The sequence below is a fragment of the Lithobates pipiens genome, unplaced genomic scaffold (assembly GCF_037356315.1).
Source record: "Lithobates pipiens isolate NorthernLeopardFrog02 unplaced genomic scaffold, aLitPip1_a1.2 Scaffold_8, whole genome shotgun sequence".
NCBI lineage: Eukaryota > Metazoa > Chordata > Amphibia > Anura > Ranidae > Lithobates > Lithobates pipiens.
Genome location: NW_027507903.1, coordinates 591,164,108 through 591,308,286, shown reverse-complemented (window position 1 = coordinate 591,308,286; position 144,179 = coordinate 591,164,108). Strand labels below are relative to the sequence as shown.

The window sequence follows — 144,179 nt, the reverse complement described above, 5'->3', positions numbered from 1 at the left end:
ACAAAACCCCCACAAATGACCCCATTTTAGAAAGTAGACACCCCAAGCTATTTGCTGAGAGGCATGTTGAGTCCATGGAATATTTTATATTTTGCCACAAGTTGCGGGAAAATTACAAACTTTTTTTTTTTTTCACAAAGTTGTCACTAAATGATATATTGCTCATGCATGCCATGGGCATATGTGAAATGACACCCCAAAATAAATTCTGCTGCTTCTCCTGAGTACGGGGATACCACATATGTGGGACTTTTTGGGAGCCTAGCCGCGTACGGGGCCCCAAAAACCAAGCACCGCCTTCAGGCTTTCTAAGGGCGTTACAGTTTTGAAGGCCATAAAATGCCAAGATGGCACAAACCCCCCCCCCCCCAAATGACCCCATTTTAGAAAGTAGACACCCCTAAATTTAGGGGTACACTAGTGAGACTAGGTAATAAATGGCGGGTGCCCTGAAACTATAAAAAAATAACTAACCAACCAGCGTCACCTGTAACAGTTATATGGTGATCACTGGTGAAAGGGTTAACTAGGGGGCAATCAGGGGGCTTTATGCGGTAGTATATGGGGGTCCCTGGCGCTATAAAAAGCTGCGGCGAACCTAAATACCTACCTGCCTAACTAGCGTCACCTGTGACACTAATACAGCGATCAGAAAAACGATCGCTTATTAGGCTGGGTTCACACTGGAGCGATGCGGGAACGCCACGAATGCGCGGCGGGTTCCCGCATCGCATGCCTCCCGGCGGCAGTTCACACTGCCCTATGCGAACTGCTGGGAGTGTCAGTGAAATGTTAATGACACCCCCAGATCAGTTCGCATATCGCAGTGCGATCTGCAAACTTGGATCGCATGGTGTGAACACCCATGCGATCCGATTCTGCTGCGGACCAAAAAAAGGGTCCCGTGCGAGTTTGCGGCGGGTGCGACACGAATTCAGCCATACTATCTGTATAGCTGAACTCGAATCGCACAGAGATCGGATGTGATTTGCACTGCAGTGCGGTGCGAATCACATCCGTTCTCATAAACCGCTGCAATGTGAACCCAGCCTTAGTGACACTGGCGACGGGGGGTGATCACGGGGTTAAACCTTTATTGGGGGGGTTAGGGGGGTACCTTAGAACTAAAGGGGGCTAACCCTAACTGCCCTAACAGTTATTAGTCACAAATGACACCTGCCGGGTGATCAGGGGGTTAAACCTTTATTAGGTAATAAATGGCGGGTGCCCTGAAACTATAAAAAAATAACTAACCAACCAGCGTCACCTGTAACAGTTATATGGTGATCACTGGTGAAAGGGTTAACTAGGGGGCAATCAGGGGGCTTTATGCGGTAGTATATGGGGGTCCCTAGCGCTATAAAAAGCTGCGGCGAACCTAAATACCTACCTGCCTAACTAGCGTCACCTGTGACACTAATACGGCGATCAGAAAAATGATCGCTTATTAGGCTGGGTTCACACTGGAGCGATGCGGAAACGCCGCGAATCCGCGGCGGGTTCCCGCATCGCATGCCTCCCGGCGGAAGTTCACACTGCCCTATGCGAACTGCTGGGAGTGTCAGTGAAATGTTACTGACACCCCCAGATCAGTTCGCATATCGCAGTGCGATCTGCAAACTCGGATCGCATGGTGTGAACACCCATGCGATCCGATTCTGCTGCGGGCCAAAAAAAGGGTCCCGTGCGAATTTGCGGCGGGTGTGGCGGGTGCGGCGGGTGCGGCGAATGGCTGAACTCGAATCGCACAGAGATCGGATGTGATTTGCACTGCAGTGCGGTGCGAATCACATTCGTTCTCATAAACCGCTGCAATGTGAACCCAGCCTTAGTGACACTGGCGACGGGGGGTGATCACGGGGTTAAACCTTTATTGGGGGGGTTAGGGGGGTACATTAGAACTAAAGGGGGCTAACCCTAACTGCCCTAACAGTTATTACAGTCACAAATGACACCAATGCAAAAAAAAAAAAAAAAAAAAAAAAAATGACATTGGTGTCACTGTGACTGGGGGGCAGGGGTAATTGGGGGGGTGATCGGGGGGTAAAGGGGGGGTGTGAGTGTGCCTGGCATGTTCTACTGTGTGTGGGATGTGTTGGTGCAACTCACTGATCCGCTCTCCTCCGTGTCGGAACGAAAAATACCGACACGGAGGAGAGAATACATCACTTCCTCTCCTGTGTTTACATTACAGGAGAGGAAGTGATGTCACCGGGGATTTCCATTCGTCGGGAGCGATCGCGAGGGGGTGGCCATGAATGAATGGCCGTCCCCTCGTCCGGGATCGCTCCCGAACGAAAACCGACCGCCGCAGGCACCGGGCGGGGGCCCGATCGGGCCCCCGACCCGCGGGAGGCAAAGGACGTACATGTATGTGCTTATGCCTGCCCGTGCCATTCTGATGACGTACATCGGCGTGCGGCGGTCGGCAAGTGGTTAAAAACACCTCCTCTTCCTCCATGGCTTCAGTTATTGTGTTTCCTCCTTGGAGGAAGCATGTGCCTGAACCAGGGGAGAGCTACACTCTCTGCAGGGGAGTAAGGCTTACCTTTCGTTACAGGTTGTTTCTTCTTTTGACCCCCAGCAGCATCTCCAGTGGGGGAGGACTCCTGGAGCTCCTTGTCCCGCCGTCTCGCGGGAGTAAGGACCCTCAGAGTGCCGGCGTCGGGTGCCCGGTGTCCGCTGATTTAGCACAGGGAGGGCTCTGTCGCTGGCGGAGGTCGCTGCAGGTCAGCGGCGTGGCTCCGTTTTCGGCGCCGGGTCCCGGGCGGCGACAGCGTCGTTTACGGTGACGCGCAGGCGCTCTGAGGGGGCGTGGCGCCGTGGTTCAAGCGCCTGGAACGCAGGGATCATGGGGCGGGTCAGGTGACCGTGTGCTTCCGCTTCCGGCTGGCCCTGATGACGCGGCGGCCGGGAAAATTAAAAAAATTACGGAGCTGTTTGTGATAGCTGCCTTACTCAAGCGCTGGAGGAGTGTAAGCCAGCTATGGCGGAGACAGGCGCCCCAAACACCGGTCCAGCCCAGGTACGTAAGGTGCACTGGCACCCTCTGCTTCACTGTTGAGCTATGTCTTTGTCTGTTCCCCCCTCTTGGGGGCCTGTCGCTGCAGGTCAGAGGTGACTTCGTTCTGACCTTTTGCAGCCTGGTTCTGGGGTCTCACTAGTGGTCTGTTCGGTGGTGGGTCTCTGCACTGGCTTGGTGTTAAGCAACTGGTTGTTGAGAGCTTTTAGTGAGTTAAACCTGCATGTCGTTTCAGGAAAAATCACTAGGAAAAGCTAGACCAGGTCAGAGAAAATGTCCTTCTTGCAAGACCCCCCTCAGAGATTCATGGCAGAAGGCAATGTGCAGAAATTGTATCAGAGAATTGGTGGAAGAGGAAACATCCCAACAATATAAGGATTTGTTTTCTTCGGTTAAAGAGCTGACAAACTCCTTGAGTTCAGTCAGGTCCATCCTGATACAAAATCCTCCCGCACAGACCGAGCCTCAGAACTTACCGCCCAGCCCCAGGGCGTCGTCGTCCAGACAGGTGGATACCGAGGATTCTGGAGACGAAGGGGGTAGTACTCTCATCTCCTTCAGGGATTCTGAGGAGGAGGAAGAGGAAGAAGATAGCAGGGGCTCTAAATTCAAGCTATCACTAGAGGAAGTAGATGACATTCTTAAAGCAATCTACACTACTCTAGAAATTCAAGAAGAAAAAGTACAACTGTCAATTCATGACAAAATGTACCAGGGGTTGGACGAAACAAAACGGAGAGTTTTTCCAGTCCACAGGGTCCTCTCAGATTCGGTGAGAAAAGAGTGGAAGGACCCAGAAAAAGCCCCTTTCTTCTCTAAAGCTCTCAAAAGAAGGTTTCCCTTCGAAGATAAAGACTCAGAGGTTTGGAACAAAAAACCCAGAGTCGATGCAGCTTTCTCGCAGGTATCCAGACGAACGGATCTAGCCTTTGAGGATATGGGGATCCTTAAAGACCCAATGGACAAAAAAGCTGACTCCATCCTCAAAAAGGCTTGGGATGCTGCGTCAGTCAGTCTAAAACCAGCAATGGCAGCTACGGTAGTGGCCAGGAATCTGGAATGTTGGGTAGAGAAGCTGAAGAGCCATATTGAAGCGGGGACACCCCACAAGGATCTCTTAGAGTCCTTTCCACTGATCCTGAATGCAGTCAAATATATGGCGGATGCATCAGCAGAATCGGTTAAACTGTCCGCTAGGTCTTCGGCTCTTGTAAATTCAGCCAGGAGAGCAGTTTGGCTGAAAACATGGTCTGGGGACACTGCTTCTAAGGTCAAACTGTGTGGTCTCCCCTTCTCGGGTGACTTGCTCTTTGGACCCGATTTTAGAGTCTGTGCTGGATAGGACAGCCGATAAAAAGAAGGCTTTTCCAGCTAAGAAAAAGCAGGTTGCCAAAAAGAATTTTCGTGCTTTTCAGCAGTCCCATAAAAAAGACCAGGATCGCAAGAGCAGATGGGGTTCACAGAAGGGCAAAGGCAAGGGTGGAGTCCTCTTCAGATCTCCCCCAGAGCAGTCCCCTAAGAACAAGTGACAATATCTCCCCAGTGGGGGGGAGACTGTCAGCTTTTCGCGAACAATGGGACAGGCTGTCTCCAAATCTGTTCGTGAAGAGCGTTGTCGATCAGGGGTACAGGTTGGAGTTTTCAGAACTACCCCCGAGCAGGTTTTATGTGACAACATTGCCAAGGGATCAGGAGAAGGCCTCTGCAATGAAGCTTTTGTTACAGGAGCTGATACAGCAAGAGGTTCTGATTCAAGTCCCAGTAAACCAGCAGGGCGGGGGTTTTTATTCACATATTTTTCTGGTGAAAAAACCCTCAGGGAAGTACCGTTTAATCCTGAATCTGAAATTTCTGAACAGGTTCATTCGGTACAAACATTTCAGGATGGATACAATTTTCTCCATCACAAAGTTGTTGACCCCAGAATGCTTCATGGCATCCCTGGATCTAAGGGATGCCTACCTTCATATACCCATTCATCAGGCATCGCAGCGGTTCCTGCGCCTGGCATTGAAGGTGGGGAGTTCGGTATGGCACCTCCAATTCAGGGCTCTGCCATTCGGACTCTCGTCCTCTCCCAGGGTCTTATCGAAGATTATGGCAGAGGTTTTGGAGCCCCTGAAATTGAAGGGGATTCCAGTCGTCCCTTATCTGGATGACCTTTTGTTTTTTGCAGACTCCAGGGAGCAGGTCCTAGTCAATCTCCAGAGGGCCCAGTCTCACCTCGAGGGCCTGGGATGGCTTCTAAATCTAGAGAAGTCAATCCTGACCCCCTCACAGGAAATGAAATTTCTGGGGTATACGATAAACTCGATTCTCCAGAAAGTTTTCCTGCCGCTGGAAAAACAGGAAAAGTTGCAGCTAGCTGTACAGCGGATACAGAGCAACCAGACAGTCTCAGTCAGGACGGCTATGGCAGTTCTGGGCCTGCTTACGGCAGCAATCCCGGCTGTTCAGTGGGCCAGGTTCCATTCCAGACCCCTTCAGAGGGAGGTTCTGTCAAGCTGGTCCCATCAGGATCCTTTGGAAAAAACAGCTAAAAATTTTGTCAGGGACGAAAAGGGCTCTTTGGTGGTGGAGAGACCAGGCAAACCTCTCAAGGGGCCTGGTGTGGACCTTTTCCTGTGGACAAGAATGGAGTCTGAATCAGGAAGTGTTCCTGATGATCTCCGAGGCCTGGGGGGTTCCTCAGGTAGACCTTTTTGCCAGCCAGCAGAACTCAAAGGTGGACAGATTATTTTCTCTTCACCGAGGAGATGCAACAATAGGGTTGGATGCATTTGCTCACCCCTGGCATTACCAGCTGTGCTACGCCTTTCCCCCCTTTCCTCTAATTCCACTAGTACTGAGGAAATTCAGGGAAGAAGGGACAGACTTAATACTAGTCACTCCTTTTTGGCCAAAAAGGCCTTGGTTCGCGGGTCTTCGAAACCTAGCCTCGAAGCCCCCATGGAGGTTACCACTCAGAAAAGATTTGTTATCCCAGGGGACAGTAAATCATCCAGAGGTGGAACTTCTACAGCTAACCGCCTGGTTTCTGAGGAGGACCTATTAAAACCCAAATGTCTCTTAGATAAAGTAGTAAAGACCCTGTTGTCTAGCAGGAAGGCAGTTACACAGGCAATTTACATGAAAGTCTGGAAAAAGTTCAACTCCTGGTGCAGTTCTAGAGAACTCAAGGTCAAGAGCACGGTGTCCGTCTTGGAGTTTCTCCATGAAGGAATGGAGAAGGGCCTCGCAGCCAGTACCCTGAAGACTCAGGTGGCTGCCTTATCAGTTTTCTTTGAAAATACTTTATCTAAAGAAACTTTAATTTCTAGATTTTTTAGGGCTCTTGCTCGAAGTAGACCAGTAGCCCTTAAAGACTTTCCCAGTTGGGATTTGTCTACAGTTTTACAGGGTCTCTCGGGAGCACCGTTTGAACCCTTACAAGAAGCTTCTTTACAGAAGGTGGTTTTAAAAACAATCTTTTTGGTGGCCATCACCTCGGCCAGGAGAGTCAGCGAGCTCCAAGCTCTAACTATTACAGAACCCTTCCTTAGAGTTTATCAGGACAGGGTGGTACTGAGGACGGATCCAGCATTCCTACCGAAAGTATCCTCAGCTTTCCATTGATCGCAGGAAATAGTGTTACCTACATTCTCTGCAACCCCAGCGAATGCAGTAGAGGAAGTTTTTCACACATTGGATGTGAGAAGGTGTCTATTACAGTTTCTGAAAATGACTAAAGATTTTAGAAAATCAAACGCCCTTTTTGTGATTTTTTTTCTGGATCACGCAAGGGGGAGAAAGCTTCTAAAAGTACGCTGGGTAGGTGGCTTAAGTTGGCTATAACAGAAGCCTATAAAGCAAAAGGAGAAATACCTCCCTCAGGTATTGCTGCCCACTCTACTAGATCCACGGCAGTTTCCTGGGCTGAAAGGGCCGGTGCAACGCCTGAACAAATCTGCAAGGCTGCCACTTGGTCCAGTTATTCGACATTTCTCCGGCACTACCGGTTAGATCTACTGTCTGCGGCAGATCAGGCCTTCGGCAGGAAGGTACTGCAGGCAGTAGTCCCGCCCTAGGGTAAGTTTCTTGGTTATCCTCTCCGGGGTTGTCCTGAAAGGCGATTTGAGAAAGACTAAGTTAGACTTACCGGTGACGGTATTTCTAAGAGCCTTTCAGGACAACCGTTACTTCCCTCCCTAGGTTATGCTTAGTAAATGTATTAAGTTCTACCATGGTGTTGTGCTTTCTGTGCTTTGTTTTCCAGTGTCGGAAGGCCACAATAACTGAAGCCATGGAGGAAGAGGAGGTGTTTTTAAAGTGGGCATGTGTTTCCTAATGACAAGGTGAAGCTACACTCTCTCCGGGGTTGTCCTGAAAGGCTCTTAGAAATACCGTCACCGGTAAGTCTAACTTAGTCTTTTCTTCGTGCAGAACAGGTCATTGTTCCTCTGTGTGCAGTTATGTGGTAGTTGATGTTGGACCGTTCCTCCATATAGAACAGGTCCCTGTTCTTAGGTGTGCAATTAAAGTGGAACTAAAATCTGCAATACTAACCCCTGCTTCAGTGGTCCAACATCCGTGAATTCCTTTCCCGGCATCATCTTACCGGATTTTTTTGGGTGCTGGGTCTTCGGCTGTCTTAATTGGCTTTGAATGATGTATGGGTGCACTTGTCCAAGAGTTCAGTCATCCTGGCACACCGGCATCACGCTGTAATGTAAATTGAGCTGCTCATGCACAGATTAGTGTACATTTTAAAGAGGACTTTAAGCAAACAGAGAAATTAATTCCATTGCAGAAGAGACATTTAATATCTAAAGAGTCTACCTACTGGCATTGTTTTTCAAAACTTTATTTCTGTTTTAAATGATGATTAATGTATCTTTTCCTCCATGTAAAATAGGTCATCGTTCTTAGTTGTGCAATTATAGGATACCTGATGTTTGATATTTTTGCCTTGTAGAGCGGGTCACTGTTCCTCCTTTGAGAAGTTGAATGATGGTTGAGGTTTGATCTTTCCTCTTTAGAGCCCCATACACACTATTAGATGTTCTGCAGATTTTTGTCTTCAGATTTACCAAAATCATATAATATGGGTTCAAACCTTAAGAGTTTCAAATTGTATGCAATTAGGCAGGCCCTTGCACTGTGACTACATGTTTTGGTAAATCTGAAGACAAAAATCTGCAGAAAATCTAATAGTGTGTATGGGGTCTATGTAGAGCAGGTCATTGTTCCTCTGGGAGAAGTTGTATGGTGGTTGAGGTTGGATCTTTCCTCTATGCAGAGCAGGTCATTGTTCCTCTGTGAGATGGTGGTTGAGGTTGGATCTTTCCTCCTATGTAGAGCAGGTCATTGTTCCTCTGGGAGAAGTTGTATGGTGGTTGAGGTTGGATCTTTCCTCCTATGTAGAGCAGGTCATTGTTCCTCTGTGAGAAGTTGTATGGTGTTTGAGGTTGGATCATTCCTCTATGCAGAGCAGGTCATTGTTCCTCTGTAAGATGGTGGTTGAGGTTGGATCTTTCCTCCTATGTAGAGCAGGTCATTGTTCCTCTGTAAGATGGTGGTTGAAGTTGGATCTTTCCTCCTATGTAGAGCAGGTCATTGTTCCTCTGGGAGAAGTTGTATGGTGGTTGAGGTTGGATCTTTCCTCTATGCAGAGCAGGTCATTGTTCCTCTGTAAGATGGTGGTTGAGGTTGGATCTTTCCTCTATGAAGAGCAGGTCATTGTTCCTCTGTAAGATGGTGGTTGAAGTTGGATCTTTCCTCCTATGTAGAGCAGGTCATTGTTCCTCTGTGAGAAGTTGTATGGTGGTTGAAGTTGGATCTTTCCTCCTATGTAGAGCAGGTCATTGTTCCTCTGTGAGAAGTTGTATGGTGGTTGAAGTTGGATCTTTCCTCCTATGTAGAGCAGGTCATTGTTCCTCTGTGAGAAGTTGTATGGTGGTTGAGGTTGGATCTTTCCTCCTATGTAGAGCAGGTCATTGTTCCTCTGCGAGAAGCTGTATGGTGGCTAAAGTTGGATTTTTCACCTATGTAGTAACAGGTCATTGTTTCTCCTTGTGCTGTTGTATGGCACTTTATGTTGTGTTTTTCCTCAGATGCTGGATATAGGCGAGTCACTGGCAGTTCCAGATGAGTTCTCAAAGAAGGAGATCCGCTCTGGTATGTGGTGGAAGCAGCTCCTGGCGGGAGGTGTGGCAGGAGCCGTGTCAAGGACAGGAACCGCCCCCCTGGACAGGCTGAAAGTCTTAATGCAGGTGAGCATGATATTCTTCAGCAGTCAACAGACAGTTCTAGGAAACTCAATCTGCTGGATCTTTGTTCTTTAACCACTTAGGCTCTGGAAGATTTTACTCCCTTCATGACCAAAGCATTTTTTTCTATTTGGCACTGTGCTACTTCAACTAGTATTTTTACGATAATAGAACATTGTTCCCAAATTAAATTTGTATCATTTTTTTTTCACACAAATTGAGCTGTTTTTATTTATTTTTATTATATAAATGGAAAAAAATACCCAAAATTTTGAAAAAATAAATGTTTTACTGCTGCAAAACATATCTAATAATAAAATCGTATTTCTTCAAAAAATGTTGGCCACTGAACACACAGCAGGTCACCCAATCAGTATCGGCACCATTCAGAGAACGCTGTGCATTTTCATTTACTCCAGGGGGAAGAAGAAGGGGCCAGGGCTTTTACTCCAGGGGGAAGAAGAAGGGGCCGGGGCTTTTACTCCAGGGGGAAGAAGAAGGGGCCGGGGCTTTTACTCCAGGGGGAAGAAGAAGGGGCCGGGGCTTTTACTCCAGGGGGAAGAAGAAGGGGCCGGGGCTTTTACTCCAGGAGTAGGAAGAAGAAGGGGCCGGGGCTTTTACTCCAGGAGTAGGAAGAAGAAGGGGCCGGGGCTTTTACTCCAGGAGTAGGAAGAAGAAGGGGCCGGGGCTTTTACTCCAGGAGTAGGAAGAAGAAGGGGCCGGGGCTTTTACTCCAGGAGTAGGAAGAAGAAGGGGCCGGGGCTTTTACTCCAGGAGTAGGAAGAAGGGGCCGGGGCTTTTACTCCAGGAGTAGGAAGAAGAAGGGGCCGGGGCTTTTACTCCAGGAGTAGGAAGAAGAAGGGGCCGGGGCTTTTACTCCAGGAGTAGGAAGAAGGGGCCGGGGCTTTTTCTCCAGGGGGAAGAAGAAGGTGACGGGGCTTTTTCTACAGGGGGAAGAAGGGGCCGGGGCTTTTACTCCAGGGGGAAGAAGAAGGGGCCGGGGCTTTTACTCCAGGGGGAAGAAGAAGGGGCCGGGGCTTTTACTCCAGGGGGAAGAAGAAGGGGCCGGGGCTTTTACTCCAGGGGGAAGAAGAAGGGGCCGGGGCTTTTACTCCAGGGGGAAGAAGAAGGGGCCGGGGCTTTTACTCCAGGAGTAGGAAGAAGAAGGGGCCGGGGCTTTTACTCCAGGAGTAGGATAAAAGAAGGGGCCGGGGCTTTTACTCCAGGAGTAGGAAGAAGAAGGGGCCGGGGCTTTTACTCCAGGAGTAGGAAGAAGAAGGGGCCGGGGCTTTTACTCCAGGAGTAGGAAGAAGAAGGGGCCGGGGCTTTTACTCCAGGAGTAGGAAGAAGAAGGGGCCGGGGCTTTTACTCCAGGAGTAGGAAGAAGAAGGGGCCGGGGCTTTTACTCCAGGAGTAGGAAGAAGAAGGGGCCGGGGCTTTTACTCCAGGAGTAGGAAGAAGAAGGGGCCGGGGCTTTTACTCCAGGAGTAGGAAGAAGAAGGGGCCGGGGCTTTTACTCCAGGAGTAGGAAGAAGAAGGGGCCGGGGCTTTTACTCCAGGAGTAGGAAGAAGAAGGGGCCGGGGCTTTTACTCCAGGAGTAGGAAGAAGAAGGGGCCGGGGCTTTTACTCCAGGAGTAGGAAGAAGAAGGGGCCGGGGCTTTTACTCCAGGAGTAGGAAGAAGAAGGGGCCGGGGCTTTTACTCCAGGAGTAGGAAGAAGAAGGGGCCGGGGCTTTTACTCCAGGAGTAGGAAGAAGAAGGGGCCGGGGCTTTTACTCCAGGAGTAGGAAGAAGAAGGGGCCGGGGCTTTTACTCCAGGAGTAGGAAGAAGAAGGGGCCGGGGCTTTTACTCCAGGGGGAAGAAGAAGGGGCCGGGGCTTTTACTCCAGGGGGAAGAAGAAGGGGCCGGGGCTTTTACTCCAGGAGTAGGAAGAAGAAGGGGCCGGGGCTTTTACTCCAGGAGTAGGAAGAAGAAGGGGCCGGGGCTTTTACTCCAGGAGTAGGAAGAAGAAGGGGCCGGGGCTTTTACTCCAGGAGTAGGAAGAAGAAGGGGCCGGGGCTTTTACTCCAGGAGTAGGAAGAAGAAGGGGCCGGGGCTTTTACTCCAGGGGGAAGAAGAAGGGGCCGGGGCTTTTACTCCAGGGGGAAGAAGGGGCCGGGGATTTTACTCCAGGGGGAAGAAGAAGGGGCCGGGGCTTTTACTCCAGGGGGAAGAAGGGGCCGGGGCTTCTCCTCCCGGCCGACTGTTCCTTTAGAGCGCATGCGCCAGCGATGTCACTGGCCGCATGTACAGTAAATAGCTCCTAAACTGTACAGGTTTAGGAGATATTTACACTATCTATAGGTAACCCTTATTATAGGTTTGCCTATAGGTACAATTTATTGATGGAAGTTTACCTCTTTAAAGTAGCATAGTGCTGAATAGCAAAAAATGGGTAAAATCTTCCTGAGCTGAAGTGGTTAATATAGAAAACCAACAAGACTCAATAATATTGTTTCTCATTTATAAAAAATGGTATTTGTTATTATTACAGTATAGAATCCCATTTATTAAAAAATGTTCTACATCATGAAATGTGCCTTTGAACATAGTGATATCACATCTTACAACAGAGCTTGTATATCAGTCTTATAACAATAAAGGGTCTTTATTTTATTTAATTTTTTGAATTGATCCTAGCATTATTACAAATGAAATGCAAAAACGATTATACAATGATCATGATCGATTTTGCAAAAATATACATTTCTTACTCGAATATTTTCTGCCTCCGTTTGTGGCCGTTTCCATCATGATTGTGGGCATGTCAAGCCCAATCAAGATTTCTTCCTGGATTATTTTTGGAGTTGCATGCTGGGTAGCCAGCATGTACCTCTCGATCTCACGCATGCGCGTTTCGTAGCGCCAATTGTTTCTAAAGTTGCCATAGCAATGGGCGACGGCGGAGGAAGGTCCTGCCCCGTTATTATGGCAACATCACAGTACCACTTGGGTACAACCAGCATGTCAGATTTTTACATGCTATTTTTGCCAGTGGCTGTGTTCTCCCGGCAGGGACGGCTCCCCCCGCTGGGAGAACACAATTGCTCAGTCAGTGTTAATGGGGGAATCCTGAACCTGTGGTTGCAGGAAAGAAAATCACATCCTCTATGGCCTGCCGTAATTTTTCCCCTTGAAGTCCCAATTCATTATTTCTTAGGTTGGCGTTCACTGTACATAATTTGTGCTCCTGCCCTATGTTCATTTTTTTTTCGATCTTTGCAGGTACATGGATCAAGATCTCAGGGGATCTCCATGTTGAGGGGAGTGAAAGCAATGATAGAAGAAGGTGGGTTTCGCTCCCTGTGGCGGGGGAACGGTATAAACGTACTGAAAATAGCTCCTGAGTCCGCTATCAAATTCATGGCGTATGAGCAGGTAAGATGTCTGACTAGAAAGCATTACCCCTGTTTACCTCTATGATACTACCTGCATGTTTGCCTGTTCTCCCTGCGCCTGCGTGGGTTTCCTCCCACACTCCAAAAACATGCTGGGAGGTTATTTGGCTCCTGTCTAAATTGGCCCTAGTATGTGTATGTACAAATATGAGTTGGGGACCTTAGATTGTAAGCTCCTTGAGGGCAGGAACTGATGTGACTGTACAATCTATATGTAAAGTGCTGTGTAAATTGATGGCACTATATAAGTACCTGTAATAAATGAATAAAATGGCCTCTTCTCACTCACAGGACTTCTCTAGTGCTGCTCTCCCACTTTCTTCCATAGACACTCTCCAAGATATCAGACACGCTGTAATTAATACAGTTCTATAGAAGTCAATGAAGTCTCACTCATTCTATCCTATGGAGACTTCCTGTCATGGCGGAATCTAATGCCCCGTACACACGAGCGGATTTTCCGTCGGAAAAATCTTGGATGGTTTTTCCGACGGAATTCCGCTCAAGCTTGTCTTGCATACACACAGTCACACAAAAGTTCTCTGAACGTTTGACCGTCAAGAACGCGGTGACGTACAACACTACGACGAGCCTAGAAAATGCAGTTCAATGCTCCCGAGCATGCGTCAAATTGTTTCCAAGCATGTGTAGGAATTTTGCGTGTCGGAATTTGCACAGGCGATCGCGTTTTCAGATAGGAACTTTTCCCGACCGAAAAATGGAGAACATGCTCACAATCTTTTGCTGGCTGGAAGTCCTCCAGCAAAAGTCCGATGAAGCATACACACGGTCGCGTTTTCCGACAAAAAGCTCTCATCTGAGTTTTGCTGGCGGAATCGTGTGTATGCGCCATTAGACTGTTCTGACAGGTACAGCTTCGACGCTCATTAATAATGCAGAAACTTGCCCACCCTTTTTGTCTCTTGTGCATTCCTATTGGCCAATGAGGCTGCCAGTTGTAATGATGGGCCTATGGCAATCTGTGGGGGAGGGGGGGCGTTAACCGCAAGCTTTCATACTACATGGCGGTGTTAAGTTTCATCTCTCAGAATGGCCTGGCATTTAACCGTGACAGTAAAGCCTGGTACACACTAGCAGTTTTTCTTTGATTAACCCAGCAGGGCTGAACGTAAAAAAACTGACAGCTCCGGGGGGTTCCACTGTACTAACTATCTGATGTTAGTACAGTTTCCCCTGCTGAGCTATGGTGTTCTAACAGAATGCTAGAACACTCCGGCCACTAGCTGAGATCGCTGATAGGAAGCCGGTCGGCAGTCCTTTTTCGGTCATGCCCTTTGGACACAAGCCGGCTGGACACCAGAACACGGTCCGAATGTTGGCCGGTTTCTTTTGAACACTTGGTCCATGTGTACTAGGCTTAGTGATACTAAAGTCAGTCTTTTTTTTTCTTCTTTTAACTGTAACAAACATGTTATACTTGCCTGCTCTTTTCGGGTCCCTCGCTGGCGCTCCTGGCCCCGCCCTCCTGCCGAGTGCCCTCACAGCAAGCAGCTTGTTATAGGATCACCTGAGCAAAGCCGCTGCTATGTGTGTCCATTCAGACACGGAGCCGTGTTTCGGCCCCTCCCCTCTCTCTCCTCATTGGCCTATTGACTTTGACAGCAGCGTGAACCAATGCACCGCTCTGACATCTTAGCCAATGAGGAGGGAGGGTCCCGGGCAGCGAAGACACTCCTGTAACATTGCTGGATCGAGATGGGGCTCAGGTAAGTAATAGGGGGGCTGAGGGAGGCTGCTGCACACAGAAGTTTTTTTATCTTAATGTATAGAATCCATTAGGATAAAAAGCCTTCTGACTTTACTACCACTCTAAGGCCTCATGCACAGCGGCTGTTTTTGGCAGTAGACGGTTTTTTCTACAGTCATTAAACCCAAAACTGGTGGGTTCTAAGGGATGGTTTTTCAGCTGTAAAAATGCTCTAACACTGATAAACGCTCAAAAACGTCGCTCACCATCGGTTTTGGCTCAGATGAGGGCACTGCTGGATTCCTGGAGAGGTAAGTCCCTAATATTAAAAGTCAGCAGCTACAGTATTTATAGCTCCTGACCTTTTTAATTTTTTATTTTTTTGGGGGGGGGGGGTAGCTTGGAGCTCCTCTTTGAGATTTGGGGACACGATGCTGCAGGTATGTGCAACCCCTTGTGACTTTTTCCTTTTTAAACTTCCCTATTTTTTGCCCTGTCTCTGTGCTGCCCGGGTTCCTGTTCCCACACCGCCATTTTTAATGCATGTGATACTGCACATGTGCAAGACAAAGCACCAAATGGGGTTATTTACGAAGGCAAATCCACTTTGCACTGCAAGTGCACTTGGAAGCGCAGTCGCTCTAAATCTAAGGTACAGATCGGAAATGAGGGGAAGCTCTGCTGATTTTATCATCCAATCACGTGCAAGCTAAAATGCAGTTTTTTATTTTCCTTGCATGTCCCCCTCGGATCTACAGTGACTGCACTTCCAAGTGGATTTTCCTTGAGTAAATAACCCTTAATGTTGTGCAAATATTAAGAAATTCCCTTTAAATATAACTAATAGGATACTACTTTGTTCTGGCAAGATGTAAGGGTTCCCCCCACAACAGATGCCTGTAGATGTATGTATGTATGTATGTGTATATATATATATATATATATATGTATGTATGTATGTATGTATGTAGATGTAGATGTATGCTGCATGCTTGAGATGAAGCTCATGACATCATCATGTGTTTTCATGATGCGCAGTGTGACAATACTGTGAGAACGGCACAGTTTTTGTATGGGATTTCCCTGAAGGCAATAGTGACGTTGCCTTCCGGGGGGCATCTGTACAGCCAGGGAACTGCCTTCATTCCAACCAGGAAGTAGAAGGAACAAAAATTAAGTAAAGCAAAACATTTTTTTAAAAAGTGTTAGTGTTAGGCATGCTGACATGAAATTTAGGGAAAGTGGTGGAAGGTGCACTTTAAAGATTAAAATGGAACTTACCTCACTAACATAACGTTGTCACCTCCCTGTTAAAGTGTCGCCTATGGGGATTTTTAAGTACCGTAGTTTGTCGCCATTCCATGAGTGTGCGCAATTTCCCAATTTTAACCACTTGCCGACCAGCGCACGACGATATACGTCGGCACAATGGCACGGCTGCGCAAATGGGCGTACACATACGTCCCCTTTAAGACGAGGCATTGTGGGCGCGCGTACTCCGTGACCGTGCCAGCGGACTCGATGTCCGCCGGTGTCTCGGCGATCATGTCACCGTGCAGCAGAACGGGGAGGTGCCTATGTAAACGAGGCATTTCTCTGTTCTGCCGAGTGACATGACAGAGATCTACTGCTCCCTGTCATCGGGAGAAGTGATCACTGTCATGTCAGTGGTAGCCCCCCCCCCCCCCCCCACAGTTAGAATCACTCCCTAGGACACACATAACCCCCTGATTGCTTCCTAGTGTTTAATCCCTTCCCTGCCAGTGTCATTTATACAGTAATCAGTGTATTTTTATAGCATTGATCACTGTATAAAAGACAATGGTCCTAAATAGTGTCAAAAGTGTCCGATGTGTCCACCATAATGTCAAAATCACGATAAAAATATCGCAGATCACCACCATTACTAATAAAAAAACTAAATTGTAATAAAAATGCCATAAATCTATCTCCTATATTGTAGATGCTATAACTTTTGCGCAAGCCAATCAAACTACGCTTATTGCAATTTTATTTTTTTTACCAAAAATATGTAGGAGAATACGTATCGCCCTAAACTGAGGAAAATATTTTTTAATATATTTTTGGGGGCTATTTATTATAGCAAAGTAAAAATATTGCTTTTTTTTGCAAAATTGTTACTCTTTTATAGCGCAGAAAATAACTGCAGAGGTGATCAAATACCACCAAAAGTAAAGCTCTATTTGTGGGGAAAAAAGGACGTCCATTTTGTTTGGGTGCAACGTCGCAGGACCGCGCAATTGTTAAAGCGACGCAGTGCCGAATCGCTAAAAGTGCTCTGGTCAGGAAGGGGGTAAAATCTTCTGGGGCTTAAGTGGTTAAAGCGTGACATGTTAGGTATCTATTTACTCGACGTAACATCATCTTTCACATTTTACAAAAACAAATTGGGGTATATATTGTGTTTTGTTTTTAATAATTAAAGTATATGTTTTGGCAAAAAAAATTTCATTTGCAAAACCTCTGCGCAAATAAAATAAAAAAAAATCCAATGATTTGTCAATTTATTCCCTAGGGCCTCTGCTAAAAGAACAATGTATAATGTTTGGGGTTTATAAGTCATTTTCTAGCAAATACTGATTTAAACTTGTAAACAAAAAGTGACAGAAAAAGCCTGGCGTTCAAGTGGTTAAAGGTTTTAGATCAGGGTCATTTAGGGAAATGCTTTTTTTATTTTTTATTTTTTTAAGTCTGGTTTCCGGCACAAAGCGTCTAAAAAAAAAATGTTAAAAATTTTCTAATGAGGATGATTACTGTAACAGAATGTAAACCACATGAGAAGAACTAACCAGCTTGATTTCCCTGCTCAGATAAAGAAGGTCATCCGTGGTCAGCAGGAAACGCTGAGGGTCCGAGAGAGGTTCATTGCTGGGTCATTGGCCGGAGCCATCGCACAGACTGTCATATATCCTATGGAGGTGAGCACCCAGAGAGAGGACATGGTGTCATTGGGGGACTTCTTATAGAGATTTGTGGTTGGCAGACATACAGTTAGCACGTTTTTGCAAGCAACTGTTTAGGATTGTTTTTAGCTTTAAAGCGGAGTTCCGCTTAAAAAAACAAAAACAATTAAAAGTCAGCAGCTACAAATACTGCAGCTGCTGACTTTTAATGATCGGACACTTACCTGTCCCAGGGTCCAGAGATGCGGGGAAACGAAGCCCCGCTCATCTCCCCCTCCTTTCTAGGGCGCCAGCCTTGTAACTACTCAGCCAGGCACCCACTGCGCATGCGCGAGCCGTCGCACGCTGTGATCGGCCTGGGCAATATGTGGGACATGTGACTTGTCCTAGATGATTGCTGAGAGGAAGGGGGGAGAGGTGATTCCGGTGCTGTGGTGTGCCGGGAGGAAGTGGGAGCTGGAACCCTCTAAAAAGAGGGTATCCGCCCCCCCCCCCCCCCCCAAAAAAAAAGACATGCCAAATGTGGCATGTCAGGGAGTCACTTTCCCTTAAAGTGCAAGTTCCATTTTTTGGTGGAACAGAACATGGTCATTGGTCCATTTAACACACAGGCAGGCCTCGTTGCAGTGGTGGGTTCTCTCCTATCCAAGAGTGCGGGGCAGGAGGATTATGTCATCTCTGAAATTGTTTTACAAGGACCAGTCCTGCTATTGATGGATTTTACTGGCACTCACATGAGACGGAATCAAATATATATAATAATATCAGGAAATACGCACACCTCCATTTCTTTGCACTTCTAGCAAGAATATATTGTAATGCCGCGTACACACGATCGGAATTTTGGTCGGAAAAAGCTCTGATGGTTTTTCCGACTGGATTCCGCTCAAGCTTGGCTTGCATACACACGGTCACACAAAAGTTCTCTGAACTTTTGACCGCCAAGAACACAGTGACATACAACACTACGACGAGCCGAGAAAATGAAGTTCAATGCTTCCGAGCATGCGTCGAATTGTTTCTGAGCATGCGTAGGAATTTCTGCGCGTCGGAAATTGTACAGAATTGTACGGAACTTTTTCCAACCGAAAAATTGAGAGCCTGCTCTCAATCTTTGGCTTGCCGAAATTCTGCCAGTAAAAGTCCAATGGAGCATACACACGGTCGCATTTTCCGACAAAAAGCTCTCATCGGACTTTTGCTGGCGGAATTTTTCCCGATCGTGTGTACGGGGCATTAGTGTATGTATGGTTGTCCCTAGATGGGACAAATGTGTCACCGTTTGGCTTTCACACTACAGACAATGGTGCAGCTTCTTTAGGGCGGATTGCAGGCGCTATTTCTAACGCTATAGCGCCTGCAAAACGCCCTGGTGTGAAAGGGGTCTTAAGTATAACACTAAAAGTGATTGTAAAGGCCCATATTTTTATATTATTTTTTTAAATAACAAACATGTCATACTTACCTCCACTGTTGGTTTTGCACAGAGTGGCCCCGATCCTCCTCTTCTGGGGTCCCCCGGCAGCGCTGGTAGCTCCTCCCCACATCATATAACCCCCTAGGAGAAGCACTCTCCCTGGGGGGTTACCTTGCAGGCACGCTCCCGAATCCAGTATTTGCGTCCATGGACGCAGAATGCCAGACTCACCCCCGGCCCTGAGTCATTGGATTTGATTGGCAGCAGCGAGAGCCAATTGCTGCGCTGCTATCAGTCTATCCAATCAAGAGCCAAGAACCCTGGGCAGAGGAAGAGCGTGTCTCCGCCAAAGGAAATTCCAGGGCTCAGCTGAGTAAAACGGGGTGGGTGGTCACTAGAATAAGTTTTTTCACCTTAATGCATGGGATGCATTAAGGTGAAAAAACACGAGGGTTGACAACCCCTTTAAGTGTATGGTTGTACCCATACTGTGTCAAACAAAAGCGTCCAAGGTTCTGGTATTTGATCACCTCTGCGTTTTTTTTTTTTTTTTTTGCACTATAAGCAAATAAAAGAGCGACAATTTTGAAAAAAAAAACTTTTTGCTATAATAAATATCCCCCCAAAAAATATAAAAAAAATTTAAATTTTTTCTCAGTTTAGGCCGATATATATTCTACAATAAGCGTATATTGATTGGTTTGTGCAAAAGTTATAGCGTCTACAAAATAGGGGGATAGTTTTATGGTATTTTTATTATTAATTTGTTTTTATTAGTAATAGGGACCGATACCAAGCATTTGTGTGAGTACTTGTACTTGCACAAATGCTCCCGATGCCAGATCCGATACCTGGGAGAGATAAATAAAGTGACCCGGGGCAACCGGAAGTCAGCGGGCGGAACAACGGAAGTGACGCTCCGTGTCGATATTGGCTGTTTGACATCCCGACGCTCATGTTAGTCCACCCTGCACTCGGCCGCAGTAAGCCAGCAGTGGATATCTTGTTACACCCAGCCCATATAGTTCAGGCTGGGTGTAACAAGATGGCCGCTACTGCTTTTATGCGGCCGAGTACAAGGAGTACTAAGATGGGCCTTAGCAGGCAGCCTTGCCTCCTGGCATTTCAGTGCCTGCCCATCATTGCCCATAAATGCCACCCATTAGTGCCCAATGCCCAAAAGTGCTGCCCATCATTGCCAGCCACCTGTGAGTGCCACCTATTGGTGCCAGCCACCTGTGAGTGCCACCTGTGAGTGCCACCTATTGGTGAGTGCCACCTGTGAGTGCCACCTATTGGGGCCAGCCACCTGTGAGTGCCACCTATTGGGGCCAGCCACCTGTGAGTGCCACCTATTGGGGCCAGCCACCTGTGAGTGCCACCTATTGGGGCCAGCCACCTGTGAGTGCCACCTATTGGGGCCAGCCACCTGTGAGTGCCACCTATTGGTGCCAGCCACCTGTGAGTGCCACCTATCGGTGCCAGCCACCTGTCAGTGCCAGCCATCAGTGAGTGCTCATTAGTAAAACCTAATCCTATCATTGCTCATTAGTGCTGCTTAATCAGTGCCACCTAATCTGTATTGTGCTTTGAAAGCTGTCACCTGACATAAAAAAAGTATCGGTAATTGGTATCGGCGAGTACTTGAAAAAAGTTTCGGTACTTGTACTCGATCTTAAAAAAGTGGTATCGGGACAACCCTAATTAGTAATGGTGGTGATCTGCAACATTATGGCGGAGACTTTTGACACTATTTTGGGACCATTGTCATTTATACAACGATCAGTGCTATAAAAATGCTATAAAAATGCACTGATTACTGTGTAAATGACACTGGCAGGGAAGGGGTTAAACACTAGGGGGGGATCAAGCGGTTAAGTGTGTCCTAGGGAGTGATTCTAACTGTGGGGAGGTGGGGGCTACCACTGACATGACAGCGGTTACTGCTCCCGATCACAGGGAGCAGTAGATCCATGTCATGCCACTAGGCAGAACGGGGATATGCCTTATTTACATAGGCACCTCCCCGTTCTACCCCTCGCCGCTGGCGAACATCGAGTTCCCGGGACCCGCGGGTGGCAAATTTTAAAGGGACGCAGAGGTATGCCCATTTGCCTGCCTGTTCCATTCTGCCGACGTATATCTGTGTGCGGCGGTTAAAAATGCCAGGGTTTAATGCTGTAGGGATGAATCTGCCTTTATGCCTGAGAACTTAGAGCAGCCATTTTCAAACTTTTCAACACAGAGGAACCCTTGAAATAACTTTCTGGTCTCAGAGAACCCCTACTAAAAATGACTACAACTCGCGATTCATTAGCGTGATGGTCAGTGGGAAGAACGCTCCTTACACTTGTGGTCATTGGGGAGAATTACCTCTTTACAGATAGTTAAAAAGATAAATAGTGTCAACTAATTTGAGAGGCAGAAATTGCTCAAGAAACCCCTTGCAACCTCTAGAGGAACCCTGGTTGAGAAACCCTGACTTAGACAGTTGTCACAGGAAGCGGTGTCACCATTAGATTCCCCCCACCTCTATTCCTCTCTTGGTGACAACTGTACACTTTGGATCTCCCATCACTTTCTATCTTGGTGATATGACCACCAAGATAAACAGAGATGGAGAATCTCTCCACTGAGAAGACATGACAGCAATAAAAGCATGACAGGGGCTGTAACCCTCATCCACCTTCTCAATATATTTAGTCAGTAAGCCAGTACAAAGAACAGTGAGTATGTTTTGGGTGCTATAACCAGTTAGAATCATTTGTTGTGGTTTAATGCACTTGCTATACTCTGCTATTTGATAATATTTCAGTAACTATTCTTTGCCCTTTGCATATCTCAAAGGTATTGAAGACTCGGTTGGCTCTCCGGCACACTGGTCAGTTCTCGGGGATGACAGATTGCGCTCGACATATCATGCGTACTGAGGGGTTGAGAGCGTTCTCGAAGGGCTACCTACCAAACCTGCTGGGTATCGTGCCATATGCGGGCATTGATTTGGCAGTGTATGAGGTAAGTTTAACCACTTCAGCCCCAGAAGGTTTTACCTCACCCTCGACCAGGCCATTTTTTGTGATGCGCAACTGCGTCACTTTAACTGACAATTGCGCGGTCCTGCAATGCTTTACCCAAATACAATTGCCGTCCTTTTTTCCCCACAAATAGAGCTTTCTTTTGGTGGTATTTGATCACCTCTGCGGTTTTCATTTTTTTGCGCTATAAACAAAACTTTCTGCTAAATAAATCACATCCAATAGAAAAATAAAATAAAAAAATAAAATTTCTTCATCAATTTAGGCCAATATGTATTCTGCTACATAATTTTGGTAAAAAAAAATCCAAATAAGCGTATAATGATTGGTTTGCGCAAAAGTTATCGCGTCTACAAACTATGGGATATTTTTATGGAATTTTTATTTTAATGGTAATGGTGGTGATCAGCGATTTTTAGCGGGACTTTGACATTACGGCGGAGAAATCTGACACTAATGCCGCGTACACCCGATCGGACTATCCTTTTTGTTCCCAAAAGTCCGGCGGACTTAGAATTCTTGACTCAAAATTGTCCGCCAGACTCTGCAGTCCGGCAGACAATCCGGCCGTCTGTGTGCTAGTCCGCCGGACTTTTGAAATGAACGGACTTGCCCACACACGGAGTAAAGTCCGTTCATTTTGAACGTGGCTCCAGGTAGACGGGACTAGCGAAGGAAGTCAATGTCGCCGCCTCCTTTGGCGAGATTTACACCTCGCTAGCCCCGTCACCTGGTATGGATTTAACGGCGTGGGGTCCCCCCGAAGTCCATAGCAGACCCTTATCCGAGCACGCAGCCCTGCCGCTCAGGAAGGGGGTGGGGACGAGCCAGCCCCCCCCCTTCGAGCCGTGCCAGGCCGCGTGCCCTCAACATGGAGGGGTGCTTTGGGGAAGGGGGGGCCCTGCGGCCCCCCACCCCAAAGCACCTTGTCCCCATGTTGATGAGGACAAGGGCCTCTTCCCGACAACCCTGGCCATTGGTTGTCGGGGTCTGCGGGCAGGGGGCTTATCGGAATCTGGGAGCCCCCTTTAATAAGGGGCACCCAGATTCCAGCCCCCCACCCTATGTGAATGAGTATGGGGTACGATGTACCCCTACCGATTCACCTGGGGGGAAAAAAGTGTTAATAAAAAAACACAACATAGGTTTTTATAATACTTTCTTAGACAGCTCCAGGGGTCTTCTTCCGTCTTCGGGGGTCTTCTCGCCAGAATCCTCCGCCATCTTCTCTTTTACTGCTAGCTCTTTTACTAGTGGAGGAGCCCGGCTTTCTCCTTCGCCGCTGCCGCCGTCCGGGGGTCTTCTTCAAAATTCGGGGGTCTTCTTCTGACTTCGGGGGTCTTGTCCCGCTCTTCGGTTCTTTTTGCCGTTATCTTCTTACAGCTCTTTTACTAGTGTTGGCCCGGTCTTGTAGCTGTCACCTTCTTCTTTTCTTCTTCTTCTGTACATCCTTCCTTCGCTCTTGTGCCATGTGTAAAGGGGGTGTGTCCCTTTGCTCCAATTGGCTCTCACACAGTGTTGAAGAGCTCTAACTGCAGCTCTCCGCCCCCTCCTCTCTGCTCCTGACAGATGAAGAAGGATTTTATCACAATTGTGCACTTTTGAACAAATGTTGTGCAGAGAAGACAGCACATGTCAAACTTATGCAGGAGGATTTGTTTCATCTGTGTATCATCTGAGACTATTCACGTCACTGGGTATATAAGAGGGTTTACAACCACGTTAAGTCATGCAAAATTGTACAGGCTCCTCTCCTGGACTGAAATTGCTTTGATTTAACTGCAGACTGAGCATCTCACAGTGTAATGTATGTTAGAAGCCAAAGCAACTCGGACATTGCCTCATTTTCTGGCTTAAAGCAGTAGTAAACCACTTAAAAAACAAAAGAAATTAGATATTGGGCAGTTTAGGTAGTAGTACATACTAGCACATTATGACAGACTTACCTGAAAACGAAGCTCTCCAGCAGCACGCTGTCACCGTTGAAGGAGTTTACATTTTCACCCGGTCTTCCTTCGCGGGCTTCGTCGATATGAATGGCCAAGTCGGCAATGACATCGCTCTTATGCATGCTCACAGGAGTAACTGTTTAGGGCAGGGGTAGGCAACCTGGGGCCCTCCAGCTGTTGTGGAACTACATTTCCCATGAGGCATTGCAAGTTACATTTACTCCCAGAGACATGATGAGACTTGTAGTTCTGCAACAGCTGGAGGGCCCCAGGTTGCCTACCCCTGGTTTAGGGCATGTCTGTGAAGGAACGTCTTAGGCTGCATTTAAAGTAAATATCTTCTAAACGGTTTACTGTACCTATAGGTAAACCTTATTATAGTACCTATAGGTAAAAATCATACAAGGGAGTTTAGTCCTACTTTAAGGAGTTCCCGCATCATCTGGTTCTTTCTTCCTAAGGGCTCTTTCACACGGATAATCTGTTCAGGCCCACCTGTCAGTTTTTTAGGTGGACCTGAACGGATGCTCCATAGAGGTTTATGGGGCATCGGATGTCAGCGGTGACATGTCCGCTGACATCCAAACCCGCTCCGATCCGAAAAAGTGTGACGGAGGAAAAACCTACTTTTCCATCCGTCATTGGATCAGATCGGGTGATGATGGACTCTGCGGTCCATCGTCATCTGACCTCCCATTGGAGAGAGCGGTGCTCTGACAGGTCTGTCCCTGTACAGTGTGCAGAAACAGATCTGTCATCTTCCTGCTCAGCGGGAATCGATGGAGCGATCCCCGCTGAGCAAGCGGATGTCCACGGGGTGCTCCGTGTGAAAGAGCCCTTAGTCTTATTGTCCCTGATCTGTCCCTTTTCACTCATTGGATTTCAGCTCTGTCAGTCATGGAGTTTCAGCATCACGTGGGTGTTACCTAGGGTTGTCTACATGCAAATACAGCCTGCCTATGAATGCCCATTTCTTCAGAATGACATCCATCCATCAAGGCATTTTGATATTTGTATAACTCCCCCCTGAGTGTGAAAGAAAATCTAAAATTTTGGTTTGTCACCAGAACAGGCAATGAAGGAAACTCTTCCAATGGGGAACTAGTCAAGGATAAACAGGAATTCCCTATAACCTTCCCTATAATCTCTCCAAAATTAATAAATAAAAAAATGCCTTTAGTTCTACTTTAAACCTCTGTTTCCACTTGTGCAACTTGTCCTACGACTTGGGACTGCAACGTCGCATGACAAGTCATACCCCATGATTTCCAATGAGTACCGTTCATATCTGTGTGACTTCAAAGTAGTCCCTGCACTACTTTGGTCGCATTAAAATTTTATGGCAAAGATCATGCGACTTTCAGGTCACAATAGTGGAAACCTAGGCTGGATCTGTTACGCAGAAGACACAAAGGAGATTTGTTCTGTGATCCTGTCCTAGCTGTGGTACGGTGGGTGAGCATCGTCATCCCAGGGCAGCAATTGCGTTACTGGTAGATTAACAAGATGACAAAAATGAAACAATTCCTATCTTAAAGTGGAGGTCCGCCCACCGCTGCAAAAATTTATAAACCGGCAGCTACACATACTGCAGCTGCTGGCTTTTAATAATAGGACACTTACCTGTCCTGGAGTCCAGCGATGTCGGCACCGCAACTGATGTTTCCATCAGCTGTTGGGTGCTGCTGCCGCCACCATCATTGCGGGTAAGGGAGCCCGGCAGTGTAGCCTTACGGCTTCATGCTGGGAACCCTATTGCGCATGCGCGAAGCTCTGCTCCTCTTTTCTACTGGCCCGGTGACGGGAAAGAGGAGGGAGCCAAGTCGTGACGACAATATAGACGGCTGAGGCTCCCCAAAGACAGGTATCTTGTCCTCCCTCTCCCCCGAAAGGTGCCAATTGTGACATCGGAGGGGGGAGAAAACAAATGAGCAGAAGTGCCACTTTTGGGTGTAACTCTGCTTTAAGAAAGTGATTTCCGTCACCACCATATCTAAAGACACGTAAACTTCAATATAATACATTTTTGCTCCTGGGGTTTAGATATAATTCAACTCTTCACCACCTACCTAATGTTTAACCCAAAATACAAGGCCCAATTGAAGTCCCAGGAATATATACTCCGTCACCTAGACCAACCTTCAGGGGTGCTTGGAAAAATGCCTTAAAATTGTCCAAAAGTTGTATATAAGCCAGCGTGTGGATCAAGCCTACCTTTTAGTTACACAAAGCCACAGATTTTCATTGTTCACCATTACAACCTTCTAGCCACTGGCGTCTTAACAACCATCAATTACATCGGGCCCCTCCGCAGCAACCTTGTTTGCCTCTCCACTGAGGGGCAGAAACTGACGGAGAAGAGAAACATTGGAATAGTAGTCAGTACCCGTGTGCAAAGGCGTATTTACTTTGTAAGAATAAATCGACTCTAACGTTGGGTGTCGTGTTTGTGGATGTGGTTGCGTACTTCTTGCATGCTGGATCGGTAGGGGGGTTATCATGCATACAGAAGAGGTGCCTGATCACAATATTCCTGCCTGCACCATTTAATGTTTTTGCTGTGTATTCGTAGTAAAACCAGGTAGATGTGACAAGTTCACAAGTCCTCGCTAGACTCATCATCACTAATTTTTAAATAAAAAAATGTAAAAATAATTTTGTCATGTCTAATTTTACAGACTCTGAAGAACACCTGGCTACAGAGGTACAGAGCTAGCATCAGCGCTGATCCAGGAATACTGGTACTGTTGGCTTGTGGGACTATATCCAGCACATGTGGGCAAATTGCCAGTTACCCGTTAGCCCTGGTCAGGACACGTATGCAGGCACAAGGTAGGAATGTGTGGACATGTGAGGGACCTTTATCTAGGAACAATCTACAAACACACTGCCTTCAGCTTTCCTTTTGTTGGGGTTTTTATTTCCATGTAAAAAGGGAACCCTTCTAATCAATAAAGAAATAAATGTGTAAATTATTTGCAAATTATGGTGGAAAATAAGTATTTTGTCAATATCAAAAGTTCATCTCAATACTTTGTTATACAGTGCCTTGCGAAAGTATTTGGCCCCCTTGAACTTTTCAACCTTTTGCCACATTTCAGGCTTCAAACATAAAGATATAAAATTTTAATTTTTTGTGAAGAATCACCAACAAGTGGGACACAATTGTGAAGTGGAACGAAATCTATTGGATTTTTTAAAACTTTTTTTAACTAATAAAAAAATGAAAAGTGGGGCGTGCAAAATTATTAGGCCCCCTTGCGTTAATACTTTGTAGAGCCACCTTTTGCTGCGATTACAGCTGCAAGTCACTTGGGGTATGTCTCTATCAGTTTTGCACATCGAGAGACTGAAATTCTTGCCCATTCTTCCTTGCAAAACAGCTCGAGCTCAGTGAGGTTGGATGGAGAGCGTTTGTGAACAGCAGTTTTCAGCTCTTTCCACAGATTCTCGATTGGATTCAGGTCTGGACTTTGACTTGGCCATTCTAACACCTGTATACGTTTATTTGTGAACCATTCCTTTGTAGATTTTGCTGTATGTTTGGGATCATTGTCTTGTTGGAAGATAAATCTCTGTCCCAGTTTCAGGTCTTTTGCAGACTCCAACAGGTTTTCATCCAGAATGGTCCTGTATTTGGCTGCATCCATCTTCCCCTCAATTTTAACCATCTTCCCTGTCCCTGCTGAAGAAAAGCAGGCCCAAACCATGATGCTGCCGCCACCATGTTTGACAGTGGGGATGGTGTGTTGAGGGTGATGAGCTGTGTTGCTTTTACGCCAAACATATCGTTTTGCATTGTGGGCAAAAAGTTTGATTTTGGTTTCATCTGACCAGAGCACCTTCTTCCACATGTTTGGTGTGTCTCCCAGGTGGCTTGTGGCAAACTTTAGACGAGACTTTTTATGGATATCTTTGGAAAATGGCTTTCTTCTTGCCACTCTTCCATAAAGGCCAGATTTGTGCAGTGTACGACTGATTGTTGTCCTATGGACAGACTCTCCCACCTCAGCTGTAGTTCTCTGCAGTTCATCCAGAGTGATCATGGGCCTCTTGGCTGCATCTCTGATCAGTCTTCTCCTTGTCTGAGCTGAAAGTTTAGAGGGACGGCCAGGTCTTGGTAGATTTGCAGTGGTCTGATACTCCTTCCATTTCAAAATGATCGCTTGCACGGTGCTCCTTGGGATGTTTAAAGCTTGGGAAATCTTTTTGTATCCAAATCCGGCTTTAAACTTCTCCACAACAGTATTACGGACCTGCCTGGTGTGTTTCTTGGTCTTCATGATGCTCTCTGCGCTTTCAACAGAACCCTGAGACTATCACAGAGCAGGTGCATTTATACAGAGACTTGATTACACACAGGTGGATTCTATTTATCACCATCGGTCATTTAGGACAACATTGGATCATTCAGAGATCCTCGCTGAACTTCTGGAGTGAGTTTGCTGCACTGAAAGTAAAGGGAACGAATAATTTTGCACGCACTACTTTTCAGTTTATTTGCTAAAAAAGTTTAAATTATCCAATAGATTTCGTTCCACTTCACAATTGTGTCCCACTTGTTGGTGATTCTTCACAAAAAATTAAAATTTTATATCTTTATATTTTAAGCCTGAAATGTGGCAAAAGTTTGAAAAGTTCAAGGGGGCCGAATACTTTCGCAAGGCACTGTATATCCTTTGTTGGCAATGACAGAGGTCAAATGTAAGTCTTCTCAAGGTTGTCACACACTGTCCTGGTATGTTGGCCCATTCCTCCATGCAGATCTCCTCTAGAGCAGTGATGTTTTGGGGCTGTCGCTGGGCAACACGGACTTTCAACTCCCTCCAAAGGTTTTCTATGGGGTTGAGATCTGGAGACTGTCTAGGCCACTCCAGGACCTTGAAATGTTTCTTACGAAGCCACTCCTTCGTTGCCCGGGCGGTATGTTTGGGATCATTGTCATGCTGAAAGACCCAGCCATGTTTCATCTTCAATGCCCTTGCTGATGGGAGGAGGTTTGCACTCAAAATCTTATGATACATGGCCCCATTCATTCTTTCATGTACACGGATCAGTCGTCCTGTTCCCTTTGCAGAGAAACAGCCCCAAAGCATGATGTTGCCACCCCCATGCTTCACAGTAGGTATGGTGTTCTTTGGTTTCAGCTCAGCATTCTCTCTCCTCCAAACCCGACGAGTTGTGTTTCTACCAAACAGTTCTACTTTGGTTTCATCTGACCATATCACCTTCTCCCAATCCTCTTCTGGATCATCCAAATGCTCTCTATCAAACCTCAGATGGGCCCGGACATGTACTGGCTTAAGCAGGGAGACACGTCTGGCACTGCAGGATCTGAGTCCCTGGCGATGTAGTTTGTTACTGATGGTAGCCTTTGTTACGTTTGACCAGCTCTCTGCAGGTCATTCACTAGGTCCCCCATGTGGTTCTGGGATTTTTTGCTCACCGTTCTTGTGATCATTTTGACCCCACGGGGTGAGATCTGGTGTGGAGCCCCAGATCGAGGGAGATTATCAGTGGTCCAGTATGTCTTCCATTTTCTAATTATTGATCCCACAGTTGATTTCTTCACACCAAACTGCTTGCCTATTGCAGATTCAGTCTTCCCAGCCTGGTGCAGGTCTACAATTTTGTTTCTGGTGTCCTTCGACAGCTCTTTGGTCTTCACCATAGTGGAGTTTGGAGTGTGACTGTTTGAGGTTGTGGACAGGTGTCTTTTATACTGATAACAAGTTCAAACAGGTGCCATTAATACAGGTAATGAGTGGAGGACAGAGGAGCCTCCTAAAGAAGAAGATACAGGTCTGTGAGAGCCAGAAATCTTGCTCGTTTGTAGGTAACCTCCTGGGCTCTCGGTTCTAGCCAGCCCCCGCCGTCCACTGTGTGAAGACGCCACTGCTTAGCGGCTGCAGTGCCGCCAGCACTGGATTGGCAGATCTTGCTTCGCTGCCCTTTACCCCGCCGTCACCGGACTGATGGGACTCTTTTGCCCCCGCGATCACTAGGCACGGAGAAGGAGGAGGAAGTTAAATCTTTCTCTGCTTTGAAATATGGGCAGGACCAGGGAGTCGCGGCCGTGACGTCACTGGTTGCTAGATGCCAGGTAGCTCTAGAAACCAGTGGCAAATAGTCTCAATTGGAGGCTGGGGTGCTTTTTAGCTGCTCCCCTGAAAATTCCATCAGTATGTGTTGATCTATAGGTGACACTTCTGCAAAGCCAGGGTTGAGAGCTGAATCTTGTATAGTGTACAGTATCTAAGTTTTTGTTCCCTAACTCACAACGGCTCGGTACCTGCTAATTAGGGCTATATTCGTTTTACCATTTAAATAGTTTTGTTTCCTACTAGTATGTGTATGATCAATAAAGCAATTTTTCTTCTTGTTTTGGAGGTTCCCACCACTGTTGTACAGGTTGAAAAACAGGTTATATTTATTGTAGGGGCTATTGACCACAATTAACATATTTTTCATATTGCTGTATTAGAACCTTGCCTGTTATCTCGCTTGATGTACACTGACCCTTTTACAGGTTGATATTATTGCAGATTAATGGATTTCATTGGTCAACATATGTAATGCCATACCACAGTGTACAAACTGCATACCTTAAAGAAAGATTTAAAACAAAGTGCCGCCCTGTTAGCATAAAGAAAAGGGTTGGGACTTTATATGAAGTATGCGACCGAACTGACAATGTGAACATGGAGTGGCTGGCGAGTATGAAATATAAAATAAACCTAGTAACATTGTGTCATCTCGTGTGTATATATATATATATGTGTGTGTGTGTGCGCGCGCGCGCGCCAACACACACACACACTAATATATATATATATATATATATATATATATATATATATATACACACATAATGCCATAACAAACACATTATGTAAAATTGTAGTCGGATTTATTAACTATACATCACATAGTAAAATAGTAGCATAATAGCATGTAAACTAATGATAATTGTAATAAAACCACCAGACTCAAGAATCCATGCATGTACACATAATAATAGAAAAAACATAACATATTGGTATAGGCCAGTACAGCATATTAAGAGAAAAAGTTGATGTCACTCTTGATTTGAGGATCATAAAAGCATCTATATAGCTTGACGCGTTTCATGGATACCTCCAATCTTCAGGCACAGATGCAGTATCGCTATCTATAAAAAAATCGGTAGAATATCTTAGGTGCTATCCAGATGACATGCAGGGGAAAACGGGAATAAATCTTGGACTAAGGATGATAACCTTGAATCGTCTATTGTTACTTACAGATGACCTGTGTGTGTAGGTGAAGGACACCAATAATGTGTTTATATTATGCCATTGTATATATGAGATGGCAGAATGTTACTAGGTTTATTTTATTTTTCATACTCGCCAGCCACTCCATGTTCACATTGCTAATTTGGTCGCATACTTCATATAAAGTCCTAAACTTTCTCTTTAAGCTAATAGTAATTAGGGATAAAGGTACCTGACATTTTATGTCTTGGCCTCACACAAAGTCCCAAACCTCTTTCCTTTGTCAAAGTGCCACCTGAACCTTGTTGGCCTAGGCCAAAATACAGCACTGGCGCATACAGTCAGTATTCACGAGGGAATCGGGGGGGGCTCAAGTAACCAAAACTTCAGTGTTTATCCTCATGACACATCACAGGAAGTACCTCCATGGTTAACTGAGTGCAGAATTAAAATTAGGCTTGGGAAACTTAACATAATAAATCACCGGGACCAGATGGCTTGCACCCGAGGGTACTTGGGGGAACTCAGTCAAGTAATTGCCAGACCATTGTTCATAATTTTTACTGACAGTCTACTGACTGGAATGGTACCAGCTGATTGGAGAAAAGCCAATGTAGCAGCAGTATTTAAAAAGGGCCCAAAATACATCCCTGGGAATTACAGACCAGTTAGCCTAACATCAATAGTATGTAAACTCTTGGAGGGGATGATGAGGGACTATATACAAGATTTTAGTAATGAGAACGGTGTCATTAGCAGTAATCAGCATGGATTCATGAAAAATCTTTCTAGCCAAACCAATCTATTAACCTTCTATGAGGAGGTGAGTTGCCATCTAGATATAGGAAGGCCCATAGACCTGGTGTATCTGGATTTTGCAAAAGCATTTGACACAGTTCCCCATAAACGTTTACTGTACAAAATAAGGACCGTTGGCATGGACCATAGGGTGAGTACATGGATTGAAAACTGGCTACAAGGGCGAGTTCAGAGGGTGGTGATAAATGGGGTATACTCAGAATGGTCAGGGGTGGGTAGTGGGGTCCTCCAGTGTTCTGTGCTGGGACCAATCCCATTTAATTTGTTCATAAACGACCTGGAGGATGGGGTAAACAGCTTAATCTCTGTATTTGCAGACAATACTAAGATAAGCAGGGCAATAACTTCTCTGCAGGGTGTGGAAACCTTGCAAAAAGGTCTGAACAAATTAATGGGATGGGCAACTACATGGCAAATGATGTTCAATGTAGAAAAATGTAAACTAACGCATTTGAGTGTCAAAAATATAAATACAATCTATACACTGGGGGGGGAGAACCTCTGGGGGAACCTAGGATGGAAAAGGACCTGGGGGTCCTAGTAGATGATAGGCTCAGCAATGGCATGCAATGCCAAGCTGATGCTAACAAAGCAAACAGAATATTGGCATTAAAAAGGGGATCAACTCCAGAGAAAAAACTATAATTCTCTCGCTCTACAAGACTCTGGTCCGGCCACACCTGGAGTATGCTGTTCAGTTCTGAGCACCAGTCCTCAGGAAGGATGTACTGGAAATGGAGCGAGTACAAAGAAGGGCAACAAAGCTAAAAAAAGGGTCTGGAGGATATTAGTTATGAGGAAAGGTTGCGAGCGCTGAACTTATTCTCTCTGGAGAAGAGACTTTTGAGAGGGGATATGATTTCAATGTACAAATACGGTACTGGTGACCCCACAATAGGGATAAAACTTTTTCGCGGAAGGGAGTTTAACAAGACACGTGGCCACTCATTAAAATTAGAAGAAAAGAGGTTTACCTTAAACTACGTAGAGGGTTCTTTACTGTAAGAGCGACAAAGATGTGGAATTCCCTTCCACAGGTAGTGGCATCAGTGGGGGTCATCGATAGTTTCAAAAAACTATTAGATAAGCACCTGAATGACTACAACATACTGGGATATACAATGTAATACTAACATATAATCACACAGAGGTTTGACTTGATGGACTTGTGTCTTTTTCCAACCTCGCCTACTATGTAACTATGTAGCACTGGTGCATGCACAAGTGAACCCAGAAGAAATCTGCAATGTACAGGTACATGATTGTGACTGTTTGAGCCGACATGCCACAGTAAATGTACTGAGGTGGGTCAGCAAGCGGATAAGCTTTGACCAAAAAAACCTAGATGAAGGTTTCTATGGGGAGCTACACCAGGTTTTGCACTCTCTAGTTTTAGTAAGTAACCCCACCGTATGCTGCAGGAATATGCTTGATATGAGTCGTGTGTTTATTCTGATCTCCATCACTTCTTTCTTTCAGCCACAATCCAGGGAGCTCCGCAGCTCTCCATGGTAGCTCTGTTCCGGTATATCGTGGCTCAGGAAGGGTTCCTGGGCTTGTACCGAGGAATCGCTCCAAACTTCATGAAGGTGATACCTGCGGTCAGCATTAGCTATGTGGTGTATGAGAATATGAAACGTGTCCTGGGTGTGACTAGTCGATGAAGAAAGCGCCACTCATCAACCCCCCCACCCAGTTTATGCAGGCACGCAGAAGAGCCTGTAGAAGCTATATCCAGAATTGTCTGCTATCAGTATTGAAGGGCTATATCCTAATATCGAAAACCCCATCGCCAGCCACGCTCTTGTTAACAAGAACCGGAAGATATGGCACCTTCAGAATGCAACCGGACTCGGGTTCAGTATCCATATTCAAAGTTCTCCCCCGTTTTCAGTGTGTTTTTATATTCCCGACATCATTCAGCGCTAAGACTTTAGTGATGTCGGATATTGTTGCAATTTATTGATGCTCCGGGGAAGTTGATTTTCTGAAAACCACTACAGGAGTCAGAAGAACACTGAATGTGTATCGTTTTCTAATGATTGTATATTTTGCATGTAAGGACATTTTTGGCTTTTTTTTTTTTTTTTTTTAGATGATCAGAAGGCTTTTCCACTAGCCTGAATGTAATGAAGCACACACTGAATGTAGAATATCCTGGTGCATTGTGGGACATACTGTCCTGAAGATGGTAATGGTTAAGCTGTGAGCGATTATCCATGTTTGTAGACTTAAAATCCAGCAAGGAGCTGTCTATAGTTTTGCATTTGTTTCAATGGAAAACCAAAGGCTAAGTCCACTCAAATGACATTTCAGTTTTATGCAAGTTCCTTGAAGAAGAATTCCGAGTATGGAACAGAGGAGGTCGCTCTCCTGGCACAGGTGCCATTTATAAAATGCTTTGCGTTTTCACAATAAATTCAGAGCATTCTCTGATTGTATTGATTCAGAAAAAGGTGGCAAGTATTATACTCACAGACTGACAGATACATCAAAGCTTGTCATATAAAAACAGCAACTTCCAATCTACAATGCATCATATCACGTGATAGGACAATTAGAAATCCAACAGGCTAATTCCTTTTGAGGACCTACCTCTTCCTCAGAACCAACAAGACTGTATCTTGCTTCCCCAGGTAAAAGAGTGACATGGCTATTGTCTGTAGCACACCCCATGGGCGGGAGTTAACCCTCTCATTGCAAATCCAAATGATGGGGGATAACTCCCACCCATGGAGTGTGCTAAGGACATCCCCACCTGACAATAGCCAAACTAACTCGATTATTAATGTGGGGAAGCAAGATACAGTCTTGTTGGCTCTGAGGAAGAGGCAAGACCTCAAAACACGTTAGCCTGTTGGATTTCTAATTGTCTTTACGTGTTTCGAGGACTTTCCTCTTCCTCAGAGCCAACAAGACTATATCTTGCTTCCCCACTTTAATAATAGAGTGACATGGCTATTGTCAAGTGGGGGTGTCTTTAGCACACCCCATGGGCACCAGTTGACCCCATCATTTGGATTTGGAAAGAGAGGGTTAACTCCCGCCCATGGGGTGTGCTGCAGACAATAGCCGTGTCACTCTGTTTAAGTTGCGAGCAAAATACAGTCTTGTTGGGAAGAGGAAAGTCCTCGAAACGCTTTGGCCTGTTGGATTTCTAAATGGGCTATCGCGTGATATGATGTATCGTGGACTGGAAGTTGCTGTTTTTATATAACCAGCTTTGATGTATCTGTCAGTCTGTGAGTATAATACTTGCCACCTTTTTCTGAATCAATACAATCAGAGAATGCACTATATTTATTGTGAAAATGCAAAGCATTCTCTAAATGGTGCCTGTGCCAGGAGAGCGACCTCCTCTCTTCCATACTCGGAATTCTTCTTTAAGGAATTTTCATAATTGCCCCCTGGCATTAGGAAAGCTTCTTAGGGCCCATTTACATTCTTGCGATGCATTGCCTGTTAACGCGCATTGGCAGCGCTTTCTTTTTGAATGGGCCATCAATGCATTGCAACTTTTTTTTTTTTTTTTACAACACAATTCCCCGTGTTGTTTTGCACTGGCAAGGTGCATTAGGGGGCACCGCACTTTGGTACACACACATTTCAGTTGTAGGCAGTAACATTTTTTAATTTTACCCTGCGTTACTGCAGTGCAGTAGAATGAATGGGCCCTTCAGGTAGACCTGTGCTTTGTCCATGCAGAACAACGCAACAGGTTTACTTTTATGGCACTCCCCACCCCCCACAGCTGCTAATACTTATACTTATAATAGCTTAATTCCCCCACTACTTCCCCCTGCTGAGGCATAGAAGAGAAGCCCCATGTAAGACCCCAAGTCCCTCTAGTTGGAGCTTACACTGGGCTAAAGGACCTTCTCCACCCCACATGACAGCATGCAAAGGGAGATGGTTCCTCTAGAGTCCCAGAGACAAATAGCAAGTTATTGAGTGATTTCATCCTGTGAAAACTGAAATATCGTTGTAGGGTAACATTCTCTATTTTGGGTTTCTTTATTTAGATGCAGGTTTCTCTTGCTAACAGCGAAGTTATCTCTTGAAGCAGATGCCTGGTATCCATTTTATTGCATTTAGGAGAACCTCTGCTCTCAATATTGTTCTGCAACAGGAAACTGAACTAATCACAACATGGAAAAGGAGAGTTCTGCAAACACACCATTGGAGTGTTTGATGGACAACTTGTAACTGTTTCAAGATGCAGATTAGCTGAAGGCAAGATATATGTGCAGGTGGTGGGAGGATACATTTCATGAAGGGCAACTCCGTGCTAAGGTATCTGATGAGAATCGATGGTGCAGAGTTACATACTGAGCAACAGATGTGAGTTGAGGGCATGTCCATATAAAAGGGATGTTGTTGGGAAATGAGGCTGGTGGCACTTGTCTGTCCATTTGTCACCCCGCATTCTGTAGACACACAAATGTTGTTTTCAGAAATCTATATTGTCTGCTATCAGTGGCAGTTGGCTGATCCCCTTTACCCCTAGCCCCACCTAACCCCATTTCATATCTTAGATTGGAGTTGCCCTTTAGAAAACTGGGGAATTGAGAGCTTTTTCGACACTCCTTTAATTCAGTGGAATGCTAGTATATTTATTAAGGTGTGTGTCTGCGGGTCCAAGAACAAAGGTTTATTTATTTTTGAGGCAGCTAGGCAGCTCGGGAACACACAGGGCAGATCCCAGAAGTAATTCATATCAGGACATTTACAGGACAAATCAATAACACTAGGGTGACTGTCGTTTTCAGGATACACCCACAAGCCCCTCATTACTCCTAGCCCCACCTAACCCCATTCCATATCTTGGGTTGGAGTTGCCCTTTAGAAAACTGGGGTTCCAGGATACACCTGCCAGCCTCTCATTACCCCTAGCCCCACCTAACCCCATTCCACATATTGAGTTGGAGTTCCTCTTTAGAAAACTGGGGTTCCAGGATATACCCGCCAGCCCCTCATTACCCCTAGCCCCACCTAACCCCATTCCATATCTTGGGTTGGAGTTGCTCTTTAGAAAACTGGGGTTCCGGGATACACACTCCAGATCCTCATTACCCCTAGCCCGACCTAACCCCATTTCATGTCTTAGGTTGGAGTTGCCCTTTAGAAAACTGTGGTTCCGGGATACACACTCCAGATCCTCATTACCCCTAGCCCCACCTAACCCCATTTCATGTCTTAGGTTGGAGTTGCCCTTTAGAAAACTGGGGAATTGAGAGCTTTTTTGACAGTCCTTTAATTCAGTGGAATGCAAGTGTATTTATCAAGGTTTGTGTCTGGGGGTCACAGAACAAAGCTTTATTTATTTTTGAGCTTTTGAGAACAAAATCTTCACAATTTTGTAAGCAAGCACACAAGATAATGAGGAGTTTATCTATTCTGTATCGGGGTGGAATGTAAGGACAGAGCCAGGTCTCCTGCTTTGGGTTCATCAGGTTGCTTTGCTGACCTTTCCCGTCCTGAAATCCTCAGATGTCGCCATCTAGAGGCCATTCAAAAGAACTACCACCGCTCACAAGCTGAGTTATTTTACACTCAAAATAGGGGATCCTTGATGGAATTTCACCGATCTGCGCAACAATACTCAGTCTTTTTGCCTGCAGAGTACATGATATACCCAATCCAACCCTTGCCACTATGGCCAATCCTAATTCTCCTCTCTAATTTGCCCAGGGTAGGCTTGTAGGATCATGTGCAGAGGCCGATCAGTGGAAGCCTGATGTTTTTGTTTCATAAATGACCTATGTGTTCTAAAAAATGCTTTAAAAGTTTTAAAATCTTGTACCAGAAGAAATATGGGGGCGGGGGCTTTGCTGACCCTCCTATGAATAGTATTAGCTGCCTGCTGTCTCTGGTGTCAGTACATTATAAGTACCTGACCCTGAACTAGAATGCGGATTAGTAAGTCAACATTCCTGATTTATGTACTGCCAGGTCAGAGGCTTCAAAGATGGAAGCCATAGGCCTGTTTCACACGGGCTTCAGCTTCTATAAGAGCAGTGTGAACTGCCAACTTTGGCAAAGCATTTGCAGAGCTTTCAGCAAGCTTTGTTGAAACCTTTAGGCTGCTTTCACACTGGGGCGTTGGGGCGTCAGCAGTAAAGTGCCGCTATTTTTTAGTGGAGCTGTACCGTCATTTTAGCAGCGCTAATCGGCCGCTAGTGTGCTGCTTTTCCGGTGGTACAGTGGTGCTGCCCATTGATTTCAATGGGCAGGGGCGCTTTAGGAGCGGTGTATACACTGTTCCTACAGCGCTGCAAATATGCGACTAGCGGGACTTTTTTACCATTCTGCCGGCGCACCGCTCCAGTGTAAGAGCCCTCAGGCTTTCACACTGGAGAGACAGGAGAGTCTCTTTACAGGCACTGGGCAGGCACTATTTTTAGCACTATAGCGCCTGTAAGGTGCCTCAGTGTGAAAGCAGCCATAAAGTACTATTCAGATCCAGTTTGTTAATATTGAACACAGATCCTAATGGGTATGCTGATTGCCACTTTAAACAAACTGCTAGCAGGCTTTCAAGAAGTGCTGAAGCCTGCTAGCAGCTTGTTTAAAGTGGCAATCAACACTCCCATTAGGATATGTGCTCAACATTTACAAACTGGAGCTGAATGGTACTTTAAAAGCTTCTTACAACTGCTGCTGGCCTTTAGACGAGTGAATGAGGGTGGATAGGCTGCAGCGTTCAGAGATGGCTCAATGCTGCCTCTGGCTGCAGCAGTACTCTGTGCTATGGCCGCATTCAGAATGGCTGATTGGCTGCTAACAGTTTGTGTGCTGCCAGACATGCAAAGTGTTTGCATCCAGGGGCGGTCAGAGGCTCCCTTTGCATGCTCAGAGGAGTATATATCGCTCTATATTCTGCTAAACTCTGTTTTGCACATCTTATGATATTTAAGGCCCCCTGCAGACCTATGCATTGCGGTAATGCAAGGTAAAAATTCTTGTTTTACTGTACATTACTCCAACACATGGCACACTGTTTTTTTGCCATCCCTTTAGAATGGAACCCCAACACTTGGTACACTAGGTGGTGACGGACCCTGTACTGCAGTGCAGAGATCTGGTTTTTGTTTTTATGACTACGTTGGTAGCCCATTCTAAAGTGATAGGCTATTTTAAAGCCCAACTCTGAGAATTAAAAAAAAAAAAAAAAAAAACTACCGTATATACTCGAGTATAAGCCGAGATTTTCAGCCTCTTTTTTGAGGCTGAAAGTGCCCCCCTCGGCTTATACTCGAGTCATCGCTGTCTGCCCGCTCGATCAGCGTGTCGAGCAGACAGACAGCGGCCATTCTAGAATTCAAAAGCCGCGCCTCCGGCTCCGCCTTCGCCTGTGATAGGCGGAACACTGAATTTCCCAGCAGCCTGTGTTCCGCCTATCACGGGCATCGTCTCATCCTCGTACTACGGACGAGGATGAGACGATGCCCGTGATAGGCGGAACACAGGCTGCTGGGAAATTGAGTGTTCCGCCTATCACGGACATCCGATAGGCGGAACAGCAGTCAGTGGGAAATTGAGTGTTCCGCCTATCACCGACGGAGGCGCGGCTTTTGAATCCTAGAATGGCCGCCGACGAAGAGCTGAAGGACGGAGGCTCGGCTCGGGATGGGACGGGCCGGGCCGGGACGCAGGCTGGACGGGACGCAGGCTGGACGGACACAGGCAGGCTGGACACAGGTAGGCTGCACGGACACACACACACACACACACACACACACACACACACACACACACACACACACACACACACACGGATGCATGGACACACACACACACACACACACACGGATGCATGGACACACACACACACACACACACGGATGCATGGACACACACACAGGGATGGATGGACCCACAGGGATGGACGGACACACAGGGATGGACAGGCATGTCTCACCCTCGGCTTATACACGAGTCAATAATTTTTTCCAGTTTTTTGGGGGTAAATTGGGGGCCTCGGCTTATATTCGGGTCGGCCTATACTCGAGTATATACGGTACCTTTGCAGTGACAATGATGCACATTGCAGTGCTACTACCTCCCCAAAAACCCTCCACAGCTTAAGTACTGGTGCTCAGACATAGGTTGCCGAAGTCTCCGAAAGTACTGGATCCACAGAGATAATTAAGGCTGTCTAGGCTGAAACGCGTTGACCTTTGCAGGCTGTATTTTATGAATAAAGCTGATATTTCACTGCTATGTATCACTGTGCCAATGATTTCTATGGATCCAGTACCTTTGCAGAGACCCTCCCCACTGCAGGGGTCAATGCTCATTAACTCTAGGGGTAGAGGAAGGAGATGCAATATCTACCCTACTCCTCATTTTTTGAGAAAACTTCTCCCCTGAAGCTTCTTCTATTGGACACTCCAGGCCCCATTTTGCACGATGATGTCAACAAGTACAATGCAGGGCCAAGAGCCCTATATTGTACATGAGGACGGTGAGAGGCCGCCTGGAGTGGAAGAGCGCACAGGATTAAGGTAAATATTAAACCCTGTTCCTCTACCCTCAGACCCGATGAGCATTTAACCCTTGCAGTTCCAGGTTTGGGGGTAAACCATTGCCAGGAGAGTGTTTTTTTTGTTTATTTTTTTGTTTTGTTTTTTAACTTTGAAATGCCTGGCTTTGGGCTTTAATGCAATGCTCGTTGACCCGTGACATACCACACCGCATGTGCGTATGGGAACAGCACAGTGTGAAGGGGGCCTTAAGAGTGCTGTCGCTGTACTTTTGCAGAGCAGTGCTGAGCTGCTTGTAGATTGTAAATGGAAATTTGCACTGATGACATATTCCTGTACTGTACAGATCGGCATTCACATCATATTGTCAGCCATGTCTGTGTTGACATGTGTCTTATGTAGGGCTTGGGATATTGAACCCTATAAATATTAGTTTTTAGTCAACTGACCCTCCAATTTAGGTGAACTAAGGGATGAGTTCACCTCCCCTATATCTTTTATTTCAGTTCTTGGTGCCTGCCAGTTGGGTTTGGATGCTTGTATCCATCCGCCAAAGGTCCCAGAAAAAGTCTGACCCGTCCTGCGGCATTTGTCTCATTTACAGTGTATGTCCAGCCAAAATGTTTTTGGATAGAGTAGCAGATGGGTAAGAACTACTGTCGGGTTGTTACCACTATCCAGGGCTCCATTACCAAGATCTGCCCCCACTACCTGTCCTGCTGACAACATTTTAGCAGAGAGGAAGTTATGGAAATGGTAACGGACAAATAAAAATGTTTTTTTTTCAGTAGATTAGTCCCTGTTACAATTTTTCTGTTCTTTCTGTCTGGGTAGAATTTGCCAGCAGGTCAGGAAGTGAGAGGAAATCTCTGTGATAGAGTCCCAGATAACAGTAAAAAATAAAAAAAATATGTCCAAATTTAACGTGTTTGCAAAGGTTTAACTAAAACCTTCAGGACCTGACGCAAGAAACCATGAAAGTTCCCCCTGGCCACTGACCGGGGCCCTTCTCACTGATCCCGGGGCCATTTTACTCCCATAGTGGGACCCTTTAGTATGATCCCGAAGCAGGCCAGCTTCCTGCCGTCTTGGGGTGCCCCCCATGGTGGCGGAATGCCAGAGCCCAGTCGCAAGTGTGACCCTGGTAGTTCTACCACTGGTGTCAGTTTTATTTTTTTTTATTCTTATTTATACCATTTTGTTTCATTTATTTTTATTTTTTACATTTTTATTTTTCACTTATTTTTTTAGGACCTCCATTGGGGGGCTTTGCTGAAATAGCAGGGGTCTACACAGACTGCTGATGTCACAGTTTTGAGAAAGAGATTCCCGTCCGTTCATAAATTGAGGCGTCTTTTTAGACCCCTGATGTTTCACCAAAGCTGCCCTATGTGGGTCCTAAAATAATAAGTAAAAATAATATTATAAAAAAAATTTTTATTAAATAAAATGGTAAAAATAATGATAAAAAACAAAACCTGACAACTGTGGCGGAACTACCAGGGTCGCAAAGGTCGCACTTGCAACTGGGCTCTGGCAATCTTCCACTGTGGGGGGGCACCCCAAGACGGCAGGAAGGTGACCTGCTACAGGATCGTACTAAAGGGGCCCACAATGGGAGTAAAATATGTAATAGTTTACTATGCCCCTGCTATGAATGATTAAAAAGTACCGATTATTGACTCTATTCCTTAAGACAAAAAAGGGGCTGGTAAATGACACATGTTGTTACACCCACCAGAGTTTTGCATTTCACATGTATTTATAACAGTAAAGTCAGTTTATATAGTGAAATACAGGACTTACAACTCCGTCTGAAAACTTGGCTCAGCCTTTCTCAACCTTTTTAACACAGAGGAACCCTTGAAATAGTTCTCTGGTCTCGGGGAACCCCTGCTAAAAATTAGTAATCTACAACTCATGATACATTAGTGTTATGGTCATTGGGAAGAATGGTCCTTACACTTGTGGTCATTGGGAAGAATTACCTCCTTACAGATAGTTAAAAAGATCAATGGTGTCGGTGGGAACTTATCAGAGCGGCAAAAATTGCCCAATGCTGAAGGAACCCCTAGCAACCTCTGGAGGAACCCTGGTTGAGAATCACTGACTTAGATGTTGAACTTTAAAAGCAGCGGCAACCCTGCTCACCCTACAGGTTTAGTAATCTGACAGATGTTCGCTGCTTTTAAAATTCAACATCTAACCAGTCCCACGGAGTTCTAAGTCCTGTATTTCACTATAGAAACTCACTTTACTGTTACAACTACGTCTAAAATACAAACCACCAGTGGGTGTAATAAGATGTCCACTTTCCCCCTTAGTGTATCCTTACTGTGGACGAGTTTGGGGTGTAGCAAGATGGCGGCGACGGAACGGGTTGCCGAATATGTCGTTACACCGGGTTACAATGGTGACCCCTGTATGTACACCCCTGAGTGGGTGCACAGATCTGAACGCACAGTGTCTACACTCACTTCTATGGGCTGCCTACCCGCAGCTCTGAGGTGGATGCACACGCAGCAAAAGCAGCGCTGAAGACTGGTCTCAGCACCCATCTGAATGAGTCCTAAAGGTTCATGGACAGTAGTAAAAACCTTAGAGGTTTTAAAATGGGGAAAGAAGCAGGAAAAAGTGAGATTCATTGTAAAGCTTAGACTAAATGGGAGAATATGGGAACTGGCAGGTGGGTTTAAAGAATGCAGCAAGTGATGTAAAGCATGGCTACCTAACCATGCAAGATGTCCACTGTGATGGCTGAAGATTCTGCCAAATCAATGCAATGCCCCTACGCAGCAGTGCTCTGCCGTATGAACAACGTGTGACTTCTACATCCTTGCACAGCTTTATATTACCTAATCCCATGTAGATCTGTGATCTGCAGTGTTACTGCCTGTGTATTGCACAAGTTAAGTGCCCCAGTACTCCAAACCAGCAGAACATCACGGGGGCCCTGCAATATTGGAAGAGATCTGCACTGTTGCTACATAACATTGCTATATTGATAGTGTACAGTATGGTTGTATGTTCTAACAAATCATTCATGTCTAGGGGTCACTGCACAGCTATTTTTATGCAGTAAGACGAGAGGCACTGCCTATACCTGCCAGGTGGATCTCTGCACCGTATTGCAGATTATTGCACCACTGGAGTGGACTGCGCATTGCACAGATATTGTATAGTGGCAGAGTCTTGTGTTGCACCACAGACAATGCCAGGGATAATTGTGTAATGGTTGCAAAAGAGTTGTGCAAGCGACAGACCTAAAGGTGATGCTGCACTGATGGTGGCCCCACAGAGCATTGTACCTCTAACACAGGGGGTCTCCAAAACTAAGGCTGGATTCACACCTAGGCATTTTTAGTGCTTTCTGCATTTTGCAGATTTGCTCTACAGAACGTGTTCCATAGGAAACTGTGTTAAGCTGGTTGTAGTGCAAATCTGCAAAATGCAAAAAGCACTAAAAATGCATAGGTGTGAATCCAGCCTTAGGCCCTCCAGCTGTTGCGGAACTACACATCCCATGAGGCATTGTAAAACTCTGAGATTCACAGACAGGACTAAGCATGATGGGAATTGTAGTTCCTGAACAACTGGAGGGCCATAATTTGGAGACTCCTGCTCTAACAGATGGGAAACGTTGCACTGATATCTACAGATCATTTAGTTCTTGTATACAGCTGCCCATACACCAGCAGACCCCTCCATCTGCAGCAGACCCTCCCATGTTCATTGATGGACATATCTCACAGATCTTTGAATGGCTGAGGTCAGTGATGGCGAACCTTGGCAGCCCAGATGTTTTGGAACTACATTTCCCATGATGCTCATGTACTCTGCAGACTGCATGAGAATCACGAGAAATGTAGTTCCAAAACATCTGGGGTGCCAAGGTTCGCCATCACTGGCCCAGGTGGATGCAGAAATGTAAGAGACCATACAAAAACTCCATATACACACTGGTGTGGTTCTCTAAATATTGCATATTCCCCTCCATTGCATTTTCTCTATCAACAGGCTGCACTAGATTATGCCAAGTCTGATTTATTAACAGGGGAAGGCTGAAAACTATCCTCTGTTGATAATCTGCATGGGTGCTTAGATGTATTGATAACAAGGATTATGCGTATGCAGCTTTGCAGATCATCACACCTTTGACCGGAGTGATACTCTGCACTGATAGTGCCTAGCTGTAGAGCAGTGGTCATCAACTCCTGTCCTCAGGGCCCACTAACAGGCCAAGTTTGCAAGATAACTGAAATACATGACAGGTGATATGATTTGCTGCTCAGTGATTGCCGTATTCTAGTCTGTATCTCCCCATGGCAATACATAAAACCTGGCCTGTTAGTGGGCCCTGAGGACATGGTTGATGACCGCTGCTGTAGACCTCTGGTAGATGTGTAGCAATGCAGATGATTGCACCTGCAACAGGGCAGAGAACTGCACTGATACTGTTGGCTTGTAGATGATTGCACCCCAGGGGTACCTCTATGATGTCCGTGCAGAGCCTTGTTCTGCAGCACTGGAGAGCTCAGCATATATGGTCTGTGTCCACCATGATAACACAAGGGGGATGTGTGTGCCCCCCACACTACTGACATTTATTTCTACACTGAATAAACCATTTTAAATTCCTCAGTCTGGTGTCATTTGTTTTTTTGTGGTGAACAGTCATCTGGCTGTGGTAGGGTCATATTGTACTGAAGATGCGCACAGTCTTATGGTCCCTATCTCAAGCTCTACGATAGGAGCCATATATTTCTCTTTCTTAACCACTTAAGGACCGGAAGATTTTCCCCCCAGGCCATTTTTGCGATACAGCACGGTGTCACTTTAGCTGAGAATTGCGCAACTATGTGACTCTGTACACAAACAAAATTGATGTCTGTTTTTTCCCCACAAATAGAGCTTTCTTTTGGTGGTATTTGATCACCTCTGCGTTTTTTCTTTTTTGCGCTATAAACAAATCTCGACATCTCGATCCAGCCATGTGCATGAGAGCAGCGGCTCTCCGGGATTTCTCTCTCCTTATTGGGTCATACAGCAGCGAAAACCAATGGCCCCTGCTCCTGTCAATCACAGCCAGCGAGCCAATGAGGAGAGAGCGGGGGGCTGGGCCAAGCCACGCTGTGTGTGTAGATAAACGATGTCCATTCACAGGAGTGCGGCTCTGAAGTGAGCCTGCTCAAGTGCCCCCAAAGGATGAGGCTAGCTATTGCGGAAAGAGGAAGGAGCGTACATCATGGGGGGGGGCACAAATAGAGGAGGATCAAGGCTGCTCTGTGCAGAACCATTGCACAGAGCCGTTAAAGCGGAGTTCCACCCAAAAATGGAACTTCCGCTTTAAGGGAAGGTGACCCCCTGACATGACACATTTAGCATGTCATTTTTTGGGGGGGGCAGATACCCTCTTTTTAGAGGTTTCCAGCTCCCCATTCCTGCCAGGGCACCGCAACACCGGAATTAAGTTCACCTCTCCCCCCTCCCTCTGGGCAATCATCTGTGAAGCCACAGCCAGGCGCCCACAGTGACAATGCTGGCGCCGCAGAGAGGATGGGGAGACTAGCAGGGCTTTATTCCCACTCATCGCTGGACCCTGGGACAGGTAAGTGTCCGATTATTAAAAGTCAGCAGCTGCAGTATTTGTAGCTGCTGACTTTTATTTTTTTAAGCGCAACTCCGCTTTAAGTATACCATTTGTAATATTTTTTTTTTTAAATACTTCTACTTTTAAGTGATTCTAAAGGCAGAAGTTTTTTTTACCTTGCTATGGGGGCACTCTGAAGGCAGGAGGAGCCGGAAACTCTGGTGGGTGACGTCAGAAAAGGGGGATCTGGCCTGCTCTGTACTAGATCCAACCTTTATTTTGTTTCCTAACCATAGCTGGTCAGGGATGTCTTTAAAGGAGTCGTAAAGGCAGAAGGATCTTTTTTATCTTAATGCATTCCATGCATTAAGATAAACCTTGTGTGTGTGGCAGCCCCCCAATTACCAACCTGAGTCCCTTCTCTCTCCAGCGATGTCCACAATCCCCTCAGCCATTCAGGACACTCCTCCTGATTGGCTGAGACAGAGCAGTGGTGCTATTGACTCCTGTGGCTGTCAAAGTCAGTCAGCCAATCAGGGGAGAGAGGAAGTGGGGCCAGCTCTGACTCGGCTTGGGTGCCCCCTGTAGCAAGCTGTTGGCTGAGGGGCACTCAAAGGAGGGAGGGGCCAGGAGCAGTAAAGAGGGACCCGAGAAGAAGAGGATTCGGGCTGCTCTGTGCAAAACCAACTGCACAGAGGAGGTAAGTATAACATGTTTATTTATTTTAAAAAAACAATCCTTTACAATCACTTTAGGGCAGGGCAAAAGAGGTAGCTGCCCTGGGCCCAAAGCAGCTTCCTCATACTTGCTAACTATACCAGTTTAAATTGCCTTGTCCTGTGAAGTTTTTGTTCCATGCTGTGTCCCCATATCACAGTGTGAAGTCCTGTTACTAATGCTGCCCATCTCTACCCTATTGCCTTCTACAGATGAATAACCTGCATACCCTGTGTTTATATATAAATAACCGGCATTGATATGTAAATAGCTGTGGACCGGTGGCATTAATATGTTTATCATGCCCCCCTGAGGTCATATCCACATTCCTTCTGCTGAATGCTGCCCACTGGGGAGGTAAAGGGGCATGCTGGGAAGTCCTGCCTACAACTGTGGTCATTATGCCTAACATCAGCCTGTTCTGAAAAGGTAAGAAAATTGGAGGTGGAACCCTTTTTCAAAAAACAATGGTGCATGTGAATACGTACATCTCAGCAGATACATGAGGGTGTCATTAATTAATGGCACTGCTGTGGTGTCAGTAAAGCAATTTTGCATGCATTCCCGACATACACATATGTTAACCCGGTCTAAATGTCAGTTACATTGGTGATCAGTGTAGATCTCATTACATTGGGGCTTGGTGTATAATTATTTTATTCACACTAGTGGCCAGTGTGAAGGTCCCCCTTACATTGATGGTTAGTGTAAATCCCTCCTTACATTGATGGTTACTGTGAATGCTACTATTATCTTAGTGGTCAGTGTAAACCCCCATTACATTGGTGGCCAGCGTAGAAACTCCTCTTTATGTTGGTAAAAAAAGAAAAACTAGCATTTGTGGTCTGTTTCAAATCCTTCCTTACATTGGTGGTTCATGTAGAAGCCCCCTTTATTGGTTGATGGTGTAAAATCCTCCTTTACATTGGTTGTCAGTGTAAATTCTTCATTACATTGGAGATCTGTGTAAATGTCTCTTTACTACCGCTCCATCCCTCTCTCTCTCTCTCTCTCTCTCTCTCTCTCTCTCTCCACCCTCTCCCTCCATCCCTCTTGCACTCTCTCTCTCTCCCTCCACCCCTCTCTCTCTCTCTCCCTCCACCCCCCTCTCTCTCTCTCCACCCCTCTCTCTCCCTCCTGCTCTCTCTCTCTCTCTCTCTCTCTCTCTCTCTCTCTCTCTCTTTCCACCCTCTCCCTCCATCCCTCTTGCACTCTCTCTCCACCCCCCCTCTCTCCCTCCACCCCTCTCTCTCTCCCTCCACCCCTCTCTCTCTCCCTCCACCCCTCTCTCTCTCCACCTATCTCTCTCTCCCTCCCTCCCTCCCTCTCCACCTATCTCTCTCTCCCTCCCTCCCTCTCCCTCCATCCCTCTTGCACTCTCTCTCTCTCCCTCCACCCCCCCCTCTCTCTCTCTCTCTCTCCCTCCACCCCTCTCTCTCCCTCCTGCTCGCTCTCTCTCTCTCTCTCTCTCTCTCTCTCTCTCTCTCTCTCTCTCTCTCTCCACCCTCTCCCTCCATCCCTCTTGCACTCTCTCTCCTCCCTCCACCCCTCTCTCCCTCCCTCTCTCCCTCAACCCCTCTTTCCCTCCCTCCACCCCTCTCTCTCCCTCCACCCCCCTCTCTCCACCTCCCTCTCTCCAGCTCCACCCCCTCCCTCTCTCTCTCCCTCTCCACCCCCTCCCTCTCTCTCTCCCTCTCCACCCCCTCCCTCTCTCTCTCCCTCTCCACCCCCTCCCTCTCTCTCTTCCCCCATCAGCAGGAGCTGGACCGCCCCATCAAAAAGTAAGGCTTATCTGCGAGTAGCCACACCAAAGATTCCACCTGAGACAATAAAGGGAGGAGAAAAGTCATAACCACTTCTAGGAATACAAGACAAAGCCAACTCTACACAAACTTGAATCAGGGGCTGAACTTCACCCATGAAAACTCTGCTTTCGACAAGAGAATGAGCCAGGTGGATGCATTCCAATAACTGTTCCCTAGGCGGCTCCTTCAATATTCACTGGCAATGCATAATACAGAAACTCCTCAGAGTGCATCTTGCAGTAATTAGCACATGCTGAGACCAGATACTTCCCAGTTGCAGCCGATCTGATCGTTAGTGGCTTCAGTAGAGATAACAAATGTAGGAATGATTCGATCAGCGGGCTACATCTCCAAGAATCAGCAACCAGACCAAGTATGATTAACCACTTGGCCTCTCACACCTGGTCTTGTAAACTAGCATTTGTAATGGAGAATTAACATTTGTGATGTGGTAAATTATGAAATCTCGAAATGCAGCGCACAATTCTCTTCTTTAATGGGATAATAATGAAGCTGCTTTGCTGAAGTTATTGCAAACTAATTTTCTAGTGATATCAAGAATAATATTATTATTTTTTGTTTTTTTGTTTTTATTTGTGCAAGTTACCACAACACCATTATTTTTAGTTTTTTAAGATCAAAGATACAACTATGTTGGTGTCTCTTGTTAATTTTTACATTGTATTTTTTTTTTAAATGTAACTGCCTACTCCCAAACTGCCATTTGAAGTAAAACATAGCCAAGTATTATTCTACACAATTTTTTTATTGTTCATTAAAAAAAAAAAAAAAAAAAAAAACATAGACATGCTATCTGCCAATAGAACTTAACCAAAAAGTGCATTCTATGCATCCAAAAATATAGGAACTATACCAAATCAAATCATTATTCAACCAAAAAAATTATGTCAAAGCAATAACTCCAAGGCCAATAATAAATAATACGTTATCTCCTCCGATTCCGCAACATGTCTGGTTCTTCCTTAACCTCTTCAAAGAGCGTGAGTGGGGCCTCATGTCTAAATTTTGCCTTACAAAGCCCAGAGCCACCTCTGCTTACAATTCCCTAATGCAGCACATGTCCCAACGCTAGGACTCCAAAGGCCACTTGAAGACTTAACACCTCCATACAGGCACCCTGATGCCAGGGTGTCCCATTACAACTGGACCTTCCACATCTGGGTTGCCAAAAATACTGCCTAGGTCAGGGCTTGGCTCAAATGGAACTCCGCCCTTTCTCAGATTACATCCAAAGTGATCTGCACTACCAGACCTCGGCGCAACCGAGTCAGTTTGTCCCAAGGACGGATAGAACTTCTTAGGCTTAAGCAGATGTAATTGCAGTAGGCTGAGTCCAGGTTACTAAAAGGCAGAAGGAGGGCTGAGGATGAGACAGGAATAAACTGACCCATAGTTAAGCCAGTGGCACCTGATCTAGGGCAGAAGACTCGGTAGACATAGGGTAGACTGGAGTAACAGGTATGGTGGCAGGCTTGACTGGAACAACTGGAGGGAAGGTGGATTGGCCTTCATCAGCAGGCATGGCGGTGGACTGGACCCCCCCCCATCAGAAGGCATGGAGGTGGACTGGACCCCCCCCCCCATCAGCAGGCATGGAGGTAGACTGGACCCCCCCATCAGAAGGCATGGAGGTGGACTAAACCCCCTCATCAGCAGGCAGGGAGGTGGACTGGACCTCCCCCCCATCAGCAGGCGTGGAGGTGGACTGGAACCCCCCATCAGCAGGCATGGAGGTGGACTGGACCCCCCCATCAGCAGGCGTGGAGGTGGACTGGACCCCCCCCATCAACAGGCGTGGAGGTGGACTGGACCCCCCCCCCCCCATCAGCAGGCGTAGATGTAGACTGGACCCCCCCATCAGCAAGTGTGGAGGTAGACTGGACCCCCCATCAGCAAGCGTGGAGGTAGACTGGACCCCCCCCCATCAGCAGGCGTGGAGGTGGAATGGACCCCCCTCCCATCAGCAGGTGTGGAGGTGGACTGGACCCCCCCCCTCCATCAGCAGGCGTGGAGGGGGACTGGACCGCCCCATCAGCAGGCGTGGAGGGGGACTGGACCCCCCCAGCGGCAGGCTTGGAGGTGGATTTTACCCCCCCATCAGCAGGCGTGGAGGTGGACTAGACCCCCCCATCAGCAGGCGTGGAGGTGGACTGGACCCCTCTCATCAGCAGGCGTGGAGGTGGACTGGACCCCTCTCATCAGCAGGCGTGGAGGTGGACTGGACCCCTCTCATCAGCAGGCGTGGAGGTGGACTGGACCCCTCTCATCAGCAGGCGTGGAGGTGGACTGGACCCCCCCATCAGCAGGCGTGGAGGTGGACTGGACCCCCCCCCATCAACAGGCGTGGAGGTGGACTGGACCCCCCTCCCATCAGCAGGCGTGGAGGTGGACTGGACCCCCCCATCAGCAGGTGTGGAGGGGGACTGGACCCCCCCCTCCATCAGAAGGCGTGGAGGGGGACTAGACCGCCCCATCAGCAGGCGTGGAGGGGAACTGGACCGCCCCATCAGCAGGCGTGGAGGGGGACTGGACCGCCCCATCAGCAGGCGTGGAGGGGGACTGGACCGCCCCATCAGCAGGCGTGGAGGGGGACTGGACCGCACCATGAGCAGGCGTGGAGGGGGACTTGACCGCCCCATGAGCAGGCGTGGAGGGGGACTGGACCGCCCCATCAGCAGGCGTGGAGGGGGACTGGACCGCCCCATCAGCAGGCGTGGAGGGGGACTGGACCGACCCATCAGCAGGCGTGGAGGGGGACTGGACCGCCCCATCAGCATGCGTGGAGGGGGACTGGACCGCCCCATCAGCATGCGTGGAGGGGGACTGGACCGCCCCATCAGCAGGCGTGGAGGGGGACTGGACCGCCCCATCAGCAGGCTTGGAGGTAGACTGGACCCCCTCCATCAGCAGGCGTGGAGGTGGACTGGACCTCCCCCATCAGCAGGCGTGGAGGTGGACTGGACCCCTCCATCAGCAGGCGTGGAGGTGGACAGCACCCCCTCCATCAGCATGCGTGGAGCTGGACAGGACCCCCTCCATCAGCAGGCGTAGAGCTGGACAGGACCCCCCCCCATCAGCAGGCGTGGAGGTGGACAGGACCCCCCCCCCCCATCAACAGGCGTGGTGGTAAACTGGACCCACCCCATCAACAGGCGTGGAGGTAGACTGGACCCCCCCCATCAACAGGCGTGGAGGGGGACTGGACCCCCCATCAGCAGGCGTGGAGGTAGACTGGACCCCCCATCAGCAGGCGTGGAGGTAGACTGGACCCCCCATCAGCAGGCGTGGAGGTAGACTGGACCCCCCCATCAGCAGGCGTGGAGGTGGACTGGACCCCCTCCATCAGCAGGCATGGAGGTGGACAGGACCCCCCACCATCAGCAGGCGTGGAGGTGGACAGGACCCCCCCCATCAGCAGGCGTGGAGGTGGACAGGACCCCCCCCATCAGCAGGCGTGGAGGAAGACAGGACCCCCCCCCCCCATCAGCAGGTGTGGAAGTTGACTGGACCCGCCCCCAACAGCAGGCGAGGAGGTAGACTGGACCCCACCATCAGCAGGCGTAGAGGAAGACGAGACCCCCCCCATCAGCAGGCATGGAGTTTGACTGGACCCGCCCCCAACAGCAAGCGTGGAGGTGGACTGGACCCCCTCATCGGCAGGCGTGGAGGTGGACTGGACCCCCCTCATCGGCAGGCATGGAGGGGAACTGGACCGCCCCATCAGCAGGCATGGAGGTGGACTGGACCGCCCCATCAGCAGGCATGGAGGTGGACTGGACCCCCCCTCCATCAGCAGGCATGGAGGTGGACTGGACCGCCCCATTAGCAAGTGTGGAGGTGAACTGGACCCCCTCCATCAGCAAGCGTGAAAGGGGGACTGGATCAGCAATAATGTAGGCAGGAACTAGCACAGGGTCTAAATTATGTCTGCGACAGGAGTGGAGCAGAATGATATGGGCTGAGAAAAAATTGCTTTTCTTTTTAGGATTGGACATTAGAGTCCTGCAACTGATTGCAGGGCTATGAACAGATTGTGCAACTGGTGGAGGAGTAGTAGCAGTACTGGGAGGTGGTGAAAAAAGGGTAGCAGTTGCAAAGAAGGATTTCTGAGGAGTTTACAAGGTCAACAGAGCAGTAGAGGGAGTCTTCATTGGATTAAATGTGGGGAAAGTGCAGCTGGTGTAGACAGGATACTGATGTATATTTGGAAGCAAGGTATACTGAACCTCAGCTGTGGTTACTATGGGTAATGCGGAGATGGGGAACTTTCAGCAAACTGGTGTCTAGAGGCAGTAGTGGATTTTTGCACATTAGCTGAGGCTGAGTAGGATATATCTGACCTGGCTTGGAGTAGGGTTGAACAAAACTCGATTTACATTCCTTTGTCTGAATAGAGAATATACTGCATTGATAAAATCCAACAAGGCCTCTTGTGAATTAACTGAATAATTATATATATATAAAAAAAAAAAATTAGGGCTTATCTTCTTCCAGTAGCTACACCAAAGATTCCACCTGAGACAATAAAAGGAGGAGAAAAGTCATCACCACTTCTAGGAATATAAAACAAAGCCAACTCTGCACAAACTTGAATCAGGGGCTGGACTTCACCAATGAAAACTCTGCCTTGATCGACAAGAGAATGAGCCAGACGGATGCATTCCAACAAACTGTTCCCTGGGCGGCTCCTTCAATATTTGGTAGCAATATTCCCTTTTCTATGTCACTAGCAATGTATAATACAAAACCTCCTTGGAGTGCATCTTGCAGCAATTAAACTGGCTATACACCTATAGATTATCTGCAGATTTTCTACGGTTAGATGGAAAAAGTGGGAGATTCCTCCATCCACACAGTTTAGCGAACATGGAAAGATCTGTTGCACTTTTTCCATCTAACCATAGAAAATCTGCAGATAATCTATAGGTGTATGGCCAGCTTTAGCACATGCTGAGACCAGATACTTCCCAGTTGCAGCCGATCTGATCGTTAGTGGCTTCAGTAGAGATACCAAATGTAGGAATGATTCGATCAGTGGGCGACATCTCCAAGAATCAGCAACCAGACCAAGTATGATTAACCACTTGGCCTCTCACACCTGTTCACCCCCTATGGACCAGAGCAACCTTTACATTTCTGCTACGGACCTGTTTATTCAGAAATTACTTTATCATTACTAAAGATAATAAAGTAATACATATATTGCTTTTTTTAATGACATAGAAGGCTTTCTTTTCATATTGCCTTGCAACAACGATTTTTTTTTTTTCCCCGCAATCTTTTTTTTGCAAATTTGTGTTTATTAACAGTTTTCAACACATGTAATACAAAACATATGACCCACATCCCTCCCCCCCCCCCCAAAACCTCCCGTGCAGCCCTCCAATGACACCAAATCACATACCATGTACACCAGCTGTACCCCTCAGAAAGCTTACTACCCATCAGTAATGGTGTTCCTGACCCCCGGAGAAAAGTAAGGAGCCAATAAGGCCACGTACACACGGGCGGACTGTCTGGCCAACTAAGTCCGTCAGACAATCCGACAGACAGTCCGTCCTACTTTTGAATGAACGGACTTGACCACACACGATGAACAGACAGTCCGCTGAAAGCTTGCGCGATGACGTGTACAGCACGTACGACGGGACTAGAAATACGACGTCCAATACACTGCAATGCAACCTTCGGCCGTGTAAATCCTTTCTGAGCATGCGCCATACTTAGTCCGTCCAACTTGCCTACTCACGAGCGAACTGTCCGCTGAAACCAAAGTTGGACGGACAAACTTACGGAAATTCCGAAAGACTTAGTCCGCCAGACTGTCCGCTGAAAAAGTCCGCTGAAGCCCACACACGAGCGGACTGTCCGCTGAAACACGTTTCAGCTGACCAAGTCCGTCAGACAGTCCGCCCGTGTGTACGCGGCCTAAGACTTAGAGCAGCGCCCTGCCCCCTAAACCAGCCGGTTGGTTGGGGGTCGCTCCCCCCACCTAGGAATTTAATTCAAAGTGTCCTTGTTATCCAACCAGCCCTGCCACACTTTCTCAAATTTATTGGGGCATCCCCTACTCAGATATGTAGCCTTGTAGTGCTTTATTTATCAAGCTTTTCCAATATGATACCGTAGGCGGTTCGGGTTTTTTACAACATAACAGAATAGCTTTGCGTGCATAAAATAAAGACAAGGAAATCATAGTTCTCTGCGCCCCACGCAGGGCCGTTTTTAAGTCAGGGCAAAAGGGGCAGCTGCCCAGGGCCCTGTAATTGTTGTGGGTCCCAAAGCAGCTGCCACATACTTGCCAACTATCCTTGTTTCAATTCCCTCATTCCTTGAAGTTTTAGTCCCGTGCTGTGTCCCAATGTCTCAGTGTGAAGTGCTGCTACTAATGCTGCCCAGCTCTGCCCTATTGTTGTGTACAGATGACTCACCTGCAGACCCTGTGTTTACATGTAAATAGTGGCAGCATTCATTTTCATATGTATATCATGGCCCCCCCAGGTCAAATCCACCATCACCTATACTGAATACTGCCCACTGGGGAGGTAAAGGGGCATGCTTGAAAGTCCTGCCTACAACTGTGGTCATTAAGCCTAACATCTGCCAGTTCTGAAAAGGCAAGCGAATATGTGGGTCCAAAGATGAGCAGAGTAGGCAGGTAGAGTTAAAGGGGGTGGAGGGTTGGTGTGGAGAGGATGGGGGAGGTTTGGGGTGCAGAAGTTAGCAGGGGTTTTATGATGCAAAGGTGTACTGACAGGGTGGATAAAGATGTAGGTCGCGTGTGGGGCAGCCCATCCATTTCAATGGGCTGCTCTATGTGCTAGAAATGCGGAAGAAGGTCCCTTACCCTTTTTCAAAATCACACGGTGCCGAGGCACATGTCAGCGGATGTGTGAGGGTGTCATTAACAATTGATGGCATTAGTGTATCTGCTAAAGGGCAGCTGCAGATTTTGCAAGCGTACCTGACACACAAATGTGAACGCAGGCTAAATGTCTCAGTTACATTGGTGGTCAGTGTAAATCTTCTCATTGCGTTGGGGCTTGGTGTAGAATCCTTTCATTCATGCCTGATCTGATACAGTAAACCGATTTTGAGTCTAGCTGCTAGTTATTGTATATCTCAGAGCAGGTGGAGAGCGAAATTGCATGGGGGGGGGGCGGGTTGGGCTTTGGCGTTGGGGGCCCCATGAGAATTTTTGCCCAGGGCCCAATCAATATTAAAGACAGCCCTGGCCCTACGAGGCGCTATCTCCTCCACCAGCCCCAGCAGACATGCCGCAACTGTGAGAGGAATCGGCACAGAGAGTACCATTTGTATGGTGTGCGTCACTCCCTTCCAGAAGTCCCCGATCTGCTGGCACTGCCAGAATATATGATCAAAGTCAGCGCAATCAGCTGTACAACGCCAGCATCCCGCCGATCCCGTACCATACATCCTAGCTAGTCTTACAGGGGTATAATACACCCTGTGAAGAATTTTGAATTGAATAAGTCTGTCTCTGACTGATACCAGGGTTTGAAATGGGTGTTTTTTTCCCGCAATCTTAAACCCCGTACACACGCTCGGACTTTCCGACGGGAAATATTCAATGTCAGGCTGTTGGCGGTAAGCCTGACCGTGCGTGCGCTCCATCGGACAATTGTTGCAGATTTTCTGCCAACAAATGTTGGCTAGCATGTCTTCAAATTTTCCACCAACAATGTGTGTTGTCGGATTTTCCGATCGTGTGTACACAAGTCCATCAGACAAAAGTCCAAAGTACAAACAAGCATGCTCTGAAGCAGAAGCGGTCGGTCTTATAAAGTAGTGTTCGCAATGGAGAATTAACATTGGTGACGTGGCAACTTATGAAATCTCGAAATGTAGCGCACATTCTCTTCTTTAATGGGATAATAATGAAGCTGCTTTGCTGGTGATACTGATGGAGTTATTGCAAACTAATTTTCAAAGGCTTTTTCTTTTTCTAGTGATATCAAAAATAATATTATTATGCTTTTTTTATCCTGTAGTTTATAAGGAAAAAGCTACAACTATGTTGGTGTCCCTTATCAATTTAAAATTGTATTTTTTTAAATGTAACTGCCTACTCCCAAACTGTCATTTGAAGTAAAACACAGAGCCAAGTATTATTCTACACAATTTTTTTTATTGTGCAGTAAAAAATAAAATTAGACATGCTATCTGCCAATAGAACTTAAACAAAAAGGGCATTCTATGCATCCAAAAAAATATAGAAAATATACCAAATCAAATTATTATTATTCAACCCAAAAAATAATGTCAAAGCAATAACTCCAAGGCCAATAATAAATAATACGTTATCTCCTCCCTTTCCCCAACATGGCTGGTTGACGAACCGCCATTCAGAAACGAACTGAAAAGCGTGAATCAACACTTACCAAACTTCTACTAACACGAAATTAGCAGAAGGAACCCAGAGGGTGGCGCTAAAGAGCTGAAAAATCACGTAATACTTCTAGTATGTCACTACGTTTGTAATTGTTGCCCAACATTTGTGTGACCGTGTGTATGCAAGACAAGTTTGAGCCAACACCGTTCGGACAAAATTCTACGGTTTTGTTGGCGGAAAGTCCGATCGTGTGTATGAGGCATTAGACAATAATGCAACAAAATAAAACACACTTTTTTTTTTTTTTTTTGATGCTTGGTTCACACTTGTGTGAATCAGGAACCCTGCAAATCCACAGTTCCCGCATTGCACCCGACTCACACTGCAGTTCACGCTGCCATATGCGAACTGCTGGGAGTGTTAATGCGATGGTAATGACACCTCCATTTCAGCTTGCATATCGCACTGCGAACTGACAGTTCGTACATGAATGGGAGCGCAAGGGTTTGAACACCCATGCATTCCAATTCTGGTGTGGACCAAAAAAAAAGGGTCCTGTGTGAGTCTGGCCTGAATGTGATGCAATATTAGCCATACTATCTGTATGGCTGCGATCGCATCGCACAGACATTGCATTGATTTGCAGTGTGGTGCAAATCACATGTGACCTCTTGGTTAGGCTGCCTATACATTACACAATTTTCCTTCAGATTTAGCAAAGCCATCTAATATGAGGTCAGACCTAAACACTTCCAGTGTGTATGCAATCCTTGCACTAAATAGTTGAAGGTAAATCCAAGACCCCTTTCACACTCGTTTTAGCGGTGCTATAGCTCTGTTTAATCGGGGCTTTTGACCCCAAAAGAAGGGGTGAAAAACGCTTGTGTGGCTGTGCTTCTGAAGTGCTTTTCAGATGCTTTCGAAGCGCTGCCCATTCATTTCAATGGGCAGAGCGTTTTGGGAGTGCTTTATACATCACTCCCAAACCACCCCAAAGATGCTGCTTGCAGGACTTTTCCTAATGTCCCACAAGCACACCGCCCCAGTGTAAAAAGACATTGAAATTAATGGGAGGTGGTTTTCAGGCGCTATTTAGATACGATTTCTAGCGCTTAAACACCTAAAAACCACCTCAGTGTAAAAAGGGTCTAAAGGAAATTGAGTAAGAAAATTGTATAATATATGGCCAGCGATGGTTTAAAAATAAATAGAGTTACTGCACATAAAATGTGCGCATTTTGTTCTGTAATTTATCCTGCTTAACAAATACCGTCCACTTTCACCCCCTTCGTGCCCAGGACCACTTTCAGATTTCAGCGCTGTCACACTTTGAATGAGACTTGCGTGGTCATGCAACACTGTACCCATTTTTGTTTTAAGTTTTGCTAAATAAATGAAAAAAGACTGAAAATGTTGTTATAAAATGTTGCAAATAATTTTTGAAAATATTTTATTATATCTTTTCATGTGACAACACTGAAGAAATGACACTTTGCTACAATGTAAAGTAGTGAGTGTACAGCTTGTATAACAGTGTAAATTTGCTGTCCCCTCAAAATAACTCAAAACAAAGCCATTAATGTCTAAACAGCTGGCAACAAAAGTGTGTACACCCCTAAGTGAAAATGTCCAAATTGGGCCCAAGTAGCCATTTTCCCTCCCCGCTGTCATGTGACTCGTTAGTGTAAAGCCTCATACACACGATCAGACTTTGTACAAACTTTTCCGTGGACCTTTGTACAAAGGGCGTTGGCCCTGAACTTGCATAAACTTGTATGCTTGTACTAGCATACACACGATCAGACTTTTTCAGCCAACTTTCACCAAATCACATGGTTTTTCTGCTCTTTACCACCACCTTTGGTCAACTTATGTATTGTTGTCTGATCTTTTGCATTGGTTCTGAGCATGCGTGTTTATAAAGTCCGATGGTTTTCTGTACACACGATCGGACTTTGCTCCATCGGACTTATGTTGTCGAAAAGTTTGTCCGTTCACACAACCAACATTTGTCCAATGAAAACCCAAAAAGTTTGTCCGATGGAGCGTACACACGGTCGGATGTTGCCATAAAAAAGCTAATTTGCATGTTTGTTGTCAAAAAGTCCGATCGTGTGTATGGGCCTTTACAAGATCTCAAATGTGAATGTGTGTTAAATTTGGTGTTATCGGTCTCACTCTCTCATACTGGACACTGGAAGTTACACATGGCACCTCATAGAAAAGTACTCTCTGAGAATCTGAAAAAAATAATTGTTGCTCTACATAAAGATGGCCCAGGCTATAAGCCCTTGTACACACGGTCGGAGAATCTGTCGGAATGAGTCTTATCGGACCATGTCGTCAGATAATCCGACTGTGTGTGGTATGCATTGGACTGATTCCGTCCGAATCTCCGTCCGACCCAATTTTCCAACATGTTGGAAAGATTTCCCCACCAACTGGGCCGGACGGACCTAATCCGATCATGTGTAGAGCATTTTCATCGGACCAAGTGCCACGCATGCTCAGATCAAATTACTACATCAAAGCTATTGGCTACTAGCCTGAATGTAGTCCCATCGTAACGAAATTACGTCATCACGTTCTGAAAGATCGGATTTTTCGCCAACTTGGCCAGACCGTGTGTATGCAACAGTTTCGGACACAATCCGTAGGACTAAATCCGACGGGCAAAATCCGACGGATTTGGTTGGCAAAATCTCCGACCGTGTGTACGTGGGCTAAGAAGATTGCCAAGACCCTGAAACTGAGCTGCAGTAAGGTGGCCAAGACCATACAGCAGTTTAACAGGACAGGTTCCATTCAGAACAGTCCTCGCCATGGTCGATCAAAGAAGTTGAGTGCACATGCTCAGCGTCATATCCAGAGATTGTCTTTGGGAAATAGATGTGTGAGAGCTGCCAGCATTGCTGGAAGTTGAAGGGGTGGGGGGTGAGCCTGTCAGTGCTCAGACCATACGTCGCACACTGCATCAAATTGGGCTGTATGGCTGTCATCCCAGAATGAAGCCTCTTCTAAAGATGATGCACAAGAAAGCTCGCAAACAGTTTGCTGAAGACAAGCAGACTAAGGACATGGATTACTGGAACCATGTCCTGTGGTCTGATGAGACCAACTTAAACGTATTTGGTTCAGATGGTGTTAAGCGTGTTTGGCGGCAACCAGGTGAGGAATACAAAGACAAGTGTGTCTTGCCTACAGTAAAGCATGGTGGTGGGAGTGTCATGGTCTGGGGCTGCATGAGTGCTGCCGGCACTGGGGAGCTACAGTTCCTTGAGGGAACCATGAATGCCAACATGTACTGTGACATACTGAAGCAGAGCATGATCCCCTTCCTTTGGAAAAATGGGCCGCAGGGCAGTATTCCAACATAACAACCCCAAACACACCTCCAAGAGGACCATTGCCTTGGTAAAGAAGCTGAGGGTAGAGATGATGGACTGTCCAAGCATGTCTCCAGACCTAAACCCTATTGAGCATCTGTTCGGCATCCTCAAATGGAAGGTGGAGGAGCGCAAGGTCTCTAACATCCACCAGCTCTGTGATGTCATCATGGAGGAGTGGAAGAGGACTCCAATGACAACCTGTGAAGCTCTGGTGAACTCCATGCCCAAGAGGGTTAAGGCAGTGCTGGAAAATAATGGTGGCCACACAAAATATTGACACGTTGTGCCCAATTTGGACATTTTTACTTGGGGTGTACTCACTTTTGTTGCCAGTGGTTTAGACATTAATGGCTGTGTGTTGAGTTATTTTGAGGGGACAGCAAATGTACACTGTTATACAAGCTGTAAACTCACTACTTTACATTGTCACGAAGTGTAATTTCTCCAGTGTTCTGACATGAAAAGATATAATAAAATATTTACAAAAATTTGATGGGGTGTGTATATATATATGAAAACTGATCAATCCTACTGACACCCTGTCTCATTTCTTAAGGCCGAAACTCCAGGATAGTACAAATATCCACCAAATTACCCCTTTTTGGAAAGTCGACAGTCCAAGGTATTTAGTAGGAGGCATGGCAAGTTTTTTAATTTGTACATTTTTGTCACAATTTTTTGGAAAATTAACCACTTGCCGCCCGCCCTATAGGCAATTGACGGCTGCAAAGTGGTTGCATAATCCTGACCGGACGTCATATGACGTGATCAGGATTATGAGCCGCTGCACGCCCCCGGGGGCGCGCATCGCGGCGATCGTTGTTGCGGGGTGTCAGTCTGACACCCGGCAACTACGATCTCGGTAAAGAGTATCCGACGGAGACTCTTTACCACGTGATCAGCCGTGTCCAATCACGGCTGATCACAGTGTAAATGGGAAGAGCCGGTGATCGGCTTTCCCTCACTCGCGTCTGTCAGACGCGAGTAGAGGAGAGCCGATCGGCTGCTCCTCTGACAGGGGGGGTCTGTGCTGATCGATTATCAGCACAGCCCCCCCGAGGATGCCCCCACTGGACCACCAGGGACGCCACCAGACCACCAGGGAAAAGGTAATCCTCCCTAGACCACCAGGGATGCCAGTCAGCACAATGGGTGCCAATCAGTGCCCATAATGGATGCCAATCAGTGCCCACAATGGGCATCACTGATTGGCATGCATTATTGTTTGGCACTGATTGGCATCCATTACTATAGTATAACACCAATGCCGCCTATGAGTGCCCACCTGTGCCGCCTATCAGTGCCCACCTGTGCCGCCTATCAGTGCCCACCTGTGCCGCCTATCAGTGCCCACCCATGCCCATCTGTGCCGCCTATCCATGCCCATCTGTGCCGCCTATCCATGCCCATCTGTGCCGCCTATCCATGCCAATTTGTGCCACCTATCAGTGTCCGACCGTGTCGCCCATCCGTGTCGCCCATCCGTGCCGCCTATCAGTGCCACTTCATTGGTGCCACATTGGTGCCCATCAGTGCCACCTTATCAGTGCCCATCAGTGTAGCCCCATCAGTGCCCATCAGTGAAGGAGAAAACGTACTTATTTACAAAGTTTTGAAACTGAAACAAAAAAAAACATTTTTTTTTTCAAAATTTTCGGTATTTTTTTATTTGTAGCGCAAAAAATAAAAACCGTAGGGGTGATCAAATACCACCAAAAGAAAGCTCTATTTGTGGGAAAAAAATGATAAAAATTTCATTTGGGTACAGTGTAGCATGACCGCGCAATTGTCATTCAAAGTGCGACAGCGCTGAAAGCTCAAAATTGGTCTGGGCAGGAAGGTGTTTAAAGGGGTTGTAAAGGTAAATGTTTTTTCACCTTAATGCATTCTATGCATTAAGGTGAAAAAACATCTCACACTGCCGGCGCCCCCAGTCCCCTCGTTTTACTTACCTGACCCCTCGAAAATCCCGCGCTCGCCCCCGCCGTCCTCTTCGCCGCTCAGCCTGGCCGCTGATTGGCTGGAGTGGATGGATTGAAAGCAGCGCAGCCATTGGCTCGCGCTGCTGTCAATCACATCCAATGAAGCAGCGCGCCGGGGGGGCGGGGCCTTGTGATACAGCGAGCGGCTATAGCCGCCGGCTGTATCACGGGAGCGCGCCCGCAGTGCTTCTCACCAATGCGAGGGAGCTCGCATTAACGTGAGAAGCACCTGCGGGAGGAAGCAGAGACAGCCGCCGAGGGACCCCAGAAGAGCAGGTTCGGGGCCACTCTGTGCAAAACGAGCTGCACAGTGGAGGTAAGTATGACATGTTTGTTATTTTAAAAAAATAAAAATTTTTACTTTACAACCCCTTTAAGTGCCCAGTATTGAAGTGGTTAAGACATTTTAAAGAAAATGTTTTACAATTTGTTTTTGTTTTTTTAACATACTGTCACCAGTGTTGTGGTGTGGCGGTGATCAGGGACACTTACTGGAGACAGTATGTAAATTTATATTTTTTACATTTGTTTGCTATTTTATTACATTTTTTTCTTCCTGTTATGATTTCTTTTGAACGCATTGTGAGCAGAGCAATACAGTGTAACCATAGTAACACTGTACTACTCTGGGTACGTGATCAGGACTTTTTTTTCACTGTTATAAGCAACCATTTTACTGAAAATGTATTAATTCAGTTTTTGTTGTAATTAGCTGTGATCGGCCACAGCTCATAACATGGTACAGATGGGCTGTGATTGGCTCTGTCTATACCATGTGATCACTTTGACCAATTACAGCTAGCAATACAATTGTATACAATGAATGGAAGCCATTATTTATTTACAATTGTCATGTGATCTGCTGTGATTGGTCACAGAGATCACATGGTACTGGCAGCGGCCCGGTACAGTGATCTGGACACAGCTGGTGACAGACTGGGAGGATGTCATATGAACGATGAAGGTCCTGCCCAGCCATCATTTGACAATAGGCTTGGAAGGAAGTGGAAAAAATTACATAAAAATGATGATTCTGGTATAAAGTATTGCAAAGTTATTTACTAAAAGTGTAACTAATAGGTTAAAGATGTAAAAATAATAAATCAAAAAGTTTCAATATTAATATATAATAAAATAGAAACAAATAAAAAAAATCTGCAGGAAAATAATAGAGAGAGGAAGACTAATGAGTTAATTTGTATTGGAGTAAACTAAGGGTTAATAGGGGTTAATAAAGGAACATTTTATTTTAAAAAAAAAACAACAAAAAAAAACTTTATTTTACTTGTCGGGTTGCACAGCCCTGTTTTTGTTTTTCAAGAGGAGAGGGAGAGAGGTTTTGTCCAGAACAGAAATCGCAGCTGTGTAAACTTGCGTCAAAATCCCAGCAGAATCGCAACACAACTGCTCCTGAAATCGCATTCAAAGACACATAGAAATTGCACTGCATCAGTGTGTAAAGTCTTGTTTAAAAAAAAACAAAAAAAATAACAAACATGTTGTACTTAGCTGCTCTATTCAGTTGGTTTTGCACAGAGCAGCCCTGATCCTCCTCTTCTCTGGTCCCACTTCTGTGATCCTGGCCCCTCCCTCCTGTTGAGTGCCCCCCACAGCCAGCAGCTTTCTATGGGGGCACTCAAGCCGAGTCACAGCTCCCTATATCCATTCATACATGGAGCCCCAACCTGGCGCTGCCCCCTTTTCCCCCTGATTGGCTGACTGGCTTTGATTGACAGCTGTGGTAGCCAATGGCCCCTGCTGCTGTGTCTCAGCCAATCAGGAGGAATGTCCCGGATGGCTTAGCCATTCGTGGACATCGCTGGGGAGGCTGCTACACACAGGTTTTTTTTATCATAAAGTGATTGTAAAGGCTCATTTTATTTATTTAATTATTTATTTACATGTCAAAATTACCTGCTCTATGCAGTTGGTTTTGCACAGAGCAGTCCGGATCTTCTCTTCTCAGGCCCCTCTTTGCTGCTCCTGGTCCCCTCCCTCCTATCGAGTGACCCCATAGCCTAGCAGCTTCCTATGGGGGCACCCAAGTCGAGTCACAGCTCCGTGTGTCCATATTATTAAAAAAATAAAATAATAATTATACTAGTAGGGGTAGATCAGCGATGCCGACTTATAGCAGGACTATGATATTGCGGTGGACAATCTGACACTTTTGACACTTTTTGGGGACCAGTGACACCAATACAGTGATCAGTGCTAAAAATATGCACTGTCACTGTACTAATGACTCTGGCTGGGAAGGGGTTAAACATCCAGGGCGATCAAAGGGTTATATGTGTTCACCGGGATTGATTACTAACTGTGTGGGAGGTGCTTTTACTGTAAGAAGGCAAAGACTAGTGTTCCTGCCAGGGGCGGACTGACAACTCATGGGGCCCCTGGGCAATAGGAGATTATGGGGCCCCCAGGCAATCAGACATTATGGGGCCACACAGTATATATACACACACACACAGTATAAAATTACACAGTGTACACAGACATGTTTCTATTGGCTGAGAATGTACTGGAGAGGTGGCGCAGCTATAATCTTGGGATTTTTAGACTAAAAGGATTTCGGTGAGGGACATTTTCAGAGACAGATGTAAAAAAAAGCACACATTTTTACATACTAATCCCTGGTTTTACTGAGGCTGGCAACCCTGATGGGGCCCCCGGGCAGTGCCCAAGTGGCCGAATGATCAGTCCGCCCCCTGGTGCCTGCTTAGCAGGAACACAGGATCTCTACCTCCCCTTCCTACAACACGGCGATTTGCCCTGTTTACATTGGCAGACCGCCGTTCTGTCTCTCTCAGAAACGATCGGCGAGTCCTGGCAGAAACAAACATCCTTGCTTTCAGGACAGAGCTCTGCATTGTTTACATATGCAGAGCTCCATCTTGTATCTCTCCTGGGAGATGAGCGGGTGTCGGCGGTCATCCATTGGCCGGTGTCTTGTCATATAAGGTCCCCCATCCGATAGTGTCCGCTGTGTACTGCGCATGCGCAGTACACAGCAACACAGATTCCGAAAATTGCCGAGGATGAACGGCGCCTGCGCCGTGAGTCCAGGTTCCATCCCCACTATCCAAGTGGACATAGAGTAGGAATATAAAAGAGCCGAGCGCAGCGAGGCCGAGCCCGAAGCGTGGCGAGCGAAGCCCTCTAATATTCACAACCCTATGTCCGCTTGGATGGTGGGGCCACCAACCCCACTCACGGCGCAGGCGCCGTTCAACTTCTGAGATTTTCCGAAACTTCGTCTGCTCCGTACTGCGCATGCACAGTACGGGGCGCATGCTATATGATGGCCGGACACTATAAGGCACAACACCGGCACCCACTGATCAGCTTCTGCTGTGACTAATCACAGGGGTGGGGGGGGGAGGGGTCCAGAGGCAGGGCACAGATACAACATGATGACTTTTTTTGGGGGTGTGTGTGACACACCCAAAATCTGCACCTAGTTAAAGTGAAACTTTAGTAAAAAAAATAAAAATAAATTAAGTCCTGCGAGATCACTTCAGGCTGGTCAAAAAAATGAAGTCCTGCGAGATCACTTCAGGCTGGTCGCTTTTGCAGGTATAGTGATGAAAAGAATTAAAAATAAGTGCCTATAGTGTTTAAAATCCAGTAATACTCTGTCTCGCCCTGCTCTGCACATGCTCAGTCACGCTCCATTTTTAGGCACTGTGCTGAATTTGTAGAGGCCAATCTGCTGACAGCCTAAAGATTTACTGCTGCTCAGGAGGTCTGGGCTTCAGCAAAATGGCTGCACTGCAGCAGGAAGAAACAGTAACAATGTTGGAGAGATTTACAGCACACACTAATTTTGGTATAATAATTATTGTTGAGGAACATGGCTTTTTTTTCCTCAAAGAATAGGTGCAGGTACTTCCTGCTTCACCCCTTGTCTCCGTCCCCTACCTACTTCTGAGCATGATCTTCTGCAGGTGGGAACAATAAATCCCCCCCAGCAACAAAAGTATCCCACCAGCTCCCTTCCTCAACAGCAGATTCCTCCCAGAAACAAGTGATCCCTGAGCAACATAAGATCCCCCCCCTCCCGTGACAAAAGATCCCCCAGCAACTGGGATCAATAGACCCTCCAGGACTAGTCCAGGATTCACCCGGACAGTTCAGATTTGGAATCGTGTTCGGGTTCGGGTTTCAGACTGCTTGAAACCCGGGCACATTATTTTGACCGGATGTGGCTTCCCAGCAGGGTTGCTGGCTGCAGTTGTCTAAGCTGAGAGTGTGTGTTACTCTTTCACACTGCCCAAGGTCAGCATTAACACCCCCCCCCCCCCCAACACACAGACAGGAGAGGAGAGAGGGCTCGATCTGCACCTCTTCCCCCCACCCCTACACCTCTGTCTGCCCACACTCCAATCCTCAGGGCTGTACCTCAGAAAAGGAAAACACGGGGGGGGGGGGGGGTGCGGAAATTTGAAGTCCAGCAGCCTCAGATACATCTGGGTGAGAGGTGCTGACTGCCAAGGGGTGAGTGAGCTCACCATCCATCCCTGTCTGTGACTGAAGTCTCTCCTTTCTCTCTCTCTGCCTCTGAGTACAATAAGGTAAATCAGAGTTCTCAGAGCACCCCTTACATCAGAGTTTCCGCTTTACACCAGAGGGCACATTGTTTCCCATTACATCAGAGTCCTCTCCGTACAGCAGAGCTCTCAGTGTCCCCCCTTAAATCAGGGTTCCCAGAGCATCCCTTATGTTAGAGTCCCCAGAGTTCTCCCTTACAGTGAATGGGAACTCTGTGAGTTCAGATGTAAAAGTGGAACTCTTGTGATTAACTTCATATGATTAGAAATGTTATTTATATATGTATATGTATATTAGACATGTGCGCCATCAATAAATTTGTTTTGTTTCGTTCCGTTTCGTAGTAGAATTAATTTGTATTTCGTGATTCGTGTCCCAAATTTCATACGAAATACAAATTTTGTTAGGTTTGTTAACTTTTCGTAACAATTCAAGAGAGGTCGTGCCCGAAACGTGGCGAGGCTGTGCTCAAAGCGTGGCTAGCGAGAAAAGGTAGTGCCTGAAGCGTGGCGAGTGAAGCAAGACCATGCCCGAAGCGAGGCCGTGCCCGAAGCATGACGAGCGAAGCTAGGCCGTGCCCGAAGCGTGGCGAGCGAGGCGTGGTAGTGCCCGATGCGTGGCGAGCGAAGCGAGGCCGTGCCCGAAAGGTGGCGAGCGAAGCGAGGCCATGCCCGGAGCGAGGCGAGGCCGTGCCCAAAGCGTGGCGAGCGAGGCGAGGCATCACGCATGCGCAGTCCAGTGGGTAGCCAAATGTGATGGGTCGCCATGTGTGACAAAACAGCAGAACGGTGTCCGCCGCATTCCTGCTGAAAAAAATTCCCTGATTAGGAATGTATGTTTCTATTATAAATAAAGTTTATTAAAAATTACAGAATTTTGACGTTGAAACTCAGAATTCTGATGATAAATTGCCTGATTTGGAAAACAAAAACCGAATTGTGTGTTTCCAATGAGAAGATGTTATTAGATGTAGAGATCGGTTTCCAAATCCATATATCCATATATATATATATATACATATATATATATATATATATATATATATATATATATATATATATATATATATCTCTGACATTCTATGGAGGGTGGTATACATTGTATTATTTTTATTACATTATTTATATATTATTCAATATTCATCCTGATAATCTGATAATATTTTGGAGATTTTTCTCCCCCCTCGCCCCCATACAATTGACTGTAATGATAATGAATTGGATTTTCTTAGATATTTGCAATCCATTTCCTAATTGAACCTTTTGGCTGTCCATCATTCCCCCTTCAGCCAATTCAGTGAATAAAACCAGTGTTGACCCCGCCTTTCCAGCCGTCCCAGCTGCCCATTGGTCAATCTCCTCGGCCTCTCCCCGCCCGTTTCCCGCCTATTGGCCCGCTCTCGCGGCAATCACTCGGCTCCCACCTTGTCGTCTTTGTCTCCTGCGACGCACGCTGGCTCCTCCCCATCGGCCCGCCCCCCTCCCGCGGTTGGTGGGCCGGCACCTCTCGGCGCGCCGCCATTGGAGGGATCGCTCGTCGCTCATCGGGTCGCCGTTCTGCCTCCCTTCCCAGAGAGCTCTGCGCGCCGCGGCCTTGTTCGCGCCTTCAGCCCGCTGAGGAGCCGCTTCCTCCACCGCCGCCATGTCAGACTACCCCGGAGCACAGACCGGGAACCGCAAGGACGCCTTCGCTGACGCCGTGCAGAGGGCCCGCCAGGTGAGGAGGGGAGAGGGGGAAGGTGTGCGCCGGACGGGGAGGCGGCGTGCGCCCGGCATTGTGTGCCACATATCGTGTGTGTGTGAGAGAGACAGAGTGTGAGGGGGATGTGTGTGACGAGCGGCGGCCTGAGAGCCGGAAGGAGCGGCGATGGAGAGGAGCTCCTCACTACACACGCTCACATTGTCCTCATACACATACATGGAGGAGAGGAGGGCGCCGGAGCCCATGTACACAGCCGGAGGGGCCTGCTCACACACGGGGGGCCTGTGACTGCGGGAGGGCGCCTGATTTGTACCGGGGGCTGATTTAGATCTGGGGGGCATGTGACTGGAAGAGAGGGCATGATTTAGATATGGAGGGGGGGTTCTGATTTAGAACTGGAGGGGGCATGATTTAGATAGGGGGGTTGATTTAGACCTGGGGGATGGGGCCTGATTTAGATTTGGGGGGGTTCTGATTTAGAACTGGAGGAAGGGGCCGATTTAGACCAGGGGGTCCCTGCGACTGGTGGGGAACCTGATTTAGATCCAGGGGGCTGATTTAGACCTGGGAAAGGGGGCCTAAATTAAGACTTGGGGGTGGCTGATTTACATCTGTGGGGGAGGGGGTGCTGTGACTGCTGGAGGAGGCCTGATTTAGATCTGGGGGGGCTGATTTAGATTGGGGTGCCCTGTGATGGGGGGGGGGGGCTTAGACGTGGGGGAGAGTGGCTGTGACTTGGGTGGTGAATTCTTAAGAGCCCCATCATGTGAACCAGTAGAAGTTGTGGCACGGCTCACAGCTGAGGATCGGGCAGTGTGGTGGCTGATTGGAGGAAGAGGGGATGACCTCAGCTGAGGGTCGGCCAGTATAGTGGCTGTGGGGGGGGGGGTCAGGTTGGCCAAATTTCCCAATATGAGATGTGACTCTCAGTTGAGAGTCTGCCAGCATGGTGGATGATTGGGGGAAGTGGGGACAACTCTTACCTGAGAGTCGGGCAGCATGGTGGCTGGTTAGATGATGTGGGGAGAGGACTCTCTGCTGAGAGTCGGGGGCGGCGTCCTGGATGATGAGGGTCGGGCAATATTTGGTGGCTAATTAGAGGAAGTGGGGATGTGGTTCCCAGCTGACAGTCGGGGGACATCATCCTGGATAGATGGTGGAAGAGGGCACAGCTCTAAGATGAGGGTTAGGTGATATATGGTGGCTGGTTGGAGGGCGCACAGGCACAACTCACCTGGATGGAGGGCGCAGGGATGACTTGTACCCGAGAGCCAGGCAGCATGGTGGCTGGTTTGAGGAAATGGGTATGTTGTGTACCTGAGGCAGGTAGCTGGGGAGGGGGCTCTCTAAGTGTCAGGGGCAGCATCCTGGATAAATAGCGGAAGAGGAGACAACTCGTAGCTGAGGGTTGGGTATTTTGGTGGTTGATTGGTGGGGGCACAACTCCCCCGGGAGTCGGGCAATGTGGTGATTGGTTGGTGGAAGCGGGGACACAACTCCCCTGGGAGTCGGGCAATGTGGTGATTGGTTGGAGGAGGCGGGAGTCGGACAGCGTGGTGGTTGGTTGGTGGAAGCGGGGACAAAACTCCACTGGGAGTGGGGCAGCATGGTGGCTAACTGAGGGGGGGGGGGGTGATTCCCAGCAGAGAGTTGGGGACAGCATCCTGGATAAATAGAAGAGGAGACACGACTCCAAACTGAATCGGGCAATATAGTGGCTGATTGGAGGAAGCGGGGGACATGACACTGAGCTGAGAATTGGGCAGAAAGTTTTCTGATTATAGGAAGAGGAGAGACAACTCTCAGATCCGATAATAGGACAGCATGCTTATCCAAGCACTCAGACTGGCGGGTCAGAAAAGGGGGTGGACCTCCCCCTGAACCATACCGGGCCACATATGCCCCCACATGGGAGGTGTGGGTGATTCAAGGTGGTGGGACCCTGCACCCCCCCAAGCCCAAACCACCTTGTCTCCATGTTGATGAGGACAAGGGCCTCTTCCCAACAATCGTGGTTGGGGGTGCTTATCAGCATCTGTAAGCCCCCCCCCCCCCCCCTTAACCACTTCAGCCCGGAAGGATTTGCACCATTAAAATGACCAGGCCATTTTTTTCAATATGGCACTGCGTCACTTTAACTGGCAATTGCGTGATTGTGCGACGCTGTAATCCAAATCTGACCCCAAATGACACTTTTTGGGGAGCAACAGTGATGTTATCACATTGATCAGTACTATAAGAATGCACTGATCAATGTACAAATGACACTGGCAGGGAATGGATTAACACTAGGGGGCAATCAAGGGGTTAAGTGTTCCCTGGGTGTGTTCTGAGGTCACTTTCACACAGGTGTTTTAGTGCTAAAAATGGCGCTTGCAAAGAGCCTCTCCTGTCACCCCAGTGTTATAAGCCTGAGTGCTTGCTCGCTGGAGCAGTGAACTTGCGGGACGTTGGGAAAAGCCCTGCAAGCATCTTTGGGGGGGTTAAAATGACCTGCCCATTGAAATTAATGGGCAGCACTCCCGAAGCGCCAGCAAAATGCTTTGGTAGAGGCGATGTTAGCCCTTTCTTCTGCCGCTAACGGGTGTGAAAAGCACCGCTAAAATGATGGTCAAGAGCCACTAAACTAGTGGCGCTTTATCGGTTATGCCCTCACCGCCCCAGTGTGAAAGTAGCCTTACTGTGGGGGGGCTGCCTGGAACACGACAGAGATCGCTGTTCCTGATGACTGGGAATAGCAGATCTCCATCATGTCCCCTGTCAGAACGAGGTTTACGCCTTTATTTTCATAGCCAGATCCCCGTTCTGCCTCTCTATACCTTGAATGCGGGTCACCTCGCCCATTATATCGCATGCACGGCCTGACGTACACCTACAGCAGTTTGTTCTATCCAGCCACCTTATCACAGTATAACTGCGGCAGGTGGTCTGGAAGCGGTTTAAAAAAAAAAAAAAAAATTCTCAGTATCACTTTAAAGTGGTTGTAAACCCTTACAAACCACTTTGACCTACAGGTAAGCCTAGATTAAGGCTTACCTGTAGGTCCAAGAAATATCTCCTAAACCTATATGGTTTAGGAGATATTTGCCCGAAAACGGGCACCGCTGTCTACGGCGCATGCGCCGTAGACAGCTGCGCGCAGGCGCACTGAGCGTGGCAGTTCCAATAATGGAGCTGCCGCATTTGTCGACTCCCGTGCGCATGCGCGGGAGTGACGTCATCGCGGCTTCGCTGAATGACAGCGGCGGAGCTGCGAGACGCCACCAGCAAGATGGATGCGGCGGACTACAGGGGACAGCGGCGACTTCGCTGGCTCCTGTGTCAGGTAAGTGACACATAATGGGCTACTATGCGATGCATAGTAGTCCATTATGCTTTACCTTTGCAGGGAAAAAAAGAGGAAGTAACTCATCAGGGTTTACTTCCTCTTTAACCCTGGGTTCATGCTGATGTGATGCAGGAACCAGCGAGATTGCAGCGGCGGTTCCCTCTTCTCTCCTCTCCTGCAGGTGGGTGTTCTCGACACCCGCAGCAGTTCACACAAGGCAAAGTTAATGCCGCCCTCCCCTCCCAGTTTATAGATCGTAGTGTGGACTGTGAACTCGAACGGGAATCGGATCACATAGGTGGGAACACTCATGCGTTCTGATTCTAATGCAGGGGGAAAACAAGTCCCTGCACTATTTTCTGTGTGAATTGAGCCATAGAACTGCGTGGCTGAACTCTCATTGCTCAGATCGCATGTGATCATCACCTGCAGTGCGGGTACGAATCGCATGCGTTCTGAGTTCACGCTGCTGTGAAGCCCCTTTCACACTAGTCCAGTTTTTCAGGCTGACCCAATGGGCTCCTCTATGGAGCAACATCCCATCCGATCCTTTGTGTTAAAAACTGACGTTCCACATCCGTCTGGCAGATTGTATGGCAGTCAGCTGTAAACGGACAGGCACTCTGTTTATATCCAACCGCCCATAGAGGAGAGCGGGCTTGTCCCCATGTTCAGTCTGCATAAGCGGAGGGGACACGGACCAGCCCTCTGCCGGCTCTGTGGGGATGAGTGGACAGATTCCCTGCTAAGCAGGCTGAGTCCCAATGGAGCCTATGTGGAAGGGGCTTCACGTGTGTGTGTGTGTCTGCACATTGTATTGGTGTATGAAAGTATATCGTTTCCTGTACATTTGCATTGTAGTATCCCTTGTGTATTGTAAAGCATAGTATACTAAGTGTGGTATGTTGTGTGTTGCAATAGTATTACTACCTGTATTGATTATTGGTGTATCCCACACAATATATATAGGTTGCCACATATTGCATTTTTTTTAGGTCTGTATACTTGTGTGTGTGTGTGTGTGTGTGTGGTGTTTTTTGTGCCACTAATAATGGGAAAACCATAAGAACATTCCAGGAATGGTCTTTTTTACATAGTTGCACCATGGACCAATATAACTAAAGTCTATACCATACCTGGCTGATGCCCCTGAAAGCTGGAAATCACCGATGCAGTCACTGCTGCTTCCTTTTATTTAAAAATGGTTTTATTGATGACATACAAAATGTTTAAAAGCAGTACGGTCACACAATCTTTCTCCACAATTAGGTTTATATTCAGAAATCGGTAAGATAAGGCACCAAAAACGTGTTTTGCACCTTACAGAGGTATATACCATTTAGTAGTAGCGGACAGTCCTTATTACAGAGTGCAATAACTGCCTTATGCAGTGCTCCATCTATACCTCGTCCTTTACAGCAGCCGGTCCATAATAAGATCAACCGGAGCTAGCCCAGCAACGTACAGCCAGTGCGCCCAGATTATATCAAACTTTCTTATACTGCCCCTGTTTTTTGAGATATAATTTTTTTTTTTTTTTTTTTCTAATAGTATCGCCCATTTTTCACCCATTCTCTCACTGCAGATGGTTCTTCTGATTTCCAGTGACTCTGTGTATAAACTTTCTGGCCTAGAATAGAGCCCTAGTTATCCCTATCCTAGAGGGGTCCTCCTCTAAAACATCATCCATGATACCTATTAGGCAGAGTTTAGGGTGAGCCTTCAACTGTACCTGAAAGACACTATTAATAGTGTCCATTACCTACTTCCAGTAGGTGTGTAGTTTGGGGCACCTCCATAACATGTGGATCAGGTCGTCATGGTCTCTCTTGCGTAGTCACTGCTACTTCAATGATCTATACTTGCTTCCGAGTCCAATGCTGAGCGGCTGGTCTGATGTATTGTCCGTACAGGAGGTCAGCAGATCAGCATGGGCACTGAAATAAAAAGCATTCCCTAAATGGTGCTCTTGCCGGGTGGCTGACCACCTGTGTTCACAATGCATTGTGTTGGCTGCTCTGCACAGGAAGTGGAGATCACTGGAATAGCGGTGACTGCTTACTGATTGCAACCTTCGGCATCGGCCAGGTATGTTATGTACAGAGTTGTATAGGTCCAAGCTGGATCAATGTGACTACGTACAAATATACCATGCCTGGAATTCCTCTTTGATTATATTATGGCTGAGCTTCATCAGTTCCTTCCTCTGCCAGTGCAAAGTGGCACTGTGACAATAAAACCCCTCCCTGACCACTTCTGAGTGTCCTGGGGCCAGAATTTATCTTTATATTTTTATTTTTTGAGAGGGCACCCCGTTTAAAATAAAAATTAAGTCAGCAGCTACAAATACTGCAGCTGCTGACTTTTAATAATCGGACACTTACCTGTCCCAGGGTCCAGCGATGCGAGGGAACGAAGCAAAACACCCCCCCCCCCCCCTCGTTCCCTGCTCGAACAGAGCCGTGATATGCCACACACTCATCTGGGAGATGTGACAGGTCCCAGATGACTGCGGCGCCAAGGGGAAGTGTCACCAGCTCGGGCAATGAAGAAGGCAGACTACGTGGGACCCCCTACCAACAGGCATTTAGAGGTGAGTAAAAAAATTTTTTTTTTATGAATTTTAAGCAATTTTTTTTTATTTTTTTTGGTGGCAACACCACTTTAAATTGTTAGGCCGGGCTCACAGGGGTGAGCTACAGTTTGGCCACAGTGTGGTTGACTATTGACTTCTTTCAATGATTTTTATTGGTAAACTTCTTGATAATGCCAGAAAAATGAAACCGCTATGAAATCGCTCTGCCTCACATAGGCAGAGCGTGATCGTATACACGTAAGCCCACGGTACACTTACAGAAAATGCATACAAATCAAAAGAACATCCAAAATTACAAACCTTAGAGTGATTGTAAAGGCTTTGTTTAAAAAAAAAAAACATGTTGCCTCCTCTGTGCAGTTTGTTTTGTACAGAGCAGCCCAGATCTTCCTCTTCTCTGGTCCCTCTGCTGCTCCTGGCCCCTCCCTTCTTTGAGTGCCCCCAACCAGCAGCTTGCTACAGGGGGCACCCAAGCCCAGCTTTGTGTATCCATTCAGATACAGAGCCCTGACCTGGCCCCGCCCCCTCTCTCCACTGATTAGATGACTGACTTTTTGACAGCTGTGGGAGCTGATGGCGCCGCTGATCTGTTTCAGCCAATCAGGAGTGTACTGGATGCCTGAGGGGATCGTGGACATTGCTGGTGTGAGAAATAGCTCTGGTAGCTTGGGGGGGGGTGGCTGCTACACACAGGTTTTTTATCTTAATGCATAGAATGCTTCTGTCTTCACGACTCATTTTAATGAGTAATATGCCAGTACTATGATTTGGGGGCGAAAAAATGTAATGTTGTTTTGCTAAGACACCTTTCACTCTGGGGTGCTTTGCAGGCGCTACATCGCTAAAAATAGCACCTGCAAAGCACCCTGAAAGAGCTGCTGCCGTGTCTCCAGTGTGAAAGCACCGAGGGTTTTCACACTGTGGCGGTGTGCTAACAGCATCTTTAGAGCGGTGTATACACCGCTCCTGCCCATTGAAATCAATGGGGCAGCGAGGCTATACCGCCAGCAAAGTGCTGCTGCAGCAGTGTGTTGCAGTGATTTTAACCCTTTCTCGGCCACTAATGGGGGTAAAACCGCCCCACTAGTGGCCGTATACCGCCGCTAAAAATATCAATTTTACAGCTGACGCCACTCCTGCCCCAATGTGAAGGGGGCCTTAGCAATCCTATTAACCTCTATTAGACTTGCATGATGCTGCATCTTTGAAGTGCTTTCAGAAAACACGCAGTCTAAAACGCAGATACAGTCGCTCTGACAAACTGCAGCACCCTGCTGGCAATCCAGCCTTAACACCCCTTTCACACCAGGGCGTTTTGCAGGCACTATAGCGTTAGAAATAGCGCCTGCGATCCGCCCTAAAGAAGCTGCACCATTATGTGTAGTGTGAAAGCCCCGAGGGCTTTCACACTACAGCGGTGCACTGGCAGGACATCAGGGAAAAGTCCTGCCAGCAGCTTCTTTGGAGCGGTGTGTTTACCGCTCCTCCACCGCTGCTCCCCATTGAAATCAATGGGGCAGCGCTGTAATACCGCCGGCAAAACGCTGCTATTGCGGCGTATTGCCGGCGATTTTAACCCTTTCGCGACCACTAGCGGGGGTAAAAGCGCCCCGCTAGCGGCCGAAATGCACTGCAAATCCGGTGGTAAAACGCCGCTAAAAATAGCGGCGTTTTACCGCCAACGCTATGGGCGGTGTGGTGTGAAAGGGGTCTAAAAGAAAAGTTCAGTATTTAAAAAAAAAAAATCCTACTTGAGTGCAGCATCAATTTGATGCTGCATATGTTCCCTGCCGACTGTACCGATGATTCAGCACTCAAAGACCACTGATTGCTCTGTTATGGGTCTTCAATGATTGGAGAACTGGTGACTGAGTCACCGGCTCTGTCCCCTCTAGTGGAGCGCTGGGCTGTGGAGGGGGTTGGGAGTGGCAGACTCGGGCTCTCAGCGGCACACTAAGAGGCTGAGCCAGCTGCTGGTCCAGGCTTCTGAGTGGATCCCAACATTAAAGCTGGGATCTCTCCAGAGTCTGGACTGTGTGTGTGTGTGTGTGTGTGTGTGTGTGACATCAGCTGGCAGCAGGCTTTAGCTTGCTGTTTGAATATGGGTCACAGGAGGGAAGAATGAAGTTCACTAGTGTGACCCACAGGAGACGGGCCAGAAGAGATGTTGTGTTTTAAAGAGCCGTGTCACAGTACAACAGTACATGGCACTCCAGGTGTGTGTGTGATGTAATTAGGTGTGCACAGGGGAATGGTGATCTGTGACATAGTAACATGGGGTGTGGGTGGGGACGGAGTTTGATGAATGGGGGTTATTCTATGTCTGTGTGACCAGTGAATTTCACATTGGATGAATAGCGTGTCTATAATGTGCATTGAGAGGCAACTGAAAAGTTACCTTTTTATGCCAGTCAGTGATTTTTAAAGACCACTTCATGGAATGGTTGCTTTTTTTTTTTTTTTTCTTTATTCGTGGTGGGCAAATGGTTTTGGTTGGTTCTATAACTTGTGCTCGTTAATATTGGTTTATTTGTTGATTTTCTGTGCAAACATCCTGCACATAAAGAGCTTTTCATAGGGAAGTTAGAGTGGAAGTCTGTAGGGAGATGGAACATTACTTGTCATATATAACACCCCATGTGGTGTGTGTATTTGTCGTTGTCCCGTCCTCATATTCCCCCCCTCCCCCTCATGACTCTGCAATGGTTTTTGCACAAAAAAAAAGGGAATTTTTATTTTATATTCAAGCTTTAAAAGAAAAAAAAAAAATCGTCACAAGGGACATTTGGCCAATGCAATGTGCTCCTTGTGCTGCTCTTTGCAGATTTAGTTGAAATCTTCCATCCTCCAATTTTCCCCTACCACTTTAATCTTCCTGTGTTGTGTCCCTCGCCCTCCTCCCGTTCATGGAAGCTCTACAATGGCATCAATGAATGGAGGCGGTAGACCTTTCATCCGTCTATTTTCCATTTTTGTAGAACACTTTTTTTTTTTTTTTTTTTCCATTTATGGAAGCTTATAGTACAGATTCTATGAATGGAGGAGGTGGGTGGAAAGGACAGGTATAGTTGACAGTCATGACTGGTAGAAAGGTTAGACGGAGAATTGGAGGGCCAAAGATTTCAACTAAATCTGCAGCCCAAAGTTCACATTGTATTGACTGTCCTTGTTCTCTGTGTATATATGTATGTGTGTATGTGTGTGTGTGTGTGTGTGTGTGTGTGTGTGTGTGTGTATATGTATATAATTTTTTTTTTTTTTTTTTTGTTATATATACACATACACTATGCTCCAGCTCTCTGCCCCCCACCCCCTGGATCACACTACTGCCTTATACACACATAAATGCTCTGGCTCTGCCCCCCACTCCCCTGGATCTTGTATTGACTGTCCTTGTTCTGTGTGTGTGTATATGTGTATGTATGTATGTATGTATGTATGTGTGTATATATATATATATATATATATATATATATATATATATATATATATATATATATATATATATATATATACATATACACACACACACACACTTTTTTTTTTTTTTTCTTTCTCTCCACTTAAACTCTAAACCCCTTTTCAGACATAATTTTTTTTTTTGATAGAAATTTACTTGGAACCCCCAAACATTAATATATAGATCTAGTAGACATACTAGAGAATAAAATGGTGGTTGTGACAATATTTTCTGTCGCACTGTATTTGCTCGGTGGTCTTCTAAAATGCATTTTTTTGGGGGAAAAATTACTTTAACCACTTCCCACCCGGCCAATGCATATATACGGCCGGGTGGGAGCCGTCTACTCCTGATAGGACGTTCAGGAACGTCATTCAGGAGTAGCGGGATCGCGTGCGCCCGCGCAGCGGCGCGATCCCGATGTGCTCGTGTCACCCGGACACGGCACATCTCAGATCGGCAGGAGGGCTCTGTGATTGGCCCTCCTGATCACATGACGGCCGTGTCCAATCACGGCCGTCATGTGATGTAAACAAACAGCCGGTTGCTAGGCAATCGGCTCTCCTCTCCTCATACGGAAGTCACCGCTGAGGAGAGGAGAGCAGAACGCTGCAGCCGGCTGATGATCAGTGAGTATGGGCTGCTTTTTACAGCTTTTTACTCACTGATCATCAGTGTAGTGTAAACACACAACACAGTACAAACACAGTCCCCACATATGTCCCCAAAACATACATGTCCCCAAATAATAAAAACACATGTCCCTAATAATAAAAACATGTCCCCCACATATGTCCCACTAAAATCACATGTCCCAATGATTATCTGCACACATATGTACGTGATCACCTGCACACATATGTACATGATCATTTGCGTACATATGTCCGTGATCACACAAACCAATTATTATACACTTAACGGAATTTTTTTTACCAAAAACATGTAGCAGAATACATTTTGGCTTAAATTTATGACAAAATTTGATTTTATTGGATTTCTTTTCAAATAGAAAAAAGAAAATATAGTTTTTTTTTTCCAAATTTCCTCTATTTTTGCGCTTATATCGCAAAAAAAAAAAAACGGAGTCGTGAATAAATAACACCAAAATAAAGCTCTATTTGTGCGAACAAAATGATAACAATTTCATTTGGGTACAGTGTAGCATGACCGCGCAATTGTCACTGAAAGCGCGAGAGCGCTGAAAGATGAAAATTGGGCTGGGAAGGAAGGGGGTGAAAGTGCCCTGTATTGTAGTGGTTAATGAAAAAAAGTTAACCTTTTTTTTTTTTTTTTTTTTTTTTTTTAATGTGAAAATGTACGTTGGAGGAATCATGATCTTTTTATTCTAAGAAAAAAAAATTGATTCTCATTTGGCCAGAATCGTGCAGCTCTAGCCTAGAGCCCTGTCACCGGTTTCCTTTAAAGCATGTGACTTATTGTTTCTTCTAAGGACACCTTTTACAAAGAAGAGATTAGACTCCATGCCTTCAGGGCACATCTCATTTTCCACTACCTTACATTTGTATTGTTTAATTCACTTGCATCTTGCAGAACAAAATTGCACATCCCTCACCTGCAATATCAAATTCTTCATATGATGAATTTTAATATATTAATAGTGTTATAATGTAGTCCTCAAAACAATCACCCCCCCCCCCCCCTTTAAAATCCTTTTACAAGGTGAGGTGCAAGCCTTGGAATGTAAGCAACAAAAACGTCCTCTAACTTAAAAGGCTCTACTTGCACCTGGGTGATTTGAATCCTGGACATAATCGATGCTATTTTGCCCAAGATGCCAGAACCGCATAATGGGGGGGGGGGGGGGGGTGCGCATTTGCGATGCCGTTTCTCAGTGTCACACTAATTTTGCCACGTGATGAATTGCAATGCACAAAGCTTGTCTCTCAAACTTTTTTGAGAGGGCTCTTTCAAATCCGTCCGCGATTCAAATCACCCAGGTGTGAATGGAGCTTCACTGACTCAAATTGGGGGGGGGGGGGGTTCGGCAGCAGAGGCAATGCTGTCAATCAAGACTGCAATGGGCGGGACCTAGGTGTAGCCATGTGCTGATTGATGAGCTATAACAGTAGTGACGATGCTGATAGCCACACCCCCTCTACATCTCCTCATGCTACTATAGTGTAAGCAGGTACGGCCTTCGAGTGACAACTCTGCTCTGAATTCAGGAGCAGTGCTGCATCGTAGTCACACCGTTGCGGGTAACTGCATTGAGTGAACTTCACTGGCAGGCTTGACGGGTATTTGTATAACTGAAGCTTTCATGTGAGTGAGCACTGGGGGGGGGGGGGTGGTTTACTGTGTCACCCTTTATTCAAGCCATATTTTCATTGGTTTTTCTGTTGATTAAGTAATCCCTGTTATGAATTTTCTTATCACTGTGGTTAAAAATGAAACTTGTTTTGACCCCACTAACAATCAAAAATCCAATTCCTTTGTCTTACAGATTGCAGCAAAAATTGGTGGTGAAGTCCCTGGTGGAGTGAATAACACCCCAGATTTCAACTTTGGCGGACAAAAGAGGCAGCTTGAAGATGGAGGTAAGAATGTTTGTGTGTGTGTGTGTGTGTGTTTTTTTTTTTTTTTTTTTTTTTTTTCTATTTGCAACTTGAATCAGATTTCAAGCTTTAGGGTTGGTTCACACTAGTGCGATGCCAGACATTGCATGTGATTCGCACCGCATTGCTGTGCAGATCACATGTGATGCAAATTCAGCCATACCAACTGTATGGCTGAATTTGCATTGCATTCAGACTCGTGCAGGACCCCCCCCCCCCCTTTTTTTGTCTGCGCCATAATCAGATTGCATGGGTGTTCACATCCATGTGATCTGATTCCTGTCTGAATTCAGTTTGCACGTGATCTGTAAACCAATCTGGGGGTGTCGTTAATTTGACACCCACGTCGGTTCGCAGAGAGCAATGTGAACTGCCGGCTTTCAGGTGCAATGCAGGAACCGGCACTAGATTTGCAGTGTTTCCTGCATCACACCAGTGTGAACCGAGTCTTGGTTTCAGTTTTAATAGTTTGTTTGGGCCAAGCTTGCCCAAACAAACTATTTCCTTCACTAACCTGCAGCTGTCGGTTGTGTGGTATAAACTCTGTCTGAGGCTACATAACAATATAAAGCATGGGTCTTCAAACTATGGCCCTCCAGTTCAGAAACTACAATTCCCATCATGCCTAGTCATGTCTGTGGAGGTGCTGGAGGGCCGTAGTTTGAGGATCCCTGGTATACAGCGTTGTGCTCTGGGTGCAAGATGAGACCTTCCTGTCTCGCATGCAGAATAAAATGGTGTCGGTTTGAGCAGCACCCAGCCATTCAAAGGTGGCTTTGTATTCCATCGATGAATACAAAGGTTCCTCTGGTCCGCTGAATCAGAGAGGTGGGCTGATGTCTCAATCTCAGAGCAATCTCGGCCAGTAAGAAAGAGCAATCTTTGTATTCATTGACTGAATACAAAGTTGCCTATGAATGGCTGCGCGCTGCTCAGACTGATGCTTTTTTGTTCTGGGTGTGAGACGGGAAGGTGTCTTATACTCGGGACACAGCGCTGTATGCTTTGTGGCCGCAACTACATACAGTTTATATAGCACACCCAGTGGCCACATGTTAGTGAGGGAAATGGTTTGTTTGAGCCAGCTTGGCCCAAAGTATAGTTTTACCCCATTCATGCTTAATAGTAAAACAGATCTTTAAGCCTAATCTAGTAAATGGTTATGCATATCTCCTTATTTTTATTTTAGTTTGTATTATCAAAGGAAAACTGAGCCAAAACAGATTTTTTTTTTATGCAGCTGTATATTTCCTACTACCCTAACCCACAACCAAAGAACAACCCAGTGAGCAGAGATGTACCTGTCATCCCCCAGCTCAGCGGAGATCAATGGATCGATCCCTGCTGAGCAAGTGGAGTCTGTCAAAACAGACGTGTGAAGGGGGCCTTACTTGAACCAAACGCTAACCTAGATCAAACCTTGATCTATGTCGTTTTTTTGCCCCCCTCTTTGTAAAGAAAGATACATTGCATCATTCCATTCACACCAACACTGGGGGCTTCAGTGACTGATCACCTGGGTAGCCAATCGGAGGCTACCACAGCAATGGGGGGGGGGGTGTGTGTGTGTGTGTATATATATATATATTTTTTTTTACCCTGATGTAAAAAAAAAAAAATGCTCTGACTCTACCAGTTCTCTGGCATCCAATGTCTTTATTTGTTTTTCAGACCAACCGGAGTGCAAGAAAATGGCCACGCAGAGCGAGCGTAAGTTTGACTCCTGATCTCCCTATTTTTTTTTTTTTTTTATCTTGTCGTATTACTGAAGTTCCTCTCCCTTCCTTCTAAACAAGTTTGGTTTCTGACACATTAGAAAAACATTGTTTTTGTATTTTATAGAATGGGTAGAGGTCATATCCTCTGGGCTTATATTTCAGTTTCAGACAAACTATCTCCTTTACTAACATTCCTTCACTAACAAGGAGTTCTGACCCCAGAAATCATGTTGCTGCGGGCAGCAAACAGTTCTATCTGATGTTTTAATAAAGGAGGCTGTGCGATTTTAATTTCGCCAAACTGATGATCAGCCAATGTTGAGGAGCAATTTGTCTGATTTCCTGTTGTGAAACCCTTTTTAGTAATCAAGGTTGAAGTGTGCTTGTACTTTTGGAGCCATCTATTGTCGTCTTCATTGAAACAATTCTAGGGAGGATTACGCTTGTTAACTACAATATATTTGTACAGATTTTCAGCATTTACTTTGCTTTTTTTTCTCTTTTTTTATTTTTTTTATTTTTTTATTTTTTTGGATGCATCCGGATTTGAAAGTTTATGTACAATTGAAAAATCAAACCCCTATATTGCAGGCTTTTTCTTGTAACTGTTCCCTTTTTGGCATATTCTGGGTGAGGTTGACAACTCTACCAGGCTCGGTTCACACTGTCGTGACATGGGATCTGACTTGTGAGACCCCCAAGTCGCATTACATGGGAAATCCCATGTTGGTCAATAAGAGGGGTCCTAATTCGCGCTACTGAAGTCTCTCCGACTGCTGTCCGCCCATAGACTTTAATGGAAGTAGCCTCCAAGCCGTACCCTCATCTATATTGATGTGTTTTGGATCTGACATTACAGGAGGATTACTCTGGCATTCCCTGCGGTGTAGCCCTTCCCTCGCTTCAAGGTTGCATCAAAGTATTGATTAGCAAGAAAGTCGTGTGACATTCAGGTCGCAGTAGAGTGAACCAAGCCTTAAGGCTTGTACACACGAAGAAAATCGGGCGACCGTTTTCGTCCAAAGAATTTTCGTATAGTTTGTACGCAACTTTCGACTGCCGATTCCGGTTTTTTTATACGAAAATTCCCGAAGGGAACAACTCCAAAGTTCTCGTACGGGAACAGAACGAACCATTTTTCGTTTAGTGTACCACTTTTCATGCGATTTGAAAGACTGCGCATGATCAGAAACGGTAAACTTTTTGTTATATCAATTTTCGTTCGTCAGTTTCGATTTTCTTTAAAACAAGGAAAATCAGACTAACGTTTTTCTGATTTTATTTTATTTTATTTTTTTTCTTGGTGTGTACCCCACTTTACTGTGTGCAGCTGTTCATAGTAACCAATCACCTTCCAGCTGAATTTAGAAGCTGGTTACTATGCACAGCTGCACCAGATTCTGTGTATACCAGTTTTAGTAAATCTCGGCCAAAGGAATAGGAACATTCCAAAAATTTATTAGACTTTTTTTTTTTTTTTGCTTTTTCCTGCAAAAAGTCATGCCTTAAGCCGCGTACATGGGTTGAATTCTGAACACATTTTCTTTTGAAAATCTTAACAATTTTTGTTAGAATGTCGTACCTTTTTAGTTTGCAGCAACAGCCGATTTTCATGTGTCCATCAAATTTGAGTGACTGGGCATGTTGGAAATTTTTGGAAAAACTAACAAATTTTTAACCAATGATGAGAGAATCGTGTAAAAAATATATTTGTAAAAGAAATGTGCATGAGCTGTGACCTAGAAAGAAAAGTTTCTTGGCCACAAATTTTCTGTAGCAACATGAGGTGAAATTGTAGGCTTGGTTGGTCGAATGTCATTCAAATTTGGCACCTTTTTGGATTACAAAATGTGGAATTCTTTTCAAAAGAAAATTGGTTCGGCGTTCGACTTCTGTGTGGCCTGCATAAGATCTCAATTCCAGGAATTCAACTACTCTTGCAATGGGAGCTCCCCACCCCACACTGCAAAGGGGAAAATGCTTGTTAACTTGCCTTATTCCTCTATATCGGCTTGTGAGCTCTTCCTCTGTCGCTGTGTACATTGCAGGTCTGCTGACCCTGCTTTGTACTTGATCTCATTGTTTGGCCATTGCTGTCTTATTGTAGAAACCTTGGGGGACTGGTTGCACAGACGTGTGCATGCTAGAGAGATCAGTATTGCACTGTATTCCTCTACCCCCTAGTCTTCACGCAAAGGGTTGAATGCCTGGTGTTTTGGTTTTATTTTTTTTTCCCCCTCGAGTCCTCTTCCAGGGCAGCATCTGAGAGTTGGCTCCTCCCACCTAGAAACAGGAAACGCAATGTCCACTATTATAAAAAGTTTGCACATACCTGTATGCCTCGGTTTTGTTTCCTCTGGACCTGTAGGATCGACAGTCTTTCCTCCAGGTCCTGTGCTAGTTGCAAGGGCCTACCTTCTCCGTTGCCTCCACTGCCCTTTGGGGGAGCTCAGGCAGCTTAAAGTGGTTGTAAACCCTTACAACACACTTTGACCTATAGGTAAGCCTAGATTAAGGCTTACCTGTAGGTCCAAGAAATATCTTCTAAACCTACACGTTTAGGAGATATTTGCCGAAAGACGGGCACCGCCGTCTACGGTGCATGCGCCGTAGACAGCGGCGCGCAGGCGCGGCACCGTCAACGTTGAAGATGCCACGCGTGTCGGCTTTGCCTTTGCAGGGAATGAAAGAGGAAGTAAACTCATCAGGGTTTACTTCCTCTTTAAGACATGGGCATTTAAAGACCCTTCAGCCTGGGGTTTCTTCCCCTTTTGGGGGGGGGGAGTTAGCAACCGTACCCCCAGCTTATGGCATCCTGGGACAGCCTCCTTGCTTTCCCTTTGCAGCTGATGCTCGTCGAGGCTCATGACGTGTGAACACAGGGCATCTCTGATCCCTCCAGGGGGGGCGACCGGTGGCTCTCCTTTACCAGGGCCTGCTTTCCCTGGCCGGCGCCAACTTGCCAGTGATTAAAGGACATGTGCTCTGCAGGATACTTCCCTACTTTGTCACTTCTAGTAGCTCCTCCCTATTGGTCGGAGCTGATGTCGTCCCTTTCAGGTTTGCTAAGGCAGTGTTTTTAACCTGGAAACATGGATTCCTCACACACCTGAAGCCTCTGGAAACCAGGCAAGCTGCAATGGTGACCGGCCCATGGCAGGTATGTGTCCACCCATACCACTTACAGGGCGATGGGACCTGGAACAGGCGTGAGAGCTTTTTAAGGAAGGAGCATCACTTTATTTGCAAACTTAAGCTGACCATGTCAGACACTGCACCATCCTGCTCTACAGATACTGCAAGGCAGAAAAGATCCAAGGTAAGCCAGAGCTGCTGGGGTCACCTCTGCGCTTACCAAACCACTGTGCACCTTGATGCTTTTCAGTGTAGCAGAAATTTTTGTGTGGTGGGGTTTTTTTTTTTTTTTTTTTTTTTCTTCCTCATTCTGGTTCCATTTGCTCTATTTTCAAAGGTCCCAAAAGAAAAAAAAGGCTAAGACCAGCAACACATGGTGTGCATCATGCGGTCAGACTAGCCTCAGATTGGACAAAACTGCTGTCAAAAATGTATCAGCAAAATGGTTGCTAAAGAATCACAGGGGGTTTGCAAAGACCTGCTGTCCATCTTTTAAAATAGAAATGCGGGGTACATTTGGTCCTCCTACACACAGCAATACACAATCTTCAGACCCCTGTTGTCGCAAGTTTTAGCAGCTGCCCATCCACTAGTCAGGCTGCTTATCCATCCTGTAGTGCTGAGGATCCTGCCATATCTGAGCAGGAAAAAGATTCTGAGTCAGAGGATGGATTATGCTCAAACTCAGACGTAGAAGCTTATTTCCAGAGTCTTCTCTTCCCATCGGAAGACACTGAGAACCAAACTCTAACAATATTTTCAAAGAGTGGGAAGAACTGGAAAGTGTTTTCACTCCTGCTGTGATGAAACGAAACGCAGATACTCATTTTTCGGAGGAAGACGCACAGTCATGGGCTAAATGTCCTGAGGTTGATGCGTCGCTTTCCAAAATGGCTAACAAGACCCCTTGAGGATTTTGTGAACCCTAAAAGACCAATTTGAAAGAATGCAGAGTCCCTACTAAAAAAAGCATAGGAAGCTGGAGCAGTGAATTTCAATCCTGTGATCATGTCCACATGTACAGCATGCATGCTCTTACTATGCAGAATGTAACACGTTAGAACTGGGCTATGCCATACCCCGCTGAGCAGGTATTTGGCCCCCCCCCCCCCCCCCCCGATCAAGATCGGCAGGAGGTCTAATGTGCTCTTTCGGGGATCTACTTGCGTAAAGTCCCACAAAGACGGAAAAGGTTTTTTTTTTTTTTTTTTTTTTTACTCTCCCATGTTTTCCAGAAGAAAACAGTTGGGAAAATTCAGACTTGTATGCAAAATTGAACTCATTCAACAGATCAGTCCGACATAAGATTCCGGAAGCATACTGCCACCAGGAGTCTTTGTGGACCTGCAGGACTCTTTTTCTACATATGCAGATAAAGAAAAACCATCACCAATACCTGAGATTTGTAGTCTGGGAACCGAAGGCTACATTTCACCTCCAATGCACTGCTCTAACCTTTTGGCATTACATCAGTTCCCAGGTTTAAAAAAAAAAAAAAAATCCTGGCAGAAGCTCTAAAGAAGTTATGCCTGCAGGGTATAGGAGTACTTTATATTTGGATCTCATTTTCTTTGCCAGCACACCAGAAGCACTGACGAAAAAATCTCGTCAAGCATCCATCCATTACCTAGGGGATCATACACTAGCAAAAATCCAGCTTGGTCCCCAGTCAAACGGTAAACTATCTGGGCTATATACTAGACTCCAAGGAAACACAGAGATCTATTTTACTCCGGATTAAAAAAATATCGGAAGAGAGAAGTCTTAAATATGTTGCACAGACTCGATCTCCATAAGGAAAGGTATGAGTTTTATGGATCTTATGACCTCCTCTATACCTGCCGTCAATTGAGCACAGCTGCATGCAGGGCCTCTTCAAAACTACCCGCTAGCACAGTGGAATAGTAACTCATGGTCTTTGGGCTCAAATTGTCCAAGATTTGGTACATTGGTAGCTCAAGCCACTCCACCTCGGGCAGGGGTGCCAGTGGACCCAGACAAACATGAGCAGCTCAGTGAGTAAAATAAGTACTGCATTTATGGGCATATAACACACACCCCAAGTTTAGGAGGCAAGTTTAAGGAAAAAAAACTTACATTTTAAATGCCCATCAATGCAGCCTTCCCCAAAACTGCAGCATGGTTCAGTTTTAAATTTACCGCCGAGATCTTCGGCTCCTCCTGCCGCCGACAGACCGAGCAGAGTATGCTCTGCTCTGCTCGCAGAAATGCCCCAGTCCCGCCCCTTGGCCTAGCTCCTATGATGGACACAACAGCGGGCCAATGGCGGGATGTAAAGGCTAGGAGATGGGACTGGGTGTGATTGCGAGCGGAGCTAAGTGCAGAGTACGCTCGGCTCAGTAAATGTCGGCGGTGCTCCATAGACAGTGCAGATCAGCGTATAACCCACACCCACGATTTTCCCTTGATTTTAAGGGGAAAAAGTGAGTTATACGCTGATTTATATATGGTATTTGATCCTGTGCCAACCAATAATAATTCTTGCTCACACAGCCTGACTACGATATGTTCTGCACAGATTAGTCCTGTTAATTTAAGAAGGTGCTTCTGACAACTCGTTGTGTATAAAAGACACCTGTCCATCGAATCTTTCTTCCGTGCAAACCTCACCAGCATGGGCAAGACCAATGAGCTGTCAAAGGACATCAGAGACAAGATTGTAGACCTGCACAAGACTGGAATGGGCTACAACACCATCGGCAAGAAGCTTGATGAGAAGTAGACAACTGTTGGAGCGCTTTATTCCCAAATGGAAGAACTATGAAATAACAATCAATCGCCCTCAGTCTGGAGCTCCATGCAAAATTTAACCTATGGGGTAAGGAGAAGGATGAGAAAAGTGAGGGATCAGTCCAGAACTACGCAGGCGGAGCTTGTGAATGATCTCAAGGCAGTTGGTACCAGCGTCGCAAAACCATTGGTAACACAATATGCCACCATCGATTGAAATCTTGCAGCGCCCGCAAGGTCCCCCTCAAGAAGGCACATGTACAGGCCAGTCTTAAGTTTGCCAATGAACATCTTGATGATTCAGAGAAGGATTGGGAAAAAGTGCTGTGGTCAAATGAGACCAACATTGAGCTCTTTGGCATTTACTCGACTCGCTGTGTTTGGAGGAAGAAAAATGCTGACTGACTCAAATACCATCCCTTCAGATGAGCACGGAGGTGAAAACATGATGCTTTTGGGGCTGTTTTTCTGCTAAGGAAACAGGCTGACTTTGCCACATTGAGAGACCAATGGACAGGGCCATGTATTGTAAAATCTTGGATGAGAACCTTCTTCCCTCAGCCAGAACACCAAAGCTGGGTCTTCCGGCATGACAATGAGACAGAACTTAATGCTAAGGCAACTAAGAATGGCTCAAGAAGAAGCGTGTTATGGAGCGGCCCAGGCCTTAAAGGGGTTGTAAAGATTTGTGTTTTCACCTTAAAGAGGAAGTAAACTCTCCCACTCTGATTCTTCTTTTCATTTAGTCCATTATAATAAGTAATTATCAATTCACATATTACTTACTTTTTAACCACTTGAGATCTGCGCTATAGCCGAATGACGGCTACAGCGCGGACCTCCTTTGCCGGGACTACGTCTATTGACGTCGTCCCGTGCACGAGCGGCCTGCGCGCCCTGTGATCGGCGAGTCTGAGACTCGCCTGATCACTGATCCGAGCAAGGGGTCGATCCCGACCCCTTATCACGTGATCAGCTGTCAGCCAATGACAGCTGATCATGTGATGCAACGGAGCCGGTAATCGGCTATTAAAGGAGCCGATCACCGGCGGCCGTGATCGGGACATCAGTCCCGATCACGGCCAGCCCTGCCAGTGCCCACCTGCCCCCTGCCAGTGACCACCTGATCACGGCCAGTGCCACCTTAATAAAACATAAGTGCCCCCGTCAGTGCCACCCAGCAGTGCCCACAATCTGCCTCAACAACGGTGCTGCACCCCAGTGCCACATATCCGTGCCCATCAGTGTCATCTACCAGTGCCCAGCAGTGCCACCTATCAGAGCCACCTATCAGTGCCCATCAGTCCCATCTATCAGTGGTACCTATCAGTGCCCCTTAGTGCCACCCATCCGTGCCCATCTGTGCCACCTTATCTGTGCCCATCAGTACTGCCTTATATGTGCCTATCGGTGCCACCTTATCTGTGCCTATTAGTGCCGCCTTAACTATGCCTATCAGTGCCCGCCAGTGCAGCCTATGAGTGCCGCCTCATCAGCGCACTTCAATGAAGGAGAAAAATGACCTGTTTGCAAAATTTTATAACAAACTATTAAACATGATTTTTATTTATTTTTGCATCTTTTTTTTGTTTAGCAAAAAATAAAACTCCGAGCTGTAATTAAATACCACCAAAAGAAAGCTCTATTTGTGGGAAAAAAATGATAAAAATTTCATTTGGGTACAGTGTTGTATGCCCGCGCAATTGTCATTCAAAGTGCATCAGCGCTGAAAATTGGTCTGGGACTGAGGGGGGTTTAAGTGCCCAGTAAGCAAGTGGTTAAAGAAACTTTAAAAAACTTGTTTCCATGGATTTAGGCAGCTCCATCTTAAGGATTTTTTTTCAGTCCACAGTTAAGTGTATTTCCGCCCTTACATTAAGCACTTCCTGTACCAAGCCTCCTTCTCAATCCAACGTTTCTATGGCAACCCTGCTTCCTTGTTCATAGCTGACTTGTTTTATTTCATAGTATTTACTTGTGCGGATGTCTGTTTGCATTTGACACTCTTATCAGCTTCAGCTAAGACTGCAGTAATGACCAAGTTTACACTGCATGTGATGTCACATGGTGTGTAGGAGGAAGCTCTGAATGATTCTGCAGTCTCCTGGGATTGCAGTAGTGTGCAGTAGGAAGTCCTGATAAGACATAGAGAGTGTGCCTTAAATCAGGGGAGATCTGGGCATGCTCAGTGACTTCATTCTACAGAACAAAAAGGATTACAACAATACTAAGCAAGTAAGGAGATATCTACAAGCAGTGATCAATAGGGTTTTTTTTATGCTGATTTACATGGGACAAAGTTGTGGGGGAGGGTTTACAACCATTTTAAGCTTAATGCCTTAAGCTGGAAGAAAAAAAAAAATGCCTGTCGGTGACAAAAAAAAACCTGATAACCAACTACAAGAAATGTGTTACACTTTTTTTTTTTTTTTTTTTTGGTGCTTGCTAACAAGGGTTTGTCCAATTACTAAGTCATGTTTTGCTTGGGCATTAAATACTTATTTTACTCACTGAACTGCAACCCAGTTTATAACATTTGTATCATGTTTTATCTGGATTTTTGGTTGATATTCTATCATTTTTAAAATTATATATCTGATAAAAATTATAAATCCTTTCTTTGGGTAATTTTTTTTCCCACAAATAAAGCTTTCTTTTGGTGGTATTTGATCACCCCTGAGGTTTTTATATTTTGCGCTATAAACAAAAATAGAGCGACAACTTTGAAAAAAAACGCATTATTACTTTTTGTTATAATATCCCCCAAAAATATATAAAACACTTTTTTTGCCTCAGTTTAGGCCGATACGTATCCTTCTACATATTTTTGGTAAACAAAATCGCAATAAGCGAGTGGTTTGCGTAAAAGTTATAGTGTTTACAAAATGGGGGATAGTTTTATAACATAATTTTTTTTATTGTGACTGCGACATTATGGCAGACACATCGGACATTTTTGGGACCATTGTCATTTATACAACAATCGGTGCTATACAAATGCACTGATTCCTGTGTAAATGGCAGTGAAGGTTAACCAGGGGGTGGCAGTGTAGGGGTTAAGTGTTCCTAGGGGCGTGTTACTAACTGTGGGGGGCTGGGCTTTGTGTTGGTGAACACTGATCTCTGCTCCAATCACATGGAGCAGAGATCAGTGTCACTTGTTGCTAGGCAGAACGGGGAGGTACTGTTTACAACGTCATCTCCCTGTTAGACGATCGTGGGTTTCCTGCTGCCATCTAGTCTGCGGGACCCGCGACTGGACCGGCATGCGCGCACAGGCCGGCATATAGAAATGGACATACCTGTACGTCAATATGCCTGCCCGTGCCATTCTGACAACGTACAGCGGCGTGTGCCGGTCGGAAAGTGGTTAAAAACCTTTGTAAAGCACTAATGCATCAACCAATTGTCCAGCCAAGATCTAACTTTCTGTAGGGAAGTTCTCCAGGCGGTGGACCTCCTCTAGTAAGTATTCCTTGCTACATCCTCTGATACTGCCCTGAAAGATGACTTGAGAATACAGAGTTTGGTACCTGCAAACTCCATGTTCTAGGGCAGTCCTCGTTCCCTCCTTTTTAAGTGTCATATTTTACTAACAATAATCAAGGCATTTGTTACCTGTTACTTTTTGTATTGCTGAGGCATATAGGTATGTGTGTACTTTTTATAATGGTGGACTTTGTGTTTTCCTGTTTCTAGGTGGGAGGAGCCATCTCTCAGAGACTTCCATGGAAGACTTCCTTGAAAATGAGTTACCAGGTACCTAACTTTTTAATTTTATTTTTATATGTAGTTCATGGAATTGGCCTTTAACCACTTAGTGACCGCCACAGCACATTTTAACTTAATTTGACATTAAACACTGTTATGGCTGCAGCTAGCTGCCAATAACCCTTGTTTTGTACTGCGGGCAAACAATGTTTGGGGGTTCTAAGTAATTTTCTAGCAAAAAAATACAAATTTAAAGTAGTAAAGTTCCAAAAAAGTCCTGGTATTGAAGTGATTTTGTAAAATATAATTTTGTTTAAAAATAAACATGTTTAATGTTTACCTGCCCTGTGTGTATTTTGCACAGAGCAGCCCCAGATCTTCCTCTTCTCTGGCCCCTCCCTCCTGTTTGAGTGCCTCCACAGCATTCAGACATGGAGCTGTGGCCTAGTCCCGTCACCTTTTCACTCCCCATTGTCTGACTTTGGCAGCTTGTGGGAGCCAATGCGGTCACGCTGCTGTCTCAGCCAATGAGGGGGACTCTCAGCCAGCCGGGACAATCCTACAACTTTGCTGGATCTATATAGGGCTCAGGTAAGTATTGGGGGGGGGGGGGGGGGGGCTGAACATAGAATTCATTAAGATTAAAAAAAAACTGACTTTTCAACACCTTTTTAAAGCTGAAACAAAGTATGTTCTGTATTGCTTACTTTTGGTCTACCTTGAGTCAATTTTAAGTATGCACATCATACCTGAGGGAATACTGGTAAAGCTGACAATTGTCTGCTTTACCAGTATTCACAAAGTCGGTACTACTGCAGCAGTGATATTCCTGGTCCTGTGCTGAGCAAATTCCCCTCTATACACCGACTACTGAGGGTGGCTCGCTTGGCAATGCCGCCAATGAATAGACTTTATATTAACAAATACAAGGCTATCTGATTGAACATTGTGATTTCCCATCCTCTCCAGCTCATTCAATTTAGAGATCTTTTTTTTTTTTTTTTTTTGTGGAAAGCAGCTACATTACTATTGTAGTGCCAGTGTTCCTAAGGCCCCTTGCATACATGCGGACCATTCAGGTCCGCCTGTCAGTTTTGCAGGCAGGCCTGAACGGATGCTCCATTTACCCCTATGGAGCGACTGATGTCAGTGGTGACATGTCCGCTGACATCAGCTCCGATCTGCTAAATGCAGGCGGATAGGAACCCCATTTTCCATCTGTCTGTCGCATCGGATGAAAACTGACAAGCGGTCCGTTTTTCATCCGATCCCCCCAATAGAGCGGAGCTCTGACAGGTCCATCCCTGCACAGTGAGCCGACAGACCTGTCATCTGCTGGCTCAGCGGGGATCAGCGGATCAAAAATGGGACAGCACTGCGTGAAAAGGGCCTTAGGCTGATACTTTTGACAGCACCAGTTTTTCAGGATGAAAAATCCTGCAAAATGATTTCTGCAGAGCAAATGTGTAAAACTTATTTTGACCATTGGGAGGAGTTTCTGTTTTGAGTGTCTGTTACCATTCTCCATCTCACAAGATGCATACAGGGGCAGAAACATTATATTCCCTTTCTTGCTGGTGTTCATGGGTGGGGGTGTCTGAGATTTTGGAGGTTCATTTTGTATATAAATGTTTCCACTTCCGTAGGTGGATGCAGCATCAGTCCGATGCTGAATCTGTCCCCCGGCGCTTCTGCACTGAGAACCGAGCGATTGAACAACGCTTGGTTCTGACAGCTTCCCAAGCAGAGAGCGGCTGACTGTCAATCAGCAGCTCTCTCCTCTGCCCCACAAGACTCACTGGAGCCCTAGGCTGTAGAGGGGCGGCTCAGGCTCTCAGCGGCTCACTAAGGGGCTGAGCCGGGTGTTTGTCCAGGGACCTGGCGCATCCGGACTTCCTTAATGACGTGGCCCCTGGAGCGACTTTTGTGATGTCGGAGCTTGGACTTCAGCCCACTCTCTGCTGAAAACTGGTCACAGGAGTGCAAAACTAACCACTCCTGTGATCCATAGGGGAAGTGCAGCCAAACGAGCTCAGGCTGTACTTCTCTTTAAGGCTTGTTAGGTTTAGGCTGGAATTCCACTTTAATATACAATGCTATTACAAAACTGCTGTAAAATCTATATCTTCCCAGTAATATTTACTATTCTGTTGAGTGTTTAGCTTTTGGCTGCTGTTCCTCTTCACTTTAGTAGTCGGTGAGATGACTAGAGTGAGTCTGAGCAGTGATGGTGAACCTTGGCACTCCAGGTGTTTTGGAACTACATTTCCCATGATGCCCATGCACTCTGCAGTGTAGCGGAGCATCATGGGGAATGTAGTTCCAAAACATTTTGGGGTGCCGAGGTTCACCATCACTGGTTTAGAGAATACTGAATCTTAATGTAATTTTGTCTTTTTATATTGTAGCGATGTCCCAGCCACTTGCGCCATCCCTCCCTCCTCGGTAAGATGTGTTTTACAGCCGCTGTCACCTGTGTTTTATCTTGTATCCTCTCGTGTCTCCTCCTCTGGAGAATTGAGTGTGATCATTCTCATTTCTGCTTGTAGGTCGGCTACAATGACTGAGGAGTATCGTGTGCCAGACGGCATGGTGGGACTTAGTGAGTATTTAATATTTCCTGACTCGTTACTGAGGATTTTAAAGGACAGCTGTTGTGAAAAATGACATTTTCATGATGCTGAATTACAATGATGAAAGGATAGTGAAGCTAATGGAACAAATCTGTGTAAAACCATTTTGTATCCCACACCTGTTGTGTCATGCAGCCACATTCTGTTCTCTCTGTCAGTGATGGGCTTAGGTGGCCAACTGCCAGTGTTATCTGAGAGTCATACTGCAGCACATCTCACAGAAGTCTGCAGAGTGTCAGTTTTTTTTTCTTTTATCACTGATATATATATGGGAAATGTATGGATAGGACATTTTACAGATTTTTAAATTGCGCTCCCGGCATGACAGAGGGCATGTGTACAGATCAAGAGTTTAAAAATAGCGACAGTTGCTGGGAAGATTAAAATCCATGGCATAAGAGGAGGAAGACTGGGGTTGGGGGGGCTCACTTTTAATGCAGCGTGGGATCTCTGTCCACTCTTAGCCATGCTGCAGCCCATCACCACAAAAATCAGATTGTGGTGTGTATCTAGCGATGCCTCAATTAGAAAAAGATCTGTGATTTGGAGGAGAGACAGCCGTGTGGTTGGGGGGGGGGGGGGTTTCTTTTTTGACACGTCGCATAACTGGGCATGTCATGTGTTTTTACAAATTTTTCTCCCAACTTATGAGCCTTAAAACCCAGTCACACATGTCAGGCTGTAATAATACTGAAGATCCCATAGTTCTAACATGATGCCAGCATCCTGCAGTGCACCGTGCATGTTGTGAGGGAAAGGACAATTTTTTAAATTTTATTTGCATAGCGAGTGTTTTGGGTTTCCGTTAAAGATGCGCCGATATATCGGCAATCAAATTCTAAGCTAAAAATAGGGTTATCGACTTTTAGCCAATAGAAAATCAAAGTGCCGCTAATGTCCATTAAAAAATGTGCGGTTTTACCATGTTTTTTGGTGCATTTTTCATAGGTTCTGTGACTCAAAAATGCAACAAGTGCATTTTTGATGCGTTGTGTTTTCAATGCATTTTAATGGGATGTGCATTTTTGGTACACAACCAAAAATGCGGCAAACAGAATTTTTAACAGAACAACGGACCAGTGTGAGGACTCAAAGAATGGCTGAAAACAAATATTCATGTGAAGTCATGATATTTAAAAAAGTCAAATAAAATACAATTCTTGAAAGATATAGATATGCGTGTATATGTATGCGATCTTTTGAGATGAAAATTCTGGACCAAAAACTTCAGGATGCACTCGTTTCCATTTTTGGCTTAAAAAAAAAAAAAAAAAAAAAATATATATATATATATATATATATATATATATATATATATATATATATATATATATATATATATATATATATATATATATATATATATATATATATATATATATATATATATTTATTATTTTTTATTTTTTTTTTTTTTTTTTTTTAAGCCAAAAATGGAAACGAGTGCATCCTGAAGTTTTCGGTCCAAAAATTTCGTTACGATTTGGCTGCTAGCGCCCAAAATACGCCGCTGCCCCATTGTTTTCAATGGGCAGGAGTGGTGGTGGAGCGGTGTATTCACTGCTCCTACACCGCGGCAAAGAAGCTGCTTGCAGCACTTTGTGACTGCCAGCGCAGCACCCCAGTGTGAAAAAACTAGGGCTTTCACACTGGGTTTGCAGCTGAGGCTTTTTTTCGGACGCTATTTTTAGCGCTGTAGTGCCTGAAAAACGCCTCCATTGTGAAAGGGGTCTCTGAGTAAATTTTTACAAAATGGAATTAAAAAATAATGCACATTGTGACCCTTGCTTAGGTTGGCTTGAATTCCTTTAAGTGACCGGTTTACTTATTGCACTGGTTAAGCTAACTTGCATGTCTCTCTTCCAGTCATCGGCCGTGGTGGTGAACAGATAAATAAGATTCAGCAAGAGTCGGGATGTAAAGTTCAAATTTCTCCAGGTAAGACTTTTTTTTTTGTTTTTTAATTTGACTTCATTGTTGGGGTTCATTGTGATTGTTACCAGAAGCTGCTAGTTAGAGGGTTTATCAACCCTTGTTGCATAAATAGCAGTTCTGTGTGCTTTAGTTAATCTATTTTTCTCCTCTTTCCCGCAGACAGTGGAGGATTACCAGACAGAATTGTGTCGTTGACAGGCTCTCCAGATTCAGTTCAGTAAGTATATCTATCTGTACCCCAGTTGTGCACCATTGGGGGCAGTATGTACACTTGCCAAAAGTATTGGGACACTCGCCTTTTTTGTTTGACATTGAAATCAATGGGCTGTGACTTGTCATGCGACTGTGTCCAAAGTTGCACTAGTGGAAACGGAGCCTTAAACTCATTACTCACATGCAGCTCCCTCAGCTGGGCGTTTGCCACACCATGCAGAAACAACCATGTGATTCTACACTGTTAGATTACAATGCAACATGCTGCAGATTTTCTACAAACAGAAGATGGGGGCGGTTAGAATGAACAGTAGGCATGCCTGTGTAGAACTCTGAAGAACAGGAAGAAGCGGATTGTCTGGCTTTGATTAGACTTTCTTAGCTTGGCAGTCGGCTTTACAGAAAATAATGTCAGAGAGATTTTACATATAATAGCCCTTTCACACTCACGACATGGCAGTTATCAGTAAAGCACCACTAGTTTTGGAGGTGCTTTTTGGCTACTAGCGGAGCGCTTTTAACCCCCACTAGCGGCAGAATGAAGGGTTAAAAGCGCTGCTGTGCTTTGCAGGAGCTGCCCATTCATTTCAATAGGTGGGTGCCTAAAGCACCACGAAGATGCTTGCAGAACTTTTTTTTTTTTTTTTTTTTTTTTTTTTAACTTTCTGCTAGCGCAGCGCCCCAGTGTGAGCCTGCAGATGAAGCATTTTCAGGTGTGATTTTGCACTAAAGCACCTGAAAAAGCCTCCAGTGTGAAAGGAGATAATATAAAAATCTTCATTATAGACTGGACTTCCACTTTAAAGTGTTTCTAAACCCACAACAGTATAATCAGTCTTTATATAAAGCACAGCATGCTTGTTACTCGCTGGGCAACCTTTAAAGCCCCATACACACTATCAGATTTTTTGATTTTTTGCTGATTTTTTTTTTTTTTTTTTTTCCTTCAGATTAACCAAAACCATATAATATGAGGTCAAACCTTTAGTAGTTTCAATTTGTATGCAATCGGGAAGGCCCTTGCACTACATAATTTTGGTAAATTTGAAGACCAAAATCTGATCCTGTGTATGGGATTTAAGAGTTGGTAAAACTCTGATGGGTTTTACTTCCTCTTTTTATTTCCTGCAAAGTTAAAGCATATCTTCAGGTATGGACCCGTTGGAACCTATTCAAGTATTCAGATGCAGGGAGATCCCTATTTGACGCCTGACATATCGAATAGTGTATGTTACCCGGGGGCTCTACTATTAGGCCTAGAGACCCTGCGACCTGCCTCTACAGATTTGTCTGACCGTTACCCCCTCCTCCCCTCCCTCTCCCCCTTCCCCCCCTCCATCCCCCAATCCCTGTCTCTACTTATTGCTTCTCCTTCTCTATTTTCTGACTATCCCTACTCTTTGTTCTCTCTGGTGATTCCCGATCACTTATTTTACATTGCGCAGTGGTGATATATGGTTGCGGTAACTTATATATGTATGGAAGATGGTTGGCAAAGCGGCTACTTTTAATATACATCTGTGCATTACACCGTGCCCTCGGGCAACCATTGATATTCGATATGAGCTGGATTTTGTCTTCCACCGGTGCTGCGCACCTGTTTTCACCAATTTCTGTTACCTATCTAATATGAACACCAGATTGTTTGTTTGTTTTTTCTGTTCTATGTACCGATAAATTTAATAAAACTATATTTGGAAAAAAAAATGTGCATCGCATAGTAGCCTATTATGTGTCACTTACCTGAGATCGAAGCCTGCAAATCTCCCCGCTGGCTGGAAGTGTCCATCTTCAGCCCTCTTCCTTCCGGGGCCGCGGTCCCTGGCTCTGTAACTGGCAGGCGTTGCAGGATGTTGCTCCTGCGCATTAGCGTGGGTGCTGCCAGTCATAGCACGATCCCTTTAAAAACTGCATGATTGTGCCCATTCTGAAGTGCGCCTGCGCTGATGACATTGGTGCAAGCGCATATTGTAAATATCTCCTAAACCGTGCAGGTTTAGTAGAGATTTCCAACACCTACAAATAAATAAGCCTTAATATAGGCTTGCCTATAGGTACAAGTGGGTTGTACAGGGTTTACAACCAGATTAAGGGGTTAATCCTCTGCATTGTGTCAAAAGGCTGCTTTATCCTTTTTATGCACAGATCCTTCCTTCCTGCACTGTCTATCTGGGGAAGGTCAGCTACCACAGACAGAGTAGCCGACCTGCACATGCTCAGTTGTGTCTTTTTATGCTGGAGAGAAGTTACTTGTTCCCAGAGATAGCCAGGTCACATGATGATATCACACATGTAGCCGTGTATACAGGCTGTAGTGAGAACATCTCCTCCATCTCATGAACTCGGCACTGAAAAACTGCAGTTTATGATGTGACCATGGTATACAGATCATCCAAAAAGGTATATAGCAGCAGTATTTTAATGTAAAAAGATCTATATAAGCTGTGGGCCCTGCCCCTATTAACTATTTTCATATTACTAGGTTTAGTAACACTTTTTAGTTAAACCTGTAAATAAGAAACCGTTGACAGATGTCCCTGACCAGCGTTCATGTGCATCTAGGCAAATATCTCCCTTTACCTTTAGACATACCGTATATACTCGAGTATAGGCCGACCCGAATATAAGCCGAGGCCCCCAATTTACCCCCAAAAAAACTGGCAAACTTATTGACTCGTGTATAAGCCGAGGGTGAGACATGCCTGTCCATCCCTGTGTGTGTGTCCGTCCATCCCTGTGTGTCCGTCCATCCCTGTGTGTCCGTCCATCCCTGTGTGTCCGTCCATCCATCCCTGTGTGTGTGTGTGTGTCCATCCATCCATCCATCCCTGTGTGTGTGTGTCTCCATCCATCCATCCATCCCTGTGTGTGTGTGTCTCCATCCATCCATCCATCCATCCCTGTGTGTGTGTGTCTCCATCCATCCATCCATCCATCCCTGTGTGTGTGTGTGTCTCCATCCATCCATCCATCCATCCCTGTGTGTGTGTGTGTCTCCATCCATCCATCCATCCCTGTGTGTGTGTGTGTGTCTCCATCCATCCATCCATCCCTGTGTGTGTGTGTATCCATCCATCCCTGTGTGTGTGTGTGTCTCCATCCATCCATCCATCCGTGTGTGTGTGTGTGTGTGTGTGTGTGTCCAGCCTACCTGTGTCCCGAGCCTTTGTCCCGAGCCTCCGTCCCGTGTCGTGCCTTGCCTTCGTCCCGTCCCGTCCCGTCCCGTCCCGTGCCGTGCCTTGCCTTGCCTCCGTCCCGTGCCCTCTTCGTCGGCGGCCATTGTAAAATTCAAAAGCCGCGCCTCCTCCTTCGCCTGTGATAGGCGGAACACTGAATTTCCCAGCAGCCTGTGTTCCGCCTATCACGGACGCCGTATCATCCTCGTCCGTAGTACGAGGATGATACGACGTCCGTGATGGGCGGAACACAGGCTGCTGGGAAATTCAGTGTTCCGCCTATCACAGGCGAAGGCGGAGCCGGAGGCGCGGCTTTTGAATCATAGAATGGCCGCTGTCTGTCTGCTCGACACGCTGATCGAGCGGGCAGACAGCGATGACTCGAGTATAAGCCGAGGGGGGCACTTTCAGCCTCAAAAAAGAGGCTGAAAATCTCGGCTTATACTCGAGTATATACGGTAAGTGACTTTTTGATTTATACATAGAGGAATTAAAGTATCTGTTCTTCCAGGTCACATATTTCATCCTTTATTTCTGAGGGCCAACTACGCTTTTCCTTGTAAGAATTACATTTTCTATGTGTTGTCAGCCCTCTGCATTCATTATCCATGCAGAATCATCCTGCACTTCGGATGCTCACATGCACACCCCTGTGTATGTGAAAGCTCATGCATGCTGATAAGATTTCTGTGCTCCGTTGCTTAAAAGAGGAAGTGCCTTGTTTTTTTTCCTCACCAGCTGCATTTAGATTTAAAGACGGTTTTTACTGTTTGACATTTTGGAACATTCATAAACATTGCTGTATGTCACATTGGCCTATTTGAGAAGGTAAAACATTACATTCCCTCCTTGAGTTTCCTTAATCTGACTGTTTTTTTTTTCTCTCTCACAGAAAAGCTAAGATGATGCTTGATGAAATAGTTGCACGAGGTCGTGGGGGACCACCTAGCCAGTTCCATGACAACTCCAATGGACAGAACGGATCTTTACAAGAGATCATGATCCCCGCAGGGAAAGCTGGGCTGATTATTGGCAAGGGAGGAGAAACCATCAAACAGTTACAAGTATGTGATAATATGAGAATTGAATGATGGCATGCTGACATTTCTGTCCAGATGTCCTACAGTAGGGATTTCTACACCAGTCCTGAGCATTGTTTACCCTAAAGTGTTAGACTGGCCATACATTATAAAATGTTCTTATTTAGGGCTGAAACTACTAATCGAGTATGAAATCGTTACTAATTTCATAATCTATTAATCAGCCAGTAACATAATGGGGTTAAAGCTTAAAATTAGCCCTTTATAGTACAAAAAGAGCAAATCGCTAATGGAAATATTAATTTCATTTCTACAGTAAAAGAACCCCTTGCAGTAATCTGCTTTTTGGGCCGATTTTAGTTTTTTGAACCCCATTATGTTAACCGTCTTAGACCTAGTTCACATTTGTGGGGGGGGGGTGGTGTGTATTTTATTTTATTTAATGCTTTTTGCAGAAACGCACTTCAGTTCATTTACATGGTTTCCTATGGGAAATATTCACAGCTATGCTTTTTTTTTCAGCCACTGCGTATTTGGAAAGGGCTAGGGACTTTTTTGGTTTAATATACTTCAATGGAGAATCAGAAAAGCATGGAATGAGCTTTTTGTAGCAATTTGTGTTTTAATTTGCCCAACAACAAATTGGCCCAAAAAAAGGCAGAAACGCAAATCGCAGCAAAATCACTTGCTCAAAAATCAAAACGCACAGCAAAAAGCACTGCAGAAACAGATCAAAAGCAAACTGCATAAGTTTGTACCGAGCCTTATGCTGGCCACACAGATTAATTTTCAGACAAGAATATTCAGACGAAAAGTCTTTGTACATTCACTGAAACAATTTATTTTTCAAATTCACTTGTTTTTAAACATCCTATTTTTAAAATGTAATGTTATTTCTGAACGAAAACCACATACACTGTCTGAAAACTCCTTTGACCAAGAAGTTTTCTATTTCCAAATTTTCCCATCACTGTGGTTGAAAATGTCGATTTGACCCCCACTAACGATTAGAAAATTGAACATTCTTAAAAAAAAAAAAATCTCTTGTCCTCCTACCATGGGTTCCACTGACTCCCTAAGTCTTTTACAAGGCATGGTTGTGGGGATGTGAGTCGTGTGTGTGTGTGTGTGTGTGTGTGTGTATAATATGCTGATACTGTTAACTGTGTGGATGCACTTCTGACACTAATGTCATTTTTTAGGAGCGTGCTGGGGTCAAAATGATCCTTATACAAGATGCCTCCCAGGGCACCAATGTGGACAAGCCTCTTCGAATTGTTGGAGAACCATTCAAAGTGCAGGTAATGTTGAGGTCTTCCTTGCCGGTATGCTTAGACCTATTCATGTGAAAAAAAAAAAAAAAAATTCCTTTTGGCACGTTTTAATTAAAAACAGTAACACAGGATTATATTCCTGGCAGGCTAATAAAATACAGACAAGGAAGAGTATGTGAGCCCCTTGGAATTCATGTATTATGCAGTCATTTTCTATCATATGTGATCTGGTCCTCATCTAAGAGTAAGGATGCGCTCCAGCGTGTTCGCAGAGCCTGTCAGGAAGTCGGCGCTGCGCTAATCACAGGCAGTGAGACATTTCCCGATCTCTGTAGCCGCACATCACGATAATGTCTCGCTGCCTGTGATTAGCGCAGAGCGGACTTCCTGACGAGCTCTGCACGTGGGCTGTGCGAACACTCCCGACCTCATATTTGGCTAAGAGTATCCAGAATTTGTACTGATCCTCATCGAAATCACAATAGTTAAACGCACTACGCCTAAACACTTGCTACCTCCATTGTATTTTTACTGCTACAAGGTGATGGCTGTGCACAGGATCCCCCCCCCCCCCCCCAGAAAACCCTTTGATCGCCCCTAAAGTTAACCCTTTCCTAGCCAGTGTCATTAGTACAGTGACGGTGCATATTTTTTGACACTGTATTAGTGTCTGCCTCCGCCGCAATATCGCTGTCCTGCTATTACTAGTAAAATAAAAATTCCATAAATATATCCCATAGCTTGTAGACGCTACAACTTTCTTTTTTAACAAAAAAAGTAGCAGAATACATATTGGCCTAAAATTTTTATAAAGACATTTTTATTTTTTTATATTGGATGTGTTTTCTAGCAGGGAAAAACAAATGTTATATATTTCTTGTGTCTTTATTGAACACACCCATTAAACCCCCACAGTGTCGGAGGTAAGTTAGTGAACCCTTTGAGTTCATAGCCAGACGGACCTCCTTTTTGCAGCAATGACATTTAGTAGCTCTGGATCAGACCTGTACAACGTTCAGGAGGAATTTTTGACTATCCTTTACAAAACTGGCTTGGACACACATTTGTAGGATGTCTGTGAACGACTTTTTTGAGGTCATTTCACGGCGCCTCCATGGGGTTAAAATCTGGGCTGACTGGGACACTCCAAAGGGCACATTTTCTTTCTGAAGCATGTCTTAGTGGATTTACTGCTCATTGTCCTGTTGCATCACCCAACCTCCACAAGGCTTCACCTGGTGGACAGGCTCCCTGACATTTATATAAGAAAACTTTTGGTAAACTTTGAGAATTCTTACCACTATAGATTTTACTTCTTTAAAATTGTGAAAAACAGTGCAGCGCTTGATATGTATAGATGTAACATGTGACTGAATACAATAAAGCAATAGATCAGGAGAAAAACTTCAAAACTAATGTTTCCAAAAAATTGAACATCAATGGTAAAAAATATAGATGTGCATACTGTGCAATAAACAAAAAATTTAAATTGGTTATTAAACCAAAAAATCAAATTTTAAAAAGCAAATAGTTGTTTAAACTACAGCTTATTGCTATGAGGCACAAACTTATAATTAAGTGAAAAAAATAAACAACAAGAATAAAAAACAAATCAAAACAAGTCCCATGCCTTGGATGAGTGAAGTGATTTACAAGGTCCCATATATGTGAAGATAAAAGTTCATTAAGTGAAGCGTAAGTGAATAAAACGTTAACGTTGGTCCCAAGTATCACTGGTGTAGGTGCTTGACCACGTAAATTCTTTCACTGTACAACTTAAGTAAGTAGTAAAGGCTTACCAGAGCAACCATTAGTGTGCGCAGATACGAACTCCCAAACGATTAGGATCGGACAAGATCGTTCCTCCGACGCTCCTCGTATGAATGGATGATTCGAATCACCTTTGGGGGCGGGAAGGTGAAAACTGACCCACACCTTCGCGGATGTTCCTTCCCTCATGTCTGAAGACATGAGGGAAGGAACATCCGAAGGTGTGGGTCAGTTTTCACCTTCCCGCCCCCAAAGGTGATTCGAATCATCCATTCATACGAGGAGCGTCGGAGCAACGATCTTGTCCGATCCTAATCGTTTGGGAGTTCGTATCTGCGCACACTAATGGTTGCTCTGGTAAGCCTTTACTACTTAAGTTGTACAGTGAAAGAATTTACGTGGTCAAGCACCTACACCAGTGATACCTGGGACCAACGTTAACGTTTTATTCACTTACGCTTCACTTAATGAACTTTTATCTTCACATATATGGGACCTTGTAAATCACTTCACTCATCCAAGGCATGGGACTTGTTTTGATTTGTTTTTTATTCTTGTTGTTTATTTTTTTCACTTAATTATAAGTTTGTGCCTCATAGCAATAAGCTGTAGTTTAAACAACTATTTGCTTTTTAAAATTAGATTTTTTGGTTTAATAACCAATTTAAATTTTTTCTTTGTTTATTGCACAGTATGCACATCTATATTTTTTACCATTGATGTTCAATTTTTTTGGAAACACTAGTTTTGAAGTTTTTCTCCTGATCTATTGCTTTATTGTATTCAGTCACATGTAACATCTATACATATCAAGCGCTGCACTGTTTTTCACATTTCTGTTATTTAGACCTAGTATCTGATTTTTTGTGCTTAGCTGCTGTTTCTCTTAAATTTACTTCTTTTATATCAACAAATTTTTTACCAAGCGCAAGTTTTACTTTTTGTTTTTGTTACTTCTTTAAAATTGCCACTTTATTCTGTCATAAATTATTCAAACATAGCTTATGCGCACATGAGGGACAGCTGGCTTGAAGTCTCTACGGTTGCTTTTTTATATGTATGCATGTCTTCAAGACAGGTGTAAGTCTAGGTTCAGAGTGCCCCCCTCCTCACCTTCTTTTCTAGTTTTTTATTTTTATTTTTTTTGTCATGCCCAATTTATAAAGAAGCAGAGTATAGCCTTACCAAAAACATACTGCTCTTTGGGGAAGTGTGGGCCAAACTGCACATTTGTAAAATACATTGCAGTACTTTATAAATGTGCATTTATGTCCTCTGAATTGGGCACATCGACAGCCATTTAAAAGGGCCAGGAAGAGAGCCCAGTTATGTGAGTGGTTCTCCTCCAATCATTGCGCTCTTTGTAGCACTAAAGCGCATATAAATCCTAACTATGAACTACTTGTATTTGCACCCTTTGGGCTTAACAACACAATCAATGTTCTACTTCTCTGTTCATTAAGTAAAAAAGAAAAATCTTGCCAGAAATGCAGTGTAGACCTGTGCTTTCTGCATTGTCCTCCAGCATGATTACCAGCTTTGCCCAGTTGACCTATACAAAACCTCCCCCACAACATCAATGAGAATAATGGGGTGGTGGTTTTCCTATCTCTTGCTGGTCTAGGATGACACCGCTGTGTCCCCAGAAAACACCAGTACAGTGAGTGAGTTCCACCTTACCTTAGGACAGGAAGAGTGTTACTGGCAGGGTCACAAAGTGAAAATATTTACTTGCGTATCACTTTATTCTTGTGGTTAGATACACTTTAGGCAGCAAGAAATCTGTGGGACACTACATGCATGGGCCCCTTCAGTAATGCATTTTAAATTCTGAAAGTGCCATGAGCAAACTGGTTGCCCTATAGCTATACTAAGTTACTGAAATAATACTTTGGGTCCTCTGTGATCTCGGATTTAGAGTACAGTGAAATTTCGTAAATGGTGTTAATCTTTTCTTTGCAAACTATAATTTTTCTCCACTTTTTTGCAGCAAGCTTGTGAGATGGTTATGGATCTTTTGCGAGAAAGAGATCAAGGAAACTTTGGAGGTGGAGGAGGGGGAGGAGGAGGAGGCGGCGGAGGTGGAGGAGGAAATGAATATGGCTCCAGAGGAGGAATAGATGTAAGTAACCAGGTAATTTCCAATACCGAATGGCCTGAAGGATGTGTGGGTTTTTTTTTTGTTTTTTTTTCATTGGTCCAACTTTTGTTCTAGGTACCTGTCCCACGGCATTCGGTGGGGGTGGTGATTGGACGGAACGGTGAGATGATTAAGAAGATTCAGAATGATGCTGGTGTCCGGATACAGTTTAAACAAGGTGAGGAGGACTTTCTACACTCTCTCCTTCAGGACTGAACTAAGGGCTCAGTTATCCAACACCTGAATCCCATCCACAATAGGCAAAATGTCATAAAGTGGTAGTAACCACCGCATGGTGATTTGTACCTACAGGTAGGCTTCTAATAAAGTTTACCTGTAGATGTAATGAATATCTCCTAAATGTGCACAGTTTAGGAGATATTCTCTTTTTGCAGCGGGTGATGTCCCCAGCGAATATGCACAGCGCTATGAGGTGTGTATCCGTGGGAATGATGTTAATGTGGCTCGGCCATTGAACTGGCCGGAGCCCACAAATATGAACCTAGGTGAAGATGGAAGCTCTTTCAACGGAAACAGCATGCCACTGGAGGGCTTTATTTTAAGCTAAGTATTTCATAATGTGCTAGCATGCAGCGCATGCTAAAGTGTTATGTCATTACCTTGCAGGGGGATTTCTCTTTATCACAAAAATTTACTTTTGGAGTGGATGACACCATTATCTGTTCTCTCTGGTTGTCAGCAGCTAGCTAAACACGATAGCTTCTATCACATACAATAAAGCTATGTATACAATTGCCAATATGCATATTGTGGTTTCATCAGAACTCACAATTTTTAATTATGTTGAAGCGGTGTGCGTCTCTTTGCATAGAGAGGGTGTTTAGAGACCAAGAAGTATGAAAGGACAGAAGCCTGTTAAAGTGGAACTTTTTACTGCTTCCACAAACCCTCCTAGTGTGTCCTCGTCAAGCAGTGTATTATCTGCGCTCTTCTTTTGTTGCTTTGTCCAGTGCGCTGATATCTTCTGCCTGTCTTTCTGTCTCCGCCACTGATAATGTGGCTCTTGCACATGCATTCTGAATTTGCATTTGTTTTTTACACGTGCTGAGCATGAACTAGGTGTGTACACAACAGAACAAATGCGCTGCAGGTAGCGCACACAAATCTAAAAATGGGTAGGAGACTTTTTTTTTTTTTTTTTTTCTGCAAGTTCTGCTTTAACTTTTAAGGTAGGTCCCAGCAAGTTTGAGGCAGGCCAGATGTCTCACAACATTTTGTTTTTGTATGCCTATGAAAAAGACAACACTTTGAGCTGTTTGTTGCCATCCATGTGGTAATTTTATGCCTCCTTCTCCACAGATGATGGGACTGGTCCCGATAAGATAGCACACATCATGGGTCCACCGGACCGGTGTGACCATGCAGCCAGGATTATTGGGGACCTGCTGCAGAGTTTGAGGGTAAGTCATGAATGTGTAGGCATTGAAAGAAGTTCACCTTTTTATAAAATGCACATATTTTACAGGTAAATTTTTATACTGGAGCACGTAAGCAATGGCAGAATCCTGCAGACTCTCAGTACACGGTTTGCCCATACCTCTGATATGGGCAGGCAGTTACTGAATTAAAGGAACAAAAATCAGTGAGCTACAAGAACTCTTGCCAGCGCCCTCGCAGTTCTTTGTGAACTACAAGCCATTGGCCTCTGAGGCCAACAGTACTTGGAGCGCATTCATTTGCAAAACTCTGGATGACTAGGCCGTGCGCATGGCTGCACTGGTTTTAAATTATGAAAGTGGGGATAGGCTCCCCTACCTGCTGTTACAGGCAGGGGGATTAGGGGAGAGGATGCAGCAGCTGAAACATGGTAATGCAAGTGGAAAATATAACATGCTCCAAAGGTCAACTTCTGTTATCTCTGTACACTGATTTTTATTTTTTATTTCAGAGTGGTCCACCTGGACCCCAAGGCCCTGGCATGCAACAAGGTGGCAGAGGAAGGGGCAGGGGGCAAGGACCATGGGGACCACCTGGTGGTGAAATGACATTTTCTATTCCCACTCATAAATGTGGCCTGGTAATTGGCCGAGGTGAGTCCACATTTGTGTTTTTTACGTTTTACTGTCATCTTGGATGCATGGCTAATTCTCTTGTTGGTCTGTCAAAGTTTTTTCCTGGCCTCAGTTTATAGATTGTTTTCTAATTCACAGGTGGGGAGAATGTCAAGGCAATTAACCAGCAGACGGGAGCATTTGTGGAGATTTCCCGACAGCCGCCACCTAACGGTGACCCCAACTTTAAAATGTTCATTATCCGTGGCGCACCACAACAGATTGACCATGCCAAACAGCTAATTGAAGAAAAAATTGAGGTATTCTTGCCTTTAATATGAGAAATGGGGGCAAATCTGTTTACCGTAGGAGCTAGGCCTTATCGCTTTTTGACTTTTTTTTTTTTTGGGTCTCGGGTAAGAATTGGGCTACTTTCACATTGAAAGCGCCAGCAATTAGCGCTAAAGCGCTGCTCTTTTTGGCCAGTAGCAGGGCAATTTTTTTGCCAAAAAAAGACCCTCCCTCCTAGATCGTAAGCTGTAACGAGCAGGGCCCTCTGATTCCCCTTGTCTTGTATTGTAATGTCTGCCCTAATGATGTAAAGCGCTGCGTAAACTGTCGGTGCTATATAAATCCTATATAATAACTCCTTTTTCTAAAACTTTGAATGTGCTGCCCATACATTCCAGTGGGCAGGGCGTTTTGGGAGCACTAAATACAGCGCTCCCAACCCCTCGAAAGATGCTGCTTGCAAGACTTTTCGGAATGTCCCGCAAGCCCACTGCCTCAGTGTGAAAAGAACACTGCAATGAATGGGAGGCAGTTGTCAGGCGCTTTACAGAGGCCATTTCTAGCCTTAAAGCGCCTGAAAACCACCCCAGTGTGAAAGGGGTCTTATGGGGAGGCTTCTACACACAGGTTATCTTTACCTTCATGCATTGAATGCATGAAGGTAAAAAAAAACCTTATGCCTTTTACAGCTGCTTTAAATGGTGTCCAGTTTGTCTAATTTTCTGTTTTACTTCTTTCTAGGGCCCCCTTTGTCCGATTGGGCCTGGCCCTCCCGGTCCTGGTCCAGCTGGACCCATGGGACCATTCAACCCTGGCCCTTACCCACCCGGACCTCCAGGAGGAGCTCCTCCACAGTATGTACTGCTAAATGATCTCTAAAGCAGACTGACATTTTGTATGAATTTTGTAAAGAACAGCTATACATTTGTTTAGAGGTATTAGGTGACATGATGTGCTGTGTATGTCGGGAGCGACCAGACACTGGCTACATTCTATGTAGGGCAAATGTAGCCACCCTCATAAAGGAAGTTAGAGTGGGGAAAAATTTGTTTTTTCTGGATGTGCTTTACAATGCTACCAATACAAGGGATACAGATGGCTAATAAAGCTACTGAATTTTTCTTCTTCACTTTGGGACATTTTAGTGTTTTTCCAGCCTTAATATTACATTTTGGTTAGAGTGGGGAAGTTAGTATACCTGTTGGTTTTCAATGATCTCTGGAGATCTGTTGAGGAGAATCCTGCTTACAATAATTTAACGAAACAGGGAGAGTCTTTTTCTGGAATAATTTTACATCTTTAGTTCATTATGAGACAGATGAAAAGATGCCTTTTTATTGACGAGCATTACATTGTGTAGGTTACCACAGGTTAGCTTGCCTGTGTCTGTATTATGCAACTTCATTTGTTTCCCTGATGTTTTCATTGTTTCAGTTATTTGTCTGCCCCATGCTATGACAGCAAAACAAATTCTTCAGGACCTAAAACATTGCATTTCTTTTCTTTCCAGTCCGGGTCCTCCGCCGCCACCTCCCCCACACCAATATCCTCCACAAGGTTGGGGAAGCCAGTATCCCCAGTGGGGGCAGCCGCCAGCTCCTCACGACCCAAGTAAGTGTTTATACAATATTCTAGGTGCTTGTTTCTCTGAACCGTGTTTTAGAGCCGGTTTAATTGTTCAGCAATTTTTTTTTTTTTTTTGTTTTAATATACTAAAATCCTTCAAAATGTACAGCGCCATGTTGTTCCTCACTAGATTCCCCAACTTTTAGGCTGGGTTCACACATGTCTGGGGTGGCCAGAGTCTGGATTGAGAAAAGGGTCCGGTGCGTCTTTGGGTCTGCTTCCGGTGCAAAAAGCGGACCTGAATTGCACCTGAACTGGTGTACAGGAACGCACCGGACTTCATACTGTGAACCCAAACTCACTCATGGTTTGCGTATTTTCTCCCCATTTTGGACTTTGAAAAGCCTGGCACCCGCAGTTTGGCTTCTGCTGTGTCACCGCAGAAGCGGGGTGCTTGGACCCCTGCAGGTGGAAATGTAGATAGATAGATAGATATATATATATATCTATCTATCTATCTATCTCTAATATTTCTATTATTCTCTGTAAAACTTATATAGGGTAGTCCGCAAGTGGTTAAACTATAACAAATAACTAAAGGCAACATTTTTATTTTGGATAGAGTGGAGAGGGATTAGAACAGCTGTCGGGTTTTTATTGCTGTCTGTGCCCCTGTTGAGGTGATTCATCTTCTCTAGTTGTCCTGTTTATCATTGAAAGTGAAAATTAAAATCATAACCATAAAATAAAAATTCTGATGGGTCATAACACTCCCTTTATCCAAAATGAAGAAAATTATTATATATATATATATTTTTTTAAAAGGTTTCTCCACCTTTTTATAGCCAAAAAACAAAATATTGATTTCCAACTTACTCCCCGCTTCAGTCCTCTCTGCACTTCTCTGCATTTGCCCACCCACATCTACTGGTGTACAACTCGTACACAGCCCTGGAAACTGTAGCAGCATAATGTGTGCAATGACTCAGTCATTGGTCAACACGGGCAGAGCTGGCCAATGAGTGTCTCTCTCTTGTCCTGGAGGTAAGCAGAGATTGAGTCTGTGTACAGATTGGCACATCAGCAGACATGGGAGGCATATCGTTCAAGTGCAGTGGGGGGGGGGGGGGTCAGGAAGAACAGGGAGGCTGTAGTTGGGTGGGGGGGGGGGGGGGGATATACATTTTTATTTTATTTTTTTATATCCTTTTTAAGTGAATGGAGATGCAGCCACTGTGTTACTCTACGTACCGTGCTGCTGAATAACCAGTTCCCAGTAACCAGAACGTTTTTGCCTATAGTTCTACTTTAAATTGTGCTTCAAAATGTAAAAAGCTGAATGTAAGTGTTACTAAACCCACAACAGTAAAATCAGTCTGTATATGCAGTAAAGCATGCTTGTTATATTCACTGTGGAACTTAAGGGGTTAATCCTCTGCATTGTGTAAAAAGGCTGTTTGATCCTATCTTGTCTGTTCCTCCCCTTCTTCCACAGTCCACAATCCATCTCCTGATAGAACAGAGGCGCATGCTCAGTTTGGTGTGTATTGCTAGTGTTTGTTTTTTTTCTTGGAAAAGTATGTGATCAGCACAGGTTCAATCGGCGCTGTCCGGGCAGAGGGTCAGGGGTCCTGCGGCTTCATAGGACAGTCGGAGCAGAATGAAAACCCCAAGCCTTAACCAGACATGGATAGACGTTACAAGGCTATTTTCTGATGAGAAAAGCTATTTAGCAGTTTATAGTTAAATAATTGCATTTCTATGTTCTGTGTACTGTCGGAGACCAGATATAGTGAATGCAGGGTCCTGCATTTCATAACACAACCACTTGACCTCCGGAAGATTTAGCCCCCTCATGGCACTTTTTTCCGATACAGCACTGTGGTATTTTAACAGACAATTGCACAGCCATGCGACTCTGTACCCAAGTAAAAAAAAAAAAAAAATTCCCCCCACAAATAGAGCTTTCTTTTGGTGGTATTAACTGCTTAAGGACCAGCCGCTGTAGCTATACTGCGGTAATGTGTTCTGTTCCTGCAAATCGCCGTAGGTGTACGTCAGCTCGTACACAGCAATTTTGTTGACGCGCACACCTTGCCGACCCAAGATCGTTCCTCGCAGTGACAGAGGGGGGTTCTTCCCGTGTAAACAAGGCAAATCTCAGGTCTGATCGGAGGAGATCAACACAGATCCTGTCTTTCTGCTATACAGGAAGATGGATCTGTGTGGTCCCCAATACAGTTAGAAAATGCAAACGGGGAACATATTTAACCCCTTGATCGCCGCTTCCCTGCCAGTGTCATTAGAATAACGGTGCCTATTTTTAGCACCGATTACTGTAATGTCACTGGTTCCCAAAAAAAGTTAAATGTCAGCTAGGTGTCCGATCTGTCTGTCTCGTAATGTTGCCCTGCTAAAAATCGCTAATCGCCGCCATTACTAGTAATAAAATAAGATATATAATAAAAATGCCATAAATCTATCCCCTATTTTGTAGACACAATAACTTTTTGCACAAACCAATATACGCTTGGAATTTTCTTTTCCAAAAATATGTAGAATACATATTGGCCTCGGATGAAATCTTTTTTTTTTTTTATTTTTTTTTTTTTTTTGAGATTTATTATAGCAAGAAAGTATAGTATATTATTATAAAATATATATATATATATATATATATATATATATATATATATATATATATATTCACTCACTCTATATATATATATATATATATATATATATATATATATATATATATATATATTCACTCACTCTGTTTATAGTGCAAAAAAAAAACTGCAGAGTTGATCCAATACCACCAAAAGGATGTAAAATTTTTTTGGGTGCAGCGTCATTTAAAGCGATACAATGCCGTATCACAAAAATGGCCTAGTCATTGGGGGGGGGGGGGGGAAGAATCTTCCGGGGCTACTGTGGTTAATCACCTCTGTTTTGTTTATAGCGCAAAAAAACTGGGCTTAACGGGCACTTTGTGAGCACCACTGACGCTAATGCAGTGATCAGTGCTAAAAATATGCACTCCCGTACTAGTGACAGGAACACTGTAAACCCTCCCCCCGTCAGAATAGTGATCAACTTGGTTTGCACGGGCAGAGGTCCTTTCTGTGTAAATATACGTGATCTGGCACACAACTGCCGTCCTGTAACAGTAAACCTACTATAGGGTGGTTAAAGTGTAATTATAGACAACAAAAAAAATCAGTAGCATTAGTATAGCAGCGATTAGAACAGACTTGCAGCACAGGTAGTGAGACGGTCAAAAGCGAATGTAATGTAACATGCTTGGGACAAACGAAGAAAGCAAACTAAAGTGTTTTCTGGATAGCTTGGAGAAAAATGTAGTGCAGTCTTATCAATAGCTTTAACTGAGCAGTGTGTGCTTGTTTGTCCCCCCCCCCAATATCATTCCCTTCTGTACCAGTTCTTACCCATTGGTCCTGCCAGTAGATCTGTTATATTTTGCTCTTGGTACCAAGTGGTTCTGGTTTCTGTTATCCAAAGATATCTTAGTTTGCTTGCCACTCTGTGACTGGCCCAGACACAGCAGGGGACACACAACCAATCAATAGGTGGAATTTGTGTTTAGTTGATTGTCTGTGGCAGTAGACCTGTCACCCACTGATTGCGAATGAAGAGAACCTGAAGTACAATCCCTGTGTCGAGGAGCTAACTTAAAATAAATTCAAAGATGAATATAAAAATATTCCAATACCATAGACTATGCAAAACAAGATGGTTATAATAAACAAGTCTGAATTACTAGAAAGCGTCCTAATATTGAAGGATATCTAGACAGGAAACAAACAATCTTCTATTAAACTTTCAGTGACCACATGTGTATTAGAGATTTGTACTCATCTTACTTTATAGTGCTCCACTTTATGAATGTGTTCCACCACCTAATGTAAGGGGGGGGGGGGGGGGGTGTGACACGGATATCTTTTGGGCCACCAGGACCCTCACTGCTAATGTAGTTAATCCTAAGGATAGTGTATACTCCCTGTCCACCTCCTTTGCTCTTATATCCATTATCACCAGCAGCAGGGAAATCCCAGAATGAACAAAGCGTGACAATCGTGCAATACATTTATTTAAAAAAAAAAAAAAAAAAAAAAATCCTAGTTAAAAACGTAGGCCCATTGCACTTCTTACAATATCCATATGCCAAGTAGCGACACCAGCTGTACAATACCTGGGAAGTTACAATCCTCACCGCTCGTCTGAGGCGGTGTTTCGTCAGATTTAGTACCGAAGTGAGGTTTTGTTGCCACCATCTTGCTACACCCCGCGCTCGTCCACAGTAAGGGTAGACTGAGAAGGGGGCAAGTGGACATCTTGTTACACCCACCGGAGTTTTGCATATTTTTAACAGTAAACTGAGCTTATATGGTAAAATACACTATTTAAAAATCCGACTGTTTTTTGATGCTGAATTTTAAAAGCGGCAGCAAACCTGCTGATCTCACGGGTTTGCTAATCTCACAGAACACCGCTGACTTTATAATTCAACATCAAAACGGTGATTTCTAAATCCTGTATATCGCTATATAAGCTCCGTTTACTGTTAAAAAAAATAACTGAAATACAAAACTCTGGTGGGTGTAATAAGATGTCCTTGGGGGGAGTGTGGCTAGGCACGCAGTGTGAATGTAAGCAATGTGAAAGCTCCGCTAAACCCGTGGCTTCTCTGCACGATCACCGGAGTTCTAAAGCCTGGAAACAAGCAGGCTCACTAACCGCTCCTCGGAGACGCGATCGAGGTGCTTAGCTGCGGTGACGGGTGTCTACAATACACCGGACATCTTCAAGTCATGGTCAGGCAGAGAAGCCACAGCCAAGATGGCGGCAATCGGGATTACAGCGAGGAGTCGCAATTGGCTTCAGAGGACATGGTGAGATACAATGACACCCCTGATCACCCTCTGTCCTACTCAGACATGTCTGAGGCTGACATCAAGAACACCTTTTCATTAGCTGTAACTGAGCAAAAGGCTGACCTACTCGCCCTCACTGAAATAATGGCGACTACAGAAGGAGCAGGCCATAGGCGAGACAAAGGCTGTATCGCGATCGGAATCTGTCAGACATGCACACCTCTCAATTGATTGCAGTTAATCACCACCTGGATAATAGGGGCAGGAGACACTATCTTGGAGTGGGAGGTGTGCCAGAAATGGTAAATGCAGACTAGATCACTTCAGTACTGTGCTCCATTTTTAATAATTAGAGCGGCCTGTGGACACATTGAATTTGAGCGAGCTCGTAGAGCTCTCGGGCCACATCCGATTGATGCTGCCCCTCCAAGAGATATAATCTGTCTCCCAAACTACAAGTTGAAAGAGGAAATATTGGCTCACGCACGCTAAAATGAACTTATCACCTTTGTAGGCCCCTTTCACACATGCAGAACGTATATCTGTATTTCATTCATCCATCTGAAATTCGGACATACATGCATCCCTATGGGATAGCGGGGGTCTGCGGATGAACATCCGCACACACCCGATATCGTCCGTCTCCGCGATTCTGCAGATAGAGGAAAAGGCTATTTTTCTATCTGTCTGCAGAGCAGATCTGATGAACACAGACAGACGGTTCCGTGCTCATCCGATCCCCATAGAGGAGAGCGGAGATCTGACAGGGTGGTCCCTGCATAGTGTGGATCATCACGGATCCGTCCTGTGTGAAAGGGGCCTTAAGGACCATAATATTTCTTTCTTCCCTTCTCCCTGATACACATTGGGTAATAAAAAGGAAAGAATCTTGCATACAGATGGAAATTTCCGTTTGCTCTGGCAGTGACACATCAAGGGAAACGGCTCTATCTTAAACCCCTGAAGATCTGCCAACTTTTTGTGAGACTGCAGATTCCATTCTAGAGCTCCCGGACTGGTACAGGGAATTTTTGTTTCCCCACATTATCGCACAGCCCTCCACAATCGACTCCCACTGAACATCTGTCCAAACAAAGGGAAATTTCAGAAGCCACGTGGTAAAGCTCTGGTGATTCCCCACAAGTGTCTACAGTTTCCAGAACCAGGGAAACCAGAGTGACTTGCAGTGTTCTCTCTCTCATTGATGTTTGATCCTTGTGTTTGCCTTTTGATAGCTGTTTTTAAGTCTCTATCTAATTTTTTGCAAAGACAATAAACATTAGAACAGGCTTTGGGACTGCCCTAAAATTGCCCCCTTCTGGTGTAATGTGTGGGACTTGATTGTACACATCGCTGAGACAAAAATAACCCTTTAGTCCTGCCTGTTGCCTATTGCATATTGCTAGCTGTCCTTTGAGGCGATGCAAACTGTCTTTAACCAGACATTTCCTAAATGCTGCAAAGCTATTGGTGCTCAAGCCGACTTTCAGTGCCTGGGAATCAACAATTGCTGAATGGCTACACGGGATAGAAGACATTTACAATATGGAGGAAACTGTAGCTATAGCTAAGGAAACTACTGAAAAGCTACATAAACTGTGGACCCCCTGGATCATGTTCTGTTAGTCTGACCAATTCTTAGTTAACGACGGGTTGATATATACCCATTGTGGTTTATCCCTTGTTTCCTGGTTTTAGGCTGCACTTGGTCTGACCGAGCCTCGCTTGTTGGTTACTATCATAATGTACACCTCGAGAGAGCGAGAGAGAACCTTGCCACACCCCCCCCCCCTTTTTTTTTTTTTTCTTCCTTGTTTTGTTTTCTATGCATGTTCCAAATCTGTTTTAGAATCATTCTGAATTTCTTTCCATGTGGATACTCTGATATAATACAATGCATCCCTATCTGATGTGTGAGGCGCAATTATGGGTTATTGCAGAAAATAACGAGATATGTACAACTTTAAACACGACTGTTGTAGATCATAAATTGAACATCTGTAATACAATGCGGGCTCACATATCCTTTCTGGATGTTTTGTTTTACTATATACAAGGTTATAACCACCTTTCTCAATAAATTTTTTTATCGTTAACCACTTCAGCCCCAGAAGAATTGACCCCCTCATGATCAGAGCACTTTGCGATTTGGCATTGCCTCTTTTTAACTGACAATTGCTCCCAAACAAAATTGTGCACCCCCCCACAAATTGAGCTTTTGTTTACAAAATAAGGGATAGTTTTATGGCATTTTTATTTATTTTTTACTAGTAATGGCAAATGTATATTATTGTAACTGCAACATTATGGCGGACACATTGGACAATTTTAACACATTTTTTGGGACCATTGGCATTAATACAGCGATCAATGCTAAAAAAATAATTGCGTTTATTACTGTAAAAATGTCACTGGCAGTGAAGGGGTTAACCACTAGGTGGTGCTGTAGGGGTTAGGTGTGTCCTAGGAAGTGATTCTAACTGAGGGGGAGGGACTGTGACGTCACTGATCAGCGCTCCCGATCACAGGGAGCAGTTATCAGTGACAGTGTCATTAGGCAGAACGGGGAGATGCTTGTTTACATTAGCATCTCCCCGTTCTTCCTTGCAGTGAGACGATCGTGGGTATGCCCGCGGACATAGAGTCCACGGAGCTCCTCTTAAAGGGTACAGGTACGTTAATCTGCCTGTACGCGCCCTTCTGCTGCAGTATATCTGCGTGAGGTGGTCGGGAAGCGATTATTAAAAAAAAAAAGTCTGCTTGCCCCCTTCTCGGTGTATCTTTACTGTGGAGGAGTGCGGGGTGTAGCAAGATGGCGGCGACGGAATGTCGCTTCCGTTCTAAATTTTGACGGGTTGCCAAATCTGATGAAATGGTGGCGTGGGTTCCCTCTGAGTCGGATGCGACGTCAACAAGACCCAGAAGTTTTGCCACTGCTAAGAGCTTTATGTATTTCACCGGAACGTGCTGATGTCACCTCCAACTCGGAGGGAACGCACGTCGGCTTATAGAGACGAGCGGTGAGGATTGTAACTTCCCAGGTATTGTGCAGAGGGTTTCGCTACTTGGCACATGGAAATCTAAGTGCATTGGCATATATCTTTCTCTTTCGTTCATTGACTGACACAGCTCCTTTAAGTCTTGACCTTAGTAAGAGTGCATCACAAAGTTGAACAGAAGCTTTTCCTTTTTAGATATCTATCATAACACGTTCACTTGCTATTAATTCAGACTTGTTTATTATCTTGTTTTGTATAATGTCTATGGTATTGAAATATTCCTCACGTTTAATTTGATTTTAAGCTAGCGCCTCAACACACAGATTGCAATTAATGTAATTTTTTCAATACACCAAAATTTGATGGCAGCAGTTTATTGAATAGTATTAGTAAATTGAACACAAGGGGGGCCATTTTCTCTTGTGAAGAGAACCTGTGTTTCACAGCTTCTAAGTTTAGATTAGAGATTGCAGCATGAGGCTTTGACTGTACCCCAGAAAGAAATTGAAATTGTAGACGGCTCTGTTGGTATTATTTCTATCAATAGTGAACTAATTGCTGAGTAACGCCTGTTCATACCATATCGTATGGAAACGTTCCCTATTTTACACCTTTCACTTATTTATTTTTTCTTCTTGCAGCAAAACCCCCAGCCCCCACAGACCCCAGTGCAGCCTGGGCTGCTTATTACTCACACTATTACCAGCAGCCTCCTGCCCCCGTCCCTGGACAGCCTCCTGCTGTCCCCGTCCCACCACCACAAGGAGAACCGCCCCAGCAGCCCCCACCTGCCAGCCAGCCTGACTACACAAAGGCCTGGGAAGAATATTACAAGAAGATGGGTAAGTGATGAGAAAGGTATGGGGGTCACCTGTGGTGCGACACAGCTGGGTCCTGCTACTGACACTTGTGCTTCCTCTGCCTACAGGTCAGCAGACACCTCAACCTGCAGGACAGCCAGACTATACAAAAGCATGGGAGGAATATTACAAGAAACAAGGTAAGTCTCCATCCTGAAAATGTATTACTGACAGCATGGTGCCCTTCAGTAATACCTTATAAATGAACAGGAGATAATTCAGTGCAATCAGACCACAGTAAAATCAAATCTCAAACTCAATATTGCCAGCTGAACACCTTATTTATAGGTAAATTCCACCAAACCTAAGTGCAGCGCAATAAAAATCTTACTAATTACCTTTTATCTAATTCACAACCTCCGGACTGAAAGTGGCAAATGACCCCCAAACGGGGGGATATATAAAAAGTGTGTGTGTGTGAAATGGAGAGATAGATTTTATATAGATACATATAAATATCTATATGAGAGAAATATGTGTGTATATATAAATTTATATTGTAATCTACATCTCTCTATCTCAAACATAAAATTTCAGAGGTCAATTTCCTTCTGTTACACCACTCTGGTAAACTGCCATAGTAAAGGAATGTAAACGATTAAATGTGTTTTGTTTTTTTCTCGTTTTTTTTTTCTATGGACATTACATGACAATTCTAGTACAGCTATTCCTTATCCTCTATATGTAAGGAGAATATATATTTTTTTATATTTTAAATCTCTACTGGCTAGGGCTAGCTTGAAGTGGTTTTATACCCCCCCCCCCCCCCTTTTTTTTTTTTTTTTTTTTTTTTTTTTTTTTTTTAACCTAATAAGTAAGGCTTTACCAGTAGGTAAAATGAATATCTCCTAAACTTGTACTGTTTAGGAGAAATTCACTTTGCATACAGCTGCTGACAGCGCGCGCTTGCGCTGTCAAGGTCCAGCAGGTGCTGCCGGACCTCGCTGAGAAGAACATGCATGGGAGTGATGTAATCGCGGCTCTGGCCACTCAGAGTGCCGGAGCTGCGAACCTGGACGAAACGCAGAGGCAACGCGTCGGCTCCCTCCGTGTGGACCAAAATCGAATGACGGGCCTCATTCTAAGGTGAGCATTTCATAATGAGCTAGTATGCGCTGCATATTGGCTCATTATGCCTTTGCCTTGCAGGGTTTTTTTTTTTTTTTTGTGCAGGTATACAGTTGCTTTCAAGTGGAACTAAAGTTCTGCTATAACACATTCCAGGCAGGTATTTTATTGCAGAAGAGACATGCAATGTATTTTCTGCATTAAAACGCCTACCTGCTCACAGTGATCCCCACAATGTAAATTGAGCTGCTCATGCCCAGCTCATAAAAGCAGCTGGACCGATCCTGTGTGCTGGAATGACTAGTTCCTGCACATGTGCAGGAGTGGCATCTATCCTGCATTTCCCAATGAAGATGGCTGAAAACCAGTACAGGCGGTCCCCCAGTTAGAAGCATCCCACTTACAAATGACTCCTTACAAACGGAGGGAGACAACAGGAAGTGAGAGGAAATCTACACCATAGGAAGGGAAATTATCTCCTGTAAAGAGTTATAGGGAAAAAGTACCTCCTGATGTGTTGTCACCAATCCTTGTTTCCACAACAACCCAAAACTTTCAAAATCCAATTGTCATTGGGACAGAAAGTGAGGTGAAATCTTCTGAACAGGGGCACAGACAGCAAAACAAATGTTACAGGGGTGGTAACCCTTCCCTATGCTATCCAAAATGCTTAAATATTTTTTTTTCTTGGCTGGATTTTCACTTAAAAAGTTACCTGGTCTGACTTGCAAATAGATTCAACTTAAGAACAAACCTACAGACCCGACCTTGTTTGTAACCTGGGGACTGCATGTCAGCAAGGGATTGTTGGGAAGGGGGAATTTTCCCTTTAGGTTGGCCATACACCAGTCGTGTGTGTGTGTGTGTGTGTGTGTGTGTGTGTATGTATGTATATGTGTATGTTTGTATATCTCTCTATTGCTCTCTCTCTCCAGTGGGTTAATCGAAAGAAAATTACTTGATTTCCCCCATCCTCCTACTCTGTGGATGAGGAAATCCCTCCTGCTAAACTTTTTCCCCACCATTAGAATGCGCTCATCAGCACTGCTGGCTATAGCCTGCGGAGCTGATTGAGTAAACTTTACCTGAGAGACATGGAGGCTGCAAATACTAGTGTCTGGCTGTTGGGTTGATAATTTGTGTCCCTTACTTGGGACAAGCATGCTAAGGATACCTACATATGTGTTCGGGTTCTAGATCAGGTTAGTGTAATAGCTAGACAAATCAAGAATTGCCAATGGCAGCCCCCATGTCTGTTAGAGGTTTAGCTTTTATAGGGACAGGACCTGCCTTTTTGAATGAGGCAACTAACCATTTTTTGCTAATGACTGCAATTTCATCTTATAGTGGTTATCCTTCTATTCATAATGTGTCTGCTCTAATGTGCTCAGTCCGTTTCAGTGTTTTGACTCTCGCCTCTCTTTTAGCTCAAGCAGCAGCTGCTGTAACTGCTGGTGCTCCAGCCGCAACAGCTGCAGCAGCCACCGCCACAGCAGCAGCAGCCGCCCCACCTGCAGTCCAGCCAGACTATAGTGCGGCATGGGCAGAGTATTACAGACAGCAAGCAGCATACTATGGAACACCAGGAGCCCCACCCACACAACCTCCTCCAGCACAGCCAGGGCCACAGGTGAGTTTTATTTTTTAAACACCAGAAACTTTCTGTAGCTGCTTTTCCAGGTTTTACAACACATAAATAAATGTTTTACCAAGTGTTACTGTAGCATGCAATTTTGTCATTCTTCAAAGCTAACGTGCTCTGTTCCAGAATAGGCAGTGGGGTGTGTGTATGTGTATGTATATGTGTATATGTGTGTGTATATATATATATATATATATATATATATACACACACACACTTTGTATAAAATTGAAAAGATTGCCGCACTAATAGCTTGTGAACAATATAATAACTGAATAATGGTGATCAGTCCATGAAGTGAAGCAATCCTTGGAAACTGGTTTCATTGACAAACATCAAACGTGCACCTTCCACCGTGAAAATAAGATATGCCCTTACCGGATAGCTAGACTCCATGTTATAGATCCATCCATTAGAAACAAGCTAAGACAGCCTTGTTGGTTTCTCCCTTTCCTTCTCTCTCATAGGTGTAATATAAAGAGAAAAATCACCACATAGTGTAAAACCGTGGTGGTTTATTGAAATTATCCACAAGTCCAACAAAACATGATTTGAAAAAGCACACTTTAATTTTTGAAAGGACACTTTATGGCCTGATTACTATTGTTACATTGCTCACAAGCTATTAGCGCGCACACACACACACACACACACACACACACACACACACACACACACACACACACACACACACACACACACACACACACACACACACACACACACACACACACACACACACTGTTCTAGTGGGTAAAAGGGTGCACAGGAAGCCATGATGAATAGTGCTATAGCATGAAAAATCCTACTGTTTGCTTGTACCCAATTTGGTCAATCAACTTGTGTACAATCAGCCTGCCCATACATGGTTTGAATCACTTGCTCTGAGAGGGGAAAATGCATGTAAATCACAAAGCAAATAAGTCCTAATGTGTACACTACGTGTGTGTGGGGGTTTTTTTTTTTTTATTTTTTTTATTTTTTTTTGCGTCTAAAAGCTGTTGGTTCTGTACTAACCATGCAAGGTTAGTACAGCGATCACCCGAGCTGTTATGTTCTGACAGGGGGACAGTCTGTCTCCCCCCCCCCCCCCCCCCCAGAACAGGCTGATCAGTGCGCTCTGCCAGTCGCTGAGAGCGCTGATCGGGAGTCAGTCGCTTGTTTTTTTTTCCAGCACGCACATCTGAAGACCGTTTGTCGGACAGACTGATGCACAAGAGCCGATTTGTCAACCATTTTTATTTTTTGAACCTGCCGTTCTCTCCTGACAATACGGCCTGTGTGTACCCAGCTTTAGGATGCACTATGGTAATTGTGGGGATTCCGTTTACAAATGCCCAGTCATCTTTTTTTGCAAAACTTGTTGATCCCAGATTAAAGCTTCTCCAACTTCATTCCAGTCAGAAAAATACAAAATGTATTTGCTTTGTTTACTTACTTAAAGAGGAAGTAAACCCTGATGGGTTTACTTCCTCTTTGATTTCCTGCAAAGGTAAAGCATAATGGACTACAATGCATCGCATAGTAGCCCATTATGTGTCACTTACCTGACACAGGAGCCAGCGAAGTCGCCGCTGTCCCCTGTAGTCCGGAGACTCCATCTTCTTGGTGGGTCTCGCTGCTCCGGCGCTGTCATTCGTCGGAGCTGCGATGACGTCACTCCCGCGCATGCACATGTGAGCCGTCACTCATGGCATATCGCCATTAACTGCAGTGCGCCTGCACGTTGATGTCTACGGCGCATGCGCCGTAGACAGCGGTGCCTGTCTTTCGGCAAATCTCCTAAACTGTGTGTAGGTTTAGAAAATATTTCTTGGACCTACAGGTAAGCCTTAATCTAGGCTTACCTGTAGGTCAAAGTGGTTTGTAAGGGTTTACAACCACTTTAAAGTGGAAATAAAGTCACCATGCTTACTACTTTCCCAATGGTCTAAACTCCATGAAGATTGCAGGCAGGGAGATGGTGTGTTTTCTGCAAAAAAAAAAACATTGCATGTCTTTTCTGCAATAGCTAGCCTGCTCGTAAGTTTTCTTGCTTTCGGTTCTGCTTTAGCATAAGTTCACACTTGTGTGCTGTGGGAAAGGCAACAATCCCAGCACCTTTTGCAATCGCAATCTACTGCAAATATTCCTACGCAGCTAACGACATTCCAAACCGATCGCTGCACAGAAGCAGCCATGTTTAGAAATCTGTTGAAAGGCAATGCTTGCTCATGTGTACACATGTTCGTTGTTTTCTGGCTGAATGTGGAATATCTTTGAACTGGCTGACAATAACGTAGATTAATAACACTGTCTTGTGTTCTTTTACAGACCCAGTGAATGTCACTTTCCGTCACTCGTTGCCAGTCTGGAGATGACAGCCTCTGCTGCTGACCTCAATGAGGGGAGAAGCTGTTTAAAAAGTCCTCTAGTTGTATTTTATTTTTATTTTTGTTTTTTTTTAGGTTCCCCCCCACCCCTCCATCCCTCTTCCCCTCCCAGTTTTGTTTCCCATCTACAAAACGCAATGTAATCCTGGCCATTTGGAAGCTGTTTAGTGAGGGCTGGGTGTAGAACTTAGGACTAATCTGAGATCTTCTTGCCCTTCACTTCTCATCACCCAAAAAAAGTTATATATACACGGTTTTATTCACTGGAACAGCCCGTGAGTAATTAATTTTTATTTTTGTTTTTCTTTTCTTTTTTTTTTTTTTTTCTTTTTTTTTTATGTAAAAAAGGATGACTTCCCTTTGTCCCTGTGCTTTTAGTTGGTTGAACATTCCCTGTCGACACCCCCCATGCTGTGTGCTGGGCTCCCCATCTGCAGCCGGGGCCTCGTGAAGTATGCCGGTCACTCCCAGACCCGGGAGGAAGGGGAGGGGGGTTGTGATGTGTTCGTCTTTTCAGAGACATGAAAACTGTACGCTGAGTTTTTACTTTTTATTGCCTGTTTTTAACTTCACAATAAACAATGACAAAACTCTCCCGACTACTCTCTCTCCTCTGTTCCTTGTCTCTCTTTTGTCCAATTGTTCTGCTCTTCTTTTTTTATTTTTATTTTTTTTAAATTTGTTTTGTCTGTGAGAGATGTCTGTTCAAAGAAAAAGTCTCATGATGAATTATGTGATGTGCGTTTGGAAACTTTAGGGAGTCACAATAAAACTGTGAACAAAAATGGTCTAGTCTCATTTACGTTTTGAATGTTGAGAACATGTGGGGAACAAAGATTTATAAGACATTTGCAGCTGCCTAGCACTGCTGGTATATGAAGGCCGGTGCCACAACCAATGAATACGGATGCCCTGAAGCTGGCCCTTCAGTAAGGCCATGCTGTCGTTGGTTACCTGCAGGAAATTGAGAGGCAGAAGGAGTGACAGTTGAATCCAGCTACACCTTAAGGCCCCATTCATATGGGCTGGGTCTGGTTTTGCACAGCAGGGTAGATCTGCCTGCTGAGCTGAGTGGCATGGCAGGATGAGAGGTCCATGCCTGCTCCACCTATGGAGAGTGGATACAGACACAGCCTGTCTATACAGACTGCCCTCCAATCTGGCCAGACAAAGGGGAATGAATCCCTTCCATTTTTTTTTTTTTTTTGCCCAGATTGGACATGGAGGTAGTGGGTGTAAATGGACACAAGTAAGTTTACGTCTGGTGCTTCATAGAGGAGAGTGGAGGGTCTGGACCTCTCATGTGAAAGGGGCCTTAGAGAGCTGGTTGTTTGGAAATGATTTGGGGATCGAACAGGGCTTTAAAAACTGGACTTGGGATGTGCATACATTTTTCTCTAAAACTTTCCTTCCCAACATTAATTATCAAAGTATGATTTGACTCTTGTACATCACACAACAGGGTTTATTCTTAATGACTACTTGGGTTATGCTGCCACAGTCTGCCATGTAAATGGACACTGGGCATAGAAAGCTGGTTTCCACACCCAGGCCTAACCCCTCCCAGCACAGCCCCAGTTTTGTACTAGTGCCCTTAACTTCCTGAAGTCTCAAGATTTGATTCAGTGGTGTTTGCCTGTGTTTTTTATATTCCTGTTTCATATACCCCTGCTGCTGAAAAGGACGGGTTTTTATACAGATCAGTTGCTTGTGGCCCTAAGCCTAGGACAGTACCCAGACCTTGAGGCAGAAGATCAGGTACAACCTATAAGGTTGCCACTGGACCCCAGGGTACCTAGTATCTGGTTCTGACTCGAGGTGTTGTACAGAAGGCCCCTGTTCGGTTATGTTCGCTGTAATGGATGATGATTTGACTTAGTTCTTCAGCCTGGCCCGGTGAGTGCTTCTTGCGGGAAATTCCTTAATGTGGCTGCCCCTCACCTGTATTACTTTTACAGCAGGACCCCGGGGTGCCGTGTTTCTGTGGGAGGGGAAGACTGGGCTGCCCGTTTGTTTTCTCTGCACTGATTTTGCTTGCATGCCTTGGTCTTCACCACTAAAATGGTGGTGGAGAAAGGGACAGGTCTGGCTACATGATGTGCAATGACCTGGCTCACACATTGGCACACGCATGGTTGCCATCTTGGAGTCCCCAATGTCTGATGCTTGCGCTGGGAAGCGTTTCGATATCGGCTAGGCTAGCCTCTCCTAATGCTCCATTGCGGTGGGTTGGCTATCATGCCTGCAAGTACTGCATTTTGAGGGACTCTTGCCAGCAGCAAAAACACACTGGCAAACACTCCTCAGTTGAGTAGCTGTGTTTACTATTTGGGGATGAGGCCTTGTATTTCCCATCAAGCTGTCAAAACAGGCAGAGAGGTGGTGGTATGAATTTAAGGGGTGGGCTTCCAGAACCCTTCTGGTAGGAAGGCCCTCTACAGTTTCCTGGCATTGGCTCCCTTCAGGGTCAGATTAGTTCTAATTTCCTGCCCTCTGGTCTTTCTGCTGTTTGAGGCACATTTCTCTAAATCCTTTGGGGATTTTCGGCAGGCATCTCAGACTTTCACAAATGGCTCTGGTTTGGAATATCTGGGATGCCAACTTGGACACTTCCTCCCCCCCCTGCTTTTGCTTGTTGGCAGACAGGACTAATTTTAAAGTTGCCACTTCTGGGGTTACAGAATATACTTCAGTGGTCCCCAGGAGTGGGTCCTGGTGGCTGCCAAAAATGCCATCTCTTCCTGTGCACCCTTATTTATATGTTTTGTATATGCCAATAGGGCTCATCCTGAGAAGTTGCTTTTGACTTCAAAGCAGTACCCCTACCCCATGAAGGAGTTGTAGATCCAGGTATTTCCTACCCAAACAAGACTCAGTTCTGGTGTATGAGGTTCTGGTCTTTAAGGATGCTCTGAATAACCCATTTTGGTGGGTGCAGTGGCTGGGAATTCAGGATGCCAAGCATTGTGTGGGCAAAATGCATGCTCTGGTTCAGTGCATATAAATATTCCTGGATGAGTTCCTTGAGTTGACCAATGGATGCTTTGGAAGATTACATTGGGCAACTCTCTAGATTAGATATTGTCTCATGTGGAGAATCTTGTGGGTCATATGCTGATCAGATGGCCTTCTCTGTAAGAATGAAATCAATCGGCAGCTCTTTAAGAAGTGGGCATTTTGTTTGCTTACAGCCACAATGTGACGGGGGGGGGGGGGGGGGGGGGTTGGAATCATGTTAATATCCCTGAAGAAGGCCAATACTGTTCAAAATGCAGTCCCTTTGCCTACTAAAAAAAACAGTCCTATCGTTTAGCCACAGTCCTCAAGCTCCAAGTAGAAGCCTACCTCCCATTCCCAGGGTTCCAAACTGGGAACCTGAAGACATCCAGGTCCAGCGATGAATTCTCTTCCTAGTGTGTGGGAATATTTATCAGCATTTTGTGACTGTCTGGATTTGGGATATTAGGCGAATGTGTTTACAAGCTTGGATTCTGCAGCTTTCCCTCTCCATGCTTTATGTGCTGAAATTTATTTCAAGCTTCAAAGTTTTTTTTTTTTTTTTTTTTCTTTGCAGCACTGGAAAGGTTGTGGTCTTGGGGGTGTTATCTTAGAGGAATTGCAGTCTGCTCACATAATTTGTAATAAAAACTACTTTGCTGTTCTGAAGCTTCCCTCCAGCCACATTTTTGTGTAAAGAGAAAAAAAAAAAAAAAAAAAAACTTTTCATACTGTACTAAAATAACTACTATAATAAAGTAACAAGTGAGTACTAAGAATCCACCACCAAAGGTTGAATTAAAACCCACACGAAGTGCTGGTAAATCCTCTTCGTATAGCAAAAATGACAAAGTTGTGAAGTACTAATTCCTCCAGTGCATTGCCTTCTACCAACCACTAGGTAAATGTACTACTCACCAGACAGGGTTGAAACCTACTAAAGGTAGCCAAAAATGGCAATGTCTATGGATATCTGGGGACCGGCAGTGCAGAAATTTTTGAAAAATCTTCGAATGGAAATGGCAAAATTATTGGAAAGACAAGAACATAAGCTCCTCATAGTGCAATACCATTAAGCAAATGCAGTGTTCACTTACATAGGAGATAAAATTGTGCATTGATATATGACAGGGACAGCAGGGAGGTGGCCCACAGGCCCCATGGTAACATCAGGACCCTCTGGAATGGCACCAGTGGGAAAGCCCGAACTCTCAACACATCGATCCATCCAGAGGATGGCGGGAAAAAAAATCTAAAGAAAAAGATCATTATGACAATGCATTTTTAATTTGAGTGATGAGTTATTTACAAATAATGAATTAAGAGTTCTAGAACTTGGTTTGAAATATGCTCCCAATGAAGGTCTGGACCACTTTAATGCGTTCATTGACACTGAGAAGTTTGTTAGGAATTTGAAAATATATATATATAAAAAAAAAAAAACACTGCTGAGAAGCCTACTACCATGAAGCCAAATGAATTTACTAATAGTGGTTTGAGGAACCGCTCCTACTTTTAAGTCCTCCAATCACTTTTTCTAGGTATTTAATCCAAGAAAAATTATTGGAAAAAAAAGTTGGACGGAGAAAGGGAAACATTCAAAAAGGCCTAGAGCCCTTGGAGAAAAATATAGTCACCTGCATGGCCAATAAGGGGGGTGGGATTGTGGTTCTAAAAAAAAAAAAAAAAAAAAAAAAAGACTACAATCTAGACTTAAATAGGGTTGTAGGGGATAAACAAACCTATAAGAAATGAAATGGTAACCCGTTGGAAAAAAAAAAAGGGACACATTAATTAAACTCATCAAGAAAGCTAAGCATAGGGAAATATTGACCAAAAAGGAAGCAAGGTACCTTTTTCCTGAGGCCCCTAGACTGCCCATTATTTATCAGCTCCCTAAAATGCATAAGAACAAGCAAAGCTCCCCCAAGGAGACCCATACTTAGCGGTATTGACTCAATTTTCTCAAGAGAGTGGGAATATTTAGATTATTTTTTTGCAACCCATTGTCTAAGAGTCCCTCTTATTTGAAGGATAGCAAACACTCGATAAACCTGTTACAAAACACCCCATTGGTGATAACACAATTCTGGTGACCGTTGATGCTGAGTCACTGTATACCAGCTTAAAACACCAGGATGTGATTACTACTAAAAAAAAAACGCTGGATACCTATACCACCTTAAAAACAGCACAAAATACGTTTTTGGTTGAGATCTTATGCCGCGTACACACGACAGGACTTAAGTCCGGCAGACTTTCGACGGAGTTCTGACAGACTTTCCGAATGAACGGACTTGGCCACACACAATCACACCAAAGTCCGACGGATTTGAACGTGATGACGTATGACTGGACTAGAATAAGGAAGTTCATAGCCAGTAGCCAATAGCTGCCCTAGCGTCGGTTTTAGTCCATCAGACTAGCACACACACGAGCGGATTTCTGGGTCCGGCAGAGTTCTGTCGGAAAAATTTGAAACATGTTCCATTTCTAAAGTCTGTCAGACTTTTGCAAATCAAAAGTCCGCTGCAGCCCACACACGTTCGAATAGTCTGCCGGAATCATTCCGTCAGACTTTTGATGTTGAAAAGTCTGGTCGTGTGTACGGGGCATAAGATGTAGCAATGTCTAGTAATTATTTTTGGCATGAGGGTGCTTATAATCAGATCAAAGGGGTGGCTATGGGTGCAAAGTATGCGCCTGGTGTAGGCAACCTCCTTCTTGGTCAGTGACAAGAGACCGATATTTACCACCACCCAGAGATCACCTCATATAAACGCTTCATTGATGATATTGTCATCTTTTGGGATGGTAGCCAAGAAAAACTCTCCAACTTTTTGGAGAGCTTGAACACCATTGCCAATGGATTCCGATTTACAGGTACCTGTGAGGCACACCAAATCAGCTTTTTGATTATGGTGAAAGGGGAGGGTAGCATCACTATAAAAACTTTCTTCAAAGAGACTGACCATAACGGGTACATCCCCACAGCCAGTTGTCATCACCCTCAATGGTTGGGAGATATCCCAAAAGGACAACGAATGCTCATCCGGCGCAATTGTGCCAACATAAAGGACTATTATCAACAGTCAGAATTGGTGGTGAAAAAGTTCAGGGAAAAGGCGTGTATCATGATAACACCCTACTCCCGATACCAGGCATTGGTTGGGAACATGGACAGACAGACCCTGTTGATCGATAAACCTTAGAGGTCTAATAAATTTAAGGACAATGTAGCTTTCTTGTCAGATTTTAGTAGGGATTACAAAATGATGGAACGCATCATTAAGAAACACTGGCCAATTTTGTTGAGGGACAAAACGTTGGCCGGATTTCTTTCCAAACACCTGACATTTATTTATCGGAAAGGCTCCAAGTTTGAGAAGTAAGATCTCTTCCAATATCTCTAATCCGCCAAAAGGGCTGCGTACTTTCCTGGACACTACTGTTTTTTTTTTTTTCATGACAAAAGATGGAAGTAGAACCAAAAATTTTGTAATAGGAAAGTAACGACTTTTAAATCCAACAGCACTGGCAAGGAATATACAATTGATAAATTTATCTCAAGTGACTCCACTTTTGTAACCTACCTTATCGCCTGTCCACGTAAGCTCCAATACATGGGGTGGACCATGAGGAAATTAGGTATTAGAATTAACGAACATTTAAACAATATGAAAAAACGGTTTTCCAAAACACAGTCTGCCGAATAATTTCAGGCTTTACCGCAATAGGCACCCTAGTTTGGCTTCCTTCTTCTGTGGTATTGACAGGGATGAACCCCATTGTAGGGGAAGCACTATGAAACGGAGGATCTCCAAGAATGAAACCCAATGGATTTATAAATTAAATACTCTCACTCCTTTTGGGTATGAATATTGACATTGATCTCAATTGTTTGATTGCTAATTACTGAATTCTAATTGTGACGATGTTCCAATCCTCTCTCATCCTTTATATTTTTATCGGTTTGTCTTTTTCTTACATCTGTATGTGGTCTGTGGTTTGTCCACAAGATGGCACCTCATGGTTTATTGATCTTTATCTTAAAGCGGGAGTCCGCCGTTTTTTTAAATTTTTTTAAAGCCAGCAGCTACAAATACTGCAGCTGCTGACTTTTAAAATAGTGACACTTACCCGCCCAGCGCGCCCGAGATGTCAGCACCCGAAGCCGATCTCTCGATCGTCTCTCGGGTGCTGCCGCCTCCATCTTGGGTATGGGAATCAGGAAGTGGAGCCTTGCGGCTTCATTTCCCGGTTCCCTACTGCATGCGCGAGTCGCGCTGTGCAATAAGGATGGTCCCCGCTGCCTCTGGGATCTGTGTGTTTCCCAGGAGACAGCGGGGGACCTTCGGAAAGGGGCGTAGATTCTGCAGAAAGGGGCGTAGCTTCTGCAGAAGCTACACCGGAAGTGGGTGCAGATACCTGTACTGTACAGGTACTTGCACCCCCCTCCCCCCTGAAAGGTGCCAATTGTGGCGCCGGAGGGGGGGAGGGTTCCAATGAGCGGAAGTTCCACTTTAGGGTGGAGCTCCGCTTTAAGGTAATTTCCTTTAACTTCCATTGGGGAGCTTCTTCCTCTTTTTTTCATCAACATCCAATGTAGTTTGTGGTTTGTCCACAGGATGTACCTGATGATTTAATGACAATTCAATAAACCTCCACTTGGAAGAGTTGCCACTTGGTCTGTCGGAAATCTCTATAGCCAACATCTGGTGCTGGCGGATCTGTTCTGACTCACCGATGGCAGGAGTGAGACAGTAGAAGCACTGGAGGGTGATGGGAGTGCTCCCTCTTGCCGCTTGTAAGAACGATCAATTGGCTGAACAGCTGCTATGATCATTCTTATGGTGTAGGGAATTGCTGGATCTAAAAGACAATATCTGAATGATGCCTGTAGCTGTAGGCATCATTCAGATATCCCTGCCCAAAGTCAAGGACATCATATGACGGCCAGTGGGCGGGAAGTGGTTGTATATGCTGTGATACAGTACTTGCCAAACATGCTGCAGAAATCTCCCTCCACTGAGCCTGGCTGCAACCATTTTAACTGTGGCAGCTGAAGCTGCTGTCTGTTCACTTCATGGGTTTGCACAGACACACATCTCCAGCTCTGCAGCTTTCATTGGCCCTCTTATGACTCGCCCCCCCTCTCTTCCAGGCAAACTCAGAGAGAGGGCATTTACTGACATAAATAGTTTTTTACTATCCAAAGGTAAAACAATAAGGGCAGAAGATTTAATAGATGGAAAGTTGAACAAAATGACTGAATGTCCGTTTTAACTACTTTTCTGTTCAAACCTTTTAATTGCTTAATAACCAAACAGGCATTTGGCCTATTCTGGCCCTCAAGGTTCTCTGCAGGTTCCAGTGAGTGCAAAAAAATCAGGGTGGAGTTTGTCCTGTCCGTGATTGCTTCACTTTAGCAAAAAAATAAATTAATAAAAATGCTATAAATCTATCCCCTATTTTGTAGACGCTATAACTTTTGCACAAACCAATCAATATACGCTTATTTTGCGATTTTTATTACCAAAAATATCTAGAAGACTACATCTCGGCCTAAACTGAAAAAAAATGGGGATATTTATTATAGCAAAAAAGTACAAAATATTGTGTTTTTTTCAAAATTGTCGTTCTTTTTTTGTTTATAGCACAAAAAATAAAAACCGCAGAGATGATCAAATGCCACCAAAAGAAAGCTGTATTTGTGGGAAAAAAAGTACGTCAATTTTGTTTGGGTACAACGTCGCACGACCGTGCAATTGTCAGTAAAATCGACAAAGTGGCGAATCGCCAAAAATGGCCCGGTCATTCAGCAGCCAAATCTCAGCGGGGATCGCTCCTTCGATCCCCGCTGAGCAGGAAGATGACAGGTCCGTCTCTGCACACTGCGCAGGGACGGACCTGTCAGAGTACCACTCTCCCCTATGGGAGATCGGGCGCCGACAGACCGTAGAGTCCGTCATCACCCAATCTGATGACGGATGGAAAAGTAGTTTTTCCTCCGTCACACTTTTTCGGATCGGAGCGGATTCGGATGTCGGCGGACATTGTCACCGCTAACATCCGACACTCCATAGACCTCTATGGAGCATCCGTTCAGGTCCGCCTGAAAAACGGACAGGTGGACCTGAACGGATTGGCCATGTGAAAGAGGCTTAAGTATTACCTTGGGGAGATGCAGACTAGAATACTGCAATCACTAAGCAGTAAATGATGTCACCTGTTTCAGTTAACTTACAAACTTGGCCTGTTAGTGGGTCTTGAGGGCAGGATTTAAGAACCACTGCCCTAACAGAATTAGGCTATGTTTCCACTATTGCGTCCCCAAAGTCGTGCAATTTTGCCTCAATTTTTTGTTGCGACTTGAAGCAATGCCTGTGTATTCTTGAGGTCTATGGACCTCAAGTCGCATAAAAGTGGGACCAAAGTAGTGCAAGGACTACTTTGAAGTCGCTGCGTCTTAAAGTCGCACAGATATGAACGGTACTCATTGGAAATCATGGGGTACAACTTGTCATGTGACTTTTCAGTCCCAAAACGCATGAAAAGTCGTACTACTGGAAACCTAGCCAACCTAACCAAGAGTTTTTAGACCATTATGACCATCTCAGTAATGTGTAAGACACTCTGACCTGAAGTAAATGCAGAGTTAATACAGAGTAAGCACTGATTCCAGTGCGAAATGCGTTAGAATTTTTGTACCCTTTTCCTTGCTGTGGATCATTTGATGTGATGTGACCCCCGATTTTTAATAAAAACACAGGATTTTAAGCCTTTTTCTGGTGTGTGGATATCCAGAGTTTTTTTGCCATTGCCTGCCTATTGCAGGAGAGTGGAGATCTGACTTTCGCTGCAGCACAGAGTTCTTCTCTCTGTCTTGAAGCTCCTGCAGGCACTGCTCCAGCTTGCAGGGTTGAGGTGGAGTGCAGTAGATATCACTCCGCCTTATACTGCAGCCGCAACTACAGAAGAGGTCCGTGGCCACATTCTCAGTCTAAAGGCCCACACACACACACGATCCGAAAATCGGACGAAAAATACCGCTTTCACCGCATTCGTACAATAATCGGATCGTTAGTACAGAGCTTTCGAGAGCCGATCACGACAGTTCATCTCATAGTATTCGATCGTACAAGCATGAACATTTTCATTGTACGATACCAGATCGTATGATTTTCATTTGGACGAGGAGGAGATTGGGGTCGTTCTCACTCGTCCCCTCACTTTCCTGACCTGCTCAGAAAAGGGTCTGGTATAGATTTTGGGGGGGACCCCACGCCATTTACATTACATTTTGGTGTGAAGTCCCCTTCAAAATCCATACCAAACCCGAAGGGATTGCCATGGACCAAGGGGGATCCCACGCTGTTTATTTCACTTTTTTTTTTGCTGCCAATTGTTTTTTTTCACATTCATCTGATGATTCATTGGTTGTTTAAGATTCGGTGGCCAGCTTCCCGGGCTGCTCCTTAGCAACCAGCTATATACACTGTTTTTGAAGGGAAAAAGACCCCACAAAAAGCATCAAAAATCGCATCACAAATGCAACACTTGCGTTTCTTGTGCGACTCCATTGAAGTCCATTACACGCAAAACTGGGGGAAAAAAATTGCCACCCTTTTCCAAAAATGCACCAGCTGCAAAAACCATACAGTATCTCACAAAAGTGAGTACACCCCTCACATTTTTATAGATATTTTTCATATGACAACACTGAAGAAATGACACTTTGCTACAATGTAAAGTAGTGAGTGTACAGCTTGTATAACAGTGTCAATTTGCTGTCCCCTCAAAATAACTCAACTAGCCCAATAACCCAATTAGCCATCCCCCCCCCCCAGGTCATGTGACTTGTTAATGTTACAAAGTCTCAGGTGTGAATGGGGAGCAGGTGTGCTTAATTTGGTGTTATCACTCTCACTCTCTCATACTGGTCACTGGAAGTTCAACATGGCACCTCATGGGAAAGAACTCTGAGGATCTGAAAAAAAATGAATTGTTGCTCTACATAAAGATGGCCTAGGATATGCAATTAGCGGACCTCCAGCTGTTGCAGAACTACAAGTCCCCTGAGGCATAGCAAGACCCTGACAGCCAGAAGCATGATACCCAGAGGCAGAGGCATGATGGGACTTGTAGTTTTGCAACAGCTGGAGGCCCACTAATTGCTTATCCTTGGCCTAGGCCAGTGATGGCGAACCTTGGCACCCCAGATGTTTTGGAACTACATTTCCCATGATGCTTAGGCACTCTGCAGTGTATTTGAGCATCATGGGAAACGTAGTTCCAAAACATCTGGGGTGCCAAGGTTCGCCATCATTGGCCTAGGCTATAAGAAGATTGCAAAGACCCTGAAACTGAGCTGCAGCACGGTGGTCAAGACTATACAGTTTGACGGGACAAGTTTCACTCAGAACAGGCCTCCCCATGGTCAACCAAAGAAGTTGAGTTCATGTGCTCAGCGTCATATCCAGAGGCTGTCTTTGGAAAATAGACATATGAGTGCTGCCAGCATTGCCCCAAAGGGTTAAAGGGGTGGGGGGTCAGCCTGTCAGTGCTCAGACCATACGCCTCACACTGCATCAAATTGGTCTGCATGGCTATTGTCCCAGAAGGAAGCCTCTTCTAAAGATGATGCACAAAAAAGCCCACAAATAGTTTGCTGAAGACAAGCAGACTAAGGACATGGATTACTGGAACCGTGTCCTGTGGTCTGATGAGACCAAGATAAATTTCTTTGGTTCAGATGGTGTCAAGCGTGTGTGGCGGCAACCAGGTGAGGAGTACAATGACAAGTTTGTCTTGCCTACATTCAAGCATGGTGGTGGGGAGTGTCATGGTCTGGGGCTGCATGAGTGCTGCCAGCACTGGGGAACTACAGTTCATTGAGGGAACCATGAATGCCAACATGTACTTTGTCAGCAGAGCATGATCCCCTCCCTTCGGAGACTGGGACGCAGGGCAGTATTCCAACATAATGACCCCAAACACACCTCCAAGATGCCTTGCTGAAGAAGCTGAGGATAAAGGTGATGGACTGACCAAGCATGTCTCCAGACCTAAACCCTATTGAACATCTGTGGGGCATCCTCAGACAGAAGGTGGAGGAGTGCAAGGTCTCTAACATCCACCAGCTCTGTGATGTCATGATGGAAGAGGACTCCAATGACAACCCGTGAAGTTCTGGTGAACTCCATGCCCAAGAGTAGTGATGGCCGAACGGTTCGCCCGGCGGTCGTTTCGCGGCGAATTTCCGACTTTCGCCGTCCGCGGGTTCGAACGCCTTTTTCCGTCGTTCGCCCCGGCGGACTTACGTGTTTAATGTATACAAGAACTTTAACCTTTCGTGACACGTTTATCATGTGTTACAGGACAACCAATTGAGACATGACAGCTCATGGACACTTGGACATTCCCCCTAACCTATAAATACACCCGATCCGGTGGCCATTTTACATTCTTTCTTCTGTCACTGTAGGGAAAGGATCCTGTGTGGAGTAGGGACAGAGAAAACGCTAGCTATTTGGTACACAAAAGTTCTTTTCAGGACTGGTATAGGTGTTAGGTCAGCAGCCTGAGTTTCTTTTGTCAGTTTAGATAAAGGGACAGAGCGCTGTATGCTGCTATTTTAGGGACAGCTCAGCCAGATTAGTCTTTCTTCATCATCATCATCATCATCATCATTAGCTGTTACTATCAGGTCCACAAAAGAGCTGTTCCAGCTAATCGTTCCAGCCTACTCTTTTTTGCCAATTTGTATAGGGACAGGCAGGAAGCAGTGTGTCAGGCAGTGAGGATAATTTTAAAGACTTGCTGTTACTATTAGTTCCACAAAGGTTCTTTTCAGGACTGGTATCAGTGGTACGGTAATAGGCTTGTACACGTATAATATTCTTTCTTCCAAATATAGAAAGAATATTATACTTGACTGCTGCCCTTCTGCTGCAGTCTGCTAATCATTCACAACTCACTTGTTCCACAAAGCTCTTTATCAGGACTGGTAACTTGGTCTGTCTAGGGTGCTACGGTACATAGGCTTGGGTGCGGTACAGTCTGCTGTTCTGTAAGGACCGCTATCGGTCCACAATAGATAGGGTTGCCGTGCACTACTGCTGACCGCTGCCCTATACTGCAGCAGTCCTTCAGCGGTATAGGGACTGACGCACAGTCTGCTAAACACTAATACACAACCTGCTTGGTCCACAAAAGTTCTTATAAGGACTGGTAACTTGGTATAGGGTGCTACGGTACATAGGCCTGAGTGCGTTACAGTCTGCTGTTCTGTAAGGACCGCTATCGGTCCACAATACATAGGGTTGCCGTGCACTACTGCTGACCGCTGCCCTATACTGCAGCAGTCCTTCATTGGTATAGGGACTGACGTACAGTCTGCTAATCACTAACACACAACCTGCTTGGTCCACAAAAGTTCTTATAAGGACTGGTAACTTGGTATAGGGTGCTACGGTACATAGGCCTGAGTGCAGTACAGTCTGCTGTTCTGTAAGGACCGCTATCGGTCCACAATACATAGGGTTGCCGTGCACTACTGCTGACCGCTGCCCTATACTGCAGCAGTCCTTCAGCGGTATAGGGACTGACGCACAGTCTGCTAAACACTAATACACAACCTGCTTGGTCCACAAAAGTTCTTATAAGGACTGGTAACTTGGTATAGGGTGCTACGGTACATAGGCCTGAGTGCAGTACAGTCTGCTGTTCTGTAAGGACCGCTATCGGTCCACAATACATAGGGTTGCCGTGCACTACTGCTGACCGCTGCCCTATACTGCAGCAGTCCTTCATTGGTATAGGGACTGACGTACAGTCTGCTAATCACTAACACACAACCTGCTTGGTCCACAAAAGTTCTTATAAGGACTGGTAACTTGGTATAGGGTGCTACGGTACATAGGCCTGAGTGCGTTACAGTCTGCTGTTCTGTAAGGACCGCTATCGGTCCACAATACATAGGGTTGCCGTGCACTACTGCTGACCGCTGCCCTATACTGCAGCAGTCCTTCATTGGTATAGGGACTGACGTACAGTCTGCTAATCACTAACACACAACCTGCTTGGTCCACAAAAGTTCTTATAAGGACTGGTAACTTGGTATAGGGTGCTACGGTACATAGGCCTGAGTGCGTTACAGTCTGCTGTTCTGTAAGGACCGCTATCGGTCCACAATACATAGGGTTGCCGTGCACTACTGCTGACCGCTGCCCTATACTGCAGCAGTCCTTCAGCGGTATAGGGACTGACGCACAGTCTGCTAAACACTAACACACAACCTGCTTGGTCCACAAAAGTTCTTATAAGGACTGGTAACTTGGTATAGGGTGCTACGGTACATAGGCCTGAGTGCAGTACAGTCTGCTGTTCTGTAAGGACCGCTATCGGTCCACAATACATAGGGTTGCCGTGCACTACTGCTGACCGCTGCCCTATACTGCAGCAGTCCTTCATTGGTATAGGGACTGACGTACAGTCTGCTAATCACTAACACACAACCTGCTTGGTCCACAAAAGTTCTTATAAGGACTGGTAACTTGGTATAGGGTGCTACGGTACATAGGCCTGAGTGCGTTACAGTCTGCTGTTCTGTAAGGACCGCTATCGGTCCACAATACATAGGGTTGCCGTGCACTACTGCTGACCGCTGCCCTATACTGCAGCAGTCCTTCATTGGTATAGGGACTGACGTACAGTCTGCTAATCACTAACACACAACCTGCTTGGTCCACAAAAGTTCTTATAAGGACTGGTAACTTGGTATAGGGTGCTACGGTACATAGGCCTGAGTGCGTTACAGTCTGCTGTTCTGTAAGGACCGCTATCGGTCCACAATACATAGGGTTGCCGTGCACTACTGCTGACCGCTGCCCTATACTGCAGCAGTCCTTCAGCGGTATAGGGACTGACGCACAGTCTGCTAAACACTAACACACAACCTGCTTGGTCCACAAAAGTTCTTATAAGGACTGGTAACTTGGTATAGGGTGCTACGGTACATAGGCCTGAGTGCAGTACAGTCTGCTGTTCTGTAAGGACCGCTATCGGTCCACAATACATAGGGTTGCCGTGCACTACTGCTGACCGCTGCCCTATACTGCAGCAGTCCTTCATTGGTATAGGGACTGACGTACAGTCTGCTAATCACTAACACACAACCTGCTTGGTCCACAAAAGTTCTTATAAGGACTGGTAACTTGGTATAGGGTGCTACGGTACATAGGCCTGAGTGCGTTACAGTCTGCTGTTCTGTAAGGACCGCTATCGGTCCACAATACATAGGGTTGCCGTGCACTACTGCTGACCGCTGCCCTATACTGCAGCAGTCCTTCAGCGGTATAGGGACTGACGCACAGTCTGCTAAACACTAACACACAACCTGCTTGGTCCACAAAAGTTCTTATAAGGACTGGTAACTTGGTATAGGGTGCTACGGTACATAGGCCTGAGTGCAGTACAGTCTGCTGTTCTGTAAGGACCGCTATCGGTCCACAATACATAGGGTTGCCGTGCACTACTGCTGACCGCTGCCCTATACTGCAGCAGTCCTTCATTGGTATAGGGACTGACGTACAGTCTGCTAATCACTAACACACAACCTGCTTGGTCCACAAAAGTTTTTATAAGGACTGGTAACTTGGTATAGGGTGCTACGGTACATAGGCCTGAGTGCAGTACAGTCTGCTGTTCTGTAAGGACCGCTATCGGTCCACAATACATAGGGTTGCCGTGCACTACTGCTGACCGCTGCCCTATACTGCAGCAGTCCTTCATTGGTATAGGGACTGACGTACAGTCTGCTAATCACTAACACACAACCTGCTTGGTCCACAAAAGTTTTTATAAGGACTGGTAACTTGGTATAGGGTGCTACGGTACATAGGCCTGAGTGCAGTACAGTCTGCTGTTCTGTAAGGACCGCTATCGGTCCACAATACATAGGGTTGCCGTGCACTACTGCTGACCGCTGCCCTATACTGCAGCAGTCCTTCATTGGTATAGGGACTGACGTACAGTCTGCTAATCACTAACACACAACCTGCTTGGTCCACAAAAGTTTTTATAAGGACTGGTAACTTGGTATAGGGTGCTACGGTACATAGGCCTGAGTGCAGTACAGTCTGCTGTTCTGTAAGGACCGCTATCGGTCCACAATACATAGGGTTGCCGTGCACTACTGCTGACCGCTGCCCTATACTGCAGCAGTCCTTCATTGGTATAGGGACTAAGAGTTTTGTCACAGGGTGATTTAAAAAATGACAGGCAGAGGAAGAGGCAGGCCCTTCCGCAGGGGTGGTAGGGGTAGGGCAGGAGCAACAGCCTTGAGCCAAAGTGGGAAGTTGCAGAAGGTGCGTTCAATTACTTTAAAGGACGCACCAGACTTGGTTGAGTGGCTCACTCAGCCTTATTCTTCTGCACCCTCCTCATCCTCTCGATCTGCACCCTCTTCTTCACTCTCTGCTATGTGCACCCCCAAAGACACTACCACCAACAACACCACCACCACCACCACCACATACCTTCCGCTTGAGTGCAAATGGGGGCCTTCATGCTCCAGTGTTTTAATAGGGACCCCCGTATAAAAAGCATGAGGGTCAAGGACCAGTACTGGGTGGCAACGTACTTAGATCCCCGGTACAAACACAAAATGGCGGAAATGTTACCGCCGTCGCAGAGGGCTGTCAGAATGCAGCACTTCCAGGCCTTGCTTCGAGAAATGCTGCATTCTGCTTTTGCGTGCGCTGGCAGAGGAGCAATTCCCACTCCCAGAGAAGGATTTGCGGGTACCAATCCAACAGCGCCTGCAAGAAGAGGCCGGTTTGAAGATGTGTTGGTGACTTCGGATATGAGGTCATTCTTTCAGCCGACCCATCGACAGGTGTCATCCGGATCCAGCATCAGGGAACGCCTAGACCGTCAGGTGTCCGACTACATTGGGTTAACGGCCGATGTGGACGCTCTGAGGAGTGATGAACCCCTAGACTACTGGGTGGGCAGGCTTGACCTCTGGCCAGAGCTTGCCCAATTTGCAATCGAACTGTTGGCTTGCCCCTCATCCAGTGTCCTGTCCGAAAGGACGTTCAGCGCAGCAGGGGGGATTGTGACCGATAAGCGTACTCGCCTAGCTCACGACAGTGTTAACTACCTCACATTTCTAAAAATGAATGAGGCATGGATCTCGGAGGAATTCAACACATGTGATCAGTAGACCATGTATATGTCTATAAACAATTTTTGGAATCAAGCACACAGACCTTCTTAATTCATTTGGCTCACTTCCCTGACCCAAAAAAGCACACCGTACTATATGCCCCTACCCTCCTCTTTGAAGAGGTTGAGCGGTGTCATATTTCTACTGGGGCTGCTTATTATGAGGGGTTCCCACCATCCCTGTGCTGTGCTGACTTCCTCCTGGGTGTTCTTATTATGAGGGGCTCCCACCATCCCTGTGCTGTGCTGACTTCCTCCTGGGGGTTCTTATTATGAGGGGCTCCCACCATCCCTGTGCTGTGCTGACTTCCTCCTGGGGGTTCTTATTATGAGGGGATCACACCATCCCTGTGCTGTGCTGACTTCCTCCTGGGGCTGCTTACGGTGCTGCTGTCAGCGCTGTATGTCACGGAGCTGCTGTCAGCGCTGTATGTCACGGAGCTGCTGTCAGCGCTGTATGTCACGGAGCTGCTGTCAGCGCTGTATGTCACGGAGCTGCTGTCAGCGCTGTATGTCACGGTGCTGCTGTCAGCGCTGTATGTCACGGAGCTGCTGTCAGCGCTGTATGTCACGGAGCTGCTGTCAGCGCTGTATGTCACGGAGCTGCTGTCAGCGCTGTATGTCACGGAGCTGCTGTCAGCGCTGTATGTCACGGAGCTGCTGTCAGCGCTGTATGTCACGGTGCTGATGTCAGTGCTCTGTATTACGGTGCTGCTGTCAGTGCTCTGTATCTCCTGCACCCTCTTGTTTGCCTACCCTGGTCCCTGACCTTCCCTCTCCTCCATTGCCTTCATTAGCTCCATAGTCCTGAATTGTCAGAACAATTTCCCAAATAAAAAAAAAATGCTTGTAGTTATCGATCCCAAATTCACCTCATACATGTATTATGCTATTGTCCAGGTGGTGGGACTACGTGCTACCCCCTAATAATTACCCCGTGGCCGCAAATTCGACCTAAAGGTTTGCGAAATTCGCCTCCCATTGAAGTCAATGGAGCCCGCGGCGAACGGTCGTTTTCGCGAACGTTTGTGTCCGTTCGCGTTTCGCGTTCGCGAAACGTCCCGTCGGAAGTTCGTCCATCACTACCCAAGAGGGTTAAGGCAATGCTGGAAAATAAGGGTCTCCACACAAAATATTGACACTTTGTTAGTGGTAAGAAGATGCACAATTTGCACACACAAAAAAAAAAAAACGCAAAACTGCATGCAGCAAAAACCTCCACAATCTACTTTGCCGTGTTGGTAACGTGTAGGACAGTCCATTGAAATGAATGGGCTGCCCTATGAATGCCACGTGAAAAGTTATCAAAATAAACTCTGGGTGTGAATGGGGCCTGGGTATGGAAGCCGGAGGATCAACATGATAGCCAGGCAACAAGCATTTCCAACACAGCTCAGCAGTAGCAGCCTGTGTATTGTCTGTAGTAGACCGACTGACACTGGCGTACAGAGCTGTGCGCGGTACACAGGAAGTAAGAGCGGCGCCTCTATTACAATACATACGGTAACACCCTGCAAGCATAAAGCCCCGCCCCGTTGTCAGTACGGCCCGCCCACTCTCAGCAGACACGTGGTCACAGGCCAGGGGTAGGAAGCGCCGTGCTCGCCATGTCTCTGGAGTCGGTGCAATACAGACGGGGCTCTCTGCAGGTCCTCAATCAGCTATTGCTGCCGCACACTAGCCAGTATGACCCGGTGAGCGGCGTGCGGGAGGGAGCCGAGGCCATACGGACCATGAAGGTGAGGGGCGGGACCATGTGGGCGGGGAGTGGGTGATCTGAAGGTTTTCTCTGCCAATCAGGGAGAGCGGTATAAGCACGTGACTACTACACTGACCCGCCTCCTACAATTCTCTTATGGCTATGGACCATGTGATCTCCCCTCATACCACCGCACCCCTGATGTACCATGTGATACCACTGCCCCCCATGTACCATCCATGTGATCTCCCAACTAACCACTGCCCCCTGATGTACCATGTGATTACCCCTCCCAACCACTGCCCCCCTGATGTACCATGTGATACTACTGCCCCCCCATGTACCATGTGATTACCCCTCCCAACCACTGCCCCCCTGATGTACCATGTGATACTACTGCCCCCCCATGTACCATGTGATTATCCCTCCCAGCCACTGCCCCACTGATGTACCATGTGATACCACTGCCCCCCGATGTACCATGTGATCTCCCAACTAACCACTGCCACCATGTGATCACCCCTCCCAACCATTGCCAAACTGATGTACCATGTGATACCACTGCCCCCCCCCCCCCCATGCACCATGTGATCACCCCTCCCACCACTGCCCCGATGTACCATGTGATCTCCCAACTAACCACTGCCCCCCGATGTACCACCCAGCAGCCCCCCTGATGTACCATGTGATGCCACTGCCCCCCTGATGTACCATGTGATACCACTGCCCCCCTGATGTACCATGTGATTTTCCAGCCCACCACTGCCCCACTGATGTACCATGTGATACCACTGCCCCACTGATGTACCATGTGATACCACTGATGTACCATGTGATTTTACAGCCCACCACTGCCCCCCTGATGTACCATGTGATTTTACAGCCCACCACTGCCCCCCTGATGTACCATGTGATACCACTGCCCCCCTGATGTACCATGTGATGCCATTGCCCCACTCATGTACCATGTGATCACCCCCCCACCACTGCCCCACTGATGTACCATGTGGCGCCACTGCCCCACTGATGTACCATGTGGCGCCACTGCCCCACTGATGTACCATGTGGCGCCACTGCCCCACTGATGTACCATGTGACGCCACTGCCCCACTGATGTACCATGTGACGCCACTGCCCCACTGATGTACCATGTGATTTTTTTTTTCCAGCCCACCACTGCCCCACTGATGTACCATGTGATTTTTCCAGCCCACCACTGCCCCACTGATGTACCATGTGATACCACTGCCCCACTGATGTACCATGTGATTTTTTTTTTTTTTTTTTTCCAGCCCACCACTGCCCCACTGATGTACCATGTGATACCACTGCCCCACTGATGTACCATGTGATACCACTGCCCCACTGATGTACCATGTGATACCACTGCCCCAATGATGTACCATGTGATTCCCCCCTCCCACCACTGCCCCCCTTATGGCCCAATTCTCTTATGGCTATGGACCATGTGATCTCCCCTCATACCACCGCACCCCTGATGTACCATGTGATACCACTGCCCCCCCCCCCATGTACCATCCATGTGATCTCCCAACTAACCACTGCCCCCCATGTACCATCCATGTGATCTCTCAACTAACCACTGCCCACCATGTGATACCACTGCCCCCCATGTACCATCCATGTGATCTCCCAACTAACCACTGCCC

At 45.7% G+C, this 144,179-nt stretch overlaps 3 protein-coding genes across 6 annotated transcripts in view; all 3 read left to right on the top strand.

The window, feature by feature from the left end:
* Positions 1 to 34,070, top strand: part of LOC143961234 (mitochondrial adenyl nucleotide antiporter SLC25A23-like) — a 53,722-nt gene extending 19,652 nt beyond the window's left edge. Inside the window, exons 5-10 of the mRNA XM_077470467.1 lie at positions 9,115 to 9,273; positions 12,536 to 12,688; positions 17,248 to 17,355; positions 21,605 to 21,772; positions 26,420 to 26,573; positions 33,296 to 34,070. Of these exons, the coding sequence (XP_077326593.1) occupies positions 9,115 to 9,273; positions 12,536 to 12,688; positions 17,248 to 17,355; positions 21,605 to 21,772; positions 26,420 to 26,573; positions 33,296 to 33,480 (927 nt within the window). The 3' untranslated portion in view covers positions 33,481 to 34,070. The remainder of the gene's footprint in view (positions 1 to 9,114; positions 9,274 to 12,535; positions 12,689 to 17,247; positions 17,356 to 21,604; positions 21,773 to 26,419; positions 26,574 to 33,295) is intronic.
* Positions 34,071 to 68,258: 34,188 nt separating this feature from the next.
* KHSRP (KH-type splicing regulatory protein) lies at positions 68,259 to 124,366 on the top strand. Of its 4 annotated transcripts, none has more exons than XM_077470464.1 (22): positions 68,259 to 68,429; positions 80,266 to 80,359; positions 82,049 to 82,087; positions 91,681 to 91,740; positions 94,101 to 94,137; positions 94,242 to 94,294; positions 96,192 to 96,263; positions 96,420 to 96,477; positions 100,542 to 100,713; positions 101,892 to 101,990; positions 105,724 to 105,855; positions 105,949 to 106,051; positions 107,194 to 107,294; positions 107,783 to 107,924; positions 108,045 to 108,205; positions 108,918 to 109,030; positions 109,687 to 109,787; positions 111,238 to 111,282; positions 118,281 to 118,481; positions 118,568 to 118,639; positions 120,995 to 121,197; positions 123,523 to 124,366. In XM_077470464.1, exons 1-22 carry the CDS (start codon positions 68,355 to 68,357, stop codon positions 123,529 to 123,531), a joined length of 2,142 nt encoding a protein of 713 aa, XP_077326590.1. In that variant the 5' UTR covers positions 68,259 to 68,354; the 3' UTR covers positions 123,532 to 124,366. The 4 variants fall into 4 exon arrangements, with proteins under 4 accessions (XP_077326590.1, XP_077326589.1, XP_077326592.1 ...); XM_077470463.1 differs by having other exon boundaries at positions 105,724 to 105,867; XM_077470466.1 differs by lacking the exon at positions 111,238 to 111,282 and having other exon boundaries at positions 68,260 to 68,429.
* A 17,982-nt stretch (positions 124,367 to 142,348) lies between these two features.
* Positions 142,349 to 144,179, top strand: part of MRI1 (methylthioribose-1-phosphate isomerase 1) — a 21,252-nt gene continuing 19,421 nt past the window's right edge. Inside the window, exon 1 of the mRNA XM_077470462.1 lies at positions 142,349 to 142,549. Coding sequence (XP_077326588.1) covers positions 142,418 to 142,549 — 132 coding nt within the window. The 5' untranslated portion in view covers positions 142,349 to 142,417. The remainder of the gene's footprint in view (positions 142,550 to 144,179) is intronic.

Coding starts and splice junctions, on each gene's coding strand:
- KHSRP (XM_077470463.1), top strand. CDS start 68,355: ATGTCAGACTACCCCGGAGCACAGACCGGGAACCGCAAGGACGCCTTC. Junction 94,138..94,241: donor GCGCCATCCCTCCCTCCTCG/GTAAGATGTGTT, acceptor TTCTGCTTGTAG/GTCGGCTACAATGACTGAGG. Junction 118,640..120,994: donor GGAATATTACAAGAAACAAG/GTAAGTCTCCAT, acceptor CCTCTCTTTTAG/CTCAAGCAGCAGCTGCTGTA.